This window comes from Gouania willdenowi, chromosome 14 (genome assembly GCF_900634775.1).
Source record: "Gouania willdenowi chromosome 14, fGouWil2.1, whole genome shotgun sequence".
Classification (NCBI taxonomy): Eukaryota; Metazoa; Chordata; class Actinopteri; order Blenniiformes; family Gobiesocidae; genus Gouania; species Gouania willdenowi.
In genome coordinates, this window is record NC_041057.1 from 7,397,454 (window position 1) to 7,512,686 (window position 115,233).

General features: G+C 34.6%; 4 protein-coding genes and 1 non-coding gene across 9 annotated transcripts; 3 read left to right on the forward strand and 2 right to left on the reverse strand.

The window, feature by feature from the left end:
• The first annotated feature begins 7,852 nt into the window (after positions 1-7,852).
• On the forward strand, positions 7,853-28,153 carry arfip2b (ADP-ribosylation factor interacting protein 2b). Of its 4 annotated transcripts, none has more exons than XM_028466464.1 (9): positions 7,853-8,179; positions 11,100-11,210; positions 15,441-15,473; positions 17,702-17,810; positions 20,236-20,351; positions 23,153-23,374; positions 23,448-23,605; positions 23,758-23,932; positions 24,768-24,923. In XM_028466464.1, exons 2-9 carry the CDS (start codon positions 11,109-11,111, stop codon positions 24,921-24,923), a joined length of 1,071 nt encoding a protein of 356 aa, XP_028322265.1. In that variant the 5' UTR covers positions 7,853-8,179; positions 11,100-11,108. The 4 variants fall into 4 exon arrangements, with proteins under 4 accessions (XP_028322265.1, XP_028322264.1, XP_028322266.1 ...); XM_028466463.1 differs by having other exon boundaries at positions 7,855-8,179; positions 15,441-15,497; positions 24,768-28,153; XM_028466465.1 differs by lacking the exon at positions 15,441-15,473 and having other exon boundaries at positions 7,855-8,179; positions 24,768-28,153.
• A 1,416-nt stretch (positions 28,154-29,569) lies between these two features.
• fhdc3 (FH2 domain containing 3) lies at positions 29,570-38,033 on the forward strand. The gene is made up of 12 exons (XM_028467254.1): positions 29,570-29,659; positions 31,222-31,691; positions 33,891-33,952; positions 34,079-34,181; positions 34,940-35,025; positions 35,170-35,270; positions 35,359-35,429; positions 35,534-35,641; positions 35,894-35,964; positions 36,502-36,619; positions 36,720-36,884; positions 36,966-38,033. The coding sequence occupies exons 1-12, from the start codon at positions 29,641-29,643 to the stop codon at positions 38,031-38,033; spliced, it is 2,442 nt and encodes an 813-aa protein (XP_028323055.1). The 5' UTR covers positions 29,570-29,640.
• Positions 38,034-41,056: 3,023 nt separating this feature from the next.
• Positions 41,057-41,128, reverse strand: trnaw-cca (transfer RNA tryptophan (anticodon CCA)). Its single transcript has one exon. It is a non-coding gene; the product is annotated as a tRNA-Trp (tRNA).
• Positions 41,129-55,876: 14,748 nt separating this feature from the next.
• On the forward strand, positions 55,877-79,118 carry trim3b (tripartite motif containing 3b). The gene is given in 20 exon segments (XM_028466103.1): positions 55,877-56,011; positions 64,796-64,971; positions 66,766-66,895; positions 67,007-67,120; positions 68,098-68,246; positions 68,446-68,459; positions 68,462-68,539; positions 68,542-68,574; positions 68,577-68,623; positions 68,728-68,746; positions 68,749-68,828; positions 69,708-69,806; positions 70,554-70,706; positions 70,775-71,153; positions 72,079-72,182; positions 72,279-72,446; positions 72,565-72,733; positions 75,266-75,336; positions 75,437-75,577; positions 76,709-79,118. Coding segments are annotated over 19 exon segments (2,247 nt in total). The 5' UTR covers positions 55,877-56,011; positions 64,796-64,825; the 3' UTR covers positions 76,862-79,118.
• A 22,825-nt stretch (positions 79,119-101,943) lies between these two features.
• trim47 (tripartite motif containing 47) lies at positions 101,944-111,234 on the reverse strand. 2 transcript variants are annotated; one of them, XM_028466104.1, is made up of 8 exons: positions 110,981-111,234; positions 110,451-110,671; positions 108,346-108,391; positions 108,117-108,227; positions 107,821-108,045; positions 107,102-107,124; positions 105,438-105,559; positions 101,944-103,050 (listed from the first exon to the last, which is right to left on the reverse strand). In XM_028466104.1, the coding sequence occupies exons 1-8, from the start codon at positions 111,161-111,163 to the stop codon at positions 102,521-102,523; spliced, it is 1,461 nt and encodes a 486-aa protein (XP_028321905.1). In that variant the 5' UTR covers positions 111,164-111,234; the 3' UTR covers positions 101,944-102,520. The 2 variants fall into 2 exon arrangements, with proteins under 2 accessions (XP_028321905.1, XP_028321906.1); XM_028466105.1 differs by having other exon boundaries at positions 102,521-103,050; positions 108,117-108,212; positions 110,981-111,163.
• Between the last annotated feature and the right edge of the window lie 3,999 nt (positions 111,235-115,233).

Genomic DNA, 115,233 nt, shown 5'->3' on the forward strand with positions numbered 1-115,233 from the left:
TTTTTTGGAGTCATGTTGTCATTTTATGTTTTTGGGAGGGATTTTTGTGTATTTCTGTTGTTGTTTTGCTTTTTTGTTTGTACTGTGGGTTTGCAGAGTAATTTTCTGTGATGTTTGAGTAACTTTGTGTATTTTTGTTCTTGTTTTGTGTTATTTGGAGTCATTTTGTGTATTACTGTTATTTTGTTCATTGTGGCAGTAGTTTTGTGTGTTTTTTAAGTATTTTCTGTGTTTCTCTTTTACTGAATATTCCTACAGTGTTGTAATTGTACTTCTTTGTGTTTTTTAATGTATTCTTGCTTTGTGTATTTTTTGTCATTACGTTTACTTTGGGGGCCGCATGAAATTAGACCGAGGGCCGCAAGTGACCCCCTGGCCTCCAGTTGCCCATATCTGATTTAGAGGATCAAAGCCTTTTTTTGGGCATTCTTAAACAGCTATAGTGTTATTTTCTTTGATTAAATGTATTGATCAACCAACATTTGAGGTTAGTTAATGATTTCCTTTCATTCTCTCCAAACAGCCAAGATAAATGCTTGGTTATTGCTTATGGATCAGTTCAACAGCTGCTCAAAGGCAAAGGTCAATGACGGCTGGATCTTCAGGATCTGCAGTTAAAACAAAGAGAGAGAGAGAGAGGAAAGGAAGTAAGAGAACGAAGAGGAAGATGAAGAGCAACATGGGCAGCTATTTGCTTATTTTGCAGCAGAGGAGATGGTCTTGTCAGGGGTTGTTTACTCACCATTAAAAGACGTAGACTCATCTATCTTTCTCTCCATGTATTTCAACGAGAGGAAAGCCCAGGAGGAATGAACTGATTCTGCTGTGTGACTGATAACTAATAATCCCTGGCCCGCATGGAAAAAAGTTAATATTGCAGAGGAATTTCCATTACGCTGAGATCCAGTTCAGATGTGCGTCACATCAATGAAGGTGCTTCAACTACCAGTAGTTTACATATCAATGAGCTCAATACAGTTTGATCTAGTTGGGTTTTTTTCTATTTTTGATTTGGTTCCAATGGGCAAAATGTATAAATAATATGTTAATCATCCAGAAAATAGGTTACATTTATGTGTGACACTAAGAACTCGTAAGTCACTCATTTCACCAGCGTCTCCTGAACCCGATTAGTGTCAGCAGCAGTTTCGTGTTTGTTGGGTAAATAAAGTCAAAAGTAGATTTCCGATACTTAACACATCTGTTTTGTGTTTTTAGTCAGCAGCTTTTCTAAATCCCTCATATATTTGTAAAAGATTTAGGAGCTCACATCCTTCATTTTAATCAGTATGCAAAACGATTTCCTATCCATAATTTCTACTGTGTCTACAGAGTTGATTCTGTGATCTGTGATCACTGACAGTGATTCAATTAAATTCAACTTTATTTATAGAGCACCAAACACAAAGTCAATTCAAGGCTCTTGTTGCCAATTACAGTTACGGTTTAATGGAAATTCACAACATGGTACAGCCTTGACATTTACACTTCAGACATTTATGCATTAAAGTTATATTTGTGATGTAGTTGCACTTGAGTGCTATACGGGCAGCTCTGTTTTGCACATATTTGTAGTTTGCATTGTTTATGATTGGATGTAGAAATGTAGTGTTTCTTCTCATAATAGATATGCGTCTACCATACCCATTTTTACAATGATAGGTGTTTTTTTCCACGACAGTTTATAATCTACCATTACACCGAGAAGTTTGCCCTCATGTAGGCCTATACTTGATTTACAGTGATGTCATTTATTTTGATGTTTAACACAGGATTTTTTTAAATAATGTTATTTGACCCATGGATAATGCAGTTCATTTATTTTCTTCCAAGAAGAGAAATAAGCTTGTTTCCACACAACACAATCCTAAAATATTAATTAATAAAAAAAATAATAAAAATCCATTTTGAAACCAAACCACTCCAACTCTATACAGGTTGAATAAAGTTTGGGAGATTAAACTCAGCTTTCATTAAGTGCTGATTAACTGCATCAGGTGAAAATGTTTCGACTCTTTTTAAGAAATGTCATCATCATTTTTTTATGATTTTCATGATTAGACAAATAGATCCCGTGCTTCCTGCATGGATTAGTGTTTCTGCTTTGATGTGGGCTGCTCCTTGCTTACGTGTGTGTGGCAGGATGAGGATAAAGGTGTGCATGCTGGACCCCCTTTTTTTTTATATCTCTGGTACTGTTTAGACTCAGTGCGTGTCCATAAAGTCTCTGATTCAGGAACAAGTGCAGCTATAAAACACCAGCTTTGGAAACTGGAGCCAACACTTGTGATCACAGCGTGCATGTTCTGGCGTGTGTGTTTAATTACATGCAAAGTGAACAGTGTGTCTGATGATCTTTTCCTTTTTTTTCATTCACTGCATTGTGCCAAGAGCAGGTAGATTTCAAAAGCTGAATAAACACGAACAGGAAGTAATTGTTAGCATGTCTGGCACACAGTGGAAAATCAAATGCTTGCCAAGGCCTCAATGGAATTTTTACTTCTTCAGTAAAAAAAAAAAAAAAACATCTAATAATAGTAATAATAATAATCATAATTAATAATAAAAAATGATTACACTCAGCAATCATCACTAGCAGTGTTTAGTTTGTCAGTGGCAACAGAGTTTCCATCCTACATTAGTAGTGGAGGTTAAAGCTAGAATCCAAGGTTTTAACTGGAACATTTTCATTAACTCAAAATTAAATATTAAAATTAAAAAATAATTGCTTATTATTATTAGTCACCATGGCAGCAGAAAGTTATTCAAATCAAATATTTAAACAATGTTAAAACACTTTTGTTGAAATTGAAATTTCATTAAACCATAAACATACATTAATTCACTATTACATTTTGGACCAAGTTTTGACCAATGAATTGTTGCAACTTTAATATTTTCAAGAGTATTTTTTTATTAGTTTTTTCCACATAACTCATATAGAAGTGGTTTACAAATCATTGTGTATCCCAGAAGTTGATGTGACATGAAAAAAGTCACATTTTTCAGATATATGTGAAAATGGAATGAACACAAACATTATTCCACTATTTATTCATCTTCTCTCACTGGGCACAAGGCGAGGGTACACATCCATCACAACCTCTCACGTTTATTCTCTCCTACGGGCAATTTAGAGACTTCAATGAACCAGCATGTTTCTGGATACTGGAAGAAAACTACAGTAGCTCACGCACGGAAAATAACTGCCCACAGAAAGGACACAAAATGTCCACCACAGGAATGGAACCCTGGACCTTTTTTCCTTTGAGGCAGATGTGCAAACCACTGCACCAACATGCTGCCAACATGGGGTTATTTGTTTAATAGGTAAACATTTTGTACAATTATTTGACTTCTCGGTTTTGTCATTCCTGAAAATAAATAAATAAATAAATAAATAAAAATACAAAAATTTAAAAAAAAAAGAAGCTTCTCTTTGAAACAAACTCAAACAATGGAGTTGTAGGTAAAGTAAAGCAAGGCTCTTGAAATCACAAGAGGACATGTGTTAAAGAAATATAAAATTTGGTGTTTTTATACGATATACATTTTGGAGAGTAATCAAAAAATAGAAAAGAAAAAAAAAAAAAAAAAAAAAAAAAAAAAAAAAAAAAAAATGTAGGGAGAAATAAAAGACAAAAGAAAGAATAAACAATAAACAAGTGTGTAATTAAGTAAAAGACACACACATTACAATAGTAGAAAATAAAGTAGGATAGATAATAATAATAATAATAATAATAATAATAATAATAATAATAATAATAATATACAAATGTATACCAATATGACTGAGATATTTACAAAAATAATACAAATATACAAATATGATTTAAATTTGTACAACATTGTATTGTGTATTTTACTTTTAACAGAAAATGATTGACATAACTAATTAAATTTGCCCCTAAAAACGTTTTATTTTTTAAAATAATTGCATTTACAGTAGTGAAATAATTTGAGATTCTCCAGCTAAACTGTATTTTTAGAAGTTCAAATATAATTTTAGGACATAATTTTTCCTCCAGTCATGTTGATCTTGTGCAGATAGCTGTATCATCATTTCTTGGCATCACCATTTCATCTATTAATAATTCTGATGAAACAATGGTTCACTATGTCTAAACAGGAGCCAAAACAAATACATGTATAATGTTTGAATATTCTCTTTATTAGTGTTAGTTAAAAAAAACACCAGTCAGACGTTTGCAGTTGAGGAATTGATTTATTCTGATTGGTTGAAAAGGCCTTTGTGCTAATTTTGCTGTGTACGACAAATATTTTTTACAAAAACAACAGCACAACGCGGCATAAAAAACAAAAACCCCAAAAAAAGCCTTGGGTACCAATGATCTGTAATATTTACCTTACTCACTCAGAGCTTTGGGCAATATGTCCTCACGCCTCGGGACAGAAACTCATGTTTTTGTTAACATTCATGCAGAACCGATGAAAACGACTTTTGGGAAACGTTAAATGTGACTGTAGAATTTCACAGCCAACGTTTAAAAGTGTTTATTAGCATTTGTCCAGGGTGTAGCTAAGCTGGGCAAGGCTGTTGTGCAGTGGTTCCCAACCTTTTTTGGGTCGTGACCACCATTTTTATATCACACATTTCTAGCGACCCCAGAGACATTCTTTCCTCTAGAATTCATTTTGTTTGGTAACAAATACAGAGTTCAGCATTAGTGCACTCCCCTTTTCATACTGCATTTTACTTTTTTATTTAACATTTTCTTACTTTTTCTCTTTTATAAAAAGCATTTTATTTTATTTAGATTTATATTGGAAAAAGTGCAAGTATAGAATACAGTTGATTAGTAGCCGGATTAGTGCACACAGTGACAAGATGCACTCGCTCAGATAATTTTATACGTTTTATTTTAACTTGATTTTAATTCGAGATAGTGAAAGTATAGAATACAGTTGCTTGAGATTCTGTGATGTGTTTTATTTGGTAATACTTAATACTAAGATACTGTAATTATGGTTAACTAATGTGTAATAAGCACAAATTAACAGTTGATAAAACTCCAGTAAGATGATGTAAAATGCTTATTAAAAATAATAAAGACTACGTGGGTGTTTATTAAGGTACTCTTAATTAATGATTAATAAGCACAAATTAACAGTTAATAAGCATTTGTAAGATATATAAGATGCTTATTAAGAATAATAAAGACTATATGAGTGATCGACCATTAATAAGCACTTATATGATGGAAGATTAACAATTATTAAGCACTTAAGAGATGATATAAATGCTTTTTTTTAAAAAAAAACAATAGACTATGTGTTTATAAAGGTACTGTAATAACACTTAAATAATGCTTAATAAGCACACATATTAACAGTTATTAAGCATTTATAACGTGTTAAATTAACATTCACAAGCACATGTTTTTCAAATGTATAAATACTATGTTTTATACTGTACTGTAATAATGATTATATAATTAAATATGAATAAGATTTCAGTTTAAAATATTTATAATAATCATCTTATTAACTGTTAATTTGTGCTTATTACCCATTAATTAACCATTATTACAGTACCTTAATATAAAGTGTTAGATTTTATTTTAAATAGAATAATAATTAAGAAAATAAAAGATGTAACTGTAATCAGTGATTTACTTTTATCACGTTTCAGGCGACCCCATTTTAATTCCAGGCGACCACACATGGGGTTACGACCTCAAGGTTGAAAAACAATGCTGTAGAGCCTCAGTCCTGAAGAAGATTACGTATACAAATGATAGATAGTTGAAAACATTGATGTTAGGAAATCAAAATGTCAAAAGTGGAAACTATATTTGTATGTAAGTGAACGAAACATACATAAATTATGCCTTTTTTTTTTAGCAGAAACATGAATATTATACATGTGTAGTCTGACTGTGATTAAAATGCTTTTGGTAATCTTTTAATTGTTGAGTTTATAATAAAATACAGCCTTGTTGTTCTACTCTCAACAGATTTGAACAACTTAGAACCAGACAAACATTAAAACTGCTTTGAAAGTTGGAGAAAAATACAGCTTTTTTTATTTTATTTTTTTTATTTTTTTTTTGTAGTAACTATTTTATTATTCTTTTGTATTGTCGCCCCACAGAAATGATCCTGACAGATCAAAGTTTAAGTTATAGCGCCACCAAGAGGACATGGTTTGTAATAAAAAGAAACTTTCACTCAAAGTGTGCGTGACAAAGATGTTCTGGATGCAGACTGAAACTAAAACTAAAACTCTGTCGCCGGTTAACAGACTTTCTGCGTGAGGCGAAAATGTCAAAAGTAATGATACTGATTAGTTGTTTTCATTGTTGTTGGGGGTGATGGAAAGGCCATGAATGTGCCTTTTAGCTTTTTTTTATTATTATTATTGTTGTTTTTACAAGAGTCAAATGCCAAATATTTGCGGAGTAAAATAAAATACTGTCCACCATTTGGACCAAAAACACAGTTACAGTAACAAACACAATCTGTGACATGAGGACAATGGATGCCTTTAGTTGTATATGTAACAGATAGATAGATAGATAGATAGATAGATAGATAGATACAGTAGATAGATAGATAGATAGATAGATAGATAGATAGATAGATAGATAGATAGATAGATAGATAGATAGATAGATAGATAGATAGATAGATAGATAGATAGATAGATAGATAGATAGATAGATAGATAAAGATAGATGATAGATAGATAGATAGATAGATAGATAGATAGATAGAAGATAGATAGATAGATAGATAGATAGACTAGATAGATAGATAGATAGATAGATAGATAGATAGATAGATAGATAGATAGATAGAAGATAGATAGATAGATAAAGATAGATGTAGATAGATAGATAGATAGATAGATAGATAGATACGATAGATAGATAGATAGATAGAATAGATAGAATAGATAGTAAAAGATAGATGATAGATAGATAGATAGACTAGATAGATAGATAGATAGATAGTAAGATAGATAGTATAAGATAGATAGATAGATAGATCGTAGATAGATAGCTATGCTAGATAGATAGATCGATAGATCGATAGAATATAGATAGATAGATAGATAGATAGATAGATAGATAGATAGATAGATAGTAAAGATAGATGATAGATAGATAGATAGATAGATAGATAGATAGATAGATAGATAGATAGATAGATAGATAGATAGATAGATAGATAGTAAAGATAGATGATAGATAGATAGATAGATAGATAGATAGATAGATAGATAGATAGATAGATAGTAAAGATAGATGATAGATAGATAGATAGATAGATAGATAGATAGATAGATAGATAGATAGTAAAGATAGATAGATAGATAGATAGATAGATAGATAGATAGATAGATAGATAGATAGATAGATAGATAGATAGATAGATAGATAGTAAAGATAGATAGATAGATAGATAGATAGATAGATAGATAGATAGATAGATAGATAGATAGATAGATAGATAGATAGTTTATGTGCTGTTGTGTTAGAAATGTGTTTATAAATATAAATAATAGTTTATGATGTGAAATCTAAAGGCACCATTATTTGTATATTCGTACTCATATTGTAGCTGGTGTGTCTATATGTCAATAATATTATTATTATAAATTACTGATTTATAAATATACTCAAAAAAAGTACAAGTACTCATATAAGCAACTCAATTACAGTAACATGAGTACTTGTAATCCATTACTTTCACCACTGGCTGACATTGAGAAAATGAATCTGGGCATCGTTGTGTGAGCTAATATCCACAAGGTGGCGCTAGTGCCATAATAGAGTGCAAACTGCCAGACAAAACCAAAGAAGAAGACGAAGAAGAAAACGCGTCAGAGAATTAAATTCCTCCATCACGTCACTTCCATAGTCTCCTCCTGTCTTCGTGCAGCAGCAGCAGCAGAAGAGGCTTCAGGATTATTTACGACTAGGAGTTTAAAGCCAATTGCAGTCAGAGCAGAGGTGGACGTCTAAATGAGATGCGACCTTGCTGCGGCTGAAAATAAAGACGCAGAAGAAGAAGAAGAAGGATAGCTCCTCCTTGTCCGCTGTTTATTTCGCAGTGAAACGTAGCGGACTGTGAGCAGGGATGCTCCGCTGTTAGCCTGTGATTATCCTGCGCGTTAGCATCCAGCAAACACTACGGGACTCAGTTCACTGTAAGTCAAACATGACAAAACACACACTCTATGTTTTATTCACTTTAATACGTTTCTACAGCTGTTCGTCACGCTGTTTATTTATTTATTTATTTATTATGTTACCTAGGGACTGTGTCATCAAACAGCTGCTTGTTCACAGTAACAACAGGCCTGTTACACTATAGAGGACATGTCATTTTATTTGCTTTGTTTTTAACATAATCTGATGCCATTTATAGTATCATTACGATTTTGTTAAAGCCTTAGGGATCATTACAATATATATATTTTTAATTATATCACAATAAGGTCATAGTTTATACATTGTGCACCTGTTCTCACTCCCAGGACTTTAACACAGCAGCAGCTTAGCCTCAACTCTGTACAGTTTACCTGCAGTTTAAGTTATTTTTAGAAAATGGTGTAAAAGTATAGAAAAACCCCTCCATGTGATTAAATTCACGTTTTTTTAGATACCACTTTACTGTTGTCAGGAGGTCAGTGAAATGTTGCTTGATTTCCATCATGTGAATTAAAATGTCAATGCAAAGAGACACATTATCTGGTGTTACAAGTCATGTTGCCCTGGTTGTGAACACTGAATACCATGGATAATGTCTGGGGTTTTCTATTGTTTTGGGAATAATACTTGCCTAAACGTATTTTGTGTGTAGTTTGGTGGGAATATATTATGTTGCATTGTTGTATAACTCCTAATTCAAACACCTACCATTTTCTGAGTGCCTTATTTCGCTGATGGCCATTTTGTAAATCGTCCCCTTTTTGTGTAGAATGTGTTTTAAAACTTTCTGAATCTGTAGTACATATTGTGGAGGTTGCATTTAATGTATATTTGCAATAATTTTTGCATACAGTAACATTGGACTGATGTGGAATTTTGTTGCATCAGCGCACGCTAGGGGTGGGAACCTCTGGGTACCTCACGATACAATAGGCGATACAAAGCTCACTATAACGATAATCTCACGATATGATATTATAGTGCAATTTTCCAGTAACAAAATGGTTCCTTCAACAAACAGTGACAACATTTCTGTGAAGACCTACCTGCAAATGTTAGGGAAAAAGCAGAAAAGGTTTTGGGGGAAAAAATATCGCAGTATCGAGATATCGTCACACTTCTAGTGCACACTGGTCTAATGCTTAAGTATTCAAGATATTTTGGGTAATTTCATGCCCCCTAATAACCAATATAGTTATTCATTTTGTTGTCTCTATTTTATCTAGTTTTAAGGTTAAACAGGCAGGCTGTCACTCTTACATTTTTACAACAAAATATGCCACATTTTAAAATGTCATCTAAAATGTCAAGAGTTGGACAGTGCATACTACTTCATACCCAAATACAAAGTGGTTTTGGGTTTAGTTACTTATTAAAGATTAATTTAACCACCTTTAAGGAGTTATAACTTCATATCTAACATTATTTTTTGTTAAAATGTGGCACGACGGGTTAAGCTAGTTCGGATCCTTCTGTGGACAAATAATGAGGAAACGGTTCTTGTTTAGTCTTGACACTGCCTGTTGAGCAAGACAAGCACAACTTCTACTACTGAAATCTAAAGTCAACAAAGGTGCATCCTGCCTTAGGAAAGGTTGGGCATGACAAGCTAATGGAACACTTTATAAAAAAAAAAAAACAAAGAAAGAAGGTCTGAACAAAATATAAAAGCAGTATTATTCTTTGCCAGCAAGTCATCCCTAATATTTAATTAAAACTGCTACCCCAATGATATTTAATCAGATTAAAATGTACTATAAAAATGTTTGTGCATTGCATTGTGGGATGTGGAGTCCAGTAGACGGATGCATACAAGTGTTTTTACCTCTTTCTTCATGTGATTTCTTAGTTTGTTTCCGGTATTCTCCGTGATATCAGAATGAAGTAAAAACCCTTTTATACACCCATTTTCCCACAATGCAGTGTTTACGGTGGAGATGAAGATACTTTCAAATGGCAAGTTCAACCTTTTACATCTTTTTTTTTTTCCCAAGCAAATTAACTTTGCTTTATTGATCAATGAGGCCTATACTTTGGGTTCATCTGATTAAAACATTTTAATGCTTCGTGCGGCTAGGTTACATGCAACTTTTAACTTGTGTCAATTTTGTACAGCTACCAGTGAATACATGGGTTCATTATGGTACTCATGTTTATTAATCTTCATGTTTAATTATTATTTTAGTTGAATCAGAACAATGTTAATATGTAGCCCGGATCACATTAAGGTCCCACTCAATGCATTTGATTTCTAGAAATTCTGTTAAGGTAACTGATATCATGGCATGTGAGCTGTTCATATGATCTAATGGTTTGTTAAGTGACCTCATCGGAGAGCAGAGAATTAAACACACGTGCTCAGCGCCAGTTCAGTTTTTGTTGGAGGAAACCCACTGAACTCAGGGGAAAATATGTACTCCACACAGATATGTTCACAGATAAGGAAGCCAGGATCCTCCTACTGTAAAAAGCAAATGTGCAACTTTGCGCACCACCCTTAGTTGTGACGTGTGTTATTTACATTTTAAACGTACGAAAAAAATCACCTTTTGCTTTAACCCGTTGTTTGAGGATTTTTTCCACAGCAACATAAATCCTGACGTCTTCCTAATGTAAATCCTAATTCAGGTTTCATTAGGTCTTGAGTTGATCACTCTGAACAAAATCTGTTGTATCCTAACATTGGTTGGTCAGTAGCTGTTTTATTCGTCCTCCTGGTAAAGATTGTGGTTTGTAGTTCTACCTTTGAGCTTTAGCGTTGGGGCCTGGGGCCATTATAGGTGTGATGTAGCCTCCCCCCCAATGATTAATCTTTGATCTCTGCTCATTAAAGCGAGCTGTTATCCCTCACCTTCTGCATTATTATCACTCAAATTCATCACAATTTTCCACTTCTCCTCCTTTCCTGATCTGCAGATTTGGCCCATGATGACAGACAGCATTATGAGTAAAGCTGCAACTATGGAGATTCCAATCAACAGTAACGGGGACACAGGGACTCTAGCAGAAGACGACAGTCTGGAACAGGTGGGTTAAATCTGAGCTACAGTCCCGTATGACAGTCCACAGTTCAATTTCTAGAGCTATTTAAAGCTGCTCCACAAAGAAAACAAATGCACTCTACATGTTTTTGTCCACCTTTAAGTAGATGTATCCCGATCCAATATTGATATCGGTTCGATATCAGTCAGAAAACGGATATTGGATTTTATCGGACTGCTTCTAAAATTACCGATATAAGCTCTCCGATAAAATGTTCCACTCCAGCACTTCTATCCATAGGTGACTGTGGTTCTCTGTTTGAGTAACATCACTTGATCAAGCCTTTTCTAACATTCCACTCTACAAAATAAGTAGTAAAAGTATGTATGATTCGTGCTGATATCGTATCGGATCAATATCGGTATTGGCCGATATGAAAGGCTGCAATATCGCATTCATATCAGAAGTGAAAAAGTTGTATCAGGACATCCCTACCTTTCAGTTAAGGCAAAATGATGGAAAACCTTTATTTTTCTCATTTTATTAGACTCAAGTGATTTAGATGCTAAACCAACTTTAGTTGTTCTCCAAAGTCAAAAAGCTTTTGCTCTTTGTTAGAATAAATTATTTAGGGTTATTGTATATTTTTACAGTTTTATTCGTGGTATTTTTTTCTTCTGAATGCATGTCCCTGTAACACAAAGAAAAGTTGATAGATTTTAGTTTGTTGTTGGCTTTAATTAGTGTCACTGCGTAGTGTACAATGTGACAAAAATGTTCTTAGCAATTCAAAGAGTAGTGTGAATGATTCACTTTTCCTCATTTATCTGTGAGCTCTTAAGCCAAGAGTATCTCTTTCCATATCTTCACGTGTGTTAAGAAACATGGTGCCAAATCTACAGTATATATTTCTATTTTTGAATAATAGTTTTTCCATGATATAAATTATGCACAGGCCTGTGAGGTGTTGCTTGTTCAGCTAGAACCAGGCAAAGCAATTCACCTGGGAAATCAGGAGTTTTAGTCCAGCTGTCTCTATGGAAACTGCTGTAAGCTTCTTATTTACAGTCACTGATACATTTCTGCTGTATTTGGTTAAGATCAAAGGTAAATGTTGACCTATAATGAGGTCTGCTATCACAGCTTACCACAGCATTCAGACATAAAAGACACTAGTCCAGGGTTGGGATCAATTACAGTCTTCAATTATCAATGTTCAATTACTATTACATTGACTGGCATTTTTTCCAATTATAAATAAAATTTTAATTACAATGATTATTTTCCCCCTCAAAAGTCGATTACAATTATGTTCTTAATTACAAATAATCACAATTACTGAGCGTTTAATAAATAACCCCATAAAATGTGTCCTTCCTCTTGTGTTAGCCCCCTGTTAGCATCTCTTATAACGGGTCAGTTATGTCTTAAATCAGCTATAAAATACAAAAAAACATATCTATAATTTAACGGTTTCTCATCTCTTGGTTACCTTGTTAGGCTTCCTTATACATGAACATATTGGTATGAATATTTTTGATGTGGGCGTCAGTATGCAATAACCCCCCCCCCCCCCCCCCCCCCCCCCCAATTTAAATAAAATTTAAATTAAATGATTATCAAAAGAACTGACAGGTAAACGTGCATATGTGTAAGCCATAGAACCATAACGTGGTTCCCCCAGTTTTGCGTTTAATTACATTGTAAATGACAGTTTTTATAGGATTTCCATGCCAAATACTAATACAAAGTCAATCTGAAATCCAATTACAACAGAAACATATGTTTTTATTTTCTTTTTTACAATATTACCAATTCCACAATTACAGTACATTACTAATTTACCCCAACCCTAGTCCATCACGGACTGTTCCAGATTCAGGTGGAATTGCAGAGCAGTTTGTAACTGGTTGTTGGTGTTCCAGTTTGGAACGGCACACCTCGTTGGACAAACACACTGGAGATCCTGGAGGAAGCGGAGGTTTATCTTATTTGCTCACCAAACTATCTGGCTCCTCGAGTAGTAAATAGATACTTGTGCCTGCACACTGTGCACAGTGAAGCCACTGTTTGAACATCTAGTGTGCGTGTGTGTGTGTGTGTTACTGTTTATGCATGAAAAGGGGTCGGCTTCACTGTCAAGTTCTGGATATTAACCAGTTGTCATAGCAACTCAATGGTTAATGTGTAACTGGCCCCGTCTTTGTCCTTGAGCGAGAACCTTCGGAAACCATTTGCTGTGTTAGACCATGTATTTGCATGACGGTGTCGCTTGTGATCTTAGACGTGAATGTTGGCAGGTCAGAGAGCACCAGGAGTCTGGTTTCAGACACTGCAGCAGGACGGTGACAGACAAGAGTTACTGCAATATTACGTATATACAGAACAAAAGAATACATTAGAAATACCGTATTTAGCAGCTCTGTGCGAGAACCGTACCACACTTATCTTAAATCTGTCACGCGATTGTATAACGAAGTGAAGTTTCCTCTCTGAGTGTAAACAAATTATCCAAGGAGGGTTCAGTGCCTGCGTCAGCTTTCTACCCATGATGAGCAGATGCCACAGCAGGAAGCAGAAACAGAGCGAGGATGGTAGATGTCCTCTAGATCCAGATTATTTTTTTGTCTTCTTATGCAAAATGTTTTGTTATTTTTTGTTTTGCTTGTTCTACATTTGTTTTTGTTTTTTTTAAGATGATGATTGTGTTTCAGAGTTGATCAAGTCATTACAATTTTTGTCCTGCCTGAATGCATTTGTCTTAAAAGGATCCTCCACTGTTTTTACAAGTTTGGCCTAAAATCTTTGAAATGTACTGTAGAAGATACAGCATATACCTAACAAAACACATTATTATGCACCGCATTCATTTAATTGCCGATTAAAAATGGGACTACTTGGATAATTTAGCAGGTTTTTCAATTTGTGCTGCTTTTGGTTGCTCTGAATAATCAGCAAAAGTTAAAGATGCTTTTTTTTGCCAAAAGAGGATAAAAACAGTTGTGAAATCTGTGACATTTCCAACTCTGTGATTTTGTAGTAGACAATGAAGCAGAGAAGGAGAGCTCTCCTAACGGACTATTACTTCCCCAACCAAAAGCAGCACAAGTTATCATTTTGACGGAAAAACCTGCTAAATGATCTAAAAATCAGGCTGAATACTTCACTCCAATAGAAAACAATGGGATGTTTACAGGCATATGGGGCCGTGTGATGTCATCAATCACATGATTTCAAGATGGCAAAATACAGGCTTTAAAACTGTAAAGTAGTGAAAGTCCCATTTATTAAAAGGAAATGAAACAAATATTGTGCATAATAATGTGTTTTGTTAGGCATAGATCTTCTAGTAAGGACATTTGTAAAAACAGTGGAGGATACCTTTATCGACCTATTACGCATCACTTGTCAACACGTTAATAATGGCATGTATTTTTACACGGGTGTGAGTCAATTTGTATTTGAATACTTTTCCTCAGTTAAAATTTACTTTTAATTTATCGTCTTAAAGTTCACATTATGTGTCATTTTCACGACGTGTCGATAACTTATTTCATGCAGTTTTTATTTGAATGTCTTGTTATCTAAACAATAGTATGAAATCTAAAATTTGTGAAAATTATATGAAAGGGGAGTCAAACTCATTTTAGTTCAGGAGCCAAATACGAAGCTGTGGGCCACATATTTCATACGTTATTGGGCCCTAGTTTGCACTTGTACATGTACATAAAATACAAAATATGTAAGAAACTGACATAATCCAGGCAATAAGTGATAGATATCAGTCCCAACAGGAACGTCACTTTTAATTTCTTAGATTTTGTGTCCAATTTCTGTTAAATTTAGAATAACATTGTCATAATTTGAGGAAGATTTAAGAGTTTTGTAAGAATTTTGAGTTTTTTCAACTGTTTAACATTAAAAATGGCCACTGGAAAAACTGTGAGCCCCTGCAAATATTGCTGAGTTTCATTTACACAATGTATTCTTTGTCATTTTTGTGGGTCGAATTGGATGCTCCGAAAGGCCGGATTTGGCCCCCGGGCCATGAGTGCGACACATGTTGTAAATTATCATATTTCCCTGCTTTTCATTATGTCTTTGATCGACACTTTTATTTTACTTTTTTCCATTGACAGCCTCATGATTTCAGTCATGGACCGTTTTTTCTTTCTTTTTTCTGTTTGTTTCTGTTGTTGTTGTTGTTGTTTTATTGTCGTCGTATTGTTTGCTGACACCCCCCCCCACCTTCCTCCCCCTTCCATGTCTGTGCAGGCTGCAAAGCTGCAGTGGAGCTTAGATGAGAAGGTAGGGAGCTCCAGAGGAAACAGGGTGAGCAAGGCCATTTGTGTATTTGCGTGTATCTTTGTGGCTGTGCTCAGTGTGCAGTGCTGCTCAGCGGTTTGACTTTAGAGGCAATTCATCACCCTGCATCGCTGTTTTTGTCCTGGCAAACCACTGAGCAGTCCTCACTGTGCGGCTCCTACTAACAGTAACTAGGTGACGTCTCTCAAGCATATTTAACACTTCAACAATCTGTCATTAGCTAGGGCTGGGCGATATGGACCAACATTCATATTTTTATATTTTTTCTCAAAATGGCTATATACGATATAAATCTCAATAATTTGAATTCAAATAAAGTTTAACCAGGGGTTAAATTAACATCACATATATATATATATATAAAATGTATCTTGTGAGTGCATCATAAACGTGGGCAACTAGCGGCCCCAAAAGTAAATGCACAAAATTACAGCAAAAAATTACTACAAAAACACAAATTAACAGAAGAATACACAAGACCAACACAAATGCTTACTTACACACAATGAGAAAGAAATGCACAATGGGACAACAAAAATACACAAAGGAAACCTACAAAAACTTACAAATAAACAGAGAAATATGCAAAAAAAAAAAACAAAAGGACACAGAAAGAGGAAAAAATGCACAATGGGACAGCGGAGATACATAAAAGGACAACAAAAGGAGAAAAAATACACAATGGGACAATAAAAATCTAAGAACAACATACATACCAAAAAATACACAAAAATGACTCAGGAAGACATGAAAAATACACAAAAGAACAACAAAAATACATAGTACAACAAAATACACAAAAGGGTTAAACGCAATGGGACTGGGACATTTATTAACAAACAGCTGCACAATATGTGCCACTTTAGTCTTTTTTGTCTCTAAGGGACAGCACATGTGAGTGAGTTCTTTATTGTGGCTTGTTTAGACTCAGTGATAATCTAACTGTTCTTTTCATGCTCTTCTGAGAAGTAGAAGAAGCAGCGACTCCTAAAACGAAAATAACAAAATATAAAACTCAATTTATCGCCCAGCCCTAGTCATTAGTAATTAGCTTGTGTCGTCCTCGGTGGCTAGTTTAGTTTGAATTATAACTGTGTGTGCACTCTGATGTGTCTAAATGGGCTTTTATTGTCTTAATTATGCCCAGGTTTATAAATCCCAACCTGTCGTACTAATGCTGTGGTGTTGCAGTGAATTTGTGTGGCTTGTCTTGGTACGTGTCAATAGTTGTCACTTTTTAAAATAGCGGTGCCATTTTATTCCAACACTCCAGGAGGAGTGTCAGGTTTGTTCTGCGGGCTGCCACAACTTGAGAAATTTAAACTGGACAAAACAAATAAGGTTTATCATTTTTGTAAGTGTCAGTGTTTGTTTATACAAAGGAAATGTCTTCTATGCTCAGCAGCTTTTTATGATTATAAAGCAGTGGTTTCCAACCCTTTTTTGGGATCATGTCCCCATTTTGATATCACAAATTTCTGGTGACCCCAAAGACTTTTTTTTATTCTTCTAGATATTTTTATATTGCATTTGACTTATTTTTTTAAAAATGTTCTTGCTTTTTCTCTTTCTTTCTTATAAACATTTTATTTGAACTTGATTTATATTGGAATAAGTGCAAGTATAGAATACAGTTGTTTAATTGAGATTGCTTTCATTTTAAAAAGGATAATAATTAAACATTTTCAAATATATTTCCAATCGGTAATTATTTTTTTTATCAATTACTAGACACTTCAGGCGATCCCATGGTTGAAAAACACTGGCATAAAGACTCCTAAAGTGATTAATTTAATATTTTTATTTATATTTTTTATGTGACATTGTCCCCCCGAAATTTACTGACTACCCATCTTTGGATTTGTAATATTCTACATTACACACTGCTATATATGGACATTTGAATATTTGATTGTACGGCTTTTTAAGTTGTATTTATTGTTTCCTTGTGCAAAATATAATGGTAGTGAAGTAGTTTCATACACATTTAACCATTGCAGTCATTTTATCCAAGTTAAAATCCATGATTTTTCAAAGATCTTTAGCTTTGTAACTTTCCTTCTTCTTTTTGTTTTTCACTTTTTTAAGGTTTCTATCTGAATCTTAAACATAACTACCCAACCCTCATCCAACCCCGAAACCCCTCTGTCCTTCCTTTTTGTGTGTGTGTGTGCGCGTGCGTGTGTGTGTGTGTGTGGACCGCTTTCCAGGACCTGCAGCAGGTCATGGTGTCAGGTCCGAACCTGAACGAGACCAGCATCGTATCAGGAGGCTACGGAGGAACAGCAGATGGAATCATTCCTACCAGCTCAATCAAAGGTAGCGTCAGTTGTTCACATAGTCACCTGAGTACAATCATATTTCATTGTTTCTCCTAGTATCGGTAGGTGGCTCATTATATTAGTTTTGATTGGATTTGCTGCGGGATTATCATTAAATGTCACTAATTTGTGACAAATCTCACTGATTGTGGCCTATATATTTAATAGTATTGTTATTACACCATGGATTCAAAATATATTTCTTGAAGAAGTTTCTAAACTTGTGAATTTGGGACAGTCTCCATTCATCAGAGCTACAACCAGTGCCTAAAACATTTTAGTTAATAAACCTAATACTGTTTGTCCAGTAGATCACACTAGTCAGTGCACTCATCTCCACAACTGGTTTTTATTTGTTTTTGTTCTTCAGAAGTATATGTACTTAATAAATTATAAATCAGATTAAAATGAAGTTGCACTCTACATGTATATCTTCTTTTAATGGTTTAGCTAGATTTTATTCATGTAGATATTACTGTACATACTGTACGTGATGGAGTTAGTGAACAAAAATCTTAATTATATCTTCAGAATAGTGTTGCTGACAGTTACAGAATTAGCCTTATACATTAAGTAACAATAGTAATAATAATAACACCAAGATACAAATCTTATTTTATTTACTTTTTTCCAACAAATTGTCCCTTCTATTATTTTTAGTATGTCCCTCAGTGACGGATTTAAAACACTACACTGTGATGTTGCTTTTACATCCTCACAAGGTTGTGTTTTTTTTTTATTTTATTTAATTTAAAGCTGCATCTCTGCTCTGTGTCCCTCAGGACCTGCTGTGTGCTACAATGCTGAGTTTAACAAAAGGATCCCAGTGACAGGATTAGGTGGCTGAAACTAAAATTACTCTTTTTAAGGGGGAGTATATTTTCAAAATGGGATTTTTAATAACTCTATACTTATTTATGTAGAGGAGGAATTACATCTATCATGTAAAGTCAATAATCTGCCCAGAATTATTGTTTTTTCAAAGTATTGCTGTCAATCATGATTTGTGCTGGAGAAATCAAACACTACGTATTAAATACTATTATTAAAAAGATACTTGGGATGTGTTTTTTTATGAAGTGAAAATCATGTTTTAAACACACAAAACATGTTTTACTTATGCCCAACAACTCACAAAGATGGTCACAAAATAATGCATTGTGTTTTGCAAATAAGAAACATACCCATAACTCAAATATAGCATGTCTCCAATTACAAAAAAAAATCCTTCAAGTACAAAACAATAAAAAAAAATTATTTGAAAGTTTACTGCAAACTGTATTTGTTTGTGGTTCTGCAAGATAGAAAAGCCTAAATGCTAAAAGTCATGTGACAGTTTTTCATTTGTGTAGAATTGTGGTTTTTTTATATTTTCAAATTGAAGAAATGTTTTTTTTTTTTTTTTAATGTATAAAACATGCTGTATGAGTTTTTATTAGTTTGGGAATCGTTGGGCAAGAGTAAAATCATGTTTTTGGTATGATTTTTACTCTCTCTCTGCAGTGGAGCGAAGGGCACGGATCTGTTCTCTTTTTTTTTTTTTTTCTGGCATTTTGTTGTTTACTTTGTTCTTCAACATTGTTTTTGGTTGAATATTATATTATTTAAACTTATTTCATAATGTTTTTCTAGCAAAGTATTTTATATAATATTATAGTTGCATTTTATAAACCATTTTTACCAAATTCAGATGCTGACGTTTAATTTGGTTGATATCAATTGGAACCCTGTTTCTACAATTTTCTGCTTCTGTTTTCTTGTCATTCTCACTCATTGGGGCTCATTGTTATTGACTGTCATGCACTAAACTTTGTCTTTCTCTGGTTTACGTCTCCCTCCTACGTGTTTGTCTTCTTTCCTCCTCTCCTTCCTCCTACGTTATCATCCCATTTTGGCATGCTTCATCTGTCTTTTTGAATAATTCACGCTTCACCAATCATTTAAAATCCCAAACTATTACTTTGGCGTAAAATACCACTCCCTTATCCTGCCCTGACTCATGGCTAAATTCATCCCTTCACAACCCCCCCTCCTCTCACCACCATCTACATCACAGACCTGCGTATGAAGGCCAGGCGAAGTAGCAGTTCTGCCATCTGCCAAATAACAAGTCAATCACATAATCATCGAGGTACTGGGGAGAGAGCGGGGGAGGGAGGGAGGCTGTCACTCATCTCATTTTTACACTTTCCTTCTTATTCTTTGTGCTAACAATCAGCTTTGACTCTTAATGCAACTTTTCAGGTGTTGTAAGGGTTAGCGGTAATGGCCTTAGTTTTAGATTTTAGAAACCTTACCTTACCTACGTAGGATTCTTCAAATACCGTTTTGGGCTGTTTTTGATAAAACATGGTCATTGTTTAGTTTTATTTTGGACAATGTTCTCATTAACCATGTGTCTGGTTGCGTTCTTCTTTGGTTAGGCTCCAACATGCACCACAGCATCAGTAGCTCATCTATGACGGCAGAAGAAACGACTCGTGGTGTCGCTGTGGAAAAACTGGAAACCGTGAGGAAATGGGGACTCAACACTTATAAGGTACTTATAAGGTCATGTGACATTCACCCAGGAATCCTGATGATGGAAAGATGCTCTTAGTTTTTTGTATTCCTCCCTTACGGGAGCAGAATAGGGACAATTTTGATAGAAAAAATAATTTTGGGTTGAGGGTGAGGAACAGAACAGAACATTGCACCCCAAATCATGACTGACTGGATATTTCACACTGGACCTCAAGCAGTTTGGATTCTGTTCCTCACCCGTTTTCCTATAAACCCTTGATTCCTGAATGAAAGGCACACTTTGCTTTCATCAGAAAAGATGACCTTGGACCACTGGCCAACAGTCCAGTCCTTCTTCTCCTCTTTTTTTTTTCTGCAATAACTGAAAAGTAAAAGCTGATTTCTTCACAGTATTCTAATTTTTTTAAAATCCTGTTTTCATTGGTTTTATGAGCTGAAAGCCCAAATTATGTAAAAATAAACAAATAAATACTTGAAATCGTTTAATGAATATAACGAATTTATAATCTATGAAAGTTTTACTTTTTGAATGGAATTATGGAAAATAAACAACTTTTCCATGATATTCTAATTTTTTGGAAAGGGTCTATATGACAACAAGCAGCAGATCGTGGCTATTTACATAATGTTGTGTATTGATTAATGCGTTAAACTATATTTTAAAACAAAGAGATTCTTTCGTTTTTAGCTCATAAACATGGCGTAATGTCTTTAAGGACTTTGAAGAGATATTGGCAAAAATTGAATCTATTCAGAAGGAAAAACCAGTCAAGTTTGGAAGAGGTGGAGAATTCAATTCCCTACATTTGACTTTTATCACAATATTATATTTTGAGGTTATTTCTAAAGATTAAACTTTAATCTCGGAATTTCAACTTTATTCTTTATTTGCCCTGAATTATTTTCTCCATCAAAATTGTCCCTAATGCACGACCGTATACTCCTAAAAACTGCTCCGTCATGTCCTCATTAAAGAGTATCTAAACCCCAAAACCACTTTCATCTGCTAAATGCAAATGTATGTGGGTATTTAGAGTGACTGCCCTCTATGGGTTGAAACCCAGCTATTACAATTGATTTTTGCTATTGGCTGAGATCCATGAACGAGCACTGTTAGCCCCACTATCTGTGGTGATTGAGAGAAGAGTGAATAGAGAGGTGTATTGAGTAGCTAGTTAACAGAGCATAGATTGTTCTTTGGAGATTTTATAGTGTAGACTGGACATGTCTTAACTAGGGATGTAACAATTAATCGTAAGGCGATCATCGATTCATAGGTATCACAATTTGCATCGATGCTCTGAAAATTTAATCGCAATACTTTTTTGAAACAGCAGAGAGCACTATATATTTATCCTTGTCTAAAAGTCTACGCGGCTGGTGGAATCTGCTATTACTTTCTTTCTGGCCGCCATCTACTCTTAAACATGTTCATAAATGATTCCTTACCCCTTAAGCACCGAAAGAATATCTGTAATATTACGTGAATATCTGTAAAAGTCACGTTTTTCTATTTGCTCTGTCTGCTAGCATAGCTTCTCTTCTTCACTGCAAGGATATCTGTATGCCAACCGACCACTGGGTTACCAGCACCCTCTGCTGGTCGAAACAAATATCTGACGTAAATACAATACAATAACGATACAATTGTTAAGGCACAAAATACATTTTCAGTTGCACTTTTAAAAAGAAAAGGAACTATTATGCAGTTTTGCATTGTTTACTATAGAACCAGAATTTAAATTAATAAGCTTCTTCTTCATTTGTATTATTTATTTATTTCATTCAAGATTTATTTTTAGTTAAATTTCATTGTTTTGAATAGTTTATCAAGGGATTCTTTTGACAATTAAATATAAAAGGAAAATACTACAGTATTTTCTATTTTTTTTTTTCCCCCAAAAAATGAAGGATTTTTTGTCTACATTCCCATTTTGTAAAATAAATCGTGAGAAAATTGTATCGTGAACCCAGTATCGTGAATCGAATCGTATCGGGAGTTGAGTAAATTTTTACATCCTTAGTCTTAACTGCTCCCGGAATAGGGGTGTTGGAAAAAATTGATATATTGTGATATTACGTTGCACGATTCTCAGATCGATTCAATAAAATCTAAAAAGAAAGTTCTAACTTTCAGCATTTATTTGTTGTTCTAGACATATACCTCAGTTAAGTTGCACTAAAGTCAAAGTTGGTTTAAAAGCCACAGTCAGATTTTGTTATTTTTTTATTTTAAGTTGTTGGCACAAGGAATTTTAAAGCCAATGTCTTGAGTGTAAAATATGGCAATAAAATATATTTCATACATAATGTTCTCATGAAGGTGTACACATTTACAGATTAGTTGTTTCTTAAGTCATATATTTAAAAATTGCAATAATCGCCTTATACTTTAATATCGGGATATATCGCATCGTATCGTGACCTATGTATCACCAGATGCCAGGCAATACACAACCCTATCCAGGAGCCCCGCCCATAATCAAGGCATTTTTCAAAGTTCCCTCCTATTGGCAGGTCAAGAGAAAGCAGGGGTTTAGAAGGAAAAACCAGTCAAGTTTGGAACGATATTGTATTTTGAGTTTTGAAATTTTGACTTTAATCTCAACATTATACTTTATATCTGAAATTTTGAATGAATCCACAAGATTTCTGCTTTATTCTTCATTTCCCCAAAATTATTTCCTCCATCAAAACTGACCCTAATCAGCTTCCGTACTCCCTAAAGCTGCTCCGTCATGTCCTGTCTGGCTCTGTCCTGGAAACGATTGCATTGTTCAGTAAATGTCTTTGTTGTGATTTCTCTCATCTCGTCAGTGTACGAAGCAAATGATCTCAGAGCGTTTCGGTCGAGGCTCCAGGACTGTGGACCTGGAGCTGGAGGCTCAGATTGAGCTGCTCAGAGACACAAAGAGGAAATACGAGAGCGTGCTGCAGTTGGCCCGAGCTCTAACCAACCATTTCTACAACATGGTGCAGACGCAGCACGCACTCGGGGACACCTTCGCCGACCTCAGTCAGAAATCTCCAGAGTTGCGGGTGAGACTTAATCTTTTCATGTCATTAGTTGAATAATTTAGTCTGGTTTGGTAACAGATATTTTTCTTTCCAGGATGAGTTCGGCTTCAATGCAGAGACTCAGAAGTTGCTGTGCAAAAATGGGGAGACCTTACTTGGTGCCATTAACTTCTTTGTGTCCAGCATCAACACATTAGTTAACAAGACTATGGAGGACACACTGATGACCATCAAGTTGTATGAGAATGCAAGGTTAGCTTACAGAGTCTAAGAAGCTAAACCAGTATTTAAATCTGTTTATTAAAATTTAATGAACTCATTAGCTTTGGTGATGAATTTAATCAGTGTTTTTCAGTCTCATTTGTTGTGGATTTTGGGTTTTTCCATCTTCTCGTTATGTGAAGGTTGGAGTTTGATGCCTATCGGACAGATCTGGAGGAGCTAAGTTTGGGTCCCAGAGATGCTGTTGCCATGGCGCGCATAGAAGCTGCTCAGCAACAGTACCAAGTTCATAAAGAAAAGTATGAACGCTTTCGCTCGGACGTCATCATTAAACTGAAGTTCTTGGAGGAGAATAAGGTTAGTATTACGATGGTTAATGAGTCCAATTTCCCGATTGGATTCCGATTATTATTAAGTCTTGATTGAATTATTAACACTTATTGACTCAATTTTTGATTATTGCTGATTTATTTGATTTCTCTTTTACCTAAATTGTTTTTTTCTTTTACTGTTAAAAAAAAGACCGCGTTAATAAATGCCCAAATTCTATTTGCTTGTTTTTTTTGTTTTTCATATTTCAGAGATTTGTATCAAATTATTGTTGATTTAAAGCTTTTACTGCTGGTTTTAAATGTTCTTATTGGTTTTTATACTGTTAAATGTTTTGCACTAATCACGTAAAACTCATTAATTGATTTGTGTGTGAAATGCGCTATAAAAATAAATTTGCTTTGCCATGCCTTTGGAACTTTGAATGGAGAGCCTTGTCTGGCTTGTTTTACAATTTGAAAAAATGTGGATCATTCTAATTTATTACATTTTATTTAAATGTATTAAATTTATTTTGATTTATTTATTTAATGTATTTATTACATTTATTTTAATTTATTTAATTTATTTATTAAATTTATTTATTACATTTATTTTAATGTATTTATTAAATTTATTTTAATGTATTTATTAAATTTATTTTAATGTATTTATTAAATTTATTTTAATGTATTTATTTAATTTATTTTAATTCATTTATTTATTTTCATTTATTACATTAATTTAAATGTATTTATTACATTTAATAATGTTTTATAATCATTTATTTCATTGGTTATTACGACAATGACCATCGTCGAAGAAGCCTTTTCCTCTCTCTGGATGAATTGATGTTTCTTATAATTCTGTGTCCGTCTTGCAGGTGAAAGTGATGCACAAACAGCTTCTGCTCTTCCATAACGCCATCTCTGCCTATTTTGCTGGCAATCAGCAGCAGCTGGAGCAAACGCTGAAGCAGTTTAACATTAAGTTGAGGCCCCCAGGAGCCGACAAGCCATCCTGGTTGGAGGAGCAGTGAGGATGGAAGCTCTGGTTGGACCTCCAGCTGCTCCACCTTCGACTATCCATGGTTGAAATCTCTACTTACAGAGAGTCACTACAGACAGAAACGTACACAGGATGGAAATAAGTGTATGGAAAAGATTCCTGGACTGATGGGGATGAGTCAGATTCTTAGATAGCAGGTTTTTAGTGCGTGAGATTTATGCTGCAGGAGACAGAAGTGGCCAGTTTTATGACCAGATCAGGGGCCATTTAGTGCCTCCCCCCTCCCAACAATGCTCTTCTTTTACTTTCACCTACACTCCTGTTTAGTTCTCTAACTTTCCTACTATATAGTACTCCACAAGTGCTCCCATCACTCCAAGTTTAACTTCAACTCCACCCACACCCTCTCAGTAACTGAAACAGATGAGGAAGAAAAAAGAAAATACCACTAAGAAAGATATATTTGTTTACTTGTTTTAATCTTGCAGACTCGACCTCTCTCCCAGTGTGTGCCTCCTCCTATTTATGAACTTGTGGCCTGCAGAAATGATGATGATGATCCTGTGCAACAGAAAACACTGTTCAGACATTTCAAATCAATGTTAATTTCAAGTTGAGCGCAACTTTAAATTGATTACTGTTGGTAATTCTTGGCACATCACAATTTGAGGTTTTTTTTGCGATTCTTTTTAGTTAATCTGTCTGTTCTGTGATGCAGAGTGAAGGACGGTGTTGTTATTGTAGCAATATGTGCTCGTGTATTGGTCTGCAGGTCACCATGCTTTGCAATTTTTACTGGATCTTATGTGCAACAATCAAATGGGGAACGGAGCCAGAGCGTAATGAAGTTATTCCGGTTTATATTTTGACTAATTTAATATGTGCACCCAAAGAAAAAAAAAAGTGTTTAACCATTGGTTTCATGAGGAAGAAATGATGAGTTCTTTGTTTGCAGCAAAAATGACTGGATTCATTGCTATATTTAAGCTAATTGACACCATAGAAATGAATTTATTATTTGTGTTTTTGTTTGTATATCATGAGATACTCTGATCTGTGTTTGTTTTGGGCTGAATTGTCATTTAAAATGAACTCTAGGGCACAATTCTCCATTATTTTTATTTTAATGACGATCATATTTTACACTGTTACTTTATTTTAGCTTCTTTTTAAAGCACTAGTCATTTTCATTTATCAGCTTAACATTTGAAAATGTAAATCACTGAAGTAAAACCGTGATGTCACTAACAATTTAGTTTGTACATCTTGATGATTTGTTTGATTTTTAGTTTAAAACAATGAGTGATTGTTTGCATTTGGGGTGGAATTCCTGTGAAAGTATATAATGTAATTTACATAATTACATGTATTTATTTGAGTTATTATGTGCATACTACCATATTTTTGTTTTTAAGTCGACAATTTACTTACATTTACTCAGTCACCATTAAACCAACCAACAAAGTTTCTTCGTATCATTCATGATAATCAATAAAAGATTCGTATCGTGCAACAATACTGTGTAAATGTTTTAGGTTGGTGTGGGGAAAAAAAAAAAAACTAACATATTTCTTGAAATGAATGTTTAAGTTTACAAAACACAGTTATGAAATACATTTTAAATGTGTTTAATGTTTCCCAAGAACTGAAACAAATTTGTAAATTTTGCTACATGTATTAAAGTTAATGATCCATAGGCAAGTGTAACTTTTATTTTGAAATCCAGCCATTAACTTGTAGTTTAAAACTGGATGAGTCGATACTACATTGGCAATAACTACGTCTAGATACTGTTCTTATTGCAGAATGATATTACAAACAAATGGAACAGTTTTACAAAAAATAGAATGAATACAACATTAAGGATTATAAGTAGACAAACATCAAGCCTCGTCTGAAGCAATTTGTCCCGAAAGTGTTTCGATAATGTCAGGAGACGGTTATACGTGATGAGCTATATTGTGAATTTTTGTGGCCCCATTATCTATAAGAAAAGCAAAAAGTTTAAGTCAATATATTAGGTTCTTCATGCTGTGAAACGCAGATAGATCTATTATATAATAGAGCTGGGACGATACACTTTTGCTTTGAATTATCACAACACTTTGGTGTTGTGATAAATTCAGGATTTTGGATTGTAACAATCAACATGATTTAAATTCGCTCATTTTCCTTATCCAAAAACAAACATTTAATCATACCCTTTTCGAAACAACATATGATAGGTCGTAGTTCCAAAAAATACGAGGCAGCCGGTCTAACATTTGTTTTACCTGCACTACATTTAGTGTTAACTTATGAAAACATGCTAAGAAAAATTAGAATAATGTAGATTATCACCGAAAAAAAAATACGTACCACAAAATTGTGGAGTATTGTATCGTTAATATGTTTTTTTTCCCACTACTATTATATAATATCATCACTGAGGTGTCAAATTAGCCCAAAAAGACTGGATCAAGCAACTGCAAATCCTTAATATTATTTAATCTGTATAACAAATAATCAAACTGTAATAGCAGAGAGTTGACACTCCATTAATCCACCATTTCTCACTGTTATTTCACTGTTCACCAGATTTATTGTTTATTTTTTTCCTGATTTTGCATGGACGGAGTCATCCAAAGTACTGCTGCAGATGTTTGCTTTATGTGTGGTTTGGATTATCTCAACAGTCTTATTCAGGTGGTAAAGTTAGTTTTATTGATTCAGTCCTGAAAACAAACATCAATCAATCAAACCAGAAAACCGATCACTTTTCTTCAGATTTTTCTCCAGCATGTGAAAGTAGGGAATTTGGTTAGAACAGAAAAAACACTTAACTTTGCTTTCCATGTTCCACTGGATAAATTGTGATATGTGAACAACTTGAAGCAATATTAATAACAAAATGTGACTTTTCTTTCCGAGATTTGTTCGATTGAAATTTACAACCGCGGCATCAGAATAGTCGGCAATAGACTTTGATGTTCAATTCCGTTCATTGTAAGCTTAATAAAGAGGACGAGTGATGTGTGTTTGGGTCACTTTTAGAAGAGAGAGAATCAATATTTATGAAAGAATGTTTTATTTGTGTACAATCAATGTTTTTCTAGGCTGAGCTGGTTTATTGTTCTGCATGAATGATTGCACATCATGTATTTACCATTGACATCAAAGCTGTATCATGGATTGATGTGATAATAGTTCTTTCATTCCTCACTCTGACCTGAAATGTCCCAGCACACAGCGAGGGAACATTAAAGTACACACTTTCAAATGCTCTGCTTCCATTTTTATGTCCGTCCGTTTTTTATTTTCACAATGCAGTGAAAAATCCATCCCAATTTCATCAGTTTTTTTTTTTTGTTTTTGTTTTTTTTCCCAGTCAAAAAACATTCAATAATAAAAAAATAAATAAAAAATTCTTTCTTTTAGCTCTCTTTGATGTTAGCTCTTTGATGACTTTGATGCTATTATTGGTTAGCCAAAACAACTGCTGCAGTATGTTTATTAAAAAAATATTCAGTCTTTCTGTGACTTTATTGTCATTTTATTTTCAGATAAAACTATGCTACCACATTCTAGAGGTTATGATGACGTAGAAAGAGCATTACAAATATTTGACATTTTGTAAAAATTTAATTGTAGTGCAATTAATTGAGTTAATGGTACTAATGAATGATTTCTAATTTTTTTGATGATATACTAATTTTTCATTAGATTTGTAATATATGTAATTATGTTTTTCACAACTATTGCTGTTATTGCATGTTTGAATATAGAAACTGAAAAATAGTAGTCTCCTCAATGTCCTTTCTTTAATCTTAAAACTTTATTCTGAAAATTCAAACTTTAGTCCTAAAATTTTGACTTTAATTTAATTCTGTAATTTTCTTTCTTTTTTTTTTTTCTAATCCCAAGAAGTGCATGAGACAGTGTTTTTGGATTCACACATGAGATTTAATAAATTGGAAATTATTATTTTAAAATAATAGTCTTTCACAAGTCTTTCAGCTTTTGCTATACTGATAATACGTTTGCAAGAATGTGCAAGTTAATAAGTACTATTGCAAGGTAATGATAAAGTTTCTTTACAATTAATTACAAAGTACGCTTTTTAGTAACTGGAATAATTAATTAAATTAAATTAAATTATTGAATTAAGCATAGTAATGCAGTAAGAATATAGTAAAAGTATAATGGTTATCTATATTTTAGACACTATTAACACATTTTTAATGTACTTATAATACAAAAAAGTACACTTAAATTAGACTCATTTAGCATATATTAGTATATACTTAAAGCATACTAATTACACTTTAAGTTGTTTCACTTTTGCACGTAAAAATATACTAAATACACTTCCAGTTGAACTTTTTTAACAATTTAATTACAATTAAAATATATTTAGTACAAAATTAGTAGTTCCACAAGCTTTAGGTTAACCAATCATAGACACACTTGATTGATGATTAGTGTGGCTTCAAGTACACTAAACCGTACTAAAGTATGCTAAATTTTCGTGCAATTAACACGTTTATTTTTCACTTGGGTGAAAATCACAATAAAGTCATTTTTCCCCATTACTTCTCTGTTATTAAAATTTCACTTTTACCTTTAAATGGGCGGATCTTTCACCCCGGCCCCGCCCCCTGGGTCTGTCTTGAATTTGATTGGTGGAGGCGTGCTGGTGATTGGTGCACCTGTGCTTTCTGACCGTCTGAGAGCACGAGGAGAAACCTGAGACATAATTAATGTAACAGATGCGTTTTTATCATCTCGGTGAGTGAAAAACAATCGACACTTTTGATAAGATTAGCTTTTATAAACACAGCTACTCGTTTAAAAACATCCCGAGTTTGTGGTTTTTAAGTTTTAATCTGGCTTCCTTAAAAGAGGAAGTCTCAACTAATTTACATTTTAGAGTCGTTAATGTGTGTTTTGTTCAAATAAATGCATATTTTAGTAGAACAAACTATAAAGTGTTATAATCGCAGCTGTGGTAGTCAGGGTTTCAGTAACAGCAATGTGTTAAAATGTGCTTTGATGACAATTGAGGACGTACTGAAAGTTGTTTAGTGGCAAAAACCTGACCAAAGCAGGAACATTTTATATAAAATTGAAAGTGGAGGCAAAAAGGATAATTATATAAATGTTTATTGGAATAAATGTGGTGTGGGAATATGAACGTTTTGTATTTGTGTATGGTTTATTGTCTTATTTTGTATATAGTCCCATTTGGGACAATAGATGGAAATTAGCCACTGGCTACAGTCTGGTGTGGTAATATTCATGTATATTTTATTCATGCATGCCCATTAACATGCACTGTCCCAATCAAATAAAATAATAAAAATAAAGCCAAACTAGTATTGCCAATTTTTTTTTTTTTTTTTTTTTTTGTTATGTTGTGAAAAAGTTTTTAGTGAAAATATCTTTGATAACAGTGAATGCTAGTATTTGTTGAAACATATATTTTATGATTGCTAGCAGATCCTTTCTATCATTATAGCTTAAATGGAAAATCCCAGATGACTTTTATAACTTACTTACACACAATTTTACAGTTTTTTTTTTTTTTTTTTTTTTTTTTTTGTTTATTTAGCAATTGAATTGAAACTGAAAAACATAACTCATGGACTATGCTGTTGTTTTGTTTTTGTTTTTTTTTTTTTAAATTTTATTCATGATCTTTAACATTTTACATAAAAATACAGTACTAAGTCCAGAGTTCATCCTAAACCCAAGTAGATCTGGATAAACAAAAACAAAACTACTACATCAAAATACACGACATAACTAACTGAGGCTATTAACGTCATAGTAAAATATCCACAATTTAGCTATGAATAAATTGAGAGTAATGGTGGTCATCTTAAGTTTTACATACTCCATAATAGGTTTCCACATGCTGTAAATTTGTATGACTCTTCATATGAGTTTTTCAATATGGAATACTCTCATAAATTATCTCAGCCCATTTTCAAATACAGGTGGCATCAGATTTCCACATTTTCAAAATGCATCTTTTTGCAATAACCATACCATAACTTTATACAGAGTTTTTTGTCCTTTTCCAATGCGCTGGAAATGGCCATCAAGGCAGATTCAAGGTCCGAGTCAAGATTAATTTTAAAACAGAGGAACACCAACAGTTTTTAATATTTGGGCATTCCCAAAAGCAATGTGCCAGTGTACCATTGAAGATCTTACATCTTTCACAGAGTGCTGACGTTTGATGGAACATTTTATGCAACTTTTGACTAAAACTGTCATTTTAGCGCTTGTGTATTGTATTCATGACTTAACTTCCCCTTTTTAAAGTAGTATTGTTGCTTTTTTAGCTACTTCCTCTCACTTCTTGGTGTCCAGAGAAAACCCAGAGATGGAGCAGATAATACCTCATCCTCCCCACTGTTCATCTCAAAACCCCTGCCTTCCATTGCCAATGGAAAATACTGATGACTCACATCTCCAACCATCTCTTGAGCATCCCATCAGGCCTGTTGTAGGTGCACCACCTCCTCCTCCTCCTCCACCACCACCACCACCACCTCCTCTTCTCCCTGCTTCCTTTCGCTCCACTAATGCCGTGAGACGCTCCATGAAAAAGTTAAACTGGGACACGATCCCCAGTCACAGTGTTTTGGGTAAATTGAACGTGTGGACTCGGCCCCAGAGGGATCTGGTTCTGGATATTCAGAGCATGGAAGAGTTATTCAGTCACGTCGATAAACAGACATTGCTACAACATTCAAAGACTTTGGGCCTGAAACAATCTCTGGGTTTGGATCACCAACAGCATGAGCCACAGGTAATGTTCTTACTTGTTCCTTTCATGAAAGGAAGTGTCTCCTAGTACGTAATACGTATCTATATATCGGCAGTCTATCCATATGAAAGAAGCGTATTGTGCCTTGTTTGCACTGTCAGGATGGCCGAGTGGTCTAAGGCGCCTGACTCAAGGATTCTTCCTTCCGCTGCCGTGGGTTCAAATCCCACATTTGAGAAATATATTTCATTTTAACATAGTTAACACGGCGAATTCCATCTTTAAAAATACATATACGGAAAAAATAACATTTTAGGGATAGGGCTCGGGCTTGAGATGGCTTTGTTGTATTTTGCGCTATATAAATAAAGTTGAATTGAATTACAATGAAAGGGTTAGCGGGGTAGCTAAAAATAAATACGAGCTAAAATAAAACTGGCAAAAACCTTAAGTGGTGGACCTAAACTGACCAATGAGGGGCGCTGCGTACGGACAGACTGCCGGTCGATTGACACGTATTACGTACTGATAACCACTGCTTTCTTGAAAATGCAAACCAACATAGATTACATCAAATAATATCACAGTACAAATGAAACATTTTCATGATTGGAAAGGAACCGTAAGAAGAATAAAATTCTTTAATTTCTGCCCCTTAACTTAATAAATACATATTTAATGACTTCACCAACCTTCCCGTCAGTCCACACAATTGTCACTGTTCTCTAATAACCTAAAAATGACAAATCAAAATTTATAAATCACCTCCCGAGTCAAATTTCGAAAGCATATTGACAGATTTTTTTTGCCTTATACATTTTTTTTTAAATTGACAAATATTTGTACAAACCTTCAAATAATTTTGTTGCGCATTCCACAACCTCACACGAACAACAGACAAGCGTATTAGTCTTAAAGTAGCTACTTGGTGTTCATCATTCTCAGACACTCTCATAAATAATCTTTGAATGCACTCTAGCATTGTCTTTTGGCTTTAAACATAATTATTTTAATAACCCCGATTTGCTAAATAAGTTGTATGATCTCTGAAACCAACTTTGTAAATAATTCTAATTCTTTTTCGTAACAAAATAAATGGTCAATTATTGCTAGTATGTGTTGCCCCATGCTTCAACACAATAAATGAAATATGGCAAAATAATAGAACAATATAGACACACTTTCTACATATGGTTTATGAGCTTTCCATGACAGTTGATCATCCAAAATAACTCCAAAGAATCTAAACTCAGTCACTTTCTTAATCTCAGTACCACTGATAGACAATGTCACATCCTCTTTCATTTTGTTTCCAAAAACCATAAACGTAGTTTTATTTATTTAATTATATTATTCAGTAACTCCTCTGTTTGTTGTCAGTGCAAAGATGGAACTGCTGATGTGGCTTTTTCCTAATTTGGAACCTGTACGTCACAATTAAAGATCAATATGAGAAATACAATCCTCATTGGCAGTTATTTGCATCATTGATCCTGATCCTGGTGATCAATAATACAATAAAGCCTTGGAATAAATGTCTGTCACCATTAATAACAATATAGTAGGTCTGAATGTATGGGTACCCCCATTTGTTTTAAAAACTAGCTGTAAAATACGCAATCCGGATTCAATCTGGATGAAACTCATTGTGATATTTTGTTCAAATTTTAAAAAGAACTTTCAATTACGAACCGAGATATGAAATTTTGTCAGTGAGACGGGAAGATTTTTTGACTTTTGAAACTGATCGAGAAACCGTAAATTGATCCGGATCCCTTCCTAAATCTAAAGGAATCTTCCATGGTGTAACGTCTATCTTTGGTGAGAATTTTCACAAAGTCCATGTATTACTTTTGACGTATATTCCTGCCAACAGAAAAGCAATTAAACGCCAATGAAACTATTACCTCCTTGGTGGAGATAAGACAATGATTAGGACTTTCCCCGTGGCCTCCCACTTCCATTGAAGCTTGGTTCCGCTGTTTTAGTGTAGGTTAGACGTGGTGTGGTAATGTATGAGCGTAAAATCAGAGGGATTTTGTAATGCGTACTCGTGATATGTTTGCAGATGATGGGAAGTAATAGACAAAAAAATAGGAAGTGAGTTAGTGAAATTAGTGGGTTCTGCTTTGACAAACAGTGATTGTTGCTTCCTTTAAAAAGATGTTATTGTAGTTGATGAATCAGTGTTCCTGTGCATGAGTTAAATGGGTTTGTCACTTTGTTCCCCTTTGTCTTTAGGTCACAATACTTGACTCCAAACGAAGTATGAATATTGGGATCTTCACGAGACATTTTAAGAGGTAACAATAGAATTTAAACAACTTGTGGTACTGAGTAAATATAGCAAGCTAATTGACAATGTTACTTGTATAAAACCTACAATAATAACTTTTTGCACAATTAAGCTAATGTGTCTCCCTATGCAGGCCTGTGAAAGAAATAGTTCAGGACATTTATGACGGGAACTGCCTCAAGTTTGAAATGGGAAACTTAAAGGAGCTTTATAAACTGCTACCAGAGAACAATGAGGTAAAAATCAAAATATGTCTGTTTTTTACTCTTGTCTTCATTTGTCCTTTTATAGCTATTGCACTTTTATTTACTTTGATTTGATTTTCTAACCATTTTGCCAAAAGCAGTGGTTCTCAAACTTTTTTGGCCCAAATACCCCATTTATCTTATTTCTGAATCCAAGTACTTCCTTTGTCCGACTATGACATTTTGCTTAGAAAACCATTTAAAAACCACTATAGATCATAATGATGCGATGAATGAGTGATAACACATTTTAAGGAATCAGTATTTAGTGCAGTGGATCCCAACCTTTTTTGGGTCGTGACCCCATTTTGATATCAAGAATTTCTGGCGACCCCAAAGACTATTTTTTTTTTTCTAGAATTAGTTTTTGATCCTATTTGAGCTCGAATTTTTTTTTTTTTTACTACATTTCAGTTGAACTAGGTTTATATTTCACAAAATTGAATTATAGAAATACAGTTGTTTAAAATTGTGAAGAAAAAAAAATTTCTGAAATTTCAGGCGACCCCACATGGTGTTTCGATCCCAAGATTGCAAAACACTGATTTCGCGGCTCCTGAATGGATTTATTTCTACAGTTTGTATCATTTCCGGTCATCTCACACCTTGTGTGGGACTAACACTGACACTCTGTTTTTCTCTCAAGTACCCCCTGTAGTGCCATTGCGTACCGCCATTTGAGAAACACTGGTCTAAAAGATATAAACACTAAACAGAATATGGTCACTGTTCTTGTTGTTTTTGCACAGGTCAAGCAGCTACTGTCTTTTAATGGAAACCTCTCCATGTTACCTGAGGCAGACCAGTTTATGGTGCAGCTGGTCAAAGTGCCTTGGTGAGTGCACATCATGCAGCCTTTGTTCCTGACGGGTTTGTCTGAAAATGCTTCTTAATGCTCATATTTCTGGGCTAAAAAATCCAACTCTAAAAATGATGTAAATCAGATTGAGACCATTGCTTATGATTTTCTTGTCTTCAGCTATGAAGATCGTCTGAAAATGATGGTTTTGAGGCAGGAATTCCTTCCTCTTATGGAGGAGGTGAAGAACTCTGTTGCTATTATGAGCAAAGCAGCTAATGGTAGTGTTTTATACACATTCAAACACAAGCATAGTTTTCCTTGAACTACTTCTCACTTGTTTCTGCTTCTTGTTCTCATTTTCTTCAGAGTTATTGGACTGCGATGACCTCCACTCTGTCATTCGACTGGTGTTAAAGGCTGGGAACTACATGAACGCTGTTGGTATTTATAATAACATATGCAGTGGTTCATTGAAGATTCCCAGTTTGATTTTAGTCCCTATGTTTTTTTTCTTCTTTTTGTTGAATGATCTAATCTGCAGGGTGGTTACAGTGCTAATGCCATTGGTTTCAGAATGACTTCTCTGCTTAAGCTGGCCGACACCAAAGCCAACAAGCCGGGAATGAACCTCATGCACTACGTCGCTAAGGTGAGAAGGAACCCATGGCAACATATTTAATACTATACAATGAACATCTGGGCTAGACTTTTTACTTTGTAATAATTTATACAGAATATAAAGTTATGTTTATATTGGAGTTGTTAAAGAACTTTTCCTCAGTGATCTAGTTTGTGGTTGGTGGGCGTTGCTTGTAATTTTCTTTGAAGACTTTTTACATCTTGTGAACCAAGTATTTGTCATTTGGTTTACTGGCTGTTGTCTTTAATTTACCACCAACAGCAAGTAGAGGACATTGATGCTGAGCTACTAACCTTTCCAACCCAACTTGAACATATTGGAATGGCATCAAGGTAACCATAATAATCCTGTCTTTTTTGGTAGCCAAGCTAGTTAAACAACAGAGGTTTTGAACATTGGTACAAAGACGTCAGAGCACATAAGTTCAGTTTTAAAGACTTTATACTGGCTCACAGTCAGCCCCAGAATATACTTTATAGTTCTGCTGCTGGTATATAAATCTGTGACTGGGTTTGGTCCAGAATCCATCAGTGAGATGTTTGTCTGGTGAACACAGCAGGTCTCTCAGATCTATGGACACAGGTCACAGCAAAGAAGTGAACAAGCTGTCCGTTTTTCTACTACTGAAAGGGATATTTTTAATCATTTTATTCCAATCTTTTTATTGATTTTTAAACTTCGTTTAATGTGTTCTGTTGCATTTTTAAAGCACATTGAATTACCCTGTATGAAATGCACTATACAAATACATTTGCCTTGTCATTGCTTAACCTATATTATTCTGGATTAGAACTTGAATACAGTTTTAGACATACACGTTTTTTTTTTTTTTTTGAGTACATAATACATTTGTACTACCTACACTGCAGGATTTGCAAAGAAGAGGTAGTGACAGACTATGAAAGAGAAGCTGAGAAGATCCGGGAGGTGAAATTGTTTACTTGCAGGCAACCTAGCCTCTTACAACAGATGGACGCTTTTCTTGTGGTAATGTTTCTAGCTCGCAAGTAACTCAAATGGACCTAAAAGTAGATTGTAGGAATAATATGTATTGTTGGAAAACCCTGTTTTGTTTTGTTTTTGGCAGGATGCTGAAGCCAAACTCACTGAAGTAGAGCTGTCTGTCCAGGAGCTAAAAGCGCTGAGTAATGATGTTGCTGAGTATTTCTGTGAGGATCCGGCCACCTTTAAACTAGACGAGTGCTGCTCCATTTTTCACTCTTTCTGCACAAGGTTCAACACTGCTTTAAACGTGAGATTGTAAAAGTGTTTTTGATATTTATCAATAATGTTGATCTTCCTCCTAAATGACCAACTTTTTTGTTATGTGTAGGAGAATAAAGAGCGGGAGGCAGCTGAACAGAGGCGTAAGCGGAAAGACAGCATTCGAACTACAGTGAAACGACGCTCCACAGTGTCTGGCCCAAAACCCGAGAGATATCGGAACTCATTATCCTTAGAGTCAGCTCTCCAGAACTTTCTTTCAACAGCTCCAGAAGGTGTGAACAGATGCAGAAAGAATATATTGCCTGAAGTCAAAGGATCACCCGCTGGATGCAGTTCTTCTCCCGGTCAAGTAGCAGAAAAAACTCAAGTCACACCTGGCGCTAGTCCAGTAAACTTTGCGAAAAAGGAATCTAAACTACATAAAGAAGAGGAAACGGCTAAACAAGAACTCAAAGAAGAAGTTGAGAAGATGCGGGAGATATCCCGTAAGGTACTTCACTATCAGAAAAGCAAGGGTAGCCTTTTTGGTGAGAGAGTTTCAAGCGATCTTCAAGCTCTGGCGACAGAGGAAGAAAAACCTGCTACACCAAAGACCCCTCAGCCAAGAACAAGAGACTTTTTCTTTGCCAACAATATAGACCTTGGATCTCCATGGACTGTCTTGAGCCCCTTTAGTTGCACCAAAACAAAACACCTTAATGAAAACAAACAAACCTCCAGAGACTTGCAACCATCGGCATACGGTGGAGATGACCTTGATGATGGGGTCTGGGTGAGTGACGAGGGGAGCAATCTATCCAGTTACTCTGACCAGGACAGTCAGTCCTCTTCACCTGCAGAGTCTTCATCTTTCCCCGAGTGTCGCAGACCGCGATCTTTGTCCCAGGGTGTGATTGTGAGGTCCGTGGATGAAACTGGAAGATCTTCACCTCAACTCCGACTGGGAGGCTTGTTCCAGAGAAGCTTATCTCAACGGTCGTACTCCACTAGCTATGGAGCAGATCATGATCGAAAAAAAGGAACCGATGTTTATTTGGTGCTTGGTGGCAGATCCAAGAAACGTGAAGAGCAGCACGTGAACTCGTCTGGATTCCTTTCATTTTTCAAACGCATTGGAGGCAGAAGGAAAACCAATGTTTTGGAGGAGAAAAACGTCAAAGGATTTAAAATTTGATCAGATCATGAATTGTCTTTTAGTTTGTTTAAATTCTGATATTAATCTTTTATTGATGTAAATGTACTGTAATGGAAAGAAGGCAACCAGGGACTTGCTTTGAATTAGAAACTTCTCCATTTTTGAGAGTCAAACAACACTCAAAAATCCCAGTAGCTGTCATACTCTCTTTGTGTTTATGTGCGCAATAAAATGGAAATTATATTCTATTTACTTTTATTTCCTTGTATTTTTGTCCATTCAATTCAACTTTATTTATATAGATCAAATTACAACAATAGTCATCTTGAAGCGCTATCGAAATATAAAATTCTTAAGAAAAAGTCCACATGAACATGCATCAGCTACAGTGGGGCGAAAAAAAAAACTCCCTTTTAACAGGAAGAAATCTCCTGCAGAACCGGGCTCGATATGCGTTTGCAAAATTATTTTTCTTCAGATAGTATTTCATTTTAAAACTTTGTCTCCTCGAGGTTGATTTGTACTGAGCGATTTACAATTCTAACTTTTTACTTTTCTCTGCCTCAGTTTTACTGTTGGCTTCTTTTAATGCTATAAATTTCGAAATAAGTTATTTTGCGATTAGAAATTAGACAAATGTTAGGGACATCAAAGAAAATTGGAATTTGGAGCTGGAAACGCAGTGATTTGGATTCCCTGGGTAATTGTTATTGTGCAACAACACCGTCTTCAAAAACATGCATTAAAAGATAATACATGGCATTAGGTAATTAAAGAAAAAAACAAGACAAGTGTTTTTGAAAGATTATTTTTAATCTGAATTCTTTCTTGTTGCCTTGTGTTTGAGACAGTCATACAAGCAACTCAAAGAAAGGCTTTGTTCTCAAGTCTAGCACTACAACACTACAAGTACAATGAGGCCATTGTGAATGAACTCGAGGACAGACGAGCTTCATGCGATTTAACTCCAGGACTGAGACTGAACCCTTTGCCTTGCATCATTGGATCAGAGCTCAAGTGTCTTTTCAGTGAAAGATGAGAAACGGCATCAACTGAGTGGAAACATGGGGTTGGGTGATGGGGAAAACTTGGATTGCGTGACAAAGAAAGAGAGGGAGGCAGGCGTATAAACTGTATTCATAATCCAAAGAGAGAACAGAAGATACTGACTTCATGGCAGAGAAGAAAGGATAAATATAAGAAAAAGGAAATATGCATGTTTAGTTGGCATGAGAAGTTTTCAAAGCCTCTTCAGTGAACCTGTTGGATATTTTTGCTACGAGGAGATGGCAGCTGCACTGAACAGGTAGATTAGGCTACTTCTGAACTGTTTAGTAGAGTTAATTCATCATACTGTCTGTGGTATTTAATAGGGGTGTCCCGAATCCGTGTTTCATTCATTTATTATGTAACAAAAACATTTATTTGTTTCCAAAACAAAAATGGAAAACGCCTTGTTTTTCAAATTAAAGCCCTTTTGCCTCGGTACAAAAAACGGAAAACTAACACCTTTTTTCGTTTTCTCCATTACCGATTTGCCAAAGTACGTGACCCGGAAGTGAAGCGTTACACATTCCGCGATATCTTTAGCTCTGCAACACTTAGGAGTCTCTAAATCCTCCTAAATATCCGTGAGGAGGTTCTGTGCCCAACACCAGCTAAAGCAAAAAGGACATGTTTCGGATGCACAGTTGGAAGCTGCGATCTTGTCATGCCGAACTGCCGTTAGCATCGGCGTTAGCGTCTGATGACAGTACACTTCCGGGTAACGTACTTTGGCCAATTGGTAATGGAGAAAACGAATAAAGGTGTTTGTTTTCCGTTTTTAGTTTTCTGTACCGAAGCAAAAGAGCTTGAATTTGAAAAACATGGCGTTTTTTGATTTTGGTTTTGGGAACAAATATCAAATAATGAGTGTTTTTTGTTTTTGTTTTTCATGTTTCTGTTACATAATGAAAAACAAATGAACGAATGATACATGGATTGTCCCGATCCGTTATCGGATGTCGTTCCGATATTAGCCTGAAAACGAATATCGAATTCAAATTTCTGGATTTTTTCATTTTAATTTTTTTTTTTACTATTTTATTCAATTGTAGAATACTGTAGATATTATGTTGAAGGTTAAAAATTATGTAATCAATTGGTTAACAAAAAATGGGTCACTTTTTCTCATACCTACTATTGCTGACTGTTCTGTTTGAGTAACATCACTTGGATCAAGACTTTTCTAACATTTCACACTACAAAATAAGTAATTATTATTTTTATTAAAGAAAAGAGAGAGAGAGAATTATAACTTAATTGTAAATTGTGTTCTACATATATATGTAGTGAAAGCCTATTTTATTTTAATCTTATTGTTTTGCACAAATTTTATAACATTTCATCTTTTCGTGTGTACATGGTTCTCACACTTGCTTTAGCAATGTAAACCTGTTTTCTCATGCCAATAAAGCTGTTTTGAATTTGAATTTGAGAGAGAGAGAGAGAAAAAAAATTATGTATGATTCATGCTGATATCGGATCAATATTGGTATCGGTCGATACGCAAGGCTGCAATATTGGAAATGACAAAGTTGTATTGGGACATCCCTAGTATTTAAATTGTTGCATTACATTTGTGTCTGTAGAAGCATGAAATGACCACATGTTAGTCATGGACATTTGTGTTTTCAGAACTTAACATGAAAATGCAGTTCTTATGGCAAACCACAAACATGATTACATTAATAGGAACCTTTGGGCATCCTAAGGTTTTGTGTGAGAATTATGAAGATAGTCTTGTTCTTGTTCCATTAATGTGTATTTTTTTCCTTAACTAGACAAGGTCACAGAAAGTCAATGATAATAGATTTTAGAGGAATCTAAAATCCTCTATAATATATTGGGTAGTTCCAATATAAACTGTAACTACCCAATCAGCAAGAGAGATGAAACATGTGCAATGATTGACACTTAAACTGCTCCTGCTGTTTATTTTAGGTTAATGTTACAAGATGCTTTTTTTTTTTAATTCAAAGTATTATGTGACAAACCTTGATCTTTGTGAGCTAAAGATTTGACCCCGACGTGATTTGAACACGCAACCTTCTGATCTGGAGTCAGACGCGCTACCGTTGCGCCACGAGGTCTGTTCGAACCTTATTAATGCAAACAGCTGATTTTAAAGATTGTTTCACTTTCAGCAAACATGGTTTTACCCGCATTTACCATCAGACTAATGTAATTTTTTTTTTTTTTTTTTTTTTTTTTTACTGTGATGCATTTCAAAAATTTAGATTTAATTTCATTTACTTTGACTCAAAATTGCACAATTTTACCCCAAATCAAAAATTGGTCACGTACCCCCAAATGTGAACCACAATTCTAAATCCAAAGCAGACAGTCAAAATTGAATACATTAAAATATATATTATACATTTTATTTTTAAAAAATAAACTTAAGCGCATATTTCTCTACCAATGTTTCAGATCCAGTTCACATTAAGTAGATTTGGCAAATTTTTCATAGGTGCAACCCACATTCTCAGCTCTGCAGTTCAGTTTCTTACATTTAACCATTTAAAATTAACATAAAATGGATTTCCAATTGTATAAAATAAAAAAATATATAAAACAATCTACCAAAGACAGCAGTTCCTTACTTTATGTTCTGTGATTAGGTCCAACATTTCACTTTCTGGAATAAAAAGTGACTGTAATTACATAAATTACAACACTTCTGGGCATGAATTCTGAATGATTTGCATAAACTTCCAAATACATAGAAAGAAATGAGAGGAACCTTACATTATACTTGTTACTGTTTTTGAAATATCTTCACAACCAATCACTAGATGGCGCAGTTCACCTGAGAGACTCTAAACAGTGGGATATTATTATTACATTTGTTGAGGAAATGATACTGTAACTGAGTTAAAATGAAACATCTGACTCTGATTATTACTTTTGAGGTTTCTTCTTCTCTTTTTTTTTTAAGTCACTGGGTTTTTTGATTTTTGTTTTCTTTGTATCGGTCACAAATGTAAACTTTCAACTGATCCACAAAAGAATGGATTTCTAAGTATTTACAAAAGTTTTCACTCATTCTCACTCAGACATGTTTTGTTTTGCATGACATTTGCCAGTGAAAATAATCATGCGAATAACCTCGACTTTGTTCTCTTTTGAACTGTGAATAATTGTTGCAGGAAATAGTTTCTGTGATCAACCATTTGTCTTATTTGTGATGTCCTCCCTGTCAGTTTGTGTGATTGTTCTCATGCTGTTCTCTGTCTGATGAGCTGGGTTTAAACTACAGGGGGCTGAGCTGTGCCATCCACACTGATTGGGGGCCTAGTGCCATCTCTATGCTGAGTGACAGGTTCTGGAGTCTGTTTGTATTTCATTGTATTGCTTTTAAAAGGTAATCTACAAAACATGCATTGAAATATAACAGTAAACATGGGTCAGCACAATTGAAAGAGTAGCTTTAACCAGTAATAAACTCCATCCGTTAACAAGCATCGACTCCTATGCTAATGTGCCATCTTGCTACATATTACACCTAAATCTAGGTATCACAGAGTTGGGGTCAATTACATTTTTTTGATTTTTATACATCTTCAAATACAACTTATATACAATTACGGTGACCAGCCTTTTTTCAATTACAATCATAATTATTTTTTCCCCTGAAAGTCATTTATAATTCTGTTCTCAATTACTAAAGTTCAATTACAATTTTTCACAATTAGCCTGAAATAAATGACTCCATAAAACGTAACCTTCCTGTCAGCATCTATTATTATAAAGGAGTTGGTTTTGACCCATGTCTTAAATCAGCTTTAAAATACGCTAAAATATCATCCATCACACTATTAGTTTTTCATCTCTTGGTTTACTTGTTAGGTGTCCTTATCCATGAAATTATTGGTTTTAATATTTTTGGTGCCTTTTTTGTGTCAAAAATTAAATCTGTGTCAGATTTTATTTTTTTTTAAATGATAAATTGATCCTCAAGAGAACTGACAGGTGTTGGGAAACTTGATATGAAACTTATTTTAATAACTGTTAACTATATATGCGTAAACCATAGAACTGTAACATGGTTCACCAGGCTTGCGTTTAGTTAAATTATATGAATGAAAATGATTGAAAATGACCGTTTCATAGAATTTTTATGCCAAATACAAATACAAAGTTAATTATCTGAACTCAGTCACAATTCAGTTATCATTACAACAGCAACAGAATTTCCCAAATACAATATACATTATTGTAATGACATCATCATTGTAACTAATTATCAATTTTATAATTGACTCCAACCCTTAATTATAAGCATGTCTACATCTAGAGGGTTTCATTTGAATTGCACAGAGACAAGCTTTCGGGACAGCGATGAGAAGATAAGCAGTGTACGGGGGGGTGTGCATCTGCCTGCTCTGCTGCACTGGATGCAGTCTCCATGGCAACATGGTGCTCCCGCAGCAACAGCAAGGAAAGATGGTAAGGAGAACCCCACCCCCCACGCACACAGTAGAAGATCTGTGACCACACCTGTTTTGTTATATTAAGCAAGGAATTTTCCCAGATCCCAAAATAAATGTTGTTTACACATTTTTAATGGATTAGCATTTGGTCGTTTATCTCCCTCTTTCCTTCAACGTGGAGAAAAGAGGGACGTGTCTTCCTCACTAGATGCGTCACAGGTTTTCTTTTACATGGATTGTTTTTTTTTTTTTTTTTTTTGTCATTTCCTGTTGTACAACCTCCACAAAGAAAAAGCCTAGTAAGGAGTGAGAACAGGAGGACTTGGAATAACATCTGTCCCTTTGTTGCCATCTCCCCTCACTCTGCTCATCTTCTCTACCATTGGATGATGCTGTACCCTCCTATTTTCACATCAGCCAGTCACAACAATGTACAAACTCTCACACCCCCTACCCCCCCCCATCTCTCTCTCTCTCCCTCTCTTTCTTTCCAGCCCACTTCGGATTGTACGAGTCCATAACATACCCTGTACATGCACCCTATACATCTTCACTGGGTTTCTATATGAGGGATTTTGTCAGTTTTGCTCTGGCAATGTCACTTTTGCTCGGACATCGCTCCATGTGGAGGAGAGGGCGTTAAAATTGTCTTGTTGCTGTCTGTAAGTAAACCTTTTCTGAGGACACTCACTCCCCACCCTCATCCATCATGCCATCCCTGCTGAGAGAAAGTAAATACTGCTTATTCCTTATATTGACTCCTTCATTTTGTTCAATAACAGTATAGATCTTTTGCTGGTCTGTCATTGACTTGAATCATGCAGCCATAGGCTCATTGTTTACTGGTTTTGATTGTTGCTTGGATTTTATATATATATGCATGATGGCAAGCAGTTAAAAAGCTCCATTGGTCTATGTCAGATGTGAGTAAAGCAGTCGTTGCTGGATCTTAGCCTTAATTTCCCTGATTTTGCAAATTCTGGGAGATTTTGTGGGATAATTCGAGGAAAATTTGCCAGATTTTGGAAAAATTGAGAGTTCTTTCAACAATTTCAGATTCAAAATGACTGCCGTCATGTGATATAAGAATAGGAAAACTGAGCTTTGCAAATATTTATTTAATTGAATTTTAATTTTTGGTGGCGCTGAGATATCTACGACTGAATTAGTTGGTAATTTACAAAATGTTTTATGTTTTTTTAAAAATAATTTTTACTGTCTCAAGTGTGCCGAATTTAATGCTCTAAAGCAGACATAGGCAACTGGCGGCTTGGGGGACACATGCAGCCCTTGGTCTAATTTTGTGCGGCCCCCAAAATCAAAATTGTAATTCATGAAGTTGGAAGTTACACGAAGAACAACATAATGCACAAAACTCCAGAAACACAGAAAACGACAGCAGCATGCACATAATGTCAAGAAAAGTATACAAAAAGTAACAACACAAATTATTCATAAAACAAACAACATGATAACAAAGACACACTAAACAACCACTTAAACACACATAATGACTATAAAAAAACACAACATATACAAAAGGACTTCAAAGACACACGAAATTACAGAAAAGGACAGAAAAATACACAAAATGACAACAAGAACAGAAAAAAATATAACAAAAACACAAATATTGACTTGAAAAACACACAAAAAGACGATAAAAATGTGCCCTATTGATGATAAAATCTACAAAATGAATTAAAAAAACATTAAATGTGTGTTTTCAAGCTTGTATTAATGCTCAGATTAGTCATTCTTGGCCCTCGGATCAGACTATCACATTTTTGTGATAGAGGTTGCCCATCTCTGCTCTAAAGGGTCACATTTGGCCCACGGTCCTTGAGTTAGACACGCGGTCATTTTATTATCAGTTAAAGGTCAATGTTTTTCCTCTTTCGCTCATCTGATTTTAAATGGCAATTTTTAGTTTTCTAAATTGTATGTATATGTATTAGAAGTTTAGGGAAAGTTTTCTTATGGAAATACATCATTCAGCGTGGCTGCACTGTGATGATGAGGATGGTGATGTGAGCAGAAGTTCACCTTAGGCGTTCTCTAAGAATAGAACATAATGTCGAGGGCATCAGAGGATGACTTACTTCTTTACAGTGAACGCGCAGAAAGGGTTGGTTGATGTGTGAGAACATTCTTTATAAAGGATAAAACAGTGATCAGAGGTCAAAAGCCTTTTCCCACTGCACCACGGGGGGAAATAGAGACTGGAATGCCCAGCTGGCACAGGAGGAATACCACTATAGAGCTGCAGTGGGAAGACTGGGAGTGTGAAACAATGCACGGTCATAGGATTTTGTGCCTCATTTGTGCTGCAGCTCTTGGATTGAGTTTTCTGATCATGTGTAGGCGTTGATGCTGTCACAGCTTAGAGAAATGCCTGTGATGCAAAGGTTGGGTTTTAAAGCAACGGTGCAGCTGATGAACAAAAGCAAATATGATTGTTTAAACTTCGACTCCCATGACCTTTAATTGGTATCCAGTCTTGCGTATATACATGCTGTGTTTATCAAAGTGTTTTGCCCTCCTTGGCATCATCACAGACCTGAACAGCTCAAATAGGCTCAGGTTGCCATGGGTAACAGCATTCAGCCCCAGGCTGTCAAACAAGCACTCTTGTCAAAGTTGGCAATTTGATGCTACTTTGAAACAAACCTGACACTGAAGCAAAAGTTTTTAAAGGTGTTTTGACACATTATCACAAAATTTGTGTTTGATTTCAAAGGCGGGATTAGGGCATGTGTGCATGACCTCACTATTATCAGAATTAGAATCAGAATCAGAATTCCTTTATCAATCCCAGGGGGAAATTGCTTTTGTTACAGTAAAAGACTGTTAAAAATAAGGATTAGATACACACGCATTACAGTAGTAAAAAACTAGGAAAAGTAAGACAATAATAATAATAATAATAATAATAATAATACTGTATATGATACATATATTTACAACAATCAAGCTGTGAGGTTACAGTTATGAATTATATAGTTTGATCTCCACAGGCAGGAATGATTTCTTGTGGCGTTCTGTGGAGCACAGTGGTGGGATCAGCCTGGTGCTGAAGGTGCTTCTGTGACTGACCAGCACATCATGGAGTGGGTGGGACTCATTGACCAAGATGGCCTTCACCTTAGACAGGCTCCGCCCCTCTGTCACCACTGTCAGAGAGTTCATTTTAATCCCCACAACGTCACAATTTACAAACAACATATGAATATTATTTTAAAGATTCCGTTTTACAAAATTTGTCAACCAAATTCTGTAACTTTTGATTTTTGTAAATTTCAATTTATTGTAGATTTAAGCTTGTTATCATAACTGTATAGTTTCAAGCACGTATCTATACATAATTCATATCTAAGCAGCATGCAACCAAGCAAAAACAAAAACAAACAAAATACACCTCTTGCTCTTTCTTTCTCCACAAATCGTGTCACCATTGTCCATTCATTCAATTTAAATTAAAATTTTGTTTCGGCAGTCTTCAGAAAAACAAAAACAGAACAAACAACCCTCAGTTATCTAACCAATCAGCTGAAAGGGTGTGGGTTGAAGCAAAAGCTTATACACACTTACCCCATTACAAAAAAACAAGGCTCTCTAGATAATATAAAATAATAATAATTAGGAAACTAATGTTACTAATTTTACTATACACCTTCAATATATATTCTATGCAAAGTTTTCTATATACAGTTTATACATGCACATGAATGCATTGTACTCTGTAATGTAAATGTCTATAAACCATTTGGTACGCCCCAACAATTTCCTAAGGTTCATTATTGTGCAGTAACGTTGGTTAAAATTTTTGGCTTATTCTGCAAAGCTTTTATCTGTTCAATTGCTTGTATAAAAATGTTTTAATACACAAACTAGAGTTGAAAACGTAACATCCGACTTAATGATCATATGAATTCTGAAGCGATGTCACACATTCATTCATAGAGTATTGCATCAACGATGCATCATTTGCACCTGCACAAACACATTTTTTAGCAGCGTTAACCCTGCTCACATAATGTGATCAAACCTTTACAACTTGGTCTGTTTTTTTTATTGTTCAGGACTTCATTTCTGAGAAACATATTCAAAGCATGATAAATTACATTAGCAAATAAAGAGTTTAAATATGCCTTGACCTCCTAAAACAATGTTTATTTATAATTCATACAGTATATATGTAAGTTTTAAATAACTACAAATCTTTTGTACGAGTCTAACCATTAATATTAATTTTCTTTGATTAAAAAATATCACTGTTTATGTACAATGTTTAAAAAATAGGAAATGAAATGTTCGACGATACAAATAAATAAATAATGAATATTTTCCTCTCTAGTGAAAACCTGAACAACTAAATATGTGTGTGTGCACCCCCACTGGCTTGTCCATGTGCACGTTTGCTGCCATGCGAGAATGTGAGCCGTGCGTTAATATTGATGCTGTCGGTTCCTGTGACACATTCCTGCAGATAATTTTAGCTTTTTCTAATGGTGGTTAATCCCGCTGTGTGTGGATGGGATGGAGAGGGAACGGCTCCACTTTTGTAAACAACTACATCATTCCCATGTCAGACGATCACGTGTGTGATTGTTTTAGCACATCAGACATGACATTTGTATTCTTTCAAACCCTCAAAACAAAAACCAAGAGCTACTACACAAGTAGTAGTAGTAGTAGTAGTAGTAGTAGTAGTAGTAGTAGTAGTGGTACACTAGCTTTATGGATTATTAAGCCTTTTTAGAGTGTTTTTTTTTCCCAGAGTGCATTTCAGTCCAAAATCCTGATTTATGCAACGTCCAAATCCGCTGACCTGCCAGCAAGAAGAGCAAATAGTAATCACGTTAATCTCCCTCATAAATATTTTTTATTTAATGCTCCAAATATAAGTCGTAACGTCCCCTGTATGAATCAGTGATCCCTAAAATAAACAACTGCATTTGGATCATTCGGATCGCTGAGGTTAACAAATTATAGATGTAGAAAGTGTAGATGTTAATAAATGTTAAGAGCCAAAATACTGATGAATGTTGTGAATTCATGTACCCCTCCCCCCACCCCCCTTTGTCCAACTACGACATTTTGCTCAGAATACTGTGAAAAAACAACTATAGAGAATAATGATGGAATGAAAGAGTGATGACACACATTTTAAAGAATATGTAATGTAAGTAAGTAGAATGAAACAGCATTTATTAAGTGCCTCCTGAATAGATTTATTACTTTCGAAAGCAAAAACGGTTTTCGGAATTATGTTAGTCAGTTTGTTTGCGTGTGCGTGTTTGTTTGTCTGTTTGTGTACGCAATAACTTGAAAAGTTATGAACAGATTTTGATGAAATTTTCAGGAAAAGTTGAGAATGGGTCAAGGAACAGCTGATTAAATTTTGGTGATGTTATGGCTACCAAAAGAAAATATTTATATATATCTATATATATATATATATATACAGTATATATATCCCATTCATTTTCCCATCCACACTGTGGAACTCCACATTTTTAGAACACTGATGATGTCATCAACGGTGATGTCATCAGTGTATGTTCGTGTACACAAACAGAAACACACACACACACACACACACAAACAGACTGACCAACAGTGTCTCCGTGGAGATCGGTCGTTTTCGAAAGTCTGCGCTAAACGAGCGCTGGTTCATTTCGCTAGTTTTTATCATTTCAGGTCATCTCCTGCTAGTGTGGGACCAAGACTGAAAAAAAACAAAAAACATACAAAAACACACAAAATGACGCATTAGGAGTAGAATGCCGACACACGATTTGAGGCCGACATGGGCGAGGCGTATGCGTGCTATCTGGGTAGGCTGTATATAAAGCATTTTAGTTACCTGAATATCCTTTTTGCTTTTATTCTACTTTAATATGTTTTGCATGAATCTGAAAAATCTTTCAAACCCCAAATACTTTTTTTTTCTTTTCTTAAACGTGAAAGAAAAAAATTCAAAACAAATCTAATGACTGAGCAGCAGCCAAGTGATTTACTGTATGTGTGCTGACATCCTGGAAGGAGGACAAAGGAAGCCGTGACTTTGTTTTCCTCATTCAAACGTGCAACATTGCACATATTCCACACAGGAACCTCCCACTGATGTTTGTCAAGGTAATGGTTACATTTTGTTGCAGTTAATGTTGCCTTGAAAGGTTCTCTATTAGCCAGTGCTGATCTACAGAGCCTATATGGGCTTATTGCTAAAGGGTTGCGTGTTTAAAACCCTGTGAAAGGCAAAAACAGCATGTATAGATATTATTATTTAATTGTCAAATGACATAATTAGTAGCATAATTCTGACTCACAGAGAAAGTTGGTGTTAGAGTTACGGGTGAAAAGAAAGGGAGGGACTAATGAAAGGTTAACAGCTTTATAATAGATGCACTTTCCAACAGTTGTTCATTTCTTTTGGCAAACTCAGACAGATTTAGTGACACACGCACGCACGCACACACAGACTCACACACCTGTTTTCCCCGAGGCTGCAACATAATGACAGCTATGCAGTTTTGTTTCTTTCAGCCCACTTTTTTTTCCCAGTCATATTTTTTATTAATTTTAGGGGTACTTACAGAAAAAGATCATGTTCTGAAAATGTCATAATCCCCTGCCCCACATATCAACAGGAAGGGTACAATTAATAAACCAAACAAAGAAATACATTAAACAACAACAGAGCTCTTCTTCTTCTTCTTCTTCTTCTTCTTCCTCTTCTTCTTCTTCTTCTTCTTCTTCTTCTTCTTCTTCTTCTTCTTCTTCTTCTTCTTCTTCTTCTTCTTCTTCTTCTTCTTCTTCTTCTTCTTCTTCTTCTTCTTCTTCTTCTTCTTCTTCTTCTTCTTGTGTACACTAGTTAAAATCACTCCTCTGTTATTCGTGAATGGATCGGCCTGAAATTTGGTAGTTATAATCTATGGACACATCAACGCTCGGAGCTGATTTTCAATTTGGGGCCCCAAAAGAAAAAAAAAACGACAGTCGATTTCACATTTTTTTGTGGGTCAAATATTTCAACGGTTGGTGGTACCCAATCATTGGCACACACCAATATATAAATGGGGCCCATTACTCCGTCTGTGTCACGGGGGACCCTGTGGGCCACATTTATCTAATGACACTCCTCCATTAGTTCTCGTTAGATCAGAATGCAGTTTGGTATGAATTCTCTGTGAATGAATTTGATGAGAAGCTCGGAACCCTTTTTTAAAATGGAGCCCGGGGGTCCACCCTCCATTTCCAGTAATTTCCAAATTTATGGGAACATAGTTGTGTGATCTATCATTTGAAAGGTAATTCAATGTTGATTATGATTATGCCTCACACAATTTGATTAGTGGGCCCATCCCCCTTTTTTTTGGCAATTACCATGAAAGTCGTTTTCTCATTTCTTTGTGAGTCAAATATTGCGACAGTTGGTGGTACCGCATCATTGACACATACCAATATATGAATGGGCCCAGTACTCTGTATGAGCCACGGGGGCACCAAGAGATCCCCGGGGGCCCCAATTTCAAATGACTACTCCTCCGTTAATGCTCATTGAATTGGGCTATAGCTTGACATGGATATTATATGAGCGGATGTCAAGAGCCTTTCAGAGACCTTTTTGAAAGGGTGGGGGATGGGGGCCCACCCTTTTTTCTGGTCATTTCTAAATTTATCGAATCATACATAGTTGTGTGATATATCGTTTCAGAAATAATTCGAAGTAGATTACGATTTTACGAGTTAGGAGACACCTGTGTTCACTGAGCTTCCCGTTTTCTAATATGTCAGGGGCCAAATACAGAGCAGTTTGATCTCAAGTGGGCCACAGATTTTATGCGGGAAAATGAGTAATTTCAACATTATTGTGCCCTAGTTCACTCTTCTATGTATACGTAAAATACAGAATATCTAAGAAACCACAATAAGTGACAGATATCAGTCTTTACAGGATCTTCACTTTAAATTTCCTAGATTTTGTGACCAATTTCTATTCAGTTAAAGGAAACGTCAGAATTTTGAGCTTTTTCAACTGTTTAACATTAAAAATGGCCAGTGGGAAAAACTGAGAGCCCCTGCAAATATTATTGAGTTTCATTTACACAGTGATTCATGTTTTCTCTGTCATTTCTACTTTCTCCTGCGGGCCAAATTGGATGCTCCAAAGGGCTAGAATTTGCCCCCAGGCTATGAGTTTGACATATGTAATATTGTGTCTGTATATTTTAAAATGTCTACAGAGTCCTGATAGCTGAAGTCTATGTTAGCCCATAATTAAATGAAGAAGGTATACTGTATGCGACTCTTGCTGAACACTCATATCTAAAACGGTATCTACTTCTCAAAGCTCTAACTCTGGACATGATGACACCAAAGTATGTCTAAGGAAAGCCAACATTAGTGTTCAGAAAATGAATTTGGACGTGTCATCATGGATGGAGTATCCCTCCTCTCGTAGGACCCCAGGCTGTATTAGTGACAGTAAAACAACGCACTCACAGGGAGAACATGCACACTATTTTATACACAATGCAATGTACTGTACGTCCTATACCTTTCTGCTGGGTGCAATAGACATCTTTAAATCAAAAGCATTACAAATTGTGCATCATGAGTTTCTGAGTCATCCTCAGCTGGTCATCCGAGGATCCTTTTTGCCTTTTCACAGTGCGTGTGTTCTCCCAGGCACGTGCTTAGCCGTGGTGGTGTGAAGCGGATGAGAACTGATCGCTCTATATATAGAAGTTATATGAACGTGGATGCTTAAGACTGGACAGTGGGAACTAAAGCTAGCTGTGCATAATAATGAGTTATACAGGCTGCTGTGAGCAAAGCAGTCCCTAGCTTTGTGCTTCTATTTTTATATTTGTGAGATCAGAAATTCAGCATTTTAGTGTGTGTGTGTGTGTGTGTGTGTGTGTGTGAGCATGCGTGTGTGTCCCTAACTGTGATTAGTGTAATTTGAGTGGCTGTGGAGGACAGCGGGTGGTAGTGGGATATATGACACAGACTGGAACAGCTGATTTTGTGTGTGTGTGTGTGTGTGTGTTTGTGCATGTGTGTGTGCTTACATGCATGTGTGTGAATTGGTAATAATCAGAGCTGTCCAACTATGATGTCCTCATCTTTGGATAATGTTCTGCCATTCCATAGGTTCCACATGTGTTCTCCCTGTGATGACATTCTTGAGAACAGCAGAGAGAGGAGGAGGAGGAGGAACTTAAATGTGCTGGAACATTTCACAAAAAAGTCAAAATGAAGCAAAAAAAAAAAAAAAAACAGAGAACAGGTTTAAGGCACTAAATCAGCAGTGGGCAACTGGTGGCCTGGGGGCCACATGTGACCCTGGGTCTAATTTTATGCAAATTTCAAAGGAAATGCACAAATAGATCCCATAACACACAAAATTATAGTAAAATGTACGAAACGACAACAAAATGACTCTCAAAACACACAAAATGACTCCAATAACACGCGAAACGACAATACAAAAGACACAAAATGACTCCAAAAACATACAGTACAGAAAAATATGCAAAATGACAACAAAAACACACAAAATGACTCTATGAAGCATACATTACAGAAAAATATACAAAATGACATCAAAAACACACAAAATTACAGAAAAATACACAAAATGACTCCAGTAACGCACTAAACTACAATACAAAATACACAAAATGACTCCAGTAACGCACTAAACTACAATACAAAATACACAAAATGACTCCAAAAAACCCCACACAAAATAAGAACAAGAATAAACACAAATAAAAAAGCAAATTCAAAACAAAACAGGAAAATCACGGAAACTATTTGTTCTTCCCTGTATTAATGATCAGACTGGTCATTATTCTAAATGCTGACATTATTATTGATAACGTGGTCCTCGGATCAGACAATTGCATTTTTGTGGCCCTCGCTATCATAGAAGTTGCCCACCTCTGCACTAATAAATACATAGTGACATTAATATTTTTCTCTGTGTAATGGAATAGTGGTTTTTGACCTCAGTGTGACAAAAATTTAATATTTATTGTATGTCATTTTAGGTAAAAATACATTTTGGTGCAATGGGAAAAATGGACACTGAATATTTTAGAAGCGATCACTGCAATTAATATCTATTTTTTCAGAGTAAACTGTAGCAGAAGTATTTTTTATGCAATTACAAACCAGAAATGGGTTTTGATAACAATTTGAACACAATTTCTATCCAGGTTTGAATTACACAAGATGAAAAAACACATCTATACATCTAGCCAGTATATTTAGCAGTGAATCAATCGCACAGTGAGGATCCTATTCAATTATTAACCCTGAGTAAAAATCCACAAAAGTGTACAAGAATATTAGCAATTGAATTTATATATATACTTCAATTGAAAAGATGGCCAGAATATGAACATTGTAGCAATTTGTTCAAATATGAAAAAAGTTACATAAATAGAAAGTAGCTGCCACTGAAGGACATTTCTAATTTATATTTTCACGGCAAACTACTTCCTTTTATTCTGAAGGATGTAAGAAGCCTTGATGTGGTGAATCTGCTCCATGTTCTGTTGATTTTTAGCTGATTAACTGTCAGCCACGTGACCACCAGCTCTCTCTGTCACAGACGTCACATTCAATAGTCGTCTTTTCTCCACAATCGTGTCATCCATGAAATTTTCTCATCCATTGATGGAGTCAGCTATTTATTCTGCGTGCGTTTAGTCTGTGTGTCTCAACCAGAGGCTGAATTCTGAGCAGGGCCAGGGAACGAGTTAATGAAACTAAAGGTTTCAGCAAATGAAAACTGCAAAAATAAGGAAAGAGGTAAGAGATAGAGAATATTGTTTTATTTATTTTGTTTGTGTCGACTATCCTAACATCAGACAGAGGAAAAAAACAGGAGTTGTTCGTTTTCAAGCATGCGATTCCCTTGGTGCTGGTTGTTGTTTTTTTGTTGTTTTTTTTTACCCTTTTAATACCAACATCCTGTTTTATCCACCAGCAGTGAGTTTAGGAGAGGAGGGCTTAAAGGATGTGTGAGGGCGAGAATAAAGCTGAGAGAAGGAAAGTGGGAGAAACACACAGATTAACTCCAGACTGATATTTTGTCTGACACCATGTTTTGGTGTCTGACTCATTATACGACCATGGCAGGTGATATGGTTACAGGTTCATTATTCTCTGTATGATGGTGTGTGGGCACAAAGGCAAGACTGAATAATACACCTTGGCACAGGGGTTCTCAACCTTAGGTTAAGACCCCATTTGGGGTTGTGAGACACTGGGAGGGGGTCGCCAGTGTCTCAAGAAACTAATAATATTTTCTTGCACAAGTTACTAGTAGTAGTACTAGTAGTGTAGTAACTTACTACACCAAACTTACCATATTTGAACCAATTATCACTTTTTCTTGCCATATTGTTGCTCCTTTGAATGCATTTTTGCTACATTACTCCCATTTATGTAACTTCTCCATCAATGTTCAATGCCTTTACTGTACATTTTTACCACTTCCAAGACATTTTCTGCACTAATTGACTCTTTCCACCACTTTTCCTACCTAATGTTGCATACTGTATGTTGACCCACTATTGTCACTTTTGCTTATTTTTGGCACCACATTCACAATTTGTCATGCCCATTATTTGCCCATTTAAACAAATTGTTTCTATTAATTGTTCCAATAATGACACTTTGAACCCTTTTTGTGTTTGTTTTTGGCCACTCTTATTTGCAATTTTTTTTTACCAAATTAAGTGGTTTTTAAAAACTCCATTTCACCACCTTTTCTGCCATTTTTTTTTTTTTTTTTTTTTTGTCATTTTTAACACATTTTTATTTCTTATTAAAATAAATAAATAAAGGTGGTTATCACAGATTCATAGAACATTGGACCATTATTTTGCTGACTTTATGGAAGGGCCCCATAAAGCTCTCCTCTTTATTCCCCATTATAGATGTCCCTGTTTCTACATGACTGTTCTACAATGTTCATGTCTGTGTTCAACCACCTTCACAAGATGAGAGCCTGTGAGGGTTTGTCATGATTTTAACTAGATCCCACACTCTCACTGGGCCTCTTCTCTACATGTCTCACGTTACTTCTCAGTGTTGTATTGTGCAACAAAGGCAAGTCCAACCTACTGCGTCTAAACACACAAACCCAGTGGGTTCTAGTGACAGTTTCTGGCTGTTACATCCACATCTCACTCCCTCAGGGCGAGCAGCACAAATTGTTGCCATATGACGTAATCCATCATCATTTGATAGTCCACGCCTTCCAGCCAACCAGAGAGCAGCGATAGGGGCGGCAGCCAATCACGTGAGCGCAGGCTCGTAAACAGCTATTAAAGTAGGCGGGGCGTTGTGAGCCAAGCCCCGCCCTCTGTTAGCATCCCCTGCTCTAAGCAAACAGCCAGAGGAAGGAAAGGAAGGGAAGGGTAGAGAGTGGTCAACTGGAGGAGTGTGTGAGTCACACACACACACACAGCAGCCATGAAGCTCAGCAGACTGACACACTCCACTGGGACAGTAGGTAGTCTCTGTTTGTGTGTGTGTGTGTGTGTGTTCTCAGTATCAGCTCAGTTGTTGTCAGCACAGATGTGCGTCTCACTTTGTGTGTTTTGTGCAGGCCGTCACTACATGTCACTGTTCTGTAAAACAGGGATGGGCTATTCTATCACAACTGGGGTCACAAACATGTGATTGTGTCTGATTTTAATGTCAACATTAGAATAATCACCAACCTGAGCATTAACACAGGTTGGTTTTGATGTTTTGACAGTTTTTAGTCATATTGTGTGTTTTTGTTATTTTTTTCTGTTCTTGGTGTAATTGTGTGTATTTTTCTGTCAGCTTCCGCATTTTTGTTGTAATTTTTGGGGTCACTTTTTGTCTTTTTGTTGTTGTTCTCTGTATTTTCCTGTCATTTTGTTAACAGTTTGTGTTGTTGTTTTTTATGTGTTTTTGTTACGAAGCTAGATGACCTGTTATCGCGCTAACTCCCGGGATTTAATCAGTGTGTGCTGGACTACAAAGCTTGCTGGAGCATAATCACTATGGCAATTAATGCTGAACAACCAACCTGTTTGCGAACAGGTTTTTCTTTGTCTTGGATGTTAGCGAATGCTAAAGCCCCGCCTCCTGACCAATTAGTTCTCTAAGAAAACGACCTGCCCATTGTTAGATGATCCTGGTTGGTGCAGATCTGGCAGCTATGTTTAAGAAAGAAAGATTATTAATGGATAAATGCAATCCTTTCATTTAACGATGACGTCCCTTAAGAAAGATATAGATTTATATTTACAGTCAGCTGATGAAGTCTGTGTCTCGATCGTATTCGCAGATGGGTGAAATCATTCATTCATTCATACGCTGACCGCCTCAGCAGGGACATACTACAGTTAAACAATGTGCTCTCGTCTCTCATCTCAGTGTGTGTGATAAATAGGTGTACTTAAAAGAAAAATGTGTGTGCTGTAATAAAGTTTAACTGCAGAGCGCTGTCCGTTTATCATCCAATGGATTAATATCAGAAATAATCACAGGCTTTTACGCCTTAACAGTGTCAACAGCTCCCTGACTGAGTTGTTTCATACCTGCCTTTTCTGTAACAACAGCGTTGTTTTGGTCTGAATTATGGATTTTAATTATTCATAATCCCTGTAGCGGGGGCTGCACTAACACTGTTGCTCTTCACTGTCATCATGGATTTATAGTCATTATATTTGTTTAAGATCATAAGTTGTTCCTCCATTCATTGTAAAGACACTCGCTCTGCCAGTTTTCTCCAGTGATTGGTCGGACGCTGCAATCTCCTCCCCTTTCATGTGCACGCGCACGCACCGAGGGTGAAATCACTTGGCTTAAGTTAGCGTGTGTTGATCGACGGTCGTAAGACAGCTCCTGTCTGACAGGGAATTTTTGGTGAGTTGAAGCCAGATAACGGAGATTTATCCAATCTAGATTCGTAACATAGACCCTTTGTTTGTGCATTTAAGTTATGTCTATGTTTTATGAGCCATTTTGTGTATTTTGTAATTTTTTATGTACTCTGCATTTTGCTACCGATTTGTGTATTTTTGGAGTCATGTGTGTTTTTGTCATTTTTTTTGTGTTCTTGGTGTAATTGTATGTATTTTTCTGTCATTTTCTGCATTTTTGTTGTCGATAGGTTATAACCCTATATTGCAACAATTTTTAAGGTTAGGGTTAGGTTTACAGTTAAGTTTAGTCTTAGTCACGTGACCTAAACTGGCAAATGACTGACCTATCACTTGACCTAAACTGGCCAATGAGGGACGCTGCGTACGGATAGAATGTCGCTATATTGCTACGGCAACCTTACAGATAGCCACTGCCATTAAGTAATGGGTGTAGTTTGTGAGTGAAGCAGCAATTAGTGAAGGAGTAGATCAGAGCCGCAGCATCTACATCATAAAAGGAGACCACACCCATCTCATAATCCACAAACACACCCACCTTCTCAGGAACACACTTCAGATGAAGAATGACTGAAGGGTCTTCACCTGCTACATACTCATTTCCATGTATGAGTCTCACAACCCAGGAACCATTCTCAGGATGTTTCCCTTCTGTCGATGGATTCTGAGGCGACTCCTAAAGTCCAGTCAGTTTTTTCTTTAACCTGAACCACAAAGTAACATCTGCCTGAACTGAAACTCTGTTTTCCTAAAACACATGAATAACGAGAAAATCTCTCTGGATTATCTGGAAGATTCTTCCACACATTCACAGTTCACTTCTTTCCCATCATCAGACAAGACGAGGTGAGGATGAGCAGTATAAGGATCAAGAGTCACATCTACTGCAAACTGCTGCATCATCTTCATCCTCATCATCTTCATTTCATTCATCTTGTCACTGAGTGTGTCCTCCAGCTGAGCCACAGCTCTCAGCACATTTTCCTCATATGATGATGGACAGACCATGACCTCTGTCCAGTCCTTGGTGGCTGGAGGAGCTTTCAGGTAGCAGAAGTGTTGGTGGAGGTGGAGGTGGTCTTCAGAGTGGGTGAGCTGCTCCACCTCAGAGCTTCTCTTCATCAGCTCAGACATTTCCTCCTCCAGCTCTTTGATCAAACCTTCAGCCTCTCTTCTGCTACCTGTTGCTCCTCTATCGTCTCCACCAGCTCCTTCAAGCCTCTATGAACAAGCTTCATCAGAGCAGTGAACACTTCCACATCTTCAGCTATCTGTCTGTCTGCAGCATCCTTCCTGGTTCTCATTGACTCTCTGATCTCCTCCAGCTTCTCTCGTCTCATCTGGATCATCTGCTGAAGGTCAGCCTTTATCTTCCACCTTCTTTTCTTCACACTCTTCTCTCAGAGGGACACGTCAAGCAGACACATGTCTGAGGTTTGCTGTGCTTTGGACACATCTTGGTTTCCAGGTTCTCCACAGGCTCCACCAGCTGATGTCTTCTCAGGCCTGATGCTGTCAGATGAAGGTCCAGGTGACTCTCACAGTGGGAGAGCACATAAGCCAGGTCGGACGTCAGGGCCTTCACTTTGGTTCCAATGCAGACGTCACAGGAAACTTCTCCTGGAGCATCTGCTGTCCGCTCTGATTCACGTCTGAACTGAGAAACCATCTCATGGATTAAAGTGTTGACCTTCAGCTGAGGTTTGATGCTGAACATGTGATTACACATGGGACACGTGTCGCCGACACTGGTCCTCATGCAAATTTAATTCTGAATCACACACGCACAAAATTTTTTATTATTATTATTACTCACCTTATTTACAAACGTTGCTCACTGAGGACGCCTGCTGGTCAATGTTTACGGGGTGTTTTTTAGGATATTGAAGCAACGTTAGTAATTTTTTAAAGCCCTTTGTGCAGTCACTCCTGTAGATTCTACACAGCTTTCACATTTATCCTGAGTTACCATGACTAGCTGTCATTATTGAGCTGTTTTGACTTATTCTGAGTTACCATGACTAGCTGTCAACATTGAGCCGTTCTGAAAAGCTGCATTTAAGACACTTTTATGAAATAATTGAACAGTATCATTATGAAATCATTTATGAACGGTATCATTGCAGCACATCTTTGAACTAAGCAGCAGCCATGTTGAAAGTCTCAGGTCAATCTGAGCCTGATTCACAGAGATATTCGAGGAACACACAGACAGACAGACAGACAGACAGACAGACAGACAGACAGACAGATTCCTTGCTTTATAGATAGATGACTCATTTTGTATATTTTTGGAACACTTTGTGTTTTTTGTGTACTTTGTGTATTATGTTGGGCTTAATATTCCTTCCAACTTCTTGAATTACATTTTTTGGGGATTTGCTTTAGGAGCCGCAAAAAGTTAAACTGAGGGCCATATTTGGCCCCCGGGCCGCCAGTTGCCTATGTATGCTGTAAAGGTGTCGCAGGAAGGAAAGGAAAGGAAAGAATTCTGCACATGCTATTTTAATTATAGATTTAATAATCAGTTACTAACCTTTGAGACTATTTCCTTTGTCTGTGTTTGTGCTTGTTCGGAGAACAAAAACAAGCCAATAATAAGACATCATATGGACTGCAGCAAAGCAACAAGCTGAGGTTTCAGATCAGAGCGAGACAAAGAAAACTGTTACTGTTGTGCTCTGTAAAGCCAGCGGTCAATAGAGGCTTTGTGTGATCACTGCACGCCTGTTTCACCACAACTCTGCGAGACACATAAACACACAGGGCCAGTATAGATACATTTAAAGACTGTAGAAAAGGCAAATTATTATCAATACTCAACAACAGGGAGGAAAAAAGCTGTCATGTTAGATCTGATTGCCTAGTTTGATTTTAAATAACTCAGACTAAAATAAACATATTATGCATCCTTGCTTAACAATATTTACTTCATTATATGTATTATAGTGCTGCATCTATTGATTATTTTAAGTATTTTATTGATTACTCCATTGATTGAGTATTTAATTAATGCTCAATTTTAAATATACAACAGGAAAAAAAGACAAAGCACCTAATAATAATTATACCAACCATTTTGTTTCCTTTTTAAGAACAAAAATGTATATATTTATTTATTTATTACATATGTATTGTGAAAAGTAGACCTTTTTTTTAAAAATACATACATAAGTCCCACGAAAACATTCCACTACACGTCAAACTAAGACAACAAATGCAGACAGGGTAAAAAAATAAATAAAACAAGGCTTTTGAAGGAGAGAGTTTTCTTTTCTTTTTTGTAGTTGAGGTATTTGAGGACCTTGAGGAATCATTCCATTCAATCACTAACGTCAGAAAGTGCAGACTAAGGTGTTTTGGCAAATAATCAATGGTTTCAATGGAATTTTTTTATCTAAACAAAATCACTACGTTGGCTGGATTGAGCGCAAAAAATCTGTAATATTGGTAAATTGCTCAGCGTGCAGTTTGCATGTCCTCTGAAAGTGTGTTGGAAATAGTTTTTCACACAAATACACATATGTTGGGTTCACTGCTGAGTTTGATTGAGTGCATGTGTATGTGTGTTTATTCGGGGTGTCTTTTACAGTAAGTGGCCCCACTACATTAGTATCTATGGCTTTATATTTAGTCCTTTCCAATCATTTCCTTGATACATCCTTCAGTCAGACTTTATCTTTATATTTGAATCAGCTCCATTTCTTTCCCTTTAACGCCTGTCAGTGAACCGTCACCGTAGCTTTACAGCATCAAAACTAAAGCACAACTGGCTTATTTGGTAGTTTATATTTAGCTGTAGCAACTTCTATCCACTCCAGTGCTATGGTCTATTGCTGCCAAGTGAGTGTTCTGTTGCACTATTTGTTCCTTTTTTATTTTAGATGTTTAAAAATGAGGTTTCATAGTGCAGCGAATGCATTTCTGCAGCTGGGCGTTGAATCCTGGCTGTACCTTCTTAAATGAGCTGACGTCAGCTCCTGTAACTCTGTTCATCACCAGTGGGGAAAGAAAAGAGATGAACAAAGGAATATTGTAATCAAAATGACAGAAGAATACATACAAACAAAAGCAAGAATACATTAAAAAAATAAAGAATTACAACATTGCAGTAAAATACAGTAAAAGACAACAAAAACACATAAGATACTCCAAAAACACAAAATTAGTCCAAAAATGAACAAAACTACAACATAAATACAAAAAAAATAAGGCCAAATAATACAAAACAACAAAAAAAAAACTCAAAATGACTCAAAAAATATACAAAAATACAGAAAATGACAACAATTTTACAAGAATATTACACAAAGGAAAAAAAAAACAGAAATGCACAACATGCCTCTTAACGAGCAAGACTACCACAAACATACACAGAATGACAGAAAAGTACACAAAACAAAAGCAAGAATACATTAAAAATATATAATTACATATTGCAGGAAAATACAGTAAAAGACAAGGAAAAACAAACAAAACTACGACAACAATGAACAAAACGATGACAGTAATATACAAAATGTCACCAAATAACACAAAACAACAAAAAAATACACAAAATGACTTAAAAAATATACAGAATACAGAAAATGACAACAAAAGTACACAAAAAGACAAGAAAAACACAAAACAAAAGCTAAAAATTAAACAAAATATAATATAAAAACAATTTGCTTTTTCCTGATTTAATGCTAAAATTGGTCATTATTTTAAATGCTGAAATGAATGTTCATTAAACTGATCATTAAAACCCTGTTTCTGTTTATTTCATTTCTTAATCATATGATGACAGATTTATTTTTCTCCTCGACGTCCATAAGCCACGCTAAGAACACTGGTCTTATTTTAGGTTCGCTGTCATTGCTTCCCTGGTTTTCTACTAATACCTACACGTGTCTAATTTTAGACAGTCGTCATCATTACAGATTCTACTTCCATCTGTGTGTTCCCTCAGCTCTGCAGTCAGTCCCTGTGTAGTTCTACTCTTTAAAAGGCCAATGGAGGTGGATGAAGCTCCAGTAAAGAACACAGGATTAGAGGAGAACCATGTTTGTTGGTTTCACACTAAAACACAAGCTACTTAACACTAGTAATAATCGTGTCCCTCATCATAGAGTAAATGTGACGTCATTTTTTTTTCTTTTATTGTTGACAGCTTAAGATGTGACCTTTACTTTCCCAGTCAGGAGAAGTGGTTAAATCCTCTTCCCAAAGCTGGAAAAATACAAGCGTTGGTCTTATTCATTCTTGTGTGCGTGTGTGAGTGTTTGTTTTGACAACAGGACATGACGCTAAGAAGACATGAGGGATTGATTGCTGCTTTAGATTCAGCAGTGACAGATGTGCAGACAGAATGGGCGGGGGGGGCGTTGTACTGGGATGATGGTTGTCATCGTGTTTGTGCATTGGGTTTTTTTTTTTTTTTATCGCATGGAAGTGTCTTTTTTTTGATTCCCTGTTTTATTTTCAATTTAACACCTTGTATGTTTGCTTCACCAAGTGCTGCTGTCAGCTTTTCCTCCTGCTGCATGTCTCCGTCTGATGCATAAATAATACGTGAGCTGACCTACTAACGACTGGCTCAACCACATTTCTCATTTTGCTACAAATGCACATAAATGGCAACAAAACCCATATTTTTTAAGCATTAATAATAGATTAAAAAGTGTTGTTCTTTTTTGTCATTGTGATGCTTTTTCTTTCATTTAATTTGTGGGTTGCAGTGCACGCACCCTTACAGCTGTGCTTTTCCCACTGGATGTAAACATTGTGGTTGGTGCTTTGTGTAACGAGGCAGAATATGTGTAATATGTCCCCTGTATTACTGTAATGGCTGAGATTATGTACGACGCGCGGCTTCTTTTCTCTAGTCATGTATTTCAATTGTTGCTCTTGTGTGGGTTATTTAATAATAACCCATACATTTAATTACCATCAATATAAAAATCATTAGTGTTAATGTGAGGCTGCATGGAGAGACTTGGTGTTGTTGTGTAGGGGTGTAAATAATGTCCAGTTTCATGACGATACGATATGGTTGTTTCTTTCTTTCTTTTTATTTTTTTTGGTTTAAGGTTCGATTATTGCCGACTTTACAAAGTGTTCCAAGATTTTTATTTTTTTTTACTGATGTGTTTTCTATTTTCTTATTTCTTTGTTTTCATCACTGTATTTGATTTTGTCGTTTTAACCTGTAAAGTGTCTTTGTGTTTCCAGAAAAGTGCTTTTAAATAGAATGTGTTATTTAAATTGATTACAAATTTAACACAATCTGTTACATTTCACCTAAAGCTAGAAAACAACTATTTTAATGTTGCTGTTTAAATTGAGAATTTTTTTTGCTGAAACATTTCAGACATTTAAATGAAATGAATGGATCATTACACCCCTAATGTTTGATGAACATAGGTTAGCATTTTTATTTTACTTTTTGTTGCTTTAAAAAAAAAAAAAACAATAAAACACTATTTATAAACAAGTTTCATGTAACACAACATGACTAACAATTACTGGGTACACATAAAATAAATAACTATCCCTTACTGTCCACTGTTTGACTAATATTGATTGAACATTAGTTCAATCTGTTACTGCTTAACCTTTGAAACATACAGGCTGCTGTTTCTTACTGCAACCATGTCTTGCTGTTTTATGCACATATGTATCAAACCCTCACTTTTCAATGGGAAGGACTTGAAAAATCTCACTGAATAACGACAAATAAAGTAGCTGTATTCTTTCATTTCGTATGGGAGCAGTTTTATTTCTTTTAAAACACGTTTTTTAAAGTCTTGTTTATCATCAGTTTCCTTCCCTTTTTCCAGAATGTTGTCCACGAGTACTGGTGAATATCTTGCTTTTCCCAAGCAATTGGTTTGTCACATGATTCTTTCTTTTGCTGTTATGGAGCTTTGTGGAAAAATGAACAAAGCCAAAACCTTGAAAATGGGTCAAATATAATTAAGGGAAATAAAAGCTTTACTGGCTGACATTTCAGTCAGTATAGATGTATGCATCAGCTCTATTTTACTGTTGGAAACATCTGTTGTTGGACTGTGTTAGTTGTATTGATATTATCTTTCTTTCTTTTTGTGCAAACTGGCTTGTAAAAACAAAACAACAATGCGCCTCTACCTGTTTGACCTCATCTCTCCTCAGAATGTACACTCAGTACAGGTCTCCAATGCTGTTTGGCTGGTATTAACCGAGAAAAAATAACAACAAACACGTTTTCTACTGAATGTGGAATTAGAGCCTTGTTTCCATTGGTTCCTGGTACGTCCTGTGGGGAAATATGTAGGTTATTTTCAGACCTAAAACAGCACAGCCTTGATGAGATAAACATCATTTTTTCTCCTTTGTCTTGTTGCAGGTTGAATGCACTCGTCGTCGGTGGCGTTAAATGTCCTCTGCCATGGCCAAGCGTGAGGCGGGGGGCACCAGCCCTGTGGTGCGACAAATAGACAAGCAGTTCCTGGTTTGCAGCATCTGTTTGGATCACTACCACAACCCCAAAGTCCTGCCATGTCTGCACACCTTCTGTGAAAGGTAACTCACGTCTGTGCTGCATACTTAGATAATTACTGATCAACTTTGGTCTAATTATGACACAAATTCCCCTTAAATCGTGACTTTTTCTTTCTTACACTGCTCACTCTCCCTCAGACCACTGTAGAGCTCTCGATATATATAGACTGATGCCCCCAGACACCTCCTCCATTGTAAAAAAACAATTAAAAAGCTTTCAGCACATTCCTGTTTTATCCTGTCAGGTTAAGTTAAGTGCATTCAGGGACTGTTAAATTCTACGATCGGAGAAAAAGGCTCATTGTTGGGAGTTATTTACAACATTTCTTCTGGGAAGACGATGAAACATCACTGGAGCCTTTCTCTAAATCAGTGGTTCTCAACCTTTTCACCCCGTGACCCCCAAAATAAAGGTGCCAGAGACCGTGGACCCCCACTGTACCTGAAGGTGGTTGAAACCAGACATACACTTTGAAGAAGAGTAATGTGGAGACAGGGCCATCTATAAGGGGGGATAAAGGGAAGAGCTTTTTTGGGCCCAAAATGATGGTCCACTGTTCTATGAATCTATGATAACCACATTTATTTATTTATCTGAATATTATCCACATAAATTGGTTAAATGCTGCAAATTAGACTGGCCAGAAACTGACAGAAAAAGTGGTAAAAAAAGGTTTCAAAGTGTCAATATTGGAATAGTTATTTTAAACTGGAGAATAATGGACATGACAAATTGTGAATGGGGTTAAATTGGCAAAAATAAGCATGAAATATTGTGAAAAGAGGTTAAAAGTGACAATAATGGGTCAACATTAGGTGGAAAAAGTGGTGGAAAGGGTTTATAAGTGCCGGAAATGTCTTGAAAGTGTAAAAAAATGTGCAGAAAAGGTGTTGAAATTTGATGGAGAAGTGGCAGAAATGGGAGTAATGTTGCAAAAATGCATTAAAAGGAACAAAAATATGGTAAGAAAAAGTGATGAAAAGGTTAAAATATGGTACTTTTGGTGTCCTGACCCCAAGGTTGAGAACCCCTGCACTAAAGGAATGAAAGAGGAGGGAAGCTATCGGGTTGATGAAAGGATTGAGCATCAGGGAGAGAACAGAACCTGGATTATGGTTCAACCGGTTTAAGATCAAAGAATGATTTGTGGAACCGTTTCAAATATCCACCCAGTATGTGATCAATCCTTTTGTGTGAGTAAGTCGTATTTAAGACATTTAACCATTGGGGAACAAGTTTAATTATAGACTATGAGGAACGGTTAATGATGGACCCAGGCAGATGTTAAAGCACTTTCATTGGGTAGTTGCTGAGTCATGCTGTCTATACTCATCAGCATTGTGTTGGATCTTTTATTTTGCTCTGTGTTGGTTTGTTTTGCACTATTGTTTTCTTTAATACAACTTTGATCTTTAAATGATTCACTCTCAACTCCAAATGTTCATTTAACAGCAAAACATGATGAAGATATTTTGAGTTTTCATTTTAATTTTTTTTTTAAAAATAAAATATACTTTAGTAATTAATTGCACTTCTATTGATGTCCAGAATTGATATATTGATATTAATCATGATCAAGTTAATTAAACTTGCTTTTTTTAGAGCAGGGATTTATTCTGTGAAGTTGGTGGACAGTTAAAATAAGCGCTACTATCAAGTTGTTTTATTACATTAGAAAGTGTTCAAGAAAGATCAACTTTGTTGATGTGAACAGACTCAATCCACTGTAATCTGATCCCAAATTCAAACGTTTGTTTCCACTGTCTTTTTTCCGCTGTATTGTCAAAAACAATGAGTTGTTTTTGTCCGTCCAGCTGTCTCCAGAACTACATTCCTCCAGAATCTCTGACCCTGTCGTGTCCAGTGTGTCGGCAAACGTCCATCCTGCCGGAGAAAGGCGTCGGTGCACTTCAGAACAACTTCTTTATCACCAACCTTATGGAGGTTAGACTTAATTAATGAAATGTCTGCGTGTGTGTGCATTTATTCACTGAGGAATACACACACACACAGGAAGTGCTCAGGTAATAAAGGTGTGACAATATTTCTCTGTAGGTCTTACAGAGAGAACCTGAGTGCTCCATGCCAGAGGCCTGCAGTGTGTTAGAGTCTGTGAGTGCTGCGGTGGCACTGAAGCCTCTCTGCTGCCCCAATCATGAAGGAAAGGTGGGACGCCCTCTCTTCACTACCATCACTACATCTAATGTGATCTACGCCTTTCATTATAACACATAACATAAGGAAACTGTTTTCAGAAAGGCAGGGAGGATATAATTTAAAAGGGTTTAGAGATAGAACTAACATTGGAAAAACAGGTCTGTATCAATAGCTGGTGTTAGATTATGGAATAGTTATAAAAGACAGTAAAAGCACAAGGCAACTTTTAATAAAATATATACAAAAAACTGATTTGAAACAATACAAAGCTGAGAAGCAACATGTTAACCCAGAACAATAATGTCAATATAGTTTGAAGGTCTCACCATTATTAAGATAATTATTATTGTGTTCATAGGTATATTTTCTTTTTTTTCTCCTGGATCCGTGCTCTGTGTATTTAATCCTTATTTAATTAACCATCTTTTACTTATTAATGTATGTTTGTTTTTTTCTTTTCTTCTTTTGCTTTCTTTCGTCTTTCTTTTCGTTCTCTTCTCTTCTTTCGTCTTCTTTCTATCTTTCTTTTCTTTTCTTTCTTTTCTTTCTTTTTCTTTCTTATTTCTTTTCTTATCTTTCTTTTCTTTCTTTCTTTCTTCTTTCTTTCTTCTTCTTCTTGTTTAGGTTCTTTTTATTGTGTAATATTTCTCGAGCCTCTATGACACACATAGTTTCCCACTGGAATACATAAAGTATTTCTGATTCTGATTATATATGTATATGTATGGGGTGCATATACAGTATTTTATGTATATATAAGTAGCTCATAGATAAATTGGCTATACTGGGTAGGATTAAATAAGTCAGACTTCTTCCCACCCCTTTTTTGAACGTGTAAATGTTCTATTGAAATCTTCTTTTTTTTTTGTGTTTTGACTTATTTTGTGACATGTCATTTTATTTTTTATGCAATGTTTTGGTTTTTACATGTTCATAAATAAATATAATCAAATCAAAATCTTGGCTTGTTGGTCTCCTGCTGCAGGTGAATGGAGTTCTACTGTGAGTCATGTGAGACGGCCATGTGTCTGGACTGTACGGAGGGCGAGCACCGGGAGCATGTGACCGTTCCTCTGAGAGATGTTCTGGAACAGCACAAAGCAGCTCTGAAGACACAGCTGGATGCCATTCACAGCAGGTGCAGTAAAGCCTTCACAGCACTCACTGCCTATTTTTTATGTTATGACCACAATCAAGGCTAACTCCTCCCCCTGTTGAGTTCAATCTGTCAATATTTCTATCAGTCACATGTGTGATGAGCTTTTTATGATCTGTTTGTATCATTTATTTACCATATATTAGCTGTGATTGATTGTAGATTTAAATTTGTGTTGTAGGCTCCCTCAACTCACGTAGCCATTGAGCTGGTGAGTGAAATCTCTCGGCAGCTGAACGAGAGGAAGAACGACGCAATAACAGAGATCACCAGCACGTTGAAGAGCTGGAACGAGCTCTACATCAGCGCAAAACGGCCTGATCACAGACCTGGAGAACATCTGCAGCACCAAGCAGAAGGTGCACCCTCTACATTTGCACCTGGGCTAATTTCACATACGCTACATTGTTTAACTTTGTTTTTTTTTTTTTTTTCACTGAATCCTGCTGCTTTCTTTGCACAGGTCCTTACAGCCCAGCTCTCGGCCTTCTCCAGGGAAAGGACCACATCCAGAGCAGCTGCAGCTTTACAGAGCAGGCCCTGAGTCATGGGAGTGCCACTGAGGTGGGTAAACCCTAGGTGTCATCTAAGATGGGTGTTTCAAATGGGGGGTGCGTGATGGCACTACAGGGGGTACTTGACAGAGAGTGTGTGTAAAATTTACAAATATGAAAGCCTTAAAATATGGGTGTTTATTATTCCCCGCCACAAAGTGTGAAGGGTGGATATAGGTTTGAGCTCCGTCCGTCCCTCCGAGTTAAAGGGGACCGCTTTTTCCTCAGAACTGTTTTAATAAACCGAATTCGCTGTGTGGCTTCAGGGTATCAATACTTTGATGGAGTTCGAAAAAAATGAGAAGTTATTGCCCTTTGTTACGTTTTTTCAACTCTGGTTCGAGTATCTCAAAGGGGACAGCTTTTCTTAGAAACCATTTAAGATAGTAATTTTATATTCTAGATGTGATAATATTTTTTATGTATACATCTAAGTTCTTAGATTAGGTTGTAAGGAAAGGTATCCCCCATCAGAAACCAATCTGACGGGGGATGTTGATGACTATGTCTTTTTGTTATGTTTATTTTTAGTTAAAATACTAATCACACTAATGATGATGGAAATGATCTTGATTAGAAAATGAATTGAAAATACAAGCGTCAGTCTTGGTCCCACATTAGGTGGGAGAGGACCGGAAATGATAAGAACCATAGACATAAATCGATTCACGTGCCACAAAATACTGTTTCTTTTCCCTTATTTACAAAATGAGATTCTTTATAATGTGTGTTATCACATTCCATAGAGTATTCTGAGATTAATTAGCCAAACTACTGATCTAAAGCACAATGTGAATAAGATTTTTATTTTTGTAGCAGGACATCTGTCTGTCAATATCTAACACTTAAATCGCTAATACCTCATCTGACATGTGTTGTGTGAGCACAGGTGTTGTTGGTTCAGAAGCAGATGAGTGAGCGGGTAACGGCACTGGCCCGGCACGACTTTCCAGAGAAACCACATCAGAATGCACATCTGGACTGTCAGGTAACAGCTGCTCATTGAATTTCTTCTTCTTGTTTGAGACTGAACATGGATGGCTTTGCAGTAGGTAAGCGTTCAAAGTAGGGGTGTGCATTGCCATGAATCTGACGATACCATTCACAATTTGCATGTCACGATACAATATATCCTGATACTAAACAATATGTTATACATTGCGATGTATATCGCAATATCAACATAACTAATTTCACCTTTACAACTACAAAATGGTAGGAAATACATTTTTTTTTTTTTTTTTTTTAAACTTGTACTGTAAATGGTAACTAACTGTAATTCAAGTACCAATGTAAAAAAACAAGTGTATGTTTACCAAACTGTCAAATAAGATTTTTCCAAAAAGTTTATCTTTTGCTTCTACAACAGATTATGATTCTGTTAAGTTCTTAATTTTTTTTTTTAAAGTAACTACATATGTCTATAAAAGTACCCAATATGTTTTATGAAATGAAGTACAATCAGCTTCCAAGCTAAAATGCATTGAGAAGTGAATTAGTTTAACAAGGTCTGATGTGGTTGACTGACAACCAGTGACCGGGCGTTTACGTGCTATGCATATGTTGGCGCAACATTTTTTTGTTAAAAAAACATTGCGATTATCACCGAATCAATTTTTTTTCTTACACTTTTAGCTCAAAGTGATTAATTGTGCTTAATTTGAAAGAATTGTCACCATTTTTTGTTACTGAAAATCACACATTTTTAATAAAGGATTTCATCCTCCTGCTGCAGGTTGAGACCGAAGGTTTGCGGCGCTCCATCCAGAACCTTGGAGTTCTCCTCACCACAGCAGCTGTGGCCCACACTACCGTTGCTACAGGGGAAGGCCTTCGCCATGCAGCCACTGGGCAACACCACACTATTACCGTGACAACTAAAGACAAAGTAATAATAATAATAATACATTTTATTATGTATTTATTGCTTTTGATTCTTGGAATTGTTGGTTGCAGGATGGAGATTTGGTGCGGACAGGAAACGCTCTTCTAAAAGCGGAGATAACCTCCGTGGACGGGAGCCGCGTAGCAGAGACGGACATAACGGACAATAAGAACGGGACGTACGAGGTGGGCTACACGTTACGCTCTGAAGGCGAGTACTCATTCGCCCTCCTGCTGTACGGACAGCCCATACGTGGCAGCCCGTTCCGTCTGCGAGCGGTGAAGCCGTCGGACGTTCCCCAATCGCCGGACGACGTGAAGAGGAGGGTGAAGTCTCCCAGCGGGACAGGGGGGCACATACGACAGAAAGCTGTGCGACGGCCCTCCAGCATGTACAGCACCACCAAGAAAAAAGAAAACCCCATTGAGGACGAGCTCATATACAGAGTGGGTAAGAGAAATGAACGAGGCAGCAGGAAACGCCTTTAAATCTGCCCGTGAGCAGATTTCAAACTCTAATCACTTCAAATTAGCTTTAACACAAAAGGTCATTGCAAGTGTCAATCTGGCCTCCAGGCACAACAGCTTTTTTGCATTTAATGACGCTGTCTTTGAGTGAAAATCAATACGATGACGCTTGTCAGAGCAAAGAGATTAAATACAGCTGTGTTTATCTAAACTGTGGACTGGGCCTCAAAATGGATCACAACAATCAGATTTTTTAGAATACAGTAATAATTATTATTATAGAATGTAAATTATATTAAAAAAAACTGTTTTTCAGGAAATTTACTAGCATGTTTCCACTGTCAACTGTCACTCTTCTTCAGAGGCATCTGCTGATCGCTTTGATGTCCTGAAAAACAGGACATCAAAGGGATGTCCTGTTGAATTTTTAAAGATTCTGAATTTACTGTCATATATATTATATATATATATATTATATAAAATTAAGTATTTTTTTAATTTTTTAAGTTAATTTGTTTCCTTAATGAAAAAAATACACTTCAGGAGGAGTATCTTTTGCATTTTACATATATATTACAACATAAATAGTTTGTTTATTGAGGTTATTTGTCTTTTGCTGAACAACAACCATTGAACAACACTATGGTGTTCCTCGAATGCCATTTAAAAATTATAAAATTATAGTTTTTGTGTTACATTTTCAGATGTATCATTTCGGCGTCTTGCATTATTAAGTAAAATGTTCTTTCAATTGATTTCTTTGGCAAAAGCCAAAACTTTCTCCCGAATGACTTAAGTTGTCCTTCAGGTTTGTCAAGTTTTTGTTTTTTTTACCCATTCGCCTGGAAATCATGGAAGCAACAGTTTGATTATTTTTGTGATGAAGTGCGTCTTTTCTTTCGTCTCAGGTTCCAGGGGCCGGGAAAAAGGAGAGTTCACCAACCTGCAAGGAATTTCCGCCTCCAGCAATGGCAGAGTTGTTGTAGCCGACAGTAACAACCAGTGTATACAGGTAAGAGTCACACACACAAACACGCACACACAAGGAGAAGCAAGCAGAAACTGTGCTACACCAGTCTCAATGTTAGGAATCTCTGATTGATTTCAGGTGTTTTCGAATGACGGACAGTTCAAAATGCGCTTCGGGGTCAGAGGTCGTTCTCCTGGTCAGTTACAAAGACCGACAGGCGTCACCGTGGACGTGAACGGCGACATTGTTGTGGCCGATTACGACAATCGATGGGTCAGCATCTTCTCCCCAGATGGAAAGTTTAAGGTCAGAGCTGAAACATCTCAGTGTGTTCATTTAACGTTTTCTGTCTATTCTAAAACATAAAATACAAAAACAAGTGTGGCATAGGATTAACATGTGTTGTTAAAACGCTCTGTCACAGAATAAGATCGGATCAGGCCGACTCATGGGTCCCAAGGGCGTGGCCGTGGACAAGAACGGACACATCATCACTGTGGACAATAAGGCCTGCTGTGTTTTCATTTTTCAGTCCAACGGGAAACTTGTGACCAAGTTTGGAGGCAGAGGGACGTCCGACAGGCAGTTTGCAGGTTTGTGTGAGAGTCGCATATATAGAGCAAATATCATTCACACTAAATCATTTGTTTTCTACCTTATTAACATTTGGCAATTGACCTTTTCTCCTGGCCCATTAAGTTGTGTTTTAATGAATCAACCTAACATTTCTGCATGTGTAAGTATCAGTGATGATGGAGAGGAAAAACTTTTCCTAACAGGAACAAACATTAGCAGAACCAGACTCGGAGATGGCAGCATCTGCTGGACTGGCTGTGGTTAGTGGTCAGGAAGAGGAGAACAGAACAGGATAGAGAGAAAGAAACAACGTTAGAGTATCACAAACTGGTTGAAGCGCGAACCAACGGCAAAATCAAACTAATGGTGGGACACGATTGAATTTTTTTAGATTTTGTAATTAATTAATATTGATTAATATAAATGAATCGCCCAACAATATCTGTCATGGGAAGTGACGTTTTTCAATTTAAATGGATTATGGTAAATGACTGAATCAGTGAAAACAATAAATGAGCTTAAACAACAAAATTGTTTTAGTGTTTTAAAACATCAACTTTAACATGCTTTCCTGGGCAAAACACGAGACAATACAGCATTTTATTTTAGAAAGGGCTGTTTGATACTAGTGCTCCTTTACCTTTAATACTAGAGGAAAGGAATTGGTTCATTTTAAGTGAATGTTTTAAGTAAGTATTGGTTCAGGGCTGGGAAATATATTGATATTCAAGATATGTCGCGTTTTCTATTTTGGAGATACAGAAAATGACAATATCGCCTATATTGAGTTATGTTTTTACAGCTTATTTTGTATTAAACTACTTGTTTACTACTTATCAGAAGAACATGAAAAGCACAGTTAGATGATTTCTGAGTGCACATATTGTGTGACATTTTGCATCAACAAATTTAACCCAGAATTGTCTTACTGGTCAGATTTTATTTGAATTAAACATATCAAGATTTATATCATGATTTTTTTTGATTAAAAAAAAGTATCACGATATGACTTTAGGTTCATATCGCCCAGCCCTAATTTGTTTTATTTAGTGAAGTAAAAAAGTAAATTAATCCATCCATCCATTTTCTTACCCGCTTATTCCCGTTTAACTGGGTCGCGGGGGTCTGCCGGTGCCAATCTCCGGCTCTCATAGGGCGCTTGGCGGGGGTACACCCTGGACGGGGCGCCAGTCCATCACAGGGCAACACAGACACAGACTGTGTCACTCTCTCATTCACTCCTATGGGCAATTTAAGAGACTCCAATCAACCTTACAGTCATGTTTTTGGATTGTGGGAGGAAACCCACGCAGCACGGGGAGAACATGCAAACTCCACACAGAAAGGACCCAAGTGTCCACCCCAGGGCTTGAACCCAGGACCTTCTTGCTGTGAGGCGGACGTGCTAACCACTAAGCCACCGTGCTTAAATTAAATTAATAAACTAATTAATAAACTTAAATTAATATACTTCACAATTGTTTTAGAAACAGATGGATTTCCATGCGTTAGCCAGTGCTTTTGCCTTTTACAGATGTCAGTGAATGCAGCACCAAAGTTCAAGGCTCTCTCAGTCACATGGTCATGTTTAATCTGGTAAACTTTGTAGAGAAAAGTGTTTGTTTCCTCTTTATTTCAGGGTTTGCTCCGTCTCTGTTAATAAGTCCATTATTAGTCCATCGATTGTTCATTAACATTATCATAGGTCAATAAACTGCTCCAGAAGCGTCTTTGTCAAACAGAGGATTTAATTAGACTTTATTTCCTGCATTGTTTGTTTCTGTTACTTCTTTGAATTGTTGGTTTCAGAGTAAAGTGACATAATTCTGAATTTAAAAAATCATTTCCACTCAGTATTTTTCAGTCCGGGATGAATATGAAGTTTTGGAAAAGACATACATTGTCATCTACCTGCTCCTCCACATGCTTCTTTTTTCTTCTTTGCTTATTTCTTTCTGACATTCTACTCTTTTTTGTTTTGTTTTGCTTTCTTCCTTTCTTTCTGTTTTTCAATTCAGAAAAACTTGGCCCAAACTTGACTAAATCTGGCTCAGTTTTCAGTAAGTACTAAATGTGGGCTTGCTGCAATCCCCACAATGCAGTTCCTTCCCTGTGTCTATAACCCAAACCCCCTGATCGTGTTTGACCTGGACGCACAAAGACGAGTCCAACAACTTATGTGCATTTACATTTTCAAAATATTTTCATTTATTACAATACATTTATGTCTTTTGAAGTGAAATTGCAAAAAAAAAAAAAGGAACTAACAAACCAATCAAGTTTGTTGATTATACGTTGAAAAATTATTTCAGGATCCACAGGAAACATTAAATGTGGTCCTGATGTTGAATGGTGTGAAATCACGTATTGCTTTTAGGATTAAAGATGCTAACCAATGCATGTGACAGATGCTAACAAACTATTCCAATCACATGAGCTTCCCATATGATTTGTATGAAAAAGCTTGTATTTAAGCAGCCTTTTAACTCTAAAAAAACACTGACTTTGTGTAAAATCTATAATATCTATGTCTCTCTCCATTTTTCCAGGTCCACACTTTGTTGCCGTGAACAACAGAAATGAAATCATTGTGACTGATTTTCACAACCACTCTGTAAAGGTACTGACACTTTGTCTGTGGTTTTTTTAGAGACCTCAGGATTTGAGCTTGACTCCACCCACCTATCTGTCTGTCTGTCTGTCTGTCTGTCTGTCTGTAGGTGTACAGCGCTGATGGGGAATTCTTGTTCAAATTTGGCTCTCATGGAGAAGGCAATGGGCAGTTCAATGCTCCCACTGGTGTAGCTGTGGATTCCAATGGAAACATCATTGTAGCTGACTGGGGTAACAGCAGGATACAGGTGAGAACTTTCAACATAAACGCACGGGGAAATGGTCATGTAGATGTATCAATGTAGAGCAGGGGTGTCAAACTCATTTTTGTTCAGGGGCCAAATATAGAGCAGTTTAATTGTGAGAAAACAAATAATTTCAACATTATTGTGTCCTAGTTTTCACTTCTACATATACACAAAATACAAAATATATAAGAAACTGACAATATCCAAGCAATAAGTGACCTATATCAGTCCCAACTGGGTCTTTACTTTAGATTTTCTACATTTTGTGACCAATTTCTGTTTAAGTAAGGGAAATAATTTTGTAATAATGTGAGTAAAATTGAAGCATGAGTGAGTTTTGAGTTTTTTCCCACAATAAAATGACTGCAATCATGCGATATAAGCACGAGGAAAACTATGAGCCCCTACAAATATTGTTGAGTTAAATTTAAATATTGTTGAGTTAAATTTACACAATGATTCATGTTTTTTCTGTCATTTTTTACTTTACTTTCTCAGGCGGGTTGAATTGGATGGTTTAAAGGGCCAGATTTGGCCCCCAAACCTTGAGTTTGACACGTGATGTAGACTAAAGAATCACCAACGCAATCCATTGAAAAAAAATAATCTCTTAATGTGTAGCTATAGCCTTTATTCTTTTCACATTTGATAGTTGTAATTTTGAAAATGTCTCCAATGGGTTTTTTTGCATCAAGAATATACGGATTTGACAAAAATCAGCTACTTTAGTCATTCCCTTTACAACTTCTTTTTTCACCACAGTTCATCACTAAGCTGTGATTTCTGACCAATTTTTAGATTTGTCACATTAAGCCTTTCGTTTCTGAATAAAATCCAACTATTAGTCATTTGTCTACATATACATTAGAAGAAGAATCGGGATCAAGTGAGTGATAATCTCCATTTAAACCTTCATTGCTGTTGTTGATGGTTGAAGTCACACAGATGGATGATCAGTAATGATAATGCACAAGGTTACAGCACCACCTTGTGGTACTTTGTGGTATTACATAAAGGGTGGCCTAATTCAAATATAAACACTTTACTGACAATTTTTAAAGCTAATTGTCACCAAACGTCATTATTTATAGCAAAGATCACTCCTTCTTGGACTCTCTCTGTGTGTTTCAGGTGTTTGACAACACAGGGTCCTTCCTGTCCTACATCAACACATCAGCAGACCCCCTGTACGGGCCCCAGGGCCTGGCTCTCACTTCTGATGGACACGTGGCCGTTGCAGACTCTGGAAATCACTGCTTCAAGGTTTACAGATATCTGCAGTAGAAGAGTAGAAGACTACACTGACTGCACTGAGGCCTATATCACCATATATGGTCACATCCTGCTTGGAGACGAGGAACTGCATCGTGCCTGCCTGTATAGTAATATAGACGATTGGATTAGCACGTACTTAGCAAACAAAAAACATGTTACAACCCAAAGCCAGCAACACGTGTATAGTTATAAGCTAGAAACTGTAATGAGATCACTGAATGGGGAGATTGCTCAGGGATTAATCAATATTTGGTTGCCCTTCTTTAACTTTACCCAGAACAATAGGATAAATGTAGTGGAAATGGAATACATTTCTATTTTTCTTCATATATATTTAGCCTGTGGGTGTCGAAGCTGCTGAGGACGATAATACAGATAAACACATAGTGTCAGCCTCACTGATCAATAGTATTTCTTGCTAAAAACATAAGTATTTACTTGGTCTGGGCAATATATTAAAATTCAAGATTCTATTTTGGCGATATAGAAAATTACAATATCGCCTATAACAAAATCTTTTTATTTGATCACTTTCGTGTGAAAATACTCGTTTTAGGCGTGAAACAGCTCAGTTGGATGGATTTCTAAGTGCAGAACTTCCCCTGAACAAGCCACACTACAGAACTCACTCACACGTGCTGTCCCTTAGAGGAGAAAAAGCCAAAAGTGGCACATTTTGTTCAGCTGTTTGTTCATAAATTTGCCTGTGTGGCATTTTTTCATCATCAAATTTAACCAAGAATTGTCCTTCTGGTAGGACTTTATTGATTGAGTTAAAAAATATCAATATTTATATTGTATATTGCCATTTTGAGAAAAATGATAAAGATATGAGTTTTGGTCCATATCGCCCAGCCCTAGTATTTACTCACAAACAGATGTTGAAGGTTAAAATTGCTGCTCATGAGATTGTTTTTGAATCCCATCACAAACATTGGGTTTATGGTCATGTGACTTGAACATTGAAAAAGTTTCTCACATTGCATTGTGGGATTGGAGAAATCTTTGTAGAAGAAATGCAAGTCTGTGGTGACACAGAGGAAGTAGAATCCCTTCTTTTTTTTGTTGTTTAATGAAATATCTCACGTTTTCACAAAATTTGCGATTTTAGGTTAGACCGCAGCGTTCAAAGATACATTTCTGATATTTAGGAAGTGTTTTTACTTCGTTCTTATCATTATTTCCTGTGTTTCTTTGCCAGAGAAGAAAGACAGTGATTCTTTTGAAGCCATTTTTAGTTCATGGCAGTGAGACGTTAAATTTCAGCCTTATTCAGGTGTATCATCTACCGTAAAAATGTGGAAACAGCAGAAATGTCACTTTGGCAGAGTTGTTGGGGCCACACTGGAAATACAGGTACAGTTTAAAAAAAAAAATGTTAGGGCACTTCCCCGGCAGCTTTAAACTTGTGCTACTTACAATTTTGTGGACATTTTTGGTAATTCCATTCTCCCATCAATAAAACGAGGCCCTCTAACATCAATTCATAGCATGACACATTAACGCTCAGGCCTTTATGTGAACACTGCTGCACGCTAACCCTAAGCACACCATATCGTCGTGTTCCCACTTATCATCCTGCACATGATCACATGCTGCTGTTTTGTTCTCAAAACAAGCACCGAGAAGCACAAACAGCTACAAACACACCCGCAGTTGTTCTCTTCCAAGAACCAATAAAATTTTTTTTTTATCGTCTATCGTTTCACATTCTTGCACTTCCATGCACTAAATAATGTAGTTGTACAAATAGCTACACATTGGTGTGTAAATATATACAGTACATATATATATATATATATGGATGTGGTGTCCATGTTCTTTAGATATATATCTTATTAAAACAATCATGGTATGCCAAACAGTAGCCAAATGAATGAGTGAAACATCATTGGAACAAAGTTGTACATTCACACATTATTTGTTTTATCTTAGTTTTTCAAAGGGTTTTAATTTATTTTTATTCTTTTTTTTTTCTATGTAACTTGTTCTACAAATTATTTTTCTAATCTCTGCGTTGGAACGTTCTTCTCTTTGCCAAACATTGTGGAACGTTGTGGCTCGTAGCACTGGAAGCTGTTCACTCCTCTGCCTTTTTATCCAACCAGCTCATTAATGCTTAGTTTAGAAGTGAGTTTTGTCCTTCTGCCAAAATGTGTTGTCGGCATCGAACTTTGCACAAAGACAATATTCTAAGATTTATACAGAAAGAGTAATATATGCTTCTGTGTGTAGTTCATTAAACATATCCCCAAAGTGTTCTGTATATTGTTGTCGTGTAACCTGTTTATTCAGTGTTTTTATTCACACACAAACGCACACTTCACGTGGTTTATGAAACTGTTGTGGCTTTTTTCTGATTGTTTTTCATTTTGTGTTCTCGCTGTCTTTTTTTTAAATTTTTTATTTTTTTGCAGAGTACTTATGACTGTATGTCCTGCCACTGACATATCAGTGTAAAATACACGGAGCACATTAATAAACATAAAGAATTGTATGTACGTTTGCAAATGTATATGAAAGAGGTAAGAAGTACAAGAAGTACCATAACTGCATTTATATAACAGAGAAAAGTGTGATTGTAAATAAAAAAAATGTAACTACACCATTGCTTGAGCAAATGGAGATCATTTTTAGCTTTATAGTGAGGCATAAAAATTAAAAGATTTCAGATTTTTTTTTTTTTTTATTGTAAATAAGGCATAAAAACGGCTGTTAAAATTTCAAAAGACTCAAAACGAAGGTAAAGCTATATTAAGGCATAAAAAAGGCAAAAAAAATTAAAACGCCTCAAAACGAAAGTTAAAATTTAAAACGACTCAAAACAAAAATAAGACTAAAGTAAGGTGTAAAAATTGGCAAATTTTTTTTTCAAACGCCTCAAAACGAAGGTAAGGCTAAAGTAAAACATAAAATGGGGCAAAAAATTTCAAATGCTTCAAAACTGAGGTAAGGCTACAGTAAGGCAAAAAAAAAATGGGTAAAAACTGGCAAAAAATGTTAGTTTTACCCTACTGATGATGTGTTGTTGCAATAGTAATGCCTTACCTCTGATTTTGGGTGATTTTTGTGATTTTTTGCGCCTTACTGCTCTTTTATCTCATTTTAGGTATGTGCATTTTATTTGCAGTAGTTTTTAGGGTCTAATGATGGTTTTAACTCTTTTTTTTTTTTTTTTTGAAAATTAGGAAAAAAATGCCTTACTATAGCCTTAGATCTGATTTTCGGCGATTTTTTTAATTTTTGTCATTTTTTTATGCCTTCCTGCTCATTTTTTTTTTTTATTATCCCATTTTAAGTATGTGCATTATATATGCAGTACTTTGTAGGGTCTAATGATGGTCCTAACTCAATTTTCTTTTTTTTTTTTAATTTTTGAAAAAAATATGCCTTACTTTTGATTTTGGTTGATTTTTTTTTGTTGTCATTTTTTGTGCCTTACTGCTTTCTTAGCCCTGTTTAAGTATGTGCATTATTTTTGCAGTAATTTTTAGGGTCTAATGATGGTCCTAACTCAAACTTTTTTTTTTTAAATTTTTGAAAAAATATGCCTTGCTAAAGCCTTAATTTTGATTTTGGGTTATTTATATTTTTTGTCCTTTTTTGTGCCTTACTGCTTTATTTGCCCTGTTTAAGTATGTGCATTATATTTGCAGTACTTTTTAGGGCCTAATGATGGTCCTAACTAATTTTTTTTTTTGAAATTTTTGAAAAAATATGCCTTGCTATAGCCTTATTTTTGATTTTGTGTGATGTTTGTTTTTTGTCATTTTTTGTGCCTTACTTCTTTCTTAACCCTGTTTAAGTATGTGTATCATATTTGCAGTAGTTTTTGGGGTCTAATGATGGTCCTAACTCAATTTTTTTTTTTTTTTTTGAAATTTTCCAAAAAAAATGCCTTGTTATAGCCTTACTTTTTATTTTGGGTGATTTTAGTTTTTTGTCATTTTTTGTGCCTTACAACTTTTTTAGCCCCATTTAAGTATGTGCATTATATTTGCAGTAGTTTTTAGGGTCTAATGATGGTCCTAACTCAATTTTTTTTTTTTTTTGAAATTTTCAAAAAAAATGCCTTGTTATAGCCTTACTTTTTATTTTGGGTGATTTTAGTTTTTTGTCATTTTTTGTGCCTTACTGCTTTCTTAGCCCCATTTAAGTATGTGCATTATATTTGCAGTAGTTTTTTAGGGTCTAATGATGGTCCTAACCAAATTTTTTTTTTTTTGAAATTTTCAAAAAAAATGCCTTGTTATAGCCTTACTTTTTATTTTGGGTGATTTTAGTTTTTTGTCATTTTTTGTGCCTTACTGCTTTCTTAGCCCCATTTAAGTATGTGCATTATATTTGCAGTAGTTTTTAGGGTCTAATGATGGTCCTAACTCAATTTTTTTTTTTTTTTTAATTTTCAAAAAAAATGCCTTGTTATAGCCTTACTTTTTATTTTGGGTGATTTTAGTTTTTTGTCATTTTTTGTGCCTTACAGCTTTCTTAGTCCCATTTAAGTATGTGCATTATGTTTGCAGTAGTTTTTAGGGTCTAATGATGGTCCTTACTCAATTTTTTTTTTTTTTTGAAATTTTCAAAAAAAATGCCTTACTTTTTATTTCGGGTGATTTTAGTTTTTTGTCATTTTTTGTGCCTTACTGCTTTCTTAGCCCCATTTAAGTATGTGCATTATGTTTGCGGTAGTTTTTAGGGTCTAATGATGGTCCTAACTCAATTTTTTTTTTTTTTAAATTTTCAAAAAAAATGCCTTGTTATAGCCTTACATTTTATTTTGGGTGATTTTAGTTTTTTGTCATTTTTTGTGCCTTTCTGCTTTCTTAGCCCCATTTAGGTATGTGCATTATATTTGCAGTAGTTTTTAGGGTCTAATGATGGTCCTAACTCAATTTTTTTTTTTTTTGAAATTTTCAAAAAAAATGCCTTGTTATAGCCTTACTTTTTATTTTGGGTGATTTTAGTTTTTTGTCATTTTTTGTGCCTTTCTGCTTTCTTAGCCCCATTTAAGTATGTGCATTATATTGCAGTAGTTTTTAGGGTCTAATGATGGTCCTAACTCAATTTTTTTTTTTTTTTGAAATTTTCAAAAAAAAATGCCTTATTATAGCCTTACTTTTTATTTTGGGTGATTTTAGTTTTTTCTCATTTTTTGTGACTTACTGCTTTCTTAGCCCCATTTAAGTATGTGCATTATATTTGCAGTAGTTTTTAGGGTCTAATGATGGTCCTAACTCATTTTTTTTTTTTTTTTGAAATTTTCAAAAAAAATGCCTTGTTATAGCCTTACTTTTTATTTTGGGTGATTTTAGTTTTTTGTCATTTTTTGTGCCTTTCTGCTTTCTTAGCCCCATTTAAGTATGTGCATTATATTTGTAGTAGTTTTTAGGGTCTAATGATGGTCCTAACTCAATTTTTTTTTTTTTGAAATTTTCAAAAAAAATGCCTTGTTATAGCCTTACTTTTTATTTTGGGTGATTTTAGTTTTTTGTCATTTTTTGTGCCTTTCTGCTTTCTTAGCCCCATTTAAGTATGTGCATTATATTGCAGTAGTTTTTAGGGTCTAATGATGGTCCTAACTCAATTTTTTTTTTTTTTTGAAATTTTCAAAAAAAATGCCTTGTTATAGCCTTACTTTTTATTTTGGGTGATTTTAGTTTTTTGTCATTTTTTTTGCCTTACTGCTTTCTAAGCCCTTTTTAAGTATGTGCATTATATTTGCAGTAGTTTTTAGGGTCTAATGATGGTCCTAACTCAATTTTTTTTTTTTTTTGAAATTTTCAAAAAAAATTCCTTGTTATAGCCTTACTTTTTATTTTGGGTGATTTTAGTTTTTTGTCATTTTTTGTGCCTTTCTGCTTTCTTAGCCCCATTTAAGTATGTGCATTATATTTGCAGTAGTTTTTAGGGTCTAATGATGGTCCTAACTCAATTTTTTTTTTTTTTTTTTAATTTTCAAAAAAAAATGCCTTGTTATAGCCTTACTTTTTATTTTGGGTGATTTTAGTTTTTGTCATTTTTTGTGCCTTACTGCTTTCTTAGCCCCATTTAAGTATGTGCATTATATTTGCAGTAGTTTTTAGGGTCTAATGATGGTCCTAACTCAATTTTTTTTTTTTTTGAAATTTTCAAAAAAAATGCCTTGTTATAGCCTTACTTTTTATTTTGGGTGATTTAGTTTTTTGTCATTTTTTGTGCCTTACTGCTTTCTTAGCCCCATTTAAGTATGTGCATTATATTTGCAGTAGTTTTTAGGGTCTAATGATGGTCCTAACTCAATTTTTTTTTTTTTTTGAAATTTTTAAAAAAAATGCCTTGTTATAGCCTTACTTTTTATTTTGGGTGATTTTAGTTTTTTGTCATTTTTTGTGCCTTTCTTCTTTCTTAGCCCCATTTAAGTATGTGCATTATATTTGCAGTAGTTTTTAGGGTCTAATGATGGTCCTAACTCAATTTTTTTTTTTTTTTTGAAATTTTCAAAAAAAAATGCCTTGTTATAGCCTTACTTTTTATTTTGGGTGATTTTATTTTTTGTCATTTTTTGTGCCTTACTGCTTTCTTAGCCCATTTAAGTATGTGCATTATATTTGCAGTAGTTTTTTAGGGTCTAATGATGGTCCTAACTCAATTTTTTTTTTTTTTGAAATTTTCAAAAAAAAATGCCTTGTTATAGCCTTACTTTTTATTTTGGGTGATTTTAGTTTTTTGTCATTTTTTGTGCCTTACTGCTTTCTTAGCCCCATTTAAGTATGTGCATTATATTTGCTGTAGTTTTTAGGGTCTAATGATGGTCCTAACTCAATTTTTTTTTTGTTGAAATTTTCAAAAAAAAATGCCTTGTTATAGCCTTACTTTTTATTTTGGGTGATTTTAGTTTTTTGTCATTTTTTGTGCCTTTCTGCTTTCTTAGCCACATTTAAGTATGTGCATTATATTTGCAGTAGTTTTTAGGGTCTAATGATGGTCCTAACTCAATTTTTTTTTTTTTTTTTTTTATTTTCAAAAAAAAATGCCTTGTTATAGCCTTATTTTTTTATTTTGAGTGATTTTAGTTTTTGTCATTTTTTTGTGCCTTACTGCTTTCTTAGTCCCATTTAAGTATGTGCATTATAGTTTGCAGTAGTTTTTAGGGTCTAATGATGGTCCTACTCATTTTTTTTTTTTTTTGAAATTTTCAAAAAAAATGCCTTTTATAGCCTTACTTTTATTTGGGTGATTTTAGTTTTTTGTCATTTTTTGTGCCTTACTGCTTTCTTAGCCCCATTTAAGTATGTGCATTATGTTTGCAGTAGTTTTTAGGGTCTAATGATGGTCCTAACTCAATTTTTTTTTTTTTTTGAAATTTTCAAAAAAAATGCCTTGTTATAGCCTTACTTTTATTTTGGGTGATTTTAGTTTTTTGTCATTTTTTGTGCCTTTCTGCTTTCTTAGCCCCATTTAAGTATGTGCATTATATTTGCAGTAGTTTTTAGGGTCTAATGATGGTCCTAACTCAATTTTTTTTTTTTTTGAAATTTTCAAAAAAAATGCCTTGTTATAGCCTTACTTTTTATTTTGGGTGATTTTAGTTTTTTGTCATTTTTTGTGCCTTTCTGCTTTCTTAGCCCCATTTAAGTATGTGCATTATATTTGCAGTAGTTTTTAGGGTCTAATGATGGTCCTAACTCAATTTTTTTTTTTTTTTGAAATTTTCAAAAAAAATGCCTTGTTATAGCCTTACTTTTTATTTTGGGTGATTTTAGTTTTTTGTCATTTTTTTGTGCCTTACTGCTTTCTTAGCCCTTTTAAGTATGTGCATTATATTTGCAGTAGTTTTTAGGGTCTAATGATGGTCCTAACTCAATTTTTTTTTTTTTTTGAAATTTTCAAAAAAAATGCCTTGTTATAGCCTTACTTTTTATTTTGGGTGATTTTAGTTTTTTGTCATTTTTTGTGCCTTACTGCTTTCTTAGTCCCATTTAAGTATGTGCATTATATTTGCAGTAGTTTTTAGGGTCTAATGATGGTCCTAACTCATTTTTTTTTTTTTTTTGAAATTTTCAAAAAAAATGCCTTACTTACTTTTATTTCGGGTGATTTTAGTTTTTTGTCATTTTTTGTGCCTTACTGCTTTCTTAGCCCCATTTAAGTATGTGCATTATATTTGCAGTAGTTTTTAGGGTCTAATGATGGTCCTAACTCAATTTTTTTTTTTTTTTTTAAATTTTCAAAAAAAATGCCTTGTTATAGCCTTACTTTTTATTTTGGGTGATTTTTGTTTTTTGTCATTTTTTGTGCCTTACAACTTTTCTTAGCCCCATTTAAGTATGTGCATTATGTTTGCAGTAGTTTTTAGGGTCTAATGATGGTCCTTACTCATTTTTTTTTTTTTTTTGAAATTTTAAAAAAAAATGCCTTGTTATAGCCTTACTTTTTATTTTGGGTGATTTTGTTTTTTGTCATTTTTTGTGCCTTACAGCTTTCTAAGCCCTGTTTAAGTATGTGCATTATATTTGCAATAGTTTTTAGGGTCTAATGATGGTCCTAACTCAATTTTTTTTTTTTTTTAAATTTTCAAAAAAAATGCCTTGTTATAGCCTTACTTTTTATTTTGGGTGATTTTAGTTTTTTGTCATTTTTTGTGCCTTTCTGCTTTCTTAGCCCCATTTAAGTATGTGCATTATATTTGCAGTAGTTTTTAGGGTCTAATGATGGTCCTAACTCAATTTTTTTTTTTTTTTGAAATTTTCAAAAAAAATGCCTTGTTATAGCCTTACTTTTTATTTTGGGTGATTTTAGTTTTTTGTCATTTTTTTGTGCCTTACTGCTTTCTAAGCCCTGTTTAAGTATGTGCATTATATTTGCAGTAGTTTTTAGGGTCTAATGATGGTCCTAACTCAATTTTTTTTTTTTTTTGAAATTTTCAAAAAAAATGCCTTGTTATAGCCTTACTTTTTATTTTGGGTGATTTTAGTTTTTTGTCATTTTTTGTGCCTTACTGCTTTCTTAGCCCCATTTAAGTATGTGCATTATATTTGCAGTAGTTTTTAGGGTCTAATGATGGTCCTAACTCAATTTTTTTTTTTTTTTGAAATTTTCAAAAAAAATGCCTTGTTATAGCCTTACTTTTTATTTTGGGTGATTTTAGTTTTTTGTCATTTTTTGTGCCTTACTGCTTTCTTAGCCCCATTTAAGTATGTGCATTATATTTGCAGTAGTTTTTAGGGTCTAATGATGGTCCTAACTCAATTTTTTTTTTTTTTGAAATTTTCAAAAAAAATGCCTTGTTATAGCCTTACTTTTTATTTTGGGTGATTTTAGTTTTTTGTCATTTTTTGTGCCTTACTGCTTTCTTAGCCCCATTTAAGTATGTGCATTATATTTGCAGTAGTTTTTAGGGTCTAATGATGGTCCTAACTCAATTTTTTTTTTTTTTTGAAATTTTCAAAAAAAATGCCTTGTTATAGCCTTACTTTTTATTTTGGGTGATTTTAGTTTTTTGTCATTTTTTTGTGCCTTACTGCTTTCTTAGCCCCATTTAAGTATGTGCATTATATTTGCAGTAGTTTTTAGGGTCTAATGATGGTCCTAACTCAATTTTTTTTTTTTTTGAAATTTTCAAAAAAAATGCCTTGTTATAGCCTTACTTTTTATTTTGGGTGATTTTAGTTTTTTGTCATTTTTTGTGCCTTACTGCTTTCTTAGCCCCATTTAAGTATGTGCATTATATTTGCAGTAGTTTTTAGGGTCTAATGATGGTCCTAACTCAATTTTTTTTTTTTTTTGAAATTTTCAAAAAAAAATGCCTTGTTATAGCCTTACTTTTTATTTTGGGTGATTTTAGTTTTTTGTCATTTTTTGTGCCTTACTGCTTTCTTAGCCCATTTAAGTATGTGCATTATATTTGCAGTAGTTTTTAGGGTCTAATGATGGTCCTAACTCAATTTTTTTTTTTTTTTGAAATTTTCAAAAAAAATGCCTTGTTATAGCCTTACTTTTTATTTTGGGTGATTTTAGTTTTTTGTCATTTTTTGTGCCTTACTGCTTTCTTAGCCCCATTTAAGTATGTGCATTATATTTGCAGTAGTTTTTTAGGGTCTAATGATGGTCCTAACTCAATTTTTTTTTTTTTTGAAATTTTCAAAAAAAATGCCTTGTTATAGCCTTACTTTTTATTTTGGGTGATTTTAGTTTTTTGTCATTTTTTGTGCCTTACTGCTTTCTTAGCCCCATTTAAGTATGTGCATTATATTTGCAGTAGTTTTTAGGGTCTAATGATGGTCCTAACTCAATTTTTTTTTTTTTTTGAAATTTTCAAAAAAAATGCCTTGTTATAGCCTTACTTTTTATTTTGGGTGATTTTAGTTTTTTGTCATTTTTTGTGCCTTACTGCTTTCTTAGCCCCATTTAAGTATGTGCATTATATTTGCAGTAGTTTTTAGGGTCTAATGATGGTCCTAACTCAATTTTTTTTTTTTTTGAAATTTTCAAAAAAAAATGCCTTGTTATAGCCTTACTTTTTATTTTGGGTGATTTTAGTTTTTTGTCATTTTTTGTGCCTTACTGCTTTCTTAGCCCCATTTAAGTATGTGCATTATATTTGCAGTAGTTTTTAGGGTCTAATGATGGTCCTAACTCAATTTTTTTTTTTTTTGAAATTTTCAAAAAAAATGCCTTGTTATAGCCTTACTTTTTATTTTGGGTGATTTTAGTTTTTTGTCATTTTTTGTGCCTTACTGCTTTCTTAGCCCCATTTAAGTATGTGCATTATATTTGCAGTAGTTTTTAGGGTCTAATGATGGTCCTAACTCAATTTTTTTTTTTTTTGAATTTTCAAAAAAAATGCCTTGTTATAGCCTTACTTTTTATTTTGGGTGATTTTAGTTTTTTGTCATTTTTTGTGCCTTACTGCTTTCTTAGCCCCATTTAAGTATGTGCATTATATTTGCAGTAGTTTTTAGGGTCTAATGATGGTCCTAACTCAATTTTTTTTTTTTTTGAAATTTTCAAAAAAAAATGCCTTGTTATAGCCTTACTTTTTATTTTGGGTGATTTTAGTTTTTTGTCATTTTTTGTGCCTTACTGCTTTCTTAGCCCCATTTAAGTATGTGCATTATATTTGCAGTAGTTTTTAGGGTCTAATGATGGTCCTAACTCAATTTTTTTTTTTTTTTGAAATTTTCAAAAAAAATGCCTTGTTATAGCCTTACTTTTTATTTTGGGTGATTTTAGTTTTTTGTCATTTTTTGTGCCTTTACTGCTTTCTTAGCCCCATTTAAGTATGTGCATTATATTTGCAGTAGTTTTTAGGGTCTAATGATGGTCCTAACTCAATTTTTTTTTTTTTTGAAATTTTCAAAAAAAATGCCTTGTTATAGCCTTACTTTTTATTTTGGGTGATTTTAGTTTTTTGTCATTTTTTGTGCCTTTACTGCTTTCTTAGCCCCATTTAAGTATGTGCATTATATTTGCAGTAGTTTTTAGGGTCTAATGATGGTCCTAACTCAATTTTTTTTTTTTTTTGAAATTTTCAAAAAAAATGCCTTGTTATAGCCTTACTTTTTATTTTGGGTGATTTTAGTTTTTTGTCATTTTTTGTGCCTTACTGCTTTCTTAGCCCATTTTAAGTATGTGCATTATATTTGCAGTAGTTTTTAGGGTCTAATGATGGTCCTAACTCAATTTTTTTTTTTTTTTAAATTTTCAAAAAAAATGCCTTGTTATAGCCTTACTTTTTATTTTGGGTGATTTTAGTTTTTTGTCATTTTTTGTGCCTTACTGCTTTCTTAGCCCCATTTAAGTATGTGCATTATATTTGCAGTAGTTTTTAGGGTCTAATGATGGTCCTAACTCAATTTTTTTTTTTTTTTGAAATTTTCAAAAAAAATGCCTTGTTATAGCCTTACTTTTTATTTTGGGTGATTTTAGTTTTTTGTCATTTTTTGTGCCTTACTGCTTTCTTAGCCCCATTTAAGTATGTGCATTATATTTGCAGTAGTTTTTAGGGTCTAATGATGGTCCTAACTCAATTTTTTTTTTTTTTGAAATTTTCAAAAAAAATGCCTTGTTATAGCCTTACTTTTTATTTTGGGTGATTTTAGTTTTTTGTCATTTTTTGTGCCTTACTGCTTTCTTAGCCCCATTTAAGTATGTGCATTATATTTGCAGTAGTTTTTAGGGTCTAATGATGGTCCTAACTCAATTTTTTTTTTTTTTTGAAATTTTCAAAAAAAATGCCTTGTTATAGCCTTACTTTTTATTTTGGGTGATTTTAGTTTTTTGTCATTTTTTGTGCCTTACTGCTTTCTTAGCCCCATTTAAGTATGTGCATTATATTTGCAGTAGTTTTTAGGGTCTAATGATGGTCCTAACTCAATTTTTTTTTTTTTTGAAATTTTAAAAAAAAATGCCTTGTTATAGCCTTACTTTTTATTTTGGGTGATTTTAGTTTTTTGTCATTTTTTGTGCCTTACTGCTTTCTTAGCCCCATTTAAGTATGTGCATTATATTTGCAGTAGTTTTTAGGGTCTAATGATGGTCCTAACTCAATTTTTTTTTTTTTTGAAATTTTCAAAAAAAATGCCTTGTTATAGCCTTACTTTTTATTTTGGGTGATTTTAGTTTTTTGTCATTTTTTGTGCCTTACTGCTTTCTTAGCCCCATTTAAGTATGTGCATTATATTTGCAGTAGTTTTTAGGGTCTAATGATGGTCCTAACTCAATTTTTTTTTTTTTTGAATTTTCAAAAAAAATGCCTTGTTATAGCCTTACTTTTTATTTGGGTGATTTTAGTTTTTTGTCATTTTTTGTGCCTTTCTGCTTTCTTAGCCCTTGTTAAGTATGTGCATTATATTTGCAGTAGTTTTTAGGGTCTAATGATGGTCCTAACTCAATTTTTTTTTTTTTTGAAATTTTCAAAAAAAATGCCTTGTTATAGCCTTACTTTTTATTTGGGTGATTTTAGTTTTTTGTCATTTTTTGTGCCTTACTGCTTTCTTAGCCCCATTTAAGTATGTGCATTATATTTGCAGTAGTTTTTAGGGTCTAATGATGGTCCTAACTCAATTTTTTTTTTTTTTGAAATTTTCAAAAAAAATGCCTTGTTATAGCCTTACTTTTTATTTTGGGTGATTTTAGTTTTTTGTCATTTTTTGTGCCTTTCTGCTTTCTTAGCCCCATTTAAGTATGTGCATTATATTTGCAGTAGTTTTTAGGGTCTAATGATGGTCCTAACTCAATTTTTTTTTTTTTTTGAAATTTTCAAAAAAAATGCCTTGTTATAGCCTTACTTTTTATTTTGGGTGATTTTAGTTTTTTGTCATTTTTTGTGCCTTACTGCTTTCTTAGCCCCATTTAAGTATGTGCATTATATTTGCAGTAGTTTTTAGGGTCTAATGATGGTCCTAACTCAATTTTTTTTTTTTTTGAAATTTTCAAAAAAAATGCCTTGTTATAGCCTTACTTTTTATTTTGGGTGATTTTAGTTTTTTGTCATTTTTTGTGCCTTACTGCTTTCTTAGCCCCATTTAAGTATGTGCATTATATTTGCAGTAGTTTTTAGGGTCTAATGATGGTCCTAACTCAATTTTTTTTTTTTTTTTGAAATTTTCAAAAAAAATGCCTTGTTATAGCCTTACTTTTTATTTTGGGTGATTTTAGTTTTTTGTCATTTTTTGTGCCTTACTGCTTTCTTAGCCCCATTTAAGTATGTGCATTATATTTGCAGTAGTTTTTAGGGTCTAATGATGGTCCTAACTCAATTTTTTTTTTTTTGGAAATTTTCAAAAAAAATGCCTTGTTATAGCCTTACTTTTTATTTTGGGTGATTTTAGTTTTTTGTCATTTTTTGTGCCTTACTGCTTTCTTAGCCCCATTTAAGTATGTGCATTATATTTGCAGTAGTTTTTAGGGTCTAATGATGGTCCTAACTCAATTTTTTTTTTTTTTGAAATTTTCAAAAAATATGCCTTGTTATAGCCTTACTTTTTATTTTGGGTGATTTTAGTTTTTTGTCATTTTTTGTGCCTTACTGCTTTCTTAGCCCCAGTTTAAGTATGTGCATTATATTTGCAGTAGTTTTTAGGGTCTAATGATGGTCCTAACTCAATTTTTTTTTTTTTTGAAATTTTCAAAAAAAATGCCTTGTTATAGCCTTACTTTTTATTTTGGGTGATTTTAGTTTTTTGTCATTTTTTGTGCCTTACTGCTTTCTTAGCCCCATTTAAGTATGTGCATTATATTTGCAGTAGTTTTTAGGGTCTAATGATGGTCCTAACTCAATTTTTTTTTTTTTTTTTGAAATTTTCAAAAAAAAATGCCTTGTTATAGCCTTACTTTTTATTTTGGGTGATTTTAGTTTTTTGTCATTTTTTGTGCCTTACTGCTTTCTTAGCCCCATTTAAGTATGTGCATTATATTTGCAGTAGTTTTTAGGGTCTAATGATGGTCCTAACTCAATTTTTTTTTTTTTTTTGAAATTTTCAAAAAAAATGCCTTGTTATAGCCTTACTTTTTATTTTGGGTGATTTTAGTTTTTTGTCATTTTTTGTGCCTTACTGCTTTCTTAGCCCCATTTAAGTATGTGCATTATATTTGCAGTAGTTTTTAGGGTCTAATGATGGTCCTAACTCAATTTTTTTTTTTTTTTGAAATTTTCAAAAAAAATGCCTTGTTATAGCCTTACTTTTTATTTTGGGTGATTTTAGTTTTTTGTCATTTTTTGTGCCTTACTGCTTTCTTAGCCCATTTAAGTATGTGCATTATATTTGCAGTAGTTTTTAGGGTCTAATGATGGTCCTAACTCAATTTTTTTTTTTTTTGAAATTTTCAAAAAAAATGCCTTGTTATAGCCTTACTTTTTATTTTGGGTGATTTTAGTTTTTTGTCATTTTTTGTGCCTTACTGCTTTCTTAGCCCCATTTAAGTATGTGCATTATATTTGCAGTAGTTTTTAGGGTCTAATGATGGTCCTAACTCAATTTTTTTTTTTTTTGAAATTTTCAAAAAAAATGCCTTGTTATAGCCTTACTTTTTATTTTGGGTGATTTTAGTTTTTTGTCATTTTTTGTGCCTTACTGCTTTCTTAGCCCCATTTAAGTATGTGCATTATATTTGCAGTAGTTTTTAGGGTCTAATGATGGTCCTAACTCAATTTTTTTTTTTTTTTGAATTTTTAAAAAAAATGCCTTGTTATAGCCTTACTTTTTATTTTGGGTGATTTTAGTTTTTTGTCATTTTTTGTGCCTTACTGCTTTCTTAGCCCCATTTAAGTATGTGCATTATATTTGCAGTAGTTTTTAGGGTCTAATGATGGTCCTAACTCAATTTTTTTTTTTTTTGAAATTTTCAAAAAAAATGCCTTGTTATAGCCTTACTTTTTATTTTGGGTGATTTTAGTTTTTTGTCATTTTTGTGCCTTACTGCTTTCTTAGCCCCATTTAAGTATGTGCATTATATTTGCAGTAGTTTTTAGGGTCTAATGATGGTCCTAACTCAATTTTTTTTTTTTTTGAAATTTTCAAAAAAAATGCCTTGTTATAGCCTTACTTTTTATTTTGGGTGATTTTAGTTTTTTGTCATTTTTTGTGCCTTTCTGCTTTCTTAGCCCCATTTAAGTATGTGCATTATATTTGCAGTAGTTTTTAGGGTCTAATGATGGTCCTAACTCAATTTTTTTTTTTTTTGAAATTTTCAAAAAAAATGCCTTGTTATAGCCTTACTTTTTATTTTGGGTGATTTTAGTTTTTTGTCATTTTTTGTGCCTTACTGCTTTCTTAGCCCCATTTAAGTATGTGCATTATATTTGCAGTAGTTTTTAGGGTCTAATGATGGTCCTAACTCAATTTTTTTTTTTTTTGAATTTTCAAAAAAAATGCCTTGTTATAGCCTTACTTTTTATTTTGGGTGATTTTAGTTTTTTGTCATTTTTTGTGCCTTACTGCTTTCTTAGCCCCATTTAAGTATGTGCATTATATTTGCAGTAGTTTTTAGGGTCTAATGATGGTCCTAACTCAATTTTTTTTTTTTTTTGAAATTTTCAAAAAAAATGCCTTGTTATAGCCTTACTTTTTATTTTGGGTGATTTTAGTTTTTTGTCATTTTTTGTGCCTTACTGCTTTCTTAGCCCCATTTAAGTATGTGCATTATATTTGCAGTAGTTTTTAGGGTCTAATGATGGTCCTAACTCAATTTTTTTTTTTTTTTTAAATTTTCAAAAAAAATGCCTTGTTATAGCCTTACTTTTTATTTTGGGTGATTTTAGTTTTTTGTCATTTTTTGTGCCTTACTGCTTTCTTAGCCCCATTTAAGTATGTGCATTATATTTGCAGTAGTTTTTAGGGTCTAATGATGGTCCTAACTCAATTTTTTTTTTTTTTTAAATTTTCAAAAAAAATGCCTTGTTATAGCCTTACTTTTTATTTTGGGTGATTTTAGTTTTTTGTCATTTTTTGTGCCTTACTGCTTTCTTAGCCCCATTTAAGTATGTGCATTATATTTGCAGTAGTTTTTAGGGTCTAATGATGGTCCTAACTCAATTTTTTTTTTTTTTTTGAAATTTTCAAAAAAAATGCCTTGTTATAGCCTTACTTTTTATTTTGGGTGATTTTAGTTTTTTGTCATTTTTTGTGCCTTACTGCTTTCTAAGCCCTGTTTAAGTATGTGCATTATATTTGCAGTAGTTTTTAGGGTCTAATGATGGTCCTAACTCAATTTTTTTTTTTTTTTGAATTTTTCAAAAAAAATGCCTTGTTATAGCCTTACTTTTTATTTTGGGTGATTTTAGTTTTTTGTCATTTTTTGTGCCTTACTGCTTTCTAAGCCCCGTTTAAGTATGTGCATTATATTTGCAGTAGTTTTTAGGGTCTAATGATGGTCCTAACTCAATTTTTTTTTTTTTGAAATTTTCAAAAAAAATGCCTTGTTATAGCCTTACTTTTTATTTTGGGTGATTTTAGTTTTTTGTCATTTTTTGTGCCTTCTGCTTTCTTAGCCCCGTTTAAGTATGTGCATTATATTTGCAGTAGTTTTTAGGGTCTAATGATGGTCCTAACTCAATTTTTTTTTTTTTTTGAAATTTTCAAAAAAAATGCCTTGTTATAGCCTTACTTTTTATTTTGGGTGATTTTAGTTTTTTGTCATTTTTTGTGCCTTACTGCTTTCTAGCCCTGTTTAAGTATGTGCATTATATTTGCAGTAGTTTTTAGGGTCTAATGATGGTCCTAACTCAATTTTTTTTTTTTTTAAATTTTCAAAAAAAATGCCTTGTATAGCCTTTACTTTTGTATTTGGGTGATTTTAGTTTTTTGTCATTTTTTGTGCCTTACTGCTTTCTTAGCCCCATTTAAGTATGTGCATTATATTTGCAGTAGTTTTTAGGGTCTAATGATGGTCCTAACTCAATTTTTTTTTTTTTTGAAATTTTCAAAAAAAATGCCTTGTTATAGCCTTACTTTTTATTTTGGGTGATTTTAGTTTTTTGTCATTTTTTGTGCCTTACTGCTTTCTAAGCCCTGTTAAGTATGTGCATTATATTTGCAGTAGTTTTTAGGGTCTAATGATGGTCCTAACTCAATTTTTTTTTTTTTTGAAATTTTCAAAAAAAATGCCTTGTTATAGCCTTACTTTTTATTTTGGGTGATTTTAGTTTTTTGTCATTTTTTGTGCCTTACTGCTTTCTTAGCCCCGTTTAAGTATGTGCATTATATTTGCAGTAGTTTTTAGGGTCTAATGATGGTCCTAACTCAATTTTTTTTTTTTTTTGAAATTTTCAAAAAAAATGCCTTGTTATAGCCTTACTTTTTATTTTGGGTGATTTTAGTTTTTTGTCATTTTTGTGCCTTACTGCTTTCTTAGCCCCATTTAAGTATGTGCATTATATTTGCAGTAGTTTTTAGGGTCTAATGATGGTCCTAACTCAATTTTTTTTTTTTTTGAAATTTTCAAAAAAAATGCCTTGTTATAGCCTTACTTTTTATTTTGGGTGATTTTAGTTTTTTGTCATTTTTTGTGCCTTACTGCTTTCTTAGCCCATTTTAAGTATGTGCATTATATTTGCAGTAGTTTTTAGGGTCTAATGATGGTCCTAACTCAATTTTTTTTTTTTTTTGAAATTTTCAAAAAAAATGCCTTGTTATAGCCTTACTTTTTATTTTGGGTGATTTTAGTTTTTTGTAATTTTTTGTGCCTTACTGCTTTCTAAGCCCTGTTTAAGTATGTGCATTATATTTGCAGTAGTTTTTAGGGTCTAATGATGGTCCAAACTCAATTTTTTTTTTTTTTTGAAATTTTCAAAAAAAATGCCTTGTTATAGCCTTACTTTTTATTTTGGGTGATTTTAGTTTTTTGTCATTTTTTGTGCCTTACTGCTTTCTAAGCCCCGTTTAAGTATGTGCATTATATTTGCAGTAGTTTTTAGGGTCTAATGATGGTCCTAACTCAATTTTTTTTTTTTTTGAAATTTTCAAAAAAAATGCCTTGTTATAGCCTTACTTTTTTTTTTGGGTGATTTTTAGTTTTTTGTCATTTTTTGTGCCTTACAGCTTTCTAAGCCCCGTTTAAGTGTGTGCATTATATTTGCAGTAGTTTTTAGGGTCTAATGATGGTCCTAACTCAATTTTTTTTTTTTTTTAAATTTTCAAAAAAAATGCCTTGTTATAGCCTTACTTTTTATTTTTGGTGATTTTAGTTTTTTGTCATTTTTTGTGCCTTTCTGCTTTCTTAGCCCCATTTAAGTATGTGCATTATATTTGCAGTAGTTTTTAGGGTCTAATGATGTTCCTAACTCAATTTTTTTTGTTTTTTTTGAAATTTTCAAAAAAAATGCCTTGTTATAGCCTTACTTTTTATTTTGGGTGATTTTAGTTTTTTGTCATTTTTTGTGCCTTACTGCTTTCTAAGCCCTGTTTAAGTATGTGCATTATATTTGCAGTAGTTTTTAGGGTCTAAAGATGGTCCTAACTCAATTTTTCTTTTTTTTGAAATTTTCAAAAAAAATGCCTTGTTATAGCCTTACTTTTTATTTTGGGTGATTTTAGTTTTTTGTCATTTTTTGTGCCTTTCTGCTTTCTAAGCCCCGTTTAAGTATGTGCATTATATTTGCAGTAGTTTTTAGGGTCTAATGATGGTCCTAACTCAATTTTTTTTTTCTTTGAAATTTTCAAAAAAAATGCCTTACTTTTTATTTTGGGTGATTTGGGTGATTTTAGTTTTTTGTAATTTTTTGTGCCTTACTGCTTTCTAAGCCCCGTTTAAGTATGTGCATTATATTTGCAGTAGTTTTTAGGGTCTAAAGATGGTCCAAACTCATTTTTTTTTTTTTTGAAATTTGCAAAAAAAATGCCTTGTTATAGCCTTACTTTTTATTTTGGGTGATTTTAGTTTTTTGTCATTTTTTGTGCCTTACTGCTTTCTAAGCCCCGTTTAAGTATGTGCATTTTTATTTGCAGTTGTTTTTAGGGTCTAATGATGGTCCTAACTCAATTTTTTTTTTTTTTTGAAATTTTCAAAAAAAATGCCTTGTTATAGCCTTTTTTTTTTTTTGGGTGATTTTTGTTTTTTGTCATTTTTTGTGCCTTACAGCTTTCTAAGCCCCGTTTAAGTGTGTGCATTATATTTGCAGTAGTTTTTAGGGTCTAATGATGGTCCTAACTCAATTTTTTTTTTTTTTTTAAATTTTCAAAAAAAATGCCTTGTTATAGCCTTTTTTTTATTTTGGGTGATTTTAGTTTTTTGTCATTTTTTGTGCCTTTCTGCTTTCTTAGCCCCGTTTAAGTATGTGCATTATATTTGTAGTAGTTTTTCGGGTCTAATGATGGTCCTAACTCAATTTTTTTTTTTTTTGAAATTTTCAAAAAAAATGCCTTGTTATAGCCTTATTTTTTTATTTTGGGTGATTTTAGTTTTTTCTCATATTTGTGCCTTACTGCTTTCTTAGCCCCATTTAAGTATGTGCAATATATTTGAGGTAGTTTTTAGGGTCTAATGATGGTCCTAACTCAATTTTTTTTTTTTTTTGAAATTTTCAAAAAAAATGCCTTGTTATAGCCTTACTTTTTATTTTGGGTGATTTTAGTTTTTTGTCATTTTTTTTGCCTTACTGCTTTCTAAGCCCTGTTTAAGTATGTGCATTATATTTGCAGTAGTTTTTAGGGTCTAATGATGGTCCTAACTCATTTTTTTTTTTTTTTGAAATTTTCAAAAAAAATGCCTTGTTATAGCCTTACTTTTTATTTTGGGTGATTTTAGTTTTTTGTAATTTTTTGTGCCTTACTGCTTTCTAAGCCCTGTTTAAGTATGTGCATTATATTTGCAGTAGTTTTTAGGGTCTAAAGATGGTCCAAACTCATTTTTTTTTTTTTTTGAAATTTTCAAAAAAAATGCCTTGTTATAGCCTTACTTTTTATTTTGGGTGATTTTAGTTTTTTGTCATTTTTTGTGCCTTACTGCTTTCTAAGCCCCGTTTAAGTATGTGCATTATATTTGCAGTTGTTTTTAGGGTCTAATGATGGTCCTAACTCAATTTTTTTTTTTTTTGAAATTTTCAAAAAAAATGCCTTGTTATAGCCTTATTTTTTTTTTTGGGTGATTTTTGTTTTTTGTCATTTTTTGTGCCTTACAGCTTTCTAAGCCCCGTTTAAGTGTGTGCATTATATTTGCAGTAGTTTTTAGGGTCTAATGATGGTCCTAACTCAATTTTTTTTTTTTTTTAAATTTTCAAAAAAAATGCCTTGTTATAGCCTTACTTTTTATTTTTGGTGATTTTAGTTTTTTGTCATTTTTTGTGCCTTTCTGCTTTCTTAGCCCCATTTAAGTATGTGCATTATATTTGCAGTAGTTTTTAGGGTCTAATGATGTTCCTAACTCAATTTTTTTTGTTTTTTTTGAAATTTTCAAAAAAAATGCCTTGTTATAGCCTTACTTTTTATTTTGGGTGATTTTAGTTTTTTGTCATTTTTTGTGCCTTTCTGCTTTCTAAGCCCCGTTTAAGTATGTGCATTATATTTGCAGTAGTTTTTAGGGTCTAATGATGGTCCTAACTCAATTTTTTTTTCTTTGAAATTTTCAAAAAAAATGCCTTACTTTTTATTTTGGGTGATTTGGGTGATTTTAGTTTTTTGTAATTTTTTGTGCCTTACTGCTTTCTAAGCCCCGTTTAAGTATGTGCATTATATTTGCAGTAGTTTTTAGGGTCTAAAGATGGTCCAAACTCATTTTTTTTTTTTTTGAAATTTGCAAAAAAAATGCCTTGTTATAGCCTTACTTTTTATTTTGGGTGATTTTAGTTTTTTGTCATTTTTTGTGCCTTACTGCTTTCTAAGCCCCGTTTAAGTATGTGCATTTTTATTTGCAGTTGTTTTTAGGGTCTAATGATGGTCCTAACTCAATTTTTTTTTTTTTTTGAAATTTTCAAAAAAAATGCCTTGTTATAGCCTTATTTTTTATTTTGGGTGATTTTTGTTTTTTGTCATTTTTTGTGCCTTACAGCTTTCTAAGCCCCGTTTAAGTGTGTGCATTATATTTGCAGTAGTTTTTAGGGTCTAATGATGGTCCTAACTCAATTTTTTTTTTTTTTTTAAATTTTCAAAAAAAATGCCTTGTTATAGCCTTTTTTTTATTTTGGGTGATTTTAGTTTTTTGTCATTTTTTGTGCCTTTCTGCTTTCTTAGCCCCGTTTAAGTATGTGCATTATATTTGTAGTAGTTTTTCGGGTCTAATGATGGTCCTAACTCAATTTTTTTTTTTTTTTGAAATTTTCAAAAAAAATGCCTTGTTATAGCCTTACTTTTTATTTTGGGTGATTTTAGTTTTTTGTCATTTTTTGTGCCTTTCTGCTTTCTTAGCCCCATTTAAGTATGTGCATTATATTTGCAGTAGTTTTTAAAAAAAAAACTACTGCAAGTACTGCAAATACTACTGGTCCTAACTCAATTTTTTTTTTTGAAAAAATCAGAAAGAAATCAGAAATGTTTTTAATGGCCATATACAGTTTTAAGGACAGTGCAAGGAATTTGTCTTGGTAGTTGGTGCACAAAACAAACACCAACAAAAAAAAATAAAGAAAAAAAAACAAAGAACAACCCAGCAACAATAATAATAATAATAATAATGATAAATATAAAGGATGAGGGATAAATAAAGGATAGATAGAGAATAAAGGATAAATAGGATAAATATAAATATATATATATATACAGTGCAGCAGATAATGTCATCATGGAGGTGGTGATCGGGTGGGGGGGGGGTTCAGTGGGTGACTTGGGGTGTGTTCATGTGGATGGTGGCAGAGGGAAAGAAGCTGTTTTTGTGTCTGGAGGTTCTGGTCCTGATGGACCGAAACCTCCTACCAGAAGGGAGAGATTGAAAAAGTTTATGACCGGGGTGGGAGGGGTCGGCCACAATCTTTCCTGCATGCCTCCAAATCTTGGAGGCGTACAGGTCCTGGAGGGAGGGCAGATTACAGCCGATGACCTTCTCTGCAGAGTGGATGATACGCTGCAGTCTGGCCTTGTCCTTGGCCGTAGCTGCAGCGTACCAGATGGTGATGGAGGAGCAGAGGATGGACTGGATGATGGAGCTGTAGAAGTTCACCATCATCTTTGTTGGCAGACTGAACTTCTTCAGCTGCCGCAGGAAGTACATCCTCTGCTGAGCTTTTTTGATGAGGGAGCTGATGTTCAGCTCCCACTTGAGGTCCTGAGTGATGATGGTCCCCAGGAAGCAGAAGTATTCCACAGAGCTCACTGTAGAGTCTCCCAGGGTGAGGGGGGTGAGGGGGGCTGGGTTCCTCCTGAAGTCTGCTATCATCTCCATGCACTGTCTTTAAAGCGATGAGCTCCAGGTTGTTCTGGCTGCACCAGGACACCAGCCGGTCTGTCTCCCACCTGTAGTCAGACGCGTCTCCATCAGAGATGAAACCGATGATGGTCGTGTCGTCTGCAAACTTCAGGAGTTTGACCGACTGGTGAGAGGAGGTGCAGCTGTTGGTGTACAGGGAGAAGAGCAGTTTTTTGTTTTTTTGTCATTTTTTGTGCCTTACTGTTTTCTTATCCCTGTTTAAGTATGTGCATTATATTTGCAGTACTTTTTAGATTCTAATGATGGTCCTAACTCAATTTTTTTTTTTTTGAAATTTTTGGAAAAAAAATGCCTTGCTATAGCCTTACTTTTGATTGTGGGTGATTTTTGTTTTATTTCATTTTTTGTGCCTTAATGCTTCCTTAGCCCTGTTTAAGTATGTACATCATATTTGCAGTAGTTTTTAGGGTCTAATGATGGTCCTAACTCAATTTTTTTTTTTTTTTGAAATTTTTGAAAAAATATGCCTTGTTATAGCCTTACTTTTGATTTTGGGTAATTTTAGTTTTTTGTCATTTTTTGTGCCTTACTGCTTTCTTAGCCCCATTTAAGTATGTGCATCATATTTGCAGTAGTTTTTAGGGTCTAATGATGGTCCTAACTCAATTTTTTTGTTTTGAATTTTTTGAAAAAATATGCCTTGCTATAGCCTTACTTTTTATTTTGGATGATTTTAGTTTGTTGTCATTTTTTGTGCCTTACTGCTTCATTTGCCCTGTTTAAGTATGTGCATCATATTTGCAGTAGTTTTTTAGGGTCTAATGATGGTTTTAACTGTTTGTTTTTTTTTGAAAATTAAAAAAAAAAAGTTTTCCTATTGCCGTACCTCCGATTTTAAGTGACTTTTTATAATTGTAATTTTTTTATGCCTTCCTGCTTTTTATCGCATTTTGAGTATGTGCATTATATTTGCATTAGTTTCTAGGGTCTAATGATGGTCTTAACTCAAATAATTATTTTTTTAAATTTTTGAAAAAAATGCCTTCCCTCTGATTTTGGGCGATTTTTTTTTTTTTGGTCAATTTTGTGCCTTTCTGCTTTCTTAACCATGTTTAAGTATGTGCATTATATTTGCAGTACTTTTTAGATTCTAATGATGGTCCTAACTCAATTTGCATTTTTTTTTGAAAAATATGCCTTACCTCCGTTTTGAGGCGTTTGAATTTTTTTCTCCATTTTTATGCCATACTATATTCTTACCTTCGTTTTGAGGGGTTTGACTTTTTTTCCACTCGTTTTCATGCCTTTCTATATTCTTACCCACGTTTTGAGGTGTTTTAAATTTTTTTGCCCGTTTACATGCCTTATCTGTTTCGAGGCATTTCACAATTTTTTGCCCATTTTAATGCCTTTCTTCCATTTTTGAAATTTTCTAGCCTGTTTTAATGCCGTAGTCTTGCCTCACCTCTGTTTTGAGGCATTTGAATTTTTTTGCCCATTTTTATGCCTTACTTGCATAAAAAATGCAAAAAACACTTTTCTATGCTTTACATTTGTTTTTGGGTGTAATTTTTTATTAATGATATACCACAGCCTTACTTAGAATAAATAAATAACCAAAGTGTCCCTTACACAGCCAGTTACGGTCTATGCTGAAGGTTTTTATTCATAAAAGGTAAAATATATATATATATATATTAATTTAAAGGCAGCTAACCACAGACCGTGTAAATTAGACAAAGTGCTGTAAATGTTAAATATTTCTAATAAATATTAAACACTTGCAGCACTTTGTTTAATTTTCACCATATAATTATGTACTGTGTAAATTAGACAAACTGATTCATTTTGATGTATATTTGTATTGTTTAGGCATGGGGTTTTAGCTAGTACTACATAGGGTTCAGAATATTTATAGCAAAAGAACAATTTCCATCTTGTGATAAGTGCATACGAGTATTAAAAGCATCAGCCAACATTAGGTTTTTCTTGCTTTAATCTGAGAAACAGAAAACAACTTTGGCAGCCGACATTCTTAAGCCTACAGAACAAAAATCAACAACACTTTTCTTCACAATAATAAATGATTGTTTGCAATAAAGTGAGCATCATTGTTCACATCGATCCAGGCAAAAAACAATAAAAAAAATACTTAACGGAGTAGAATAAGTCAAAAACTATCAGAAACAAGAACGTAAGCTTAGAACTTTTAAAATGCTCTTCAAGTTTGAAAATTAAAAAAAAAAAACTTCTAAAAACTTTTTTTTTTTTTTTTTTAAATCAAAATCCCTTGAAATGATCACGTTCATAAAAAGGAAAAAAAAAAAAAAACATTCGACAAACTAATATCGCCCTTAAATTTTTCTAAATTTACAAACAAATTTGGACAAAATCAAAACTGTAGCAAAAAAAAGTAAGAATTAAAAAATATGTTCACTTTAAGTCTTAAAACAATATTAAAAAGAAGATAATTCACGGCGAAAATTGATTTCCTCAAAGCACCTCCCATAAGAATTTTTAAGTTATTTATGATGTAACAAACTGAAAGATAAGAATGTTTAAAGTGGAATGGGATTAAAGATACACTGATGGGAATGTTTAAAGTAAATAATTCAATCATCCCTGAAAGTCTAACAGTTCATGTGACGGGAAAACCCAGATTTAAGTAAATGCTCTGCTAAAAGTCAACAAGTGGTACTGGGCTAAGTATTAGCATTAGCATACGATGAGATTTAATAATATAGCTCTCATTGCGGCGCTAAGCCTACAGTACATGCCTCCGTTAAACAGCTAACAGCTAACCTAATGCCTATGGATCAACATCCAGCCAACAATACAATATTACGTTTTGATGAATGAACCATTGGTATTAAATTAGCATCTATTCCCCCAGATTTAATAATAGTGGCATATCTGCAGTCGGCTGCTCGGATCGTTTTTCCCAGGGCTGAAGAAAGGGCACACGGGTTCATCAAAGCACGTTTCAAACAGGTAAAGTCTTCTCATCGTTACAGCATCGTAGAAACTCAGTCGTCCATTGTCATAATCTAAGTACACACCGACCCGAGGTGAGTTCCAGTAGTCGGCGACGGGGACGCGGCCGTCCTCGTCGTTGGCGTAGAGCCGGTCTTGGAGGCAGAGGCTCCAGTAGCCAGCTGAGGGTGTGAGGCTAACAAAGCCCTTCCTGTTGCTGCACTCAGTGGTGACACCCAGATACCACACGCCCTTGTCCCGCACGTCCACCTCCCAGTAGTGCTGGCCGCTGGCGTACTGGGCTGTGGCCAGGACACCGAAAAAGCGGTTGAAGCGAGCGGGCAGGTCCGGCTCCTGGATGCGAACGTGGCTTTCCTCCACCTTAGTGTCGAAGTCAGAGATGAGCAGGCTCAGGTGGGCCGTGTCCGGGTCCAGGGTCAGGTTCTGAGGCACTGAGGAGAGACAAAGGAGGTTTAACGTTAGGAAATTTAACCAACTATCCTTTAAGCAAGGTGTTCTCAACCCTGGGGTCAGGAACAAATTTGGGGTCAAGAGACACTGGGAGGGGCTCGCCAGAAGCCTTCAAGAAACTAACAATATTTTATGAACAATTGGAGCCCTTTTTTTTTTTAAAACCTGTTTCTGCAACTACACCATATTTGCGCTCCTTTTAATGCATTTTTGCTACATTACTCCCATTTCTATCACTTCTCCATCAAAGTTCAGTGACTTTTCTGCACATTTTGTTCCACTTTCAAGATATTTTAGGCACTTATAAAACCTTTCCTCCACTTTTTTACGCCTCATGTTGCATATGTTGACCCATTATTGTCACTTTTAACCTCCACCATATTTCATGCTTATTTTTGCCAATTTAACCACATTCACGATTTTTCATGCCCATTATTTGCCATTTTAAACTAATTGTTACAATATTGACACTGTGTTATCACAGATTCAAAGGACAATGGACAACCATTTTTGACGACTTCATGGATGGGCCTTAAAAATCTCTCCCCTTTATTCCCTCATCCAATTAGGAAAAATGAAAAATGACAGAAAACATAAATCATTGTGTAGATGGAAAATATCTCAGTCCCTCTAAATACAAATTCAATGAAACTCAGGGTTTTCGTGCTAATATCACGTGTTGGAGTCGATCTTGATCGCAAATTGTTCAGGAAAAAATGCAATTTTTACAAAATCCTGTAATTTTCAGTAAATTATTCCATAAATTGTCACTAAATTAAATAGAAAATGGTCACAAAATTAAGGACATTTAAAATGAAGATCCTGCAGGGACTGATACATCTATCACTTATTGGTCGACTCTGTGACGTATTGAATGAAGGGCAAACTAGGGGCACATTGATGTTAATATTGCCTGAAATCTGCGGTCCACTTGACATTAAGTGCTTTGTATTTGGCCCCTGAACTAAACTAAGTTTGACAGCCCTGCTTATGCAGAACTATGGTTAAAAATCACTATCATGTTGAAAGATGTTTCTTTATTTTTCAGTGTCTTTTGTAAGCTACATACTCTACATGCCTGAAACTATACCCACAACTGTGCACTGTTTTCACATGACCTCCAGGTCACTGAGCAGAGTGATATATGGCTCAGTCACATTTCTACCAGACTCCGCATGGTTCCCTCCCCCTACCATGAGAGATCTGCTCTCCCATTTTACTTTTTAACAAAAACTTCTTCCCCAGCCACATGCCTGTGTGCCGAGTCTGCTAAAAAGAAAACTACAGTAGACCACATTAAAATGTGTAAGAAATGTAGAAAAACATTAACTTCAGTGTTGTGTATGTACATTAGTTGAGTCAAGTCCTCACCTTCCTTAATAGGAAGTCTCTGTACGTCTGTAATTTATAGCTTTTGAAAGTGCAACCCTGACTTTTCTTGTTTTAAACCAGTTTCCAACCTTTTTAGGGTCATGATCCCCTTTTTATATCACAATTTTCTCTAGAATTACGACTGTGGATCAGTGGTAAGTGTATAAGCAAAGGGTTGGGGGTTCAAATCCTGCTCTAGCCAAGTAATTGTGTCCTTGTGGTGAGTGTGTGTGTGAGTGAGTGTTGGTCGGAGGGGCTGATGGCACACTATGGCAGCCTCGCTTCTGTCAGTCTGCCCCAGGGCAGCTGTAGCTACAATAGTAGCTTACCACCACTCAGTGTGGAGTGAAAGAATAATGCCATGTAAACGCTTTGAGTGACTAAAAATAAGGTGCTATATAAATCCAATGCATTATTATTTTTAAGTATAATACAGCCATTTATAAGAATTTTTCTATAATTAATTTTATAATACAGCTTTCTGCCTCTTCCTGCGCTGTATGACTAAAAATATTTTAAAAAAAAAATTTTTTTTTTTTAATTTTAAATCAGTAATTTATTTCATTTTTATTATTATTTGACATTTCAGGTGACCCCACATTGGATCATGACCCCAAGGTTGAAAAATTATGTTCTAAACAAAGTGTGGTTTTGATGCAACAAAGAGAAAAACTTTATCATGGTTTGGAAAAAAAAAAAAAAAAAAACATCTGGAGATTTATCATCCAGCACATAAAACAATCTTTCCATGAAAAATAAAACAATGTTTAGGCTAAAACACTTTCGCACACTTGGCTAGCACTCAAGGACAAAACCTTGTGGGAGACGACACATACGCAATGGAAGAAGAGGAGGAGGCTATTCTGAAGATAAGCTCAACACAATTACAAATTACCAGTAGTTGAAAAGTCACTTCACTTTACTGCTAAAGATAGCACAGCTAAAGCTAGCACAGCTGGATTGAGTTCATACACTCAGGTGAGTTTTGTAGACTTACTGGTGTGCAGCACGTGCATCATCTTTTTCCACATGATGAGCTGAAAAGGTCTGGAGAATTCAGAAAACTCAGCCGAACAGTTCACTGGCTCCAGGGTCATGAAAGGCTTGGAGTGAATCACCCTGAAGGAAGGAAGTGAAGAGATTAAATCAAATTAAATGATGAAAAGACAATTTGTAAACTTTTATTTTTTGGGAACAGAGATGACTGCCTCATGGGGGGTCTGAATAACAATGATTTAGAACAATGGTTGAAACAGCGAAAAGAAAAAAAACATCACAATCCTCCCACAATAAGTGAATGGATATAAACAGTGAATGAAATATATCAATGAAAAAATTTCTTGCTTAATTTTCAAATGGGTACATTTACAAAGATGAGGACAAAATGGGTCTCCTTTTGGGATAAAATGAAAAATATTGGGAATAAAACTGGCTGACAAGAAGCACGTGTTGTCCCTGTCATTAGATATAGAAAACAGTGAGAATTCTTTTTTATGTCGGAGGGCAACACCTTAAAACTTATCAGAATGCCTCCCTAGAAAAGTGTAGAATTCGGTATGATCCATATCCTCCTACTCACTATTTAAAAGGCAGTTAAAAAACACATTATCCATTCATGGATCATCCTACATTCATTATTACATTTTTTTTTTTTCTTATTTAATGAACGGAATCAAAAATAAATAAATACATTACACCGAATTACTTCATGCCCTCTCACTTTACTCTATGCCACCGTTATTACAATCCACATGTAATATATGTAATATGTATGTTTGTATTCATGTGTGTAAGTATATATGAATATGTTTCAGGCTTGTATTTCTTTTTTGATCTTCAATTAATATTTTGTGTACTTTTAGATATTAGTTTTCCCCATATATCACAGTTTAATTGTGCATTTTGTGTCATGACTTTATTAGCGTTTGTTTGTTAGCCTTTGTTTTAAATTGTTTGTGTTTATTGAAATAGGCGGAGCTTTTTTACAAGCCCTTTGGGCTTTGTTCCCTCCTTGCACCTTTAATGTGTTTTTTTGTGTGTGTGCGCTAAATAAATAAATGACATTATTTTTATGTTATTCTATTTTTAATTTCTTATTTTTTGAAAAAAATAATAAAAGGAAATAGACAAAAAAAATATATATATATTAAGGTCTTCTTGTATTTAAAATGGATCAATCTTGTTATGCCTTTTTTACAACTAAGATGTACAGCAACGAGTACAGATATATTTTGTGGACATACAAGCTTGTCAGCTAAGCATTCTGGGCCTGGTTAGTAGTTGGATGGAAGACCACTGAGAATTCCAGTTACCACAGTGGGGGACAGTCGCTCTAGTGGTATCTGTCATTGTGTCCTTGGGCAAGACACTTCACCCACATTGCCTAGTATGAATGTAGTGTGTGCTGATGGCGCACTATGGCAGCCTCGCTTCCTTCAGTCTGCCCCAGGGCAGCTGTGGCTACAATAGTAGCTTACCACCACTAAGTCCAGAGTGAAAGAATAATCCTTTAATTCTGTAAAGCGACTTTGAGTGTTCAAAAAAGTGATATATATATATATAATTTATGTATTATTATTATTATTATTATTATTATTATTATTATATGTACTGTGATACTCTGGAAAAAAAAGACAAAACATGGGACAGAAAGATACTCACTCATTGTAGATCGCAGACATTTTCTGTTGAAGCAAAGCACAGCAATTAGTCAGCGTTTAATGTTAAACACTATAATATGGACCAAAACTCATATCTCAATATTTTTTCTTAAAATGACAATGTACAATAAAAATCTCCATAATTTTAACTCAGTAAAGTCTTACCATAAAAATGTGACAGACAGTTACTAACAAACAGCTCCACAATATGAAACACTTTTGGCCTTTTCTCCTCTAAGGGACAGCATGTGTGAGTGAGTTCTTTATCTTTAGTGTGGCGTGTTTAGATGAAGGCCTGCGTTAGGACACAATCAGTGATCATCTAACTGTGCTTTTCATGCACTTCTGAGAAGTAACGAAAGCAGCAACTCCTAAAACTAGTATTTAATAATAATACAAAATAAGCAATAAAAAAATATATGGAAAAATTGCAAAGGAGGACACTGAAAAATAATAAATACTTGTATGATATGATTTGTAATGTGTGATTGTAAAAAAAATATATATATATACATATATCTCAATACAGGCAATATTATTTTCTATATCACCAAAACAGAAAACTCAATATATATTTATTGCCCAGCCCTACTTCAGCAGTTTGTTTTAAATAAAAACATTTTTAGGTGTTTAAAAATGTCATAATCACATTATATCAAAAAACAGAAATAAAGTCAGCATTTTAACTGTGGTTTTGTACTTTTATGCATTTCTTCTAACCTGAAAACTAGCTTTCCCACTGGTGCAGCTGTGGATATCCATTATGGCTTTATCCACCGCAGATTCCTCCTTCAAGGCCATCTTCAAGTTTTCGTCGACGACGGCCAGAGACGCGACTTCGGCAGCATCCAGACTCTCCAGCAGCGAGTCTCTCTCATCCAGTAGGAACTGCACCAAAGCACCCACGTCCGCTTCGATTTTTGATTTGAGCCTCTGCTTCCTTATCTTAACAAGATGAGAACGATGACATTAAAAAAACTCCTCGTGTTCCATCAAATTACTCCTTAAAGTCATACCCTGACTTCGCTCTTCGTGTGCTCGTCGGTGTTGATGACCTTCACGCATTGAGATTTCTGCCAGTTGAGCTCCATCCCCCTCACCTTGAACTCGATCTGCATGAGAGATTTCTTCATGCAAATCAACTTATTAAACTATGACCACCGTCAATGGTCTAAAAATCATTTCCATACAAGTCGGAAGAAAAATAAATAAATAAATACTCTGTCAATTCTGATTTAACCGTACCTTCATATCATTCATAACTTCTGACACCGGTGATACTTGATGAGATCTGCAAAAAAAGGGTAAATAATGTAGTAGCAGTTAAAAAAGTGAACCTCCAACAATGTGTTTAACTTTAAGATCTAAATAATGTAGCTTTTATGTAAAATAGACACTTACCTAATACCAAACATTAAGAGAAAATGAGCTTCTTTGAGTAAAGTTAGGATTACAAAGAGCACGGTGCATCGGAATCTGTTTTACTTCAATTCTTTCAAAAGACAAACGGAACAACTTCACGGTGAGTTCCAACCTGATAATGTGCTCAGACTACAGACGTTTTCTACTCTGGACTTTATACACAATGAAGAATGCAAACATAAACAATGGAATGCACAAACCAATAAACAACGAGGGTTTGCCGTTGTTTTCTAAACACTTATCGGCAGCAGCTAGTGTCACAATGTCTTTGCTGATACAGCTGTCTGTGTGTGAACCAAACAATGCTGCTGGTGCCATTTTCTATCATGATGAAGAAATCAAAAACTAATTTACAAAGTGAGTAAGAGAAAAATAAAATGAGCAAATATTAGGGACTTCTAAAGCATCTTAGATTTACTTCATATTAGTTGGTTTGTATTATTTTCATATTTATTTTGCATATCCAAAATAAACAGTTATGGACAGATAAATAGAAAAATACAAATGAAAACAATACGTAATTATTGTAATAAGTGAAACTTATTTACACCGACCCCTTATTCATAAATTAACCATCTAGTTTACTTGTCGTTACAATCCAGGGTTTTTCAACCTTGGGGTCGTGACCCCATTTTGGGTCACTTGGAATTCAAAACGGGGTTGCTTCAAATGTCTAGTAATTGATGTTAAAAAAAATATATATATATATATATATATATTACTGATGATTAAAAATCTTTTTTATGATTAAGTTATTTAAAAAATCAACACAATCTTAAACAACTGTATTATATACTTCCACTTTCTCAACTATAAATTTAGTTCAAACAAAATGCAGTATAAAAATGTCTGAGACGGCGCCGCAATTTGTCACAAATTCTGCATCTGTAACTCTGTAACAATCGTGATCAAACACTAATTCTAAAAGAGAAACAAAATGTCTTTTATTGGGGGAGGGGATTTGTGGTATCAAAATGTTTATAATCTATACAGAAAATAATTTACTGGAATTATTCTAAAAATATATAGTTAATCTTTATCTAACATGTACACAAATAGGCACATAAAGACAAACTGAAGGTGACACCAGCAAATAATAAATAACCATTAGCTGCTACTTAGGACGCAAGACTGATGTGAGGGTAATTTTTCTAATGCATGACACCAATAAAGCTAGACTTTGGATGAGTACAAGCACTTGGTTAAAGGGATCCTCCACAGTTGTTACAATTATGGACTAAAATATTTTAAATGTCCTTTTTAGATTAGAGAAACTTTATTAATCCCTGATGGGAAAACTAATTTCCCACCAAGGCGCACGGTTCACACAAACAGTCCACAACATGACATTTACAGTTCATACACAACAAATTGTAGACAGATTTAGAGGTTCCACAGAACAGCTGTAGCAACAAATTCAGAAGTAAACGGCTCCCACCCAAAAGGACTTCATCCACAAGGTTTGTAAACAATGGGATGTTTACAGGCAAATAAGTGTGTGTGATGTCATCAATACCGTGATTTCAAGATGGCGGAATCTAGCTTTTCAAACGGTTAAGTAGTCCCATTTTTAAAAGTTAATAAAAAACAAATACAGCTCAGAATAACGCGTTTTGTTAGGCATAGATTTTACGCCACATTTGTAACTAAAAACAGTGGAGAATTTCTTTACAAACAACTTGGCACTATGGGAAGTAATGTGATGCTGTGAGCCACATTAACCATGCAAATGCACACACAAAAATTAAACGCAAAACTGATTAAAATGATTAATAATGAGATGGTGAATAGTGCAATGTAAAATAGAACAATAGAAATCATAGTTAGAGAACCCATGATTCAGTGTGATCTAGAACAATAGGCGAGTTGTTATGGCTAGCATTGTTGTAGCCTTGAGTGGTTGAAGCGTGTTTTTCCACTAAACAAACCTGTGTGCTCTGGATTCCCTGCAGACGACACAGATAGGCCTCTTATCGGTGTGGCAGTACAGTTTCAGCTCCTCTCCGTGATCGTCACACGATAGATCGTCATCTAATTTGACCGGTTTGGACGATGATGCAGGAGTCGAACCCAGTCTACCCAGGTCGTTGAGCTTGGTCACCAGATTCTGCACCACGTAGTTTTTAGTGAAGGTCCTCTTGCTAAATTCCTGCCAACAAAAATATAAACACGACAGAATAAAAACAATCGTACTGCTTCCAAAAGTAACGAAATAGTTGTTTTTCGCCAAGTGAAATACATGAAGATTTCAAGACTAGCCAGCTAAGCTAAGGCTAATTAGCCTGCTAGCTGCTATAACGTTCGCTAAAAACGGGAGTTTTGAGAATACAAGCGGCATACAGCTACAATATATGCGTTAGTGTTTCAGTATTAGCTTTAACGTGCCTTTGTTTGAACAATGCTAGCTCAAATTGTAGTAAAACACGAGTAGCACTGAGTTTGTCGTGATCAAACTTACGGCTCGACACACAGGACATTGGTACCCGTAATCTTCGCCATTTTGATCCCAGTGCACGCAGATACACAGGCGACAGAAATTGTGTCCACATTTCAGAATCACAGGATCTTTGAAAAGGTCCAAACAAATCGCACACGATAGGTCGCTCTTCACGTTGTCTGCAATAGGTGCTGCAGTCGCCATGTTCTTACAGTAAAAACACTGCTTTGCCACCGCTGAAGCAGAGCAGAGGAAAGGGGCGGGTTTCGACCGACTTCCGGAACTACGTTGACCAATCGAAACACAGCTATGTATTGTACCCTCCCTTGGTTGATTTTTCGATCAGTTCCCAATAAACTATTATCCTTTATCCTAGCTATTATGGGGGTAGATTTGTGTCTTTATTGTTCAATTAAAAATACATTTCAATAAATAAAAAAATCACTTCAATCAAAAAACGTTTTTCAATAAAAAAAAGTTTACTCCAATCAAAAATTAAATATTTCAAATACCAAAAAATATATAAAATATTTGAGACACAAATAATTGCATTTCAACACATTTTTTTTGATTAAACAGGTTTTTTTTATTGAAATGTTTCATTTTTGTTTGATTAATAAATACACACGTGTTACACATAATATGGCCCAAATAAAAACAAGATTACTTCAATAAAAAAAAAATAAAAAAAAAAAGCTTTTTCTTTGATTGAACAAATTTATTTTGGATTTAAGTAAACTTTGTTCAACATTCATGTCATTATTTAGAATAGTGGCCAATCTGAGCATTAATAATGACATTTATGTGGTTGTTTTTACCGTCATTTTGTGTTTTTCTTTCTTGATTTGTCTGTTTTTAGTGTTATTTTGTATATTTCTGGATTTTGGTGCCACATAGTCTATATTTCTCTTTGAGCTTGTGTTTTTACAGCCATACTGCCAAACTTTGCATTATAATATATGAAGAAGAAAAAAGTAGTCAATATCAATCAATCAATCAATCAATCTTTTATTTGTATAGTGTGAAATCATAACCAATGGTATCTCAAGACACTTTACAGTAGAGCAGTCTTAAGGACGGACTCTTCATTTTATGGATACACACATATGCATATATACGTATATACACATACATATGTATCCCACACCCAACATGAATTCATCATGGCGGCAAGGTCAATATAGTTTTCTAAATAGTATGGACAAAGAAAGAAACAAACACTCAAGACATTGAAAATTCCATAAATCTTTATTTACTTGTGTAAATAGTTTTGTTTAGTTTATCCTTTCAGTTGGATGAGGTCCCATCGCTATCAAAGTATCAAAGTATATCCAGGATATCACTCTATCAACAGGCTTCACATAACCAAACACTCAATTACAGAGCAGCTGTACTATGAAGCAGGTTATAAACACGTTCACTTAACCCAGGTCATTTCAACTTGGCGATAGGTGGAGATTGCAGCGACCATTCACAAACATGGAGAAACTGTGCAGACTTTTGTCGCAATTGAGGAATAATTCTTTAAAAAATATGAAGAATTCAAATCCATAATTCTGACCAAAAACAACACTGTTGCTGGAAAAAAAGCAGGAAGGAAGGAATGCATGAATTGATGACTGTCAATGCTTAAATTAGTGAGATTATACAATATTAGATGGAGAAAACAGACACTCTGATCAGGTTTTATCAGCAGACTAATGTCGGTCAGTCCATCAGATAAAAATCTATATGTTTCCTATAGGATGTCGTAAATGAAAGGATTGCATCAATGCCTAAATATTCTCTTTGGGAAATGAAAGGTAATATGCAAATTTCAAATGAAAGTTGGGGGAATAAGTGTAGATTACAATGGAGCATTGCTGGTTCTAACATCTGGTGTGAGTTTAGTTAGAAGAATATAGTCAGGCTATTTTTTTTATCACACCTATTCAAATGAGGCACCAGGGTAGTGGAGACTCATGGATCCTCAGGAGCCAATCATTTCCACATGTTCTGTGGCTGCCCATTGTTAAGCCCTTATTGGACACAAATATGTAAGCATATTAATCATATATTTGGTAGTAAAATAACTTGCAATTTTGAAAACTTGTATTTGGGCAATGCAGAAGTTACCAACTGGAGAAATAAGGACAAGAGGTTGGACTCTACTGGCAGCCAGTAAGAAATTAAGCCATAACCAGGACGTGGCTAAAACTGGACCCTCCGACCATCGAAGAATGGGTAAACATAATTCAAGAAATCTAAACTTTGGAAAAAATTTCATTTACACTCAGGATTCAAAGGGACATTTTCTACAAAATCTGGACAAAATGGACTGAGTATGTCAAACCCATAAGGTCAGACTTTGTTCAAATGTTAATGTTTTATCATTTCTGTACAGGTGCTCTTCCCATAATTGCTAATATTCAAAAATGTAAAAAATTAAAAATGACAAAAAGAAATTGCCCATTTTCCCGCCTAAAAGCTGTTGCCCACTAAAGATCAAACTACTTTGAACTTGGCCCAGAACTAAAATGAGTTTGACACCCCTGCCTTATATCATTCTTGGGATTGATTTGACTAGCTGTCTTCTTCCCAAAGTTCTCTCAGTGGAAATGAAAAACACTGCATCAGTATTGTAGCATGCAGAAATTATAAATCCCAGCTGTTCTCAAACTAAAGGGCATGGGACAGTACAGGAATGATACATTTGGAACGGTTATAAACATGCTTTGTTAAAGCTAAATGTGGAGATAATTTTTGTGTAAAAAAAAAAAAAAGACCCCAACACTAAACAATAATACAGATCCAAACTGAATGCACCAGAATATGAAGTGTGGCAGTTATGAACGATGAAACCAAGAAGGAAAATAAGCAGTTGATGGGGGAAAAGGTGGAGAACATGCAAACTTCACACAGAAAGGTCCCTTATAGGTTCATTCTGGGAATCAAACCCAAGGCCAATTAAGCAATGAAGTGCTATTGACACCGTACAGAATATGTGGTAGGTTTGGGTTATAAGCTAATGTTTGGAGAAGCTTTATAGATTCAAGACAAGCAACTTTTATTTGTACAGTTGTAAAGTTTTGCAGAGTAGGAAAAATCATCCACCTGCATCTATGTGACACACTGATGCACAGTTTTCACATCTTTGTTTCAAACATAGAAATGGATACTTTTGTTCATTGTTTTTTTGGTGTAAAGTCCCAGTATTTTTATTTTATTTTTACAATGTGTGTACGTGTGTTTTTTTTAGGTTCAATAAAAATACCACAATCTCTCAAGAAAATCACCAATCGTGACATTTTGAGCTTCTGTTTGATTTGTGTGAGATTAACACGTCTCACATTCCTTTGAGGAATCACAATGTTCCATTCAAGACATTTTGTCCCTCTTCGTTTGTTTTGTTCCAACAAAAATCACATCTTATACCAAAGTTGCTCAGGGTTTAGTAAATGGGTGTGGGGGTGCCCCTCCTCTTCGGGTGTGGCTGGGCCTTGTCTTCTGGTGGTTTTGGGGGCGTGGGAGTGCTGGGGGGGGATGCTGGTGTCTGTGCCAGGGCTGGGACGGGGCTGCGTGGCCCTTCAGGGTGATGCTGTTTGCTGGGAGGTTTATTTTTTACAGTCATGTCAACATTTATATTTTCAAAATAATTTATTCAAGTCACAATATGTCACATAAAACTCTTTTTTACACCTCTGCAGTTTTCTTTTTTCTTTCTGACAAGACATTCAAGATAATTACTTTGCTCTGAATTCATTTTGTTTAATTGTGTTTGTTGTCTTCCCTGTTTCATCACCTCCGCAACACATTCAGCTCCAACATATTAACGACATAAGCCCAAACAACCTGAGTCAAAGACAGAATGATGCATATGAATAATTTCAACTTGTTGCTACTGTTCTTTCAAACCTGTCAGGCAGCATTTAAAAATGTTATCGTGGCATACTAACACCCAGTCTTATTTACAATTGATCAATATATAGAACTGATAGCAAGGAAACCTAAATTATGTCAATTTATCATGATGTTAAAATTAAGTAAAAACCAAAACAGTGAAAGAATAATAAACTCTTGAAAAAAAAACAAAGATCTTCAAAATAAAAAAAACAAACAATTCATGTCGTAAATTCTGAAAAGTAAAAAATAATTTCAATTCCATCGTGATTTTTTATTTTTTGTTTTGTTTTTAAATGTTGATGTAACTTCAGTTTTAATGATCCAAGTTGTCTTTTCTTTAAAAACAAAGTACAAAATAAATAAATAAATAAATAAATAAAAACAAAGTACAG

Coding starts and splice junctions, on each gene's coding strand:
- arfip2b (XM_028466463.1), top strand. CDS start 11,109: ATGATGACAGACAGCATTATGAGTAAAGCTGCAACTATGGAGATTCCA. Junction 15,498..17,701: donor GGAGCTCCAGAGGAAACAGG/GTGAGCAAGGCC, acceptor ACCGCTTTCCAG/GACCTGCAGCAGGTCATGGT. Junction 20,352..23,152: donor GGGGACTCAACACTTATAAG/GTACTTATAAGG, acceptor TCATCTCGTCAG/TGTACGAAGCAAATGATCTC.
- fhdc3 (XM_028467254.1), top strand. Junction 33,953..34,078: donor TTCACGAGACATTTTAAGAG/GTAACAATAGAA, acceptor CTCCCTATGCAG/GCCTGTGAAAGAAATAGTTC. Junction 35,430..35,533: donor CTGGGAACTACATGAACGCT/GTTGGTATTTAT, acceptor TCTAATCTGCAG/GGTGGTTACAGTGCTAATGC.
- trim47 (XM_028466104.1), bottom strand. CDS start 111,163: ATGGCGACTGCAGCACCTATTGCAGACAACGTGAAGAGCGACCTATCG. Junction 107,125..107,820: donor GTGGGAAAGCTAGTTTTCAG/GTTAGAAGAAAT, acceptor TTGCTTCAACAG/AAAATGTCTGCGATCTACAA. Junction 103,051..105,437: donor GATGCACGTGCTGCACACCA/GTAAGTCTACAA, acceptor GTCTCTCCTCAG/TGCCTCAGAACCTGACCCTG.